This window comes from Trichomycterus rosablanca, chromosome 1, assembly GCF_030014385.1.
Source record: "Trichomycterus rosablanca isolate fTriRos1 chromosome 1, fTriRos1.hap1, whole genome shotgun sequence".
Classification (NCBI taxonomy): Eukaryota; Metazoa; Chordata; class Actinopteri; order Siluriformes; family Trichomycteridae; genus Trichomycterus; species Trichomycterus rosablanca.
In genome coordinates this window covers 44634429-44763124 of record NC_085988.1, presented here as the reverse complement: position 1 = coordinate 44763124, position 128696 = coordinate 44634429, and the positions used below count along the sequence as shown (strand labels likewise).

Here is a 128696-nt window from a genome sequence, read left to right as displayed (position 1 = left end):
AAATCCACAGTTGGTAACACACCCAGAATAGTCCTACCTCTATGCTTCACTTTTTTTTTTGACACACTGTAGTATCATTCTTCTGTTCTTCCCACATAAACCCTTCTGTGACTGCCGTAAATGGCAAACTTTAATTCATCAGTAAGTTCCAGTCATCTGCTGTGACGTTTGTATATCTTATTTTTTTATGCCAAGAATTTGTATATTATTTTCATGCCAAGCATTTTGCCTTATTTAACATTCTAAAAAGTGTTGTAGAGACTTGTCTGTTGAGACCACTACTACAAAGCCTTTTTTGACAGTTGTTTTGATGATTGAGTTTCTTGCTTTTTATTCAGCACATTCTGCATCTAAACAAAACTTGTTGTCTCTAAGTAAACAAAGTCTTATGTATTGTTCTTCTGATGGTTTGGTCACATTTGGTCAGCCTGATCATGGTTTGGAGGAAGGCAATCCAGTTTTGTAAAATTATACCACATGCACTTCCTCCTGAAAACATTCAGCAAAGCGTTGATTATATGCTAAAAAAAAGCCCCACATTCTGACACATTTACACTGCCACATCATTACCACTTTAGTGGGGGCAATCCTGGGTTCAACCCCAGGTGGGGTCTGGGTCCTTTCTATGTAAAGTTTGCATGTTCTCCCCTTGTCTGCGTGGGTTTCCTCCCACAGTCCAAAGACATGCAAGTGAGGTGAATTGGAGATACAAAATTGTCCATGACTGTGTTTGACGTTAAACTTGTTAACTGATTAATCTTAAGTAACTACCGTTTCTGTCATGAATGTAACCAAAGTGTGTAAAACATGACGTTAAAATCCTAATAAATAAATAAATAAATAAACCACATTAGTGTCATTACAGTGGTCAGAATGGACTACCACCCAAATACCATTTGTCAGTGGGGGTACTATGTGGGTCAGTTTTCATTGATTTAAAGGTACTGGGGATTGTAAAAAGAAACAGATTGGCTACAGCCAGTAATTGTACATGCACAAAGTATTCATAAATATGTTTAGCATATAAAATAACCTCCTGAGACCCAGCAATTCATTTTTGTCCTCTGTGGTGGACATGTGTCTAAGATCTCTAACTCAAGCACCATTTATGCAATCCATTTGAATGCTACTGTTCTATATAGAGTACATCCTGGGCTTTTCAGTAATGTCACATTTGTGGGGGTGTGGAAAACAGAGCTCATGAACTTTTATTTCAAAATGACTACAATCTCATATTCCACATTTTATGGCAACAAGCAAGCAGTTTTTTTTTGCTGATATTGTGTTTCTGTTGCTAATAATCAAATTGTTTCATCAATATGAGAGTTCTAACTTCAATTTAACCTTCTAGTATTTAGATCCTTTGCTGTGACACTCCACATTTTTGTCAAGTGTATCCTGTTTGGTTTAATTATATCTGAAATGTGTCTAGAACTTAAAAGTGCGTTATTACTTTAGAAAAGAACGTGTCAGTCTTCTTATGACCTGAATGATGTTTAGATTGTATTTGATGAGCAATTATGCAGAAATCCATCTTATTCCAAATGGTTTACAAACTGTTTACAACAGCAAAAACATACAGGTACAAAAGTCTGGCTAATTGTTTAAAACAGTGTTTTACCCCCTCAGTTTGCTAAACACCCAGATTGAGCTTGTTGTACGTAAGTTCATTTTCTCTTAAATGCTGTTCTTTCTAAATACATACATATCATTCCATTCACTGTTAGTTCAACAATCTGTTTTCCTGCATTGATTTTCTACATTGACATTCACAACTAATTGGTCCATAAAATAATAAGACAAAATTGTAACCAACAATTAAGGAAGTGTTTACTGCTAATGATATTTAACTGATTAGCAAGAGCACACAGACATATGCGTTGGCTCCAGCAGCCTACAGACATGGTAAATAGCCACAATGAGTAATGTAAATAAGTAAACCCATAAAGTCATAGAACTTGGTTAATCATGTCAGGATGTAATGATGCTCCTTTGTATCAATTTTTCCTTTGGTCAATAATTTCTGGGGTACAAAAAGTGCTTTACTTCAGCAAACAATTATCCTTTAGTTGGTTGTGCTTGCAGCAAGTGGATTGTCCTATAGATAGGTTGGAGAGGTTTGTGTTATCATAACTATATGAGATGCAACATTGAATAGTTTATTAGTAAAAAGTGGGATATAATAGAATTTATCCAGCTTAGCTTTCATCTTTTGAAGGTATTGTCATGGCTAGTCTCCTGAGCTTAATGCAGGCTGTCCTGTTCCTAGCACTTCTCTTCCATCACACGGCATCATTCCCAGCTGTAAGCAGGTAGGTGTACATATATATCTGCCATCATTTTATCCATGACTTTATTTTGCCTTTTTAAATTTCACTTTGTTGTATTTTATTAAAAGTCTGGTTGCTTTGTATTTACTTTGCCAGTTTTCTTTTTGTTGTATTTTTTTCCCTGATTTTAACACACATTAGAAAAAAGCCAAAAGGAAGTCAATGTACTGTATAATAATATATGATATTGCATATTTTTTTGTTAATTGTAGGCTTGTGGAAAGTGAGGACAGTTTTTTAGATAATGACAGTCTGTCCTGCAAAAGATGTTTGTTTCCCAGAGACAGTGAAGATGCAGATGATTACGCTGCCGATGATACAGGGTAGGATGCAGATTTTTTTTTTACTGTTGATGCTGTTTAGTTTTAATGACTTTAGATTTTAATGACTAGTAATAGATAATTTACACAAGTTGTAAATCTACATAAGCAGAATTGTAAACTATAATTGACACATGCATTACTTTACATTTGTGTGTGCAATAAATAAATTAATTCACAATGATGTTCATTGACTGATAAGCAATATGATAATAGGTTAATTTGCAGAATTTAATAAAGTAAAATCCAACGTTTAGATTCACTGACCTGAGTTTATTTCATAAATATAATTAATATTACATTTACGGCATTTAGTGGACGCTTTTATCCAAAGCAACTTACAGTTCTGACTGTATACAATCCAAGCAATTGAGGGTTAAGGGCCTTGCTCAAGAGCCCAACAGTGGCAACCTGGCATTATACTGTTATTAATGAGAATTTAATTCTGCCTTTTATATATGACCTGAGCAGTTATTTATTCATTTAATTTTACTAACACACACACACACACACACACACACATACACACACACACACACACAGTTAGACCTTGGGAGAGTCGTCATGTTTTTGGCAAGTGAGACGTAACCAGGGAATCAGGAACACATATGGACATGGGAAGACATGCGCAAAAGAGTCTAAAATTGAACCCAGGTCTAACTCTACCAGCTGTTATAGTGAAACAAACATCAGTATTAGAAATTACTGCATAATGCTAATTCAAAAAATCAGTATTTTTTTCTCAAACTATTTGTATAAAAAAGCTACAATTACAGTTATTTTATGAAATTTTTAGACTACCCTTTCACTGATTTATCATGGACCATCTTGTTTATGCCAATACATTGATTATTAATAGTTGGGTCAGAGATTGTTCTTTCCCTACATAAAACTCATACATAATTTGCACAGTGAGACCACATTTTTGTGGCTTTTCCGAACAAATGATTTAATAATAAAAAAAAAAACCCATACATTTAAAAATAGATGTCATTAACAAGTCTTTTCTGTTCTATTTAACTAAAGGACAAGGCACCTTCTGAAATGGCTGCTTAAGACTGAGAGAAATACAGTATACTTTTAGATGATGGAACGCTGTCCTCTGCTGGATCAGCAGTGCATGCAAGCTTTGCCTATGATGAGAACCTATACCCTTGTAGTTGTTTATTTATCTTCAATAATCATTCCATACTGGTCAGCGTCACAATGATTCCTGCAGCACTAAAAACACTGGGCACTGCGCAAGATGTGCCAGTCTATCACTGGACTCCAATCTATCACAGGACACCAGACTTACACATTCATTCATTTACACTTAGAGGAAATTTAGAGCAGCTAAAATTCATCTTGTGAAAGAAGTGAGAAAAACAATGGTGCTATACAGCACCACCATGCCTTCCTGAAGACTCATCAGTTATTGTGTTTTAAATGTTTTAACTAAATGTATCCAGAGCAATTCTCATCCAGTTTCTCACATTTTGTGGGTAACCACACGCTCAAATTCTGAAACTGATTTTAATAAACAGCCAACAAACATTTTGGCTGAAGGTACCCATTTAAATATGTTTGGACTGAAATAGTTTTGTTTTTGATTCTCCACTAGCTGTAGGAGATCTGAGCTGCAGACGAGACAGCTGGGAGATCTAGAGTTCACCAACCGACATGCTGAGCTGCTCAAGTCGAAAGCCAAGCTCTCCTCTCTCTGCTCCTTTCTTCGCCGCATGCAGAACAGCATAAAGAGGTAAGCCAAAATCTCTGTTTATCTATCCAGCATTTATTTGATTAAATAATTATACAATAATTGCTTTGAAAGTTTTTCTTCAATGAGTACACTTTGATTATCTATGAATATAATATATTACATTTTATATATTAAAAAGACATCTACTTTTTTTCATTATATTAAATACATTTTCTGTTAAATGACACCTATGATGTGTGTTTTCACAGTGGATTTACTGGGGACCCAGAACGAGTAAACACACTGATGAAGCAATATATGTGTGCCAGCGTGTACCAGTGACGCACCCAGCTTGCCCATTTATGACATAACAACATAACAGACTGATGAGAGGTTTATGATTGTACATGCCAAACTGTTGTATACTTTAAAGTAAAATAATCTCTTTTTCAAATGTCTCACCTTGATTTCAATTTTTATGTTTAATCATGCCCATGTTCATGTCCAGTTTGTTGTAATTAGCCAACCTGCTATAGAGAGGAGGAATGTCTACCAAACATAAAAAAGATTCACCACAATATTCCTATTACAAACTTGTCTAACGCAGTAGGTGCTGTGGTACTTTAAGGTATTATGACCACGGGTGTCACATGATCTGCCATGAACTGAAGTCTATTCAAGAGAAATCACACCATATAGTTATGGTAAATACTATTGTTATTGTCATTTTTATTTTGAACCAGTAGTGAATGGTTCAAGATATAGATATAAATCTACTAAGGTACAAAATGAATGAACAAGATAAAATAGCACAGACTTGTTGCAAAAATATTATACACCCATGATTAAATCACTGTTGTACATATTAAGTTGCACATATCCTTTTTATAAATAATACATGATCCTTAAGTGCTTAAAATCTGTATGAGCTTGAGATTATAGCTCAATTTATGCAGCAAGGTAAGAAATGGCTAAAGAAAGTCTAGTAAGAAATCTGTACATGTATATATCTGTAGATTTATTTCTGATACATTACTGTAACTAATTAAGCAAAAAATAATAATAATTAAATTAATAAACTAAATTCACAGAACAATATGTAAACAAACCAACACTCATTAGGCCAACCTACAAAAAATATAAAGTTAAATGTAAGCTAAATTATTTACACTGCAAACGTGGTGAATTTGTCACACAATACATCAAGCTCTGTGGTCCTGGTTATAGGTACACAGATCTAGTAAGGCCAACAGGCTTCCAGCTATTATTCTGTTGTTGGGTATTTGGGTGTACCATGCTTGGTTGGCATTAATTCCCTCTTTCTGTGATGTTTGAAGAAAGCGACGTATGCCAGTTGCCTGCTGTAAAATATTCAATGCTTTAAAGAAAAAACTAAATTGTAATAGAAAATCCAGATTTAGAGTGCATTGTTTCGAAGTATGGTAGTAATGCAGCAGAAAACAGTAACTGATGACTGCTGTGCCTACCAGCTGAGGCCTGAATATTAACACTGTTTCTTAGTAGCAGAAGAAGTATATAATAATAATGATAATAACAATAATAATAATAATAATAATAATAATAAAATAACAAGTAGTAGTAGTATTAATATTATTGTTGTTGCTGCTGTTGTTGTAGTGGTAGTTGTTTTAGAAGTAGTAAAGTAGTAGTCATTTTGACCAGCAAATTATAAGTAAACAAACATACATGGTGGTACAGTGGTGCAGTGGGTAGCCCTGTTGCCTTACAGCAAGAAATGCCTAGGTTCGATTCCAGGGTCGTTTCTGTGTGGAGTTTGCATGTTCTCCTTGTGTCCATGTGAGTTTCATTCACAATGTCTAAAGACTGCATGTCAAGCCAATTGGAGCTACTAAATTACCCTAAGTGTGAGTGTGTGTGTTTCTGCCTTTTGCCCAATGAATCAGACAGACCGTGACCCTAAACAGGATTAAGCAGTGGTAAACAGACAATGACTAAATGAAGGAAGGTTCAATTTTGTAACTTCCTGGCATGCCATGCGCACAACAGCCTGCAGGTAGGGGGAAGGAGGGGTGGCACAGGTCAAAGTGTAGTTTTCTCTAATCAACACTTCAGGCATTCCCTTGTACTCTGGCTTCAGAGTAGTTTCTGTAAACTTTGTCAACAGTGGCAGCTTTCTGGTTTCTGTGGCTGATGGGCAGCTTCTGCTAATGACAAATATTTACATCCACTAAGACAGTGGTTGCCAACCTTTTTTGCACCAAGGACTGGTTTCATATAAGATATAATTTCATGGACCAGCAGGGGCAGGATTATTTAATATAAAATAACTGTAGAATGGAAAATCAGTGTGAATCCTAAGCCTTTCACGCTGCAACGAGTGGTGACTAGAGGTGATAAGAGACAATAACACCGGAAGAGTTTTGGAAATGTAATTGCTCTTGTAGCTCTTGTAGCGATCTCTAATTATTTATTCTTTCTGTGCAGCCCGGTAATGAATGACCCCCGGTGGTTGGGGACTGAAATTTTAAAACCAGATTGCTAGTATAGTATTTCAAGAGAGTTTAGTTTAAAAGTTTACATGCACTTCTAAGGCACATGAACGTCATGGCAGTCTTTATTTATGCAGATTCATGCAACAATTCTTTTTCTGTGATTAAATGATAGATTTACATTTTAAATCCAAAACTAGTAACCTAAAGCTTGACTGGAGTTTGTAACTGATGACATGGAGAAAGTAAAATCTTTGGGAGTTTTGTGGTTAGACTAAAAAACAATCCAAAAAAAGACTCCAGTACAAAAGATGAGACAATCAATACATACTTATGGTACCTATGTTAAATATTTTAGTAACAGTGTGGTCTTTTTGTGCTTTGTAGAAAGTAAACAGAATAATGAAAAACTAAACCTAAAAATGATTAAATATTGGATGGAACTTTTTTGGAACAGATTTATCTGGCTAAGTCTGGAAAAAATTAAGCATTTGAAATGGCTCTAGATAAGACCTGAACTACTGAGAATACAGGAACTGCAAAGAAAAATATCATCCTTGTGAGAAAGTCGCCAAATGCTGTAGCAATTCTGTAAGTCAGAGTGATCATGATACAAATGGAATTATGCCTGCCGATTGACATCTTATATTAGTGGGTTTTTGTCCTTTTTTGAGAAATCGAAAATAAAATGATTTTTAACAATAAAGTATGTGTTTCAATCATTTAGTCACAGAATAACAACCGCTGCAGTATTTGTGTCCAGACAGTTTGTTACAGTAACAAGATATACATTTCCTCTATGATGGTGCAAGTTTATGTGGGGGAAAAGTCCAACACAGACAGCTTTTATGATCCAATAAAATACTGATAAGGTTCCATCTCAAAGGTTGGCTTTGAAACCTGCTTTCTCTCATCATTTAGCACTTTACATGTTGTGGGAATGAGAAGCTCATAGAACAAAGCCGCCCAGAGTAATGGATCCAAAACATCTTATTTTTGTCAAAATAGTTTGTTATCTACTGGCTGCATGCTCCATCAACATCACTCTTAGCCAAGAAAGTAAGTGTTGCTTGTGTATGTGAACATGACATCTTGGTGTTAAACATACTATTTGTCAGAAATCATGCTTGACTAAGTATATTTGTTTAAATATCAATGATGATGTTGTTGTTGGCTTGTTGTTGGTTTACTTCATGTTTACTTCAACTGATACATCAGACTAAGTCTTAAAGGCACACTTACATAAAGTCAAACCTTTATCAATTCCTTTCAAAACTGACATGAAATTACCTTTCTAAGTTTTCTAACTTTAGGTAGTTTGAAGTTTAAATGATTAACTATGCTACTGAACAGTGGTGTTTAAATTTGCATTTATGTCTTATTAGTTATTTAAGTCTATCTAAATAATTTGGCTGGATGGCAATTACATTTTATGTTTATTTCATTTAGTTTTTTAATCAGTATTGTTTCTAAAAGGTTTCGATCTACTGTCATTTTTTGATTGGATTAAAATTTTATTTAGAAATGCAGTTTACATGTTTAGTGTATGTATATCATTCCACTGTTTTACGCTCATAACAAAACCAATAAAAACACATTTACTGTTAATCACAATTGTGTATGTCGGTTAGTCTTTAACCAAATGCTATATGCCACATATGCCAGTCTTTGTTTAACCATTAATTGTATTTTGACAAGTATCACTTAATGAATAATTTACACTCATATTTTGCTGTCTGCTTTTGTTTCATGTCATGGAAATATTTGTATTCATAAAAAAAAAAAAAAAACACCAAGTATTTATATTAAATGCAAAATTACAATTCCATGTAATATACATGTAGCTACTGAATAATTATTTGTAAAACCTTTCATGGTATACTGTGTTTTGGGTGAGATCACCTTTTATATTGTGATTATGATTCTTCTGTAAATGTATATTGTTTATTGTGCCCTGTTGCTGCAGTATGCACAGCCCCAATCACTGTGGATTTTCCGGAAAACAACACTATTGGTGATGAAGTAACTCCAATATACACTGAGCCTGGAGTGAGCCTAGAAATCACAGAAAACCCTGAGGGCGCCTTCGGCATCAATGGCACTTTGCTTGTGGCACTCAAAGTCCTGGACTTTGAGGTAAAACAGTTTTTTGTCTGTTGTACATACATCTGATGAGACCTGAGACCAATTTAGAATGGTATTCAAAAATATTCAAATGAGGTTTTAGAGAGATACTGGGTAGCACAACAAGTTACCAGATGAATTAAGGTACCTGCTATACACCCAACTGTACATTGTATTTATTATTGTATTTATTATTTAAATATAAAAATTTCAGTTGGTCTGAACTGAAAACTTGATTAAGTGATTAAGATTATGCAAAAATAAAAACACTATTTAATTAGTTTGGACCTCTGATTTCTTAATCTTTATTCATATCAGTTACACATTTGTGTAAATCTATTTAAATATGTTTTGCTCAGACTCTGCCTGATGGAGGTGGTCTGCGTGTTAGCATAAAGTGCAGCAAAGAGGGGGTCCCTTCGGTAAGCTCGCTTAGTGTTAATTACTATATAATAAGCTCTATTACTATGCATAAAACTACCATTTCTGCTGCTTTATAAAATGAATTATTTTCAGATCACGAAACACGTGATTGTGATCGTGCAAAACATCAACGACAACCCTCCAGTGTTTTCACAGGACCTGTACAACCTGAAAGTCAATGAGGTAATTCTTATCATATTTAAATACATACTGAACCGAATCCAAAGTTATCCACACATCTTGATGAAAAAGTAGCTAGGAGAGTGGTGGCATTGGACTACAGGAAATGTTATTGTTCAGGCCCACCACCACAGAGCTGCCACTGCTGGGCCCTTGAGGAAGGACTTTAACCCTTGGTTGCTGTCTCAAGTGTAACATGCTTTGCACAAGTTAGTAAATACTTTTAATTTGTGATATTTATTGGTTTAGCTATCTCCAGATGGTACACCAGTTGATAAAATTGAGGCGACAGACCTCGATAAACAACGACTTTACTACGTGCTTGAGTCTCCTATGGTAAATTTTTTTTTTTCATAAACCAAAAAAAATGCACTTTAAATTGTTGAATATCGGCCTATCAGCACTTTCTCTTTTCACTTCTCACTCTCTTTCTCTTAGGGAGAATTTGGGCTGCAGTCAGTATTGAACCCAGAAATTGTGGTAAGGAGGCATCTAGATTATGACACCCTTTCAGAAGTTACTCTACAGCTCTTTGCTCAGGTATGAGGTCACAGTTTACACCCCCCTCCCCCTCCTTTTTTTTAAGGGACATTTATGTTAGCCGCTCAGGTGGTGCAGCGGTAAAGTACGCTAGCTCACCAGAGTTGGGTTTCTAGATGCATCCTATCGAAACTCAGCTCTACCTTTCCGACTGGGTTGGGTGGCAGTATGAAAAACGTTTGGCTGTTGTTCAGGGGCTTAGGGGTAGAGTCGGAGCATAGGTCCTCATGACTGGTACAACTGCGGCCCCTGCTGGTTGACTGACGGCACCTGCACAGGGCTGAGGAATAGCGTTGAGAGGGGTGTGACCCTCCGTGCGCAGTGTCTCTCGGTGTATGAACTCGGCTCGTGCAAGTGAAAAATGCAGGCTGTACTGACTGCGTGCCGGAGGGGGCGCAAGTCAGTTGAGTGGCGTCCTCAGTCAATGGCAAAAGGGTCGAATCAGTATAGAGGACACAATCAGGGTAATTGGACACGATTAGAATGGGGATAAAAGTTGGGGGAAAAAAGTGGGAAAAAATAGATAATTTAAAAAAAATTAAAAAAGGGACATTTATGTCACGGCAGTTTTTGGATTCCAATGATTTTTGCAACTGTTCATTTTCTAAAATGAACATAAATGGTAATGTTCAGCAACCTATTAATTTGGTGTTAAAGAAAGTTCTATAATGAATTTGAACTTTGTGGTATGGCCTCCTGATTCTTCATTAGTGATAATGATTGACTACAGCTGGTAACTTCTCAATGTCCATATTAATAAGGCTAGTTTGGGTGCAACCTTTAGATGAAATTACAGTGGAAAAGTCTATAGAGCACTGTACAGATCTCTGACCGCAAATCATTACAGCAAGTCAATAATTATTTATAGGTAAATATGAGTCTCAAGATTATTTTTATAAACTACCATCTGGGAAAAAACACTGTCTGCTGTTGAAACACCAGTCAGATAAGGGTTACAGCACAGTGGGCTTAAATGCTGCATAAGAAAAACTGGCTAAGGTTTACTGAAGTATGATGGTGATCACATAGGGTTATGCATCACATCCAAGTGGACTATACATTTAGCTTAATTGTGGACAGTGCCACATGTGTTTCAGTAGCTTTTTACATTTTGGTGGTTGTTAAATTCAATTTAACAAATTTTCTCTCAGCATAAGACCTTGGCAATAAGAAAAATGTTCCATGTACTTCGCAATGGGTGTCAAACTAACCCTATATAAATGGGTACAGGAAAGCCACTAGATATAGTCAGTTATAATCAGTAACAAAGAATTAGGAGGTCATGCCTCCATCTGGTTAATTATGTACATTGCTCTATGCATCTTTGTAGATATTGTTTTATTTTCAGTAGACTGTATTATATTTTTGGTCACAGAAAAAGGTGCATACATTAATAAAATACACAGACAACCATATAATGCATGTCCTTTATAAATGTATGTAAACTTTTGATGTCAGCTGTTGGAAACGTTATTTTCATATCTACCAAAATGATACAGTAACTTATTTATCAGAATAAACATCAGCACTGTTGATTTGGTGAACTTTCAGGACACACCATTATTTTCATCAGAGACCCCATCTCATACGGCCACTACCACTGTCATCATTGAAATCGTAGACATTAATAACCGACCGCCATGGTTTCAGCCTTGCACAGAGACCATTGTTGGCTTGGCCAAAGTCTGCATCAGCTCTGGATACACAGGGATTGTTAGCAAGGAAACGGTATGTATATCACACTGATATCTAGCAATACAATAAAAAAACATAAACTGTTAATCTTCTTTATTTACTTAATCTTAATATTTAGATTTAAGTATTTTAGACTTAAAACTTTATGCATTTATAGGATGTGTATATTTTAACTCATACTGGGATTAGGATGTGACTAACATGTACGTTTAAAGGTGGAACACATTACTTTGTTTTAAAATAATTTAGGTTAAATGGGTGATTTTCTTTTATCATAGACGGGTGCTCTGACCTTGGAGCCTGGACCACTTTATTCCATTGATGGAGACAAAGGAATAAATGATCCAATTGGATACAAAATTGTTGGAGGTTAGACAAATTCAGAATTTATTACATGACTGTAGTGTTAACTTGAGAATGTTCTTAAGGCATAGTATTCACAGATTTTGACAGCATTTGTTAAGAGGTTTGATTGATTTTTTTCTTGCACAGGAAATGACAATGATATATTCAGTATTAATGCAAACAGTGGGAATATTACAATGCAAAAGCCAGTGGATGTAGCAGGACCCATCATACTAACAGTCTTGGTAAGTTAGCCTATCTGTATATAAATGGGTAATTTTCCTGTATGCACTTAAGCTATTGTCCTTTGGATTAACATGTTTGGATCCTGGGTGGTGGTTCTATGTGATTGAAAGGGTTTAAGTATGACACTTTTTTTTTTCACAATGTACTTGTTGGATAAACAGTAATAAATCATATTTGTATTTAAAATTTATATTAACACAATATAAATGTGTTTAATGTTGATGCAGAACATGTATTTAGTTGTTTCAAAAAAATAGGTTACCTAAATAAGTTAAATAATTATATAACATATTTTGTTTGGACTGGTGCAATACCATCTAATTTATTAAAACAATTGTTGATAATTTCCTTCCTTAAATGCCATTCGGTACTACATGCAACCAAAAACCTTCAAATAATGCTTTAAAAAAGAATTGCAATATACTGGGAATATGTCTGTTAAAAATCCCAATATACACCTCTATGTCAATGGTACCTTCACACACATGCTAGTCACCCATGCAGCACTTATGCACCCCAATGCTATGAAACTTGTTAGCTTTTGCACTTTTTATTGACAACAGCCTGGATGGACAATGTTGCACAATGTTTGTTTTTCTTGAAAACAAGCTGAAACATGGACTCATCTGACCGCTTGACAACAGCCTGGATGGTTCTTCTTTTCCTTTGCTCAATGTTTGTTTTTCTTGAAAACAAGCTGAAACATGCATCTGACCGCTTGTTTTGACTGTCTTGTAATCCATCTGAGATGAGCTTGAGTCCCAAAATTCAGCAGTGTTTCAGCATAGAATTGATGTGCTTTCTCTTTGCGTAATAGATTTGCAGGTTGCATTTCTTGCCGCAGTGGTAGACTATGTTAAGTGACAATGGTTTTCTGAAGTACTTCTGGGTGCATGACACTATATTTATCACAGTAGCATGACAGTTTTGCATGACATGCCTTTTGATTACTCAAAGGTAATCATAATAGTGTAACCTGAATGCTCTAAAAAGTCTTCACTCATTTTTGAGCGTTTCGCAGACATCAAAATTTGTCTATATTTATAAAATACAGTCAAGTTGGTCAGTACAATCAAGTTGGTCAGTCTCCCAATTTTTATAAACTGTTATAATAGTTTTCGTTTTCGTTGTATAAGAAAAATGATGTATGAATGGTTAGTAGTAGAAATTTTTTTTAGAAATTGTAGACAGTACATCTTTCATCTACAATCCTACTAAACACATGTCCATTTTCCTTATGCAGGCATATGAGACCAATACCCCAGACCAGTTTGCCACGACAACAGTCACATTTCAAGTGGTGAACATGAGTGAAAACCCACCACAGTTTGTCAAACCCAGTTATGAGGGTTTTATCTCAGAAGATGCAGGAGTGGGCAGTCTGGTGCTGGAAAGAAAGTCCAGCAACAAACCTCTGCAGGTTCAGGCCACAGATGCAGACTTCTTTGATGTAAGACTTTACAATCAGACACTGAACTGATTTTTTTCTGTTTTCATGTATAGTCAAGTACAGTTTTACATTTTAAATACTGTTGTAGTTGGACAAGGAGTTTTGCAACACCCCACACTACGATCTGCTTATTTTTAATATGTGCATTTTGTTTATTATTTTCAGAATAATATCTTCAGAGTACAGTGGAAAAAAACTTGTTTTATTTGTCATGTACACGTGTACAGTACAATAAAATTGTACAATAAAATTCCAGCTTGTTTAAAAGCTGGGTTTAGAGCACACAGTCGGCCATTGTACAGCGCCCCTAGAGCCAAGAGTATTACAGGCCTTGCTCAAGGGCCCAACACTGGCTGCTTGGCAGAGAGGGGATTTAAACCCACACCTTTTGATTGATAGGCCAAAGCTCTATCCACTTACACTGACAACATTTTTTTCCATATGACTCTTGTTCTAGGGAATAAATCCTTATCTTAAATTTGACATAACAGAAGGCAATGAATTTAAAATCACTGCAGAAGGCTTCATACTGATGACAAGAATAGTTACTCCTGGCACTGTTAAATTACAAGTAAGAAATTTTTTTTTCAACTCTGCTATTTGCTCTTTTGCTGCATTTTCAATACATCTTGTAATTTTTATTTATTTAATTGTTTTCTTTTTGTCATAGATGCGTGTAGTTGATACAACTAATGGTGAATCAGACACAGCCTCTCTTGCTGTAGAAGTCATTCCAGGTAAAAACAAATCACACCTACAGTATATGCTGGAGAAAATACTGTTATCTCAAAATTATTACCTTCCACTCATTACATTGCTCAATATTATAGCTGTAATAGTACTTGCATAACATTGCAGAAATCATGCTTGCTTGTGCTGCAGGCAGGTCTCTTTCTGTCCAGCCAATTAAAAAACATGAGACCTAAATCAATCATATTGGAAATATATGTAAATTACTCACCAAAGTTAAGTTGTTGTTCATTTCTAGAATTGGCTGGATTGCAAAGGACTTGTTGAATGTTACTGCCCTTCTTTTAGGGATTCCCACCACTATGGACATGTCCACCACAATCTTAAGCACCAGTGTACCAGTGACTACAGACATATCAACAAGTACTGCTATCACTACAGATACGATTACAGATTCTTCTATAACAACTGACATGACAGAAAGCACCTTCAATCCAGAAACCGTTACTACAGTCCCTTACACTACTCCCAGTCCTTACACAGGTACAGTCGTTAAACACGAGCTGCATGTGTATCCTCGCATATCATTAGTGCTGTTCCTACACATCTACACCCAGGTCAAATTTTCTTTTCCACTGCATTGGTCTTTTCACCAGCTCACTTCTGGTGTCAACTGCTTTATTCTTGCTTCTGCATTTGGGTGGTGGCCAATCTAAAATACATGCTGAGCTGTCTAAGATGCTGTTTTGCCTAATCATAGATTACAAGGTATCTATAAGAATCTAACATGTAGTGCTGTAAATCTCTAATCTGGAAATTAGAGATCTGGTTTAGGGTGAGACTTATTGTGAATTAAATTGACTTACACAAATTAAATTGACTTACACAATTATTGTGAAAATAGATTTGCAATTGGATAAAATTGCAAATGTAAATGTGCATAAATTTTTTATGTTCTGTCTCTTTCAGAAGAATTGCTAATACCGTCAGGTAAATTCAAGACAGAGGACATGATTGCTCTGGGTGTAAGTCTAGCTGTAGCACTGCTCCTTTGTTTTGTCATCATTGGTTTGCTGGCCTTTAAGGTCAAACAATACAGATCAAACTGGAGGAAACTATCTGAGGCCAGCATATTTCAGAGTGCGGTGAGTCACCTACTTCTATTCTGGAGTTTAACTTACTACTACTACTACTACCTTTGCATATATGAACACATATTAGCTGCCATGTAACCCTGAGTTTATTTAGTGAATTGATGTTCTGCATTCTCTGAAACTATATCATGTAGCATTCATGGCATGGTATCATAAAATGTTGATAATTTTTCCAACCAGCTGTTATATTATAAGATGTTATAAGCCAATTAGTGATTTTCAAAAAGTTTCCGCTCTTTTATATTTTTGTTGGAAGCGGTGAGGGAGGGAGGAGTAGTAATTGGTCATGTCTGAGAGACTGAGAGAGCTTATAGTCTGGATTTAGCGCTTTCTGATTTCCACTTTTTGGACCACTCAAAGAAGCTTTAAGAGGAAGAAGATTTTCAGGTGATGATGATGTGAAAGCAGCGGTGCATCAGTGGCTACACACTCAACCAAAAACATTTTTGCTGATGGCATTAAAAAGTTGGTTCGACACTGGGAAAAATGCATCAGAAGGTGACTATGTAGAAAAGTGATGTACTTAGTTTTTAAAATTCTTATAAAATAAGAATAAATAGAGTAAATAAATAAATTGAGTTTTTGAAGAACTCTTATACTTTCAAAGGTTAAATTTTTTAAATATTTTAAAGTGAAATCAAAACAGACACTTTTTCGTAGTGTTATACCCGTCTTTACCAGTGGTGCCAATAACTCTGACTGTATGTCTCAGTTTACATGGGTATACATCAGCTATAATTGTCTTATGTTTTTACTTTGCAGCTGAGTGGAAGATCAGGAGGACCTAAAGATGGAGTACACTACACTAATGGAGGCTTCCAGAATGATGAAGACACAGACAGCATCAGTTCAAAGCAGGAAGCAAAGCCAGCAGGTCTTGAGTTAAGCCAAGTTCAGGAGATACAGGACACCCAAAGCAGTGCCCCAGCCTCACAGAACAAGAGCAATGATGATGATGCCTTGAGTGACTCCAGCAGCCAGAATGCCTCAGACAACACAGACAGTGAGAAAGAAGTGAAGCCCATACTTACTAAGGAACGGAGAACAGAGGAAGGCTACAAAGCTGTGTGGTTCAAAGAAGACATTGATCCCAATGACAAGGAGGAAGTGGTTATTCCTGAAAGTGAAGAGCAGGAAATTGGCAATGAGGATGATGCTGATGATGATGATGAGAATGATAAAGAAGATGATGATGAAGATGATTATGAAGAAGAAGAGGAAGAATCTAACATTGCAGCGTTATAGTCTTAACATTACTCTTTTGCTTGTTTCATTTTTTAAAATAATAGCTTTTTATACCTTTAATGACACTTTAAGTAAATTAACATGTTTTTGTTACGTATACATATAAAACTAAAAATGCAATGTCTATACAGTACAAATGCGTGTGCACATGTATGTGTACTTCAAGGATGTGGGGAAAAAAAATCTTATCTATTAGTTCACAAGGCCGAAAGTAGTTGGGATTTTATTTTAAACTATAGCTGCGCTATATGGCCAAAACTATTATGAGGTCACACCTCCTAATTATTTGAGTTTAGGTGCTTTAGCAAGATCAGTTGCTAATGGGTTTAAAAAATCTATTATTTAAAATTAATTATATGCTTTTAGGTTTATAGCAACAGTTTGGGAAAGGCAATTTCCTGTCCCAGCATGACTCTTGCGCACAAAGTGGCGTTCATATACATTTCCTATCCAAGCTTCTCAATATTAAAGCCCATGGTCTTGAAATGGAATGTTGAATAAGTGCAAGATCAGTTATCCATATAGTATTGCCTATCAAGTGTATTAAAGATATTGTCAGTTTAATAAAAGAGGTAACGTTCACAGGCCACAATGCCCGCCACTGAAATCCAGGAACAAAATTCAGTGGTGCTATCGACCAGCCTAATTTTCTATTTAATTATATTTTGGCTAAAGCCTCCTAATGTATTGGTGCCCTCTCCAGGGAAGTCCTGTGTTGTGCCCAGTGAAACCATGCCTGCCATGACCCTGACCAGGATAAAACTTTTATATAATGTTATATATGTTATATATGTCATTTTTTAGCCTTACACTGTAAGGTATTATGTGCTATTATACGGTATTATAAGCGTAATTGGGTATTATAATACAAGAGCTTCCGATTCAATTCTGTATAAAATATATTTTGTATGGTCGTAGGAGGGACATTAACATCATCATAAATGTGAATTTATTATCTAAACCGACACATAGGTAGTGATGGTTGCTCTAGCAACCTTTTTCTGTGATCCTGTATTTATGGCAAGTTGCACTGAATTGTGTGAGCTATATGGTACACAGAATGAGTGCCCTTCGACCTTTAATCATAAAATCAATAACCAATCATCATAAATAACTAAATTTAGGGCAGAGAATCTGTAATCATTTACTTAGGAGGAAATATTTGCTTTATATTGTCAGTTCACTTTCAACCTTTTCTTGCTGTGTCCATATAAATTTATTAGAACTGACATTAACAGTTGACATAATGTTAACTTTATAAAACACTGTCTATATAATATATTACTAATATTGTATAATAAAGAATGACAGTGTTGGCTAAATATGTTCTGGAAATCTTGTATAGAAAAACTCAACTGAGTAAAATTTAATAAAGCTTGCCGTCCCAAACAAGGGGCTGCCATTGGTCAACATGAGCATTTTCTGAAGTACATACTCTCCCAAGTACAGCTATTGACTGCTTCAGGACATGACCAGGCAATGGTAGATATGAGAACACCCCTTGTTAAAAGTCCAGTACCCCACACTCAGTACCAACCGCCATTTACCAGCCCCTGAATGGTACGTCAGTAAGGTAGGGATCTGTGTGAGTGTTTTGTCACAGTGCTTCTTGCCGTTTGAGCTACAGTCCCACCAAGCATTCAAAAGTGGCCCATGTGATCTCCTTACTGACAGGAAAAGTTTTCACATAAGCAACCTTGGTGCTGCTTTGCACCTTCCTGGAACAGTTTGCCACCAACCTGAAATGAACTTTCAATTATAAAGTTGGTGGCAGGGAAGTGAGTTGACACCAGTTATGTATTAGGCAGGAAGGGCACTGTGTCAGATTAGTTTTTTTTCTCTCTGAGATAAAAGTGGGCAGCCAAAAGTTGTTAAGACTTGTGGGTAAAGACCCTGTTCAAACACAGACTGTCTAAATATAACATGTAACATGTGACTTCCTGAATAAACTTCTTGTATAACCTGACCATATGACAAGTTAACCTTCTTTTAGAGTTGAGGAGGGACTATTGCAGTTGGGCGGCCTAGGGATTGACTGAGCTCTCCTGGTCCAAAGTTCTTTTTGTTACCCGCTTGTTCTTCAGAGTGTGCTGACCAGCCCATGCAATTGGGTAACACCTGTCTTTTGGCAGGGAGGTGTTTAAACTGCAGATGTATAATGCATTTCTGCTAAGGATGCCCTTATTGACCAGAACTGTTCCTCTCAAACCGCAGATAATTTTATTGACACCACGCTGTCAAGAGCTATTGGAGTGGCACCCAATCCCTGTTCCTGATAGATGGTAAAAAGATGTGTTCTGTTTCACTGACTGACAATTCTGTTATTAAGTTTGGCATAAAGTGGTGAACCACAACCAATCTTTGCTTGCTATGACTGAGCCTTTGGTTGATCCTTCTTTTATAGCCTCACCTGTTACCACGTCACCTGCTTATTGTAGAACGTTTCAAAATGGTGTACCTTGTAAGCTTATTACTTTTATTTGGCCCCGTTCCAACTTTTTTTCAGTGTGTTGCAGGCATCAGATTTATAATTTAATCAAGTTGGTCAGCCAAAACATTTAAATCATTTATTTGTATGTTTTCTGTTAAATAAAGGTTCAAGAAAAAATAACAAACACTAATTTTTGTTTTTTTGCATTTTACAAACTTCCCAACTTTTTTGTAGCACTGACCTTGTAGAATCCACATGTGCAGCTGTATTTATAACTAAATGTTGATAGTTTTCAAGATTTCAAAAATCTGTTAATCAATATTCTTGGTAAAAACTTCATCCCAGTGAGCATAGCAGTGGGTCCATAATTAGAAGCTAATTAAAAACAAAATAAAGAGAATGTGTAAGTAAGTAAAAGATTTATTTAATCAAAAGATTTTCCCACGAAGGAAAGACACTCCTCGTAATTAGCTGGGTGAATGGTACTTTTACAATGAATTATTTCACACTGCAATTGTAATGTTCTAAAAGAAAGTGTAATGAAAGTAACAGACTTTCATGTCCTACAAAGATCATTCAGTAATTGGTTTTCTCCCTCTTGTTCTTTTAGGGATAAAAGTTTCATTCATTGATGTGGTACTGGGTCAGTCTGACCTGCCTCCTCAACAGGCTTTTCAGATGATGGATTAGACAGCAAAAGGGACAAATACCTTCCAAAAAAGTAACAAGAAAAAAGCCGCAACAAAAGGGGAAAATGTCCACTAATAATGTTTTTCCATTTTACTTTATATTTATGCTACCTATTTCATGCCATCTTTAATACAGCAAACAGGCAAAACCTTTCACAGCAAAGGCCTGTAACTAGGCAACAGTAGATTTAAAGGGCGTACACGACTTTTTTTTTAACCTGAAGAGGGGTGATCTAACAACTGATCAGCTTTAAACTGAGAAGACGTTGCAAATTTTAGCCAGTCTCTTGCAGTCTGCTTTAGAAGAAGAACTTAAAAAAGAATACAAGAATCTGCAGATTTCTGTTTGCAGGTAAAACATTAATGAGTATATTTTATGATCTAAAAGTTATTATAAAGTTGTGTATTGTGATTTCATGTATGCAGTTTATAGAAGGAGTACTGATTTATTAAAATTACCTTTGTACAATAGTGTGATATTTCAGACAACCACATTAGGATCCTTTTAAGAACAGCATATTGTATCTCTTTTCATCATTTTTTAAAGCTGTATTACATAACTTTTTGCTTGTCAAAGCATTATTCATTCATTCAATTTCTGTTTTACAACCACTTTATCCTGTTCAGGATCATGGTGGGTCTGATTTTTTTGGTGAAAAGCAGGAAATAACCTAGGCAGGTCACTAGTCCATCACAGGGCAAACACACTCATTCATACACACACTTACAATTTTGGTAGTTTCATTTGACCTGACTGCATGTCTTTGGACTTGTGGGAGGAAAACGAAGCACCTGGCAAAAAACCCAGGTACACAGACAGTGGAAGAACATACAAACTCCACACAGACAGGACCTAACCCCATGCACTACCACAAACATTTAAGATAGTAAAGCTGTTATTTAATGTTAAAGCTGCAGTTGCTTTTTACTTTCCACTCCAAACAATTGGATGTATACTCCCTCTAAATGTATTGATGTTGGCATTTTTTTTAATTACAGGAATTTTTTTTTTCTTTATACAAAGAAAATATTCATTTTACCAAAATATGATTTAGTGACAGCTCAAATAAACATTTAAACCCTCACTGTATTTAGTACAAATCATTAAATGAAAATAAATGGCTTTCTTTTCCTTTTGTGCATACAAGGCAATATATCCTTAATTGTTTGGTTACTATTCATATTATTAATACCTTAAAAAAAATTAAAAATATATAATAAATGATAACCACAAAGTCTATATGACCTGAAGTTGGGTTACAACATGACGAAACCACTGGGAGCTCAATAATCCTTCATTTGCTTGCATTGTATTAGCTGTGATGTGTTATATCGACACCACCCAAACATCCAAGTGTTGAAACCATGTTGAAAACTAAAGAGCTGTCACAAAAGCTGAGAGAGAAGGTCATTGCATTGCAGTAAAAAAGCAATAGATATAGGAAGATTTCCAAGACCTTAAACATTTCTAGAGACACCACTGGGAGTACTGTACAGAAGTTCCAAACTGATGATGCAGCAGCAAATCCACCTCTATAAAATAAAACCTAACATTTCGTCAAGAGCCCTTCTTAAAAAATGAGGGGAAAAAAACCCATGCTTTCTGCAAATAATTTGTATTATTCCTAAAAATGTACTGACTGTAAGATTTAGTTTGGTGCACCATGGTGTTAATCCACAAGGGGTTGAGAAAGTGAAGAACAGTTTTGGACATATCTTTAAATCTCTTCCATCTTCCAAAAGTTACATACTACAGCTACATCTGCTTGAGCCCTTTTACATCCAGCCCTAGCACAAGTGAAACCCTTTGATGCACAAGCTAAGCAAACCCCTTCTAATGCACAACATGGGTGGAAAATGACCCATATTCATCCATTCAAGAATATTTTCATATGCACATTTGTCAGTTATTCATGTATTTACTGTCTTAAAAGCTATCTATACTAGAATATGTAAACAGCTAGCAAGCAAATAGTATTGGACATATTCAAGATTCAAGAGCCTAATCTTTGGTTGTCTTTCAAAAGATCAGTAAATATCTTTTTGACTACAAACACTTACAAATGTCAGTAGTTTCTGTCAAATTCCATAGTAAATACATACGGGTCATTTTTGACCCATGTTGTGCATTAGAAGGGTAGTGATACAAAAATGATTTTTATTAAAAAAGTAAAAAATATAAAACTGAAATAAGGATTTGTGATGATCAAAAACAAGTTGATTGAGGAATTCATGGAAGCTTGAATGACAAAATTAATTTATTGCAAAGATATAGAAAATAAAAACTCAGTTGGGTCACTTTTGACCCAGGTTGTGCATCAAAGGGTTAAAGCTTTATCTTTTGAAAAACATCTGTTAGTTTATTAAATGCTTTACATCAAACCTTCAAACAAGACACCCAAGGACATAAGGAGGTTGATATTAAATTTTTGGCAGATTTTCTGGTTTGTTTTGACGGCTCAACAAAGAAGCCTTTGATTTGAAGGACTTTGTAAACGGGAAGGCAGACCGCCAAGTCCCTTTAATTCCACTTATTTTAAGAGGACCACCATATCTACTGCCAAGGTATAACATGTTTATTTAAGCCTCAAGGATGATAATGGAAGAGAAATCTAGAATTTTTTTAGTTTAGTTTAGTCTAGTTTTTGTCTAATGCCTTATTTTTTTGCTTGTTTGTTTACAGTGAAGCATTAAAAAGTTAGGTGTGTATGTGGACATTATCAGGATGAAGCTACAGAATGTACTAGATGGATTAGCAGTGGAGTGGACTGGATCAAGAGTCATAGCAACATTACTGCTGTTTCTACTGCTTCTATTACTTCTGATCTACAAGAGTAAAGACAGATCTACTGTTCCAGGCAAGTTACACAACACTGTTGTTTGAAGTACTGCAGAATTAAGTTTAGGTTTAGATTCATTCATTTATTTTAATAACTGCATAATCCAAGTCAGGGTCACAGTGACTCTTTGGTCACATGGAAATAAATAATGAATTTTTTTTTTCATTTAGGGCAATTAGCAGATGCCTTTATCCAATAACCTAACAACTGTGACAGAATACAAAGCAAGCAATTGAGGGTTTAGGACCTTGCTTAGAGGCCTAACAGATAATTGGTGTTGGTGGGGTCTGAACCAGCAGTCTTCTGATCAATAACCCTGTACCTTGAGCTACTACTGCCAGCTACTGTTTTCACACAGATATGCACTCGTTTACACCTAGAGGCAGTTTAGAGAAGCCAATTCACCGTCTATGTTTTTGGGAGTTGGAAGAAAACTGGAGTACCTGGAAGAAGCCACAAATAATAAGAATAATATGCAAACCTCATCATAGGAACAAAACAACCAGAAGGAGTATACTAATCAAAACAGAAAAAATCAAATATATGCAGTGAAAGGCTGATTAAAGCTACTTATCGTCATAATCTCAACTTTAAGCCAGATAATTCTAAAATGTTATAAGATTTATCTAAAAGCTGCTTATGTGGGTGAACATCTAATCATAAAAGGCATTCATGGAGCCTCAGCTGAGAGTATCAGAACACAGTAACCAGAAAGGGTATCTACATACTTGTAGGCATTAAATGCTTGCTGATTTGCATTATTCCCCTTTATTTAGTCATGCTTTAGTAAGATGTTCTCTGGTCATAACTTCAAAAATATGTTAAGTCAAGGAGGTTTGTAATACAACTAACAAAGTAAAACTAACTAGCTTTACTGTTTTTCCAGGTCCCTACTGGTTGTTTGGACTTGGCCCTATTCTAACCTATTCTAGGTTTTTGTGGACTGGAATTGGCACAGCCTGCAATTACTACAACAACAAATATGGCTGCATGGCTCGAGTTTGGATCCAGGGAGAGGAGACACTCATTTTAAGCAAGTGAGTAGTCTAAAACTGTTGATAAGTATTTATTGTGATACATGTTTCCATTGAATTTATTCAAATTTATTCATAAATATAAACAGCTTTCCCCAAAGCTTGATTATTTACCACAGAACATTTAAACTTGGTTTTTCCAGAGCTTCTGCAGTGTACCATGTTTTGAAGAGCAGTAACTACATTGCCAGATTTGCTAGTAAGAGGGGACTTCAGTGTATTGGAATGAAAGAACAAGGTGTTATCTTCAATAGCAATGTTATGCTTTGGAAGAAAATGCGCACATATTTTGCAAAAGGTGAATATTTTTTTCTAATTTGATTACATTAAATTAAAATTTACCATAGGTTAACCTATGAGATGAGTACCCTGAACTTAAAAACAGATTTGTTTACATGTTTTACTTCTGTTGGATAGATGATGGATGGATGATTGTGATGAATGATACGTAGCAAGGTACTTGGGTCAAATTGTTTGCTTTACATTTTCTATTAATTTAATACATGTATTAGACCAGGGATTCTAGTGATTTCTACAACGGTCTAGAAATACAGTATGTCTTACATACAGCAGTCTTACATACAGCAACCCAGAATATAAATGTAACTGTGTGGCAAGGCATCCTAATTCCTCCTAATGATTATGAATGACTACAGCTGAGATCGATTATTTTTCTGTGCCCATATAAATAGGGCTAGTTTGACTGCACCAATAACAATATACTGTACATAAAACACTGTTCTGTTGCCAAGGTTAAAATACTAGACTAGTATCTGGAAGATTGGTTAGGCCCTTGAGCAAGACCCTCAAAAGCTTGCGTTGTTTGGCTATATTGGATAAAAGCGTCTGCCAAATGCTGGAATTGTAAATGTAAATGCTAAACATGGGCGACACTGTTCACATTTAAGCTTTAAATCACAATGGCCTTAAAACGTAAGTGTTTTTGTTGAGGTTCCATGGCTTCATGCCGATCGCACATTCATTTATCTGGCTGTATAGCTATATGCAAATGTTATTTACAAAAAATTACAAACATGCTTAGCAAACTTAAAGATATTACAGAAAATACATTCATCAAGACTTGTTTATGAAGTCTTGTTTCAGTTGGTGACAAATGCCAGCTAGCGTAGTAGCAGGTAGGAGGCCTGATAACTTGACTAATGTAAACAAATGATGTGTATTAATATTTGCTAGTGTAAAATTTGACATAACATATAATATGCAGTTTGTAACACAGCAAAAATGAAAGCACTGGATAACAGATTATTTGAACATCACAATACAAAGCAAGAGCCAGATACTCAAATTAAACTTGTGTTTAACACTGGTAATGTAACCTAATGTGGTTTCATAGTAGCTATAGGTAAAAGTAAAAGGCATTTGTTGTATTTCTTGCCTATTAAAAATAAAATAATCATAAAAACAAGTTATCAGACATAATTTTTAAGGTCTTCAAAATGGTGTACTTTGTGTGGTCCAAATTCATATTTGTGTGGCAACAAACCTTCCTATATTCCTATAAACCAGTCCTATATTTGTGTGTACGTGTAATTATGTGTTGTATAGCTCTTACTGGCCCTGGGCTCCAGAGGACAGTGGGTGTATGTGTCAGTAGCACAAATAAGCACCTGGATGCCCTGGATGATTTTACTGACTCTTCAGGACATGTGGATGTTCTGAACTTGCTGCGCTGTATTGTGATAGATGTCTCCAACAGACTCTTCCTCCGAATTCCTCTCAACGGTCAGTCAGCAGATACTTTCAACTGTAAAACAAACATTCTTACTAAACATGTATAATACTTGGTAAATTTTCTATGGAAATAAAGAACAAAACAAGACCGGTATTACCATATTAACACCTAAATATTTAAATGACAGTATGTTACAAACCTAAGAAAAGTGCATTTTTCTCTAAATATTTTACATAAATAACAGTTATAGTCTGGGATTTGTATTATTGTAAATCAGACATGCATTCAGTTAACTTCCCATTCCTTGTAGTTATTCCTGGTTTGGTCACTTTCAGTTCTATCAGGTTAGGTGAGTGGTGGTGTACTATTCTAGGTCTTAAGACAGTTCATACCATATGTACAGCTTTTTAACAATACAAAGTTCCACTTTAGTCTTTTTTGCATTTTTTGTTTACAAAGATATTGTTGGGCTTGAACATTTATTTAGTTACAGTTATTGACTTCTGACAGTTGGTAACACAGTAGTCATTATATTTAATGTTCTTTTAGTTTAAACAAGTGGCCTGACCTAGGCAGTGTGGTTGTACTTACATATTTTCTCTACTTCTTAACGATAAACCAAAATGAAATTCAAAGTAAGTATATGGTGCCTTAAGATCTTGTATCCTGCAAATTTGTTCTTCTTCTGAATAAATCCCTGACTTGTGGCCTTTCAGTAAAATTTGATTAGTTTTGTGGACAGTTTTTACCATACTGACAGACCTTATAAAAATAACCATTATTATTGATTAAACACAATGCTCAGTGTATGTATCAACAGTTTAGTGGTAAAATGCTTTTTTAAACACAATGTAGGTATATGAGTTTAGATTCTTGGCGCCCATGTGGCACAGCGGGATATTCCTCTATCACACCAGCACCGAGATTCTAACCTCCTTGTTTTGAAACTTGGCGTTGCCACCGGTCGGCTGGGCGCCATCTATCGGGCATAATTGGCAGTGCCTGCAGAAGATTGGCTACTGTTTCTGCTATGGCGGGATAACCGGACTGTGTGGGTGAGGTCTTTAAACGCTATGTAAGGACCCTATTTGTGCATGGGTAAAGCAGCGGAAGACAAATTGACTATGCTAAAATTGGGAGAAAATGGGGAAAAATGCATAAATAAAATAGAGAGAGAGAAAAATAAAGATTCTTGGTACAACAGGACCGAACACACATATGAAACTAATGTCATATGAAACTAATGTCAACCTTTATTTGTTTTTTGTTTTTTTTGGCAGAAAAAGAAATGTTAATAAAGATCCACAAATACTTTGAAACCTGGCAAACAGTCCTCATCCAACCAGACATTTTCTTCAAGCTAGACTGGATTTATAAAAAACATCAACATGCAGCGTTGGTTTACCACATCTTTTATTATAATTTCAGACTGTGTATCTTTACAGCATTTTCTAACCAAATCTGCTCTGTTGCAGAAATGAGCTACAAGAGGAAATGGCAAAACTCGTGGAGCAAAAGCGTGAAGTCATTAATGCCATGGAAAAACTGGATGAGAATGACTTTGCAACAGAGTTGATATTTGCTCAGGTTTTATACCAATTGTGCACCACAATTTAAAAATCAACCCTAGAACATTACATGTACTTATGTTGTATGGGTGTACTTTTATTTCTCTGTCAGAATCATGGAGAGCTGTCAGCACATGATGTGAGGCAGTGTGTGTTGGAGATGGTGATTGCAGCGCCAGACACTCTGTCCGTCAGTTTGTTCTTCATGCTGGTGTTGCTGAAGCAGAACCCAGTAGTTGAGCAGCATATAGTACAGGAGATGCAGTCTGTCCTCGGTAACTCTCATCTCAAAAAAGGAAAAATGTCACTACCTAGTCAGTCATTCTTGAGAATTATAGGATGATAAATTGTGCTTTGTCTAAAAAAATTAAGAGTAAAACCTGCAATAAGGTAAAACCTGAATGAAAAATGTCATGCCTATTTTTAGGTGAACAGGAACTGGAGAGGGCTGACATGCAGAGTTTACAAGTGATGGAAAGTTTTATAAAAGAGTCTTTGCGCTTTCACCCAGTGGTGGATTTTATCATGAGAAGATCTCTGGAAGATGATTTTATTGATGGATACCGGGTGCCCAAAGGAACAAACATTATCCTGAACATTGGCCGGATGCATAAAAGCCCACAGTTCTTTTCCAAACCCACTGAATTTAGTCTGGAGAACTTTAATAATAACGTAAGTAGTTATTTACATATGTTTACATCACTTCAGTGAATTGTAGCAGTAAAATATCAACAAATACAAACAATACAGTGGTTCTTACAATTCCTTTGACTTTTTTTTCCATTGCAGACAGTATAACACCCAAGTTATTTCATGTTTTGTCTGCTCAACTTAATTTTATTGGCCTCCATCTCAATTTTTTGTCCTAACCTAAACATGAAATTAATGTATATTAACAAAAAAAAAAAAAAGGGTTGACCAGACAAAACATCTGTCTTCAATGAAATAAAAGTCCATGTAAGAAACACTTTCTGATTCGGGGATGTACATTTGTGTAGGGGTCAATAACAACTAAAAGTAATTACCCCTTTCTGATAACCAAATTTTTTTATACAAAACAATTTCAGTTCATTAAATAAAACGGTTCGAAACTCAGCTCTGCTATCCGGCAGGCTGGGCAGCTACATGAACAAAGATTCGCTTGATGTTCATACAGGGTGGGAACCGGAGCCGGGACCTCATAACTGATGCAGTTACGACCTCTGCTCTCCGTACACAAAGCTGATCCGCATATGAACTCGCCTTGTGCAGGTGAAAAGATGCAGTCGGCTACTGCACACGTGTCAGAGGGGGCGTGTGTCAGTCTCGTTCTTTTCAATCAGGAGTGGAGATCAGCATCAGTAGAGAGCAAGCGTAATGCAATCGGGTAATTGGTTATGACTAAATTGGATGAAAATTGGGAAAAAATTTTAAAAAAGAAAAGTTATTCAACAACCATATTACTTTTGGGAAAATGATTTGCAATGTTAACTGTACAAATGGTTGTTTGTGTAGGTGTTTTTTGTGAACTACTTAATTATAATAACCAATGAATAACTATTAGGGGCAATTATTTATTTATTACAAAATTATATTGGTTTTAAATGCTGTTCCTTAAATAAATAAAATCTTATTTTTATGTGATGGGTTTCACACATTCTTTTTTTAATAAAAATGCTTTGTTTAATTACCTAAAATCATGGAACAAATATGAAGGAACAAATGGAATCAGAAACATGGCATGTACTTTTTCATACCATTAGTGTAAAAGCTACATTTTATAGAACAAACTTATTTTATATTTATTTGACTAAGAATGTAATTACACTTTTTACTACCTTAGGTTTGTTTCACCAGTATTAAGACTAACAAAACCATATTTTTTTAACCACAGGTGCCAAGTCGTTTCTTCCAACCATTTGGTTGTGGACCACGTGCGTGCGTAGGGAAGCACATCGCCATGGTGATGATGAAGGCCATATTGTTGACACTGCTGTCTAGGTACACAGTGTGCCCACTGCCCGGATGTACCATCAACAACATCAAACAAACCAACAATCTCTCCCAGCAGCCTGTGGAAGAGGACACAAAGAACCTGGCCATGAAATTTATACCACGTAATCTCAGCTAAATCTGAACCAGCATCCAGATGCTGTTTGACACAGAATCTGACTTTTAAAACAAAGGTTAAATAGAACAGAGGTTAACATTCCTCAGTGAACCAAAACATTAGGACTACCTGCCTAATATGCTGTCAAAACAGCTCTGGTCAACCAAAACATGGACTCCACAAGACATTCAAACAAGTTCTGTGGTATTCAGTACCAGGATATAAGTGTTTCAACTAAAGAGGATTCATCAGACCAGTCAATCATTGCTCAAGTGCCTATTATTGGTGCGTTTGACAGTGGACAGAAGTAAACATGGGCACTCTGATTGGCCTGCAACTACACAGCCCCATACACAGATGTGTTTGATGCACTGTGTGTTGTGATATTTACCTCATCACCAGTATTAAATATACAGTATCTGCAATTGAGCCACAGTAGCCATCCTGTGAGTCCATACTAGACTCTTTATGTTTTCTGGTGACAATGAGTGTTGGCCAGTCAACAACCTGTCTGCAAGTCTGTGGATTGTCTCTCCTTGGACCACTATTGGTGGGTACCCACCACAGCTGCCTGTGACATTAAATACATTTTTAGAGACACTTCAAATTAGTCGTCTGGCCATAATAAAAGTCAGTCAGTTCTTTATGCTGATTATTTCTTCTGCATTCAACATGTGTACTACGAGAAACTTTAATTAGCCCAAACTTTTATATCTCCATGACCATCACATGCACATTTGTAATGAAACAAGCATTGCCATGCATATTTCTAAAGAGTGATTCTAATGTTTTGGCTCATTAATGTAGGTCTAGAACTAATACGATTCAACAGCTCAATTCAACAAAGGTTGTTTTGTTAGAAATGTAAACTGAATGAATGAATTATCATCATCTAACATATCAACAGAGAAATTAGAGTTCTGAAAAATGAATAGCCTCTATTTTCTCCTTTTTGTTTCAGTGTAAAAGTCTGCTGTATTCGTTAACATACTTATTTAAGGCTTGCTTTAATATTAATTTACATATGGCTTGTAGTAAAGACTTTTATGGGAGAAAATACTGCTAAAATTAAAGCTTTCCTCACAAATAACAACTTGGTGGGTTTTTTTTATATATAATTTAGGATAAACTGACCATGGCTGTAAAAAGAGAAAAGAAAGTCAAGAGCAGGAAAGAAAACATGACAAAATGAGAAGTTCAAAATATTAAAACCAATAAATATATTTTTGACATAACACCAGTAATGTGACATCACTTAAGCTCAGGAATTGAGGTTATTAAAAAAACAACCCATTTAGATTCTAAAGTAGCACAGTAGAGAACCATCCAAGTTATATTGCTTTACAGTAAGTCATTATTTTAGATTTCTGACAGCTTCTTCATTCATATCGGTAATTCATACTCTATTTGGTAATTCAGTTCCATATTCTTGGCAGAAGAAAGATTGTAAGACATTGCAGCATATGATAATCAAGTGATGCTCCTGTAGCTCAGTGTTCTTGCAGTACTCTCTGACAGTGATACAGGAGGCAGTCAGGGAAGCCAGGCAAAGAAGAACGGAGCCATACAGCCAGAGAGGTATCAAGCACACGACAGTGCATCAGGCAGGGGGAGCCGCCGAGCAGACGACAAGCTACAATGCCCTCTGATCCTGAGGGCATAGAAATTTTCATTATGTACAGAAATATGGCACAGTTATAAAATATACAGGGGTTGGACAAAATAACTGAAACACCTGTCATTTTAGTGTGGGAGGTTTCATGGCTAAATTGGACCAGTCTGGTGGCCAATCTTCATTAATTGCACATTGCACCAGTAAGAGCAGAGTGTGAAGGTTCAATTAGCAGGGTAAGAGCACAGTTTTGCTCAAAATATTGCAATGCACACAACATTATGGGTGACATACCAGAGTTCAAAAGAGGACAAATTGTTGGTGCACGTCTTGCTGGCGCATCTGTGACCAAGACAGCAAGTCTTTGTGATGTATCAAGAGCCACGGTATCCAGGGTAATGTCAGCATACCACCAAGAAGGACAAACCACATCCAACAGGATTAACTGTGGACGCAAGAGGAAGCTGTCTGAAAGGGATGTTCGGGTGCTAACCCGGATTGTATCCAAAAAACATAAAACCACGGCTGCCCAAATCACGGCAGAATTAAATGTGCACCTCAACTCTCCTGTTTCCACCAGAACTGTCCGTCGGGAGCTCCACAGGATCAATATACACGGCCGGGCTGCTATAGCCAAACCTTTGGTCACTCGTGCCAATGCCAAACGTCGGTTTCAATGGTGCAAGGAGCGCAAATCTTGGGCTGTGGACAATGTGAAACATGTATTGTTCTCTGATGAGTCCACCTTTACTGTTTTCCCCACATCCGGGAGAGTTGCGGTGTGGAGAAGCCCCAAAGAAGCGTACCACCCAGACTGTTGCATGCCCAGAGTGAAGCATGGGGGTGGATCAGTGATGGTTTGGGCTGCCATATCATGGCATTCCCTTGGCCCAATACTTGTGCTAGATGGGCGCGTCACTGCCAAGGACTACCGAACCATTCTGGAGGACCATGTGCATCCAATGGCGGTGCCGTGTATCAGGATGACAATGCACCAATACACACAGCAAGACTGGTGAAAGATTGGTTTGATGAACATGAAAGTGAAGTTGAACATCTCCCATGGCCTGCACAGTCACCAGATCTAAATATTATTGAGCCACTTTGGGGTGTTTTGGAGAAGCGAGTCAGGAAACGTTTTCCTCCACCAGCATCACGTAGTGACCTGGCCACTATCCTGCAAGAAGAATGGCTTAAAATCCCTCTGACCACTGTGCAGGACTTGTATATGTCATTTCCAAGACGAATTGACGCTGTATTGGCCGCAAAAGGAGGCCCTACACCATACTAATAAATTATTGTGGTCTAAAACCAGGTGTTTCAGTTATTTTGTCCAACCCCTGTACATAGCAGAGTATATAAAACATGTGTATTAAACATCATAATGAACTACCACTAAGAAACTCAACACCTGAAAGTCACATTTAAAAATCATGTGCATTAGGATGCACATAGTCCCCAGTTGCATCTAATCTAAGACTAATCTAAGGTTTCCTCTGGATTTCGGAACATGGCTGTACAGATTTACTTCCACTTAGCCGCTCCTTTTTTCATTTATTTGTCATACTAGCAGCCTCATTCTGATCAGGATCACAATGGGTCCAGCACTACCTGGAAACATGATGGAAATACACCCTGGACAGGGTGGCAACCCATGAACATAAACATTTACTCACTCACACCCAGGGATCCATCATATGTGTGCTTTTGGAAGATGGGAGGAAACCAAAACAGACACAAAGAGAAGATACCAAACTTCTCACAGATAGTGACCAGAGTTGGACACATTTTGACAGCTTTAACAAATTAGTAAGGTTGGGAAATGCTGGGTGATAGTGTGTTATTTTGGATAGAGGTTACTATGCAGGCCAGTCAAGTTCTTCCACACCATGATGGGGAAACAAATCATTAATGCACCTTCATTTTTTTGCATGAAGCAAATGTCATGCTAAAACATGTAAGGTCATATTTAAAACGGTATACAGGCAAACACATTTCTGATATGCTTTAAATACAGTGGCATTAAAAATTGGCTTTACTGGACCTAAGGTCCTAACCTAAACAATCCAGATAACACTGTACAAGATGTACAAGGTTGGTCAGCCATAAATAATGCTGGATTTTACATCAGATCTGGTTCAAAACTTTTTGGTCCAGTTTAGTGAGCTTGTGTGATGTTCTGATTCAAAGCTAAGAAAAACAGCACAATCGACCAGGTCAGCTCTTGCAGAATTTGTGGCATTATCAAAGTATTATTTTAAATGTTACTTAACTCTTTCATGTGATCCATTCTAATGCCAAAATCTGTCTATTGACACTGCATGGCTATTTGTTTCTGTGTCTCTAGACTGGAGTTCTTATGATGTCTACTATATGATGTCTTACCAATGATGTCTACTATATGTAGTTTAAGGCTGTCCTTCAGGACATTGATAGTAGCTTCAAGAGGGTTTCCAACATCTGTCAGCAGTTTCAGGTTTTTCTTCAAATCATTACTTAAGGTCACCCACAATTTTCCATACTCCTCTGTGTTTAATACTAGTGGCCTGTGAGGAAAAGCACATAGAACGACACTAATATTAGACAATTAGACACAGTTATATTATAATAAACATCATTTTAATTTTTATTTAAAATTAAAACACATCGATAAAACCTTCTTTAGAAAAAAATAAGTACATTTTTGTTCACATATACAATATAATAAACAAAATTACTAAAATGACTAAATGTAATACCTGATAAAGTCAGCAGTGGAGAGCTTGCCACAGAATGGCAGTGTGTGTAAAGATCCAGGCTGTGTTTTATATGACACTGATCCTGAGAAGGTCACCTGAGTGTGAGGGGTCTCCATCAGCAGAGTGTACCAACACACTGATGAATTTTCACCATTCAGACTCTCCACTACATTTCCTTTAAGGCTGGCTGTCTTTAAGAAAGTAGAATTTTATAACACTTATTAGTGCACACTGATTAAGACATGTAAACTGTTATTCACATAAACAACAGCAGAAGGCTCATTTCACATGTGGACATCCCACCCAATACCTGAGTTAAGGTTAACAGTTGTATAAAATCTATAATATAAAGCAAAAAATGGTTCCAAGTTTGTTGGAACATTATGGGAAAGGACTTCCCTGTTCCAGCATGACTGTGCAACTGTGCACAAAGAAAGGATCAAAAGACGGCAAAAAGGTTTGATGAGTCTGGTGTGAAGGAACTACAGTGGCCTAAACAGAGTCCTGATTTCATTCCCATTAAGCAATCTTATGGTTAGGTGTCCACATACTTCTCCAAACACAGTTTGTATTAAGCAATATCAAACTATGCTTTTTTTCAAAACCCTGTTTTGTTGTTGCCTGTTAAAATAATTAAGGACTTTTTCTTAGAATTATCTGTATTTCGTGTTTATGTACTCTAGTTTTTGTATTCTGATTATAAGATGTGTAATTACTTTTGTTTGACCTCTGCATCAATGCATAAACCTCATGTTCACTGGAAAAACATTGTTTGATGAATTTAAAAAATGAAATAAATCAGAATAGATTCCTGCATTCAGCTGATTTCAGCTTAATTTCAAAGCGATTATTCCTAGTTTTTGTTTAGTTTTATTTTTATAGAATGTATTTTAGATTGCTTAAATGGTTAAATTTATAGTAAAAGTTTTATCTGAACCATAAACACCCTAAACAGTTTGTAAAATGTCTACATCACTAATCATAACATCCTCATCATTTTTATCATGGCATACCTGTATCTCCTCACATCCGAGGTCAACAGCCAAATCCTCAAGTGGCGTCTCTACAAGGTTGGAGAGAAAGAGCACAAGCAACAGAGCATCCTCTCTGAAAACACGACAGTAAGAAACAGACAGGCATGTGTCTGAGCTCAAGCTGATGATTTCCGAGTGAGGTCGGTCTCGAAGCTCAGATGGTAACTGTAATACAGCAGAATCTGAACTGCAGGGGTCGGAAGATGGAAGTGGTTTATTTTTGTTCTGATGCAACACCAAGGTTTCTTCTGACAGTGCGTTGGGTCTGACAATCACCATATCGCTTCCTAAGATTTGACACAAAATTCCTGGTTTGTCCTCATTCACATTGTTAAAGGCACCAGCTTCCTTTCTGCCTACGGCTGTCTGGCTGTGTTGCATGGCATCACGACTGCCAATGATCGTGGCATGCTTTTTGGTGTGGTTTAGGCCCTGTATGGGTGTTGCTGGCTCCTCCTCTAGCAAGCCACCATATAAGATGTTGTCTGTCCTGCTGCGGCAGGAGGATTGAGAGGAAGATGAAGATGCCTCACTGGTGCCGGATGAAGAAGCTGAATCATGCTGGCGGTGTTTTCTTCTAAAACGTGACGGTGGGGTCTCACTTTTACCCAGCTAACAAAGAGAAAGCAGAGAATGGGGTTAAACCCTGCTGCTGAAGACATGTGATGCAATTCACTGTGTTTTTTCCATTTATTAGCAAGCCTACTGGACAAGTGGAAGCTCCAGTATGTCTGCCCAGTCATAATTTGTTTTTGATCAAAATGGTATAAAACTAAGCTGGAACGGTAGCATAAAAACCATTCCTTAATTTATTCATTTATTCAGTCATTTCATTCATCCTAATCAGGGACGTCGTGGCCTGGAAACACCGAGTGCAAAGCAGAATAGACCCTTGACAGGGTGCAAATCCACGGCAGTGCATTACACGCTCACACAATCACTTACTCATGTACACCTAAAGGCGTTATTCAAAGCATCTAGTCCACTTCACTTATTTTGGGAGATGGTAGAAAAACAGTACTCACAAAAGGTGAGGATTAAACCTAGGTCATTAAAACTGTGGCATCCATGCTAATTGCTACACTACTGGATGTGTGATATAACTGATATATTCATATTTCTCATTTATTTATCTACTGTATTCTCATTTAGAAGTCTATTTTAATCAGAATACATTTATACATTTGGCTGATTTTCAGCTTATTTTAATTTCAAAGACAATATTCGTAGTTTTTGTATTTTTTTGCCTAAATGTTTACATTTATAGTAAAAGTTTTATTTGAACTATAAACACCCTGAACAGTCTGTAAAATGTCTACAACACCGATTATGACATCCTTCTTATGACATCACTGCTAGATAGATGCTAGATAACTGATATATGAATATTTCTCATTTATTTATCTACTGTATTCTCATTTAGAAGTCTTCTGCTTTGTACAGGGGAGGAGGAATACATTTTGCATGAGATTAAGGGTGCCAAATTTGGAGCAAGGGCTTCTTTCTTGCACTGTTCAAAGCCTCGGGACTGGCGCCCAGCCGTTGGTGTATTCCTGCCTTTCTCCCAGTGTTTCCAGGGAAACCAGTCCCACATATAAATACATATATTATTTCTTGCTTAAAATATGTATATTTAATGTAATATGGTGTCTTAATGACTGCAAAATAATCCCAAAAATAATGTAAATATAATTTACATTTTAGTCACCATGCAGTCCTGACCACTAGTTATGTGAAAGGACATACTTTACTACAAACCCACCAAAAAAGCAGAGTTCTGAGATCCCAGTCCAACAAACAGAGAAGAAGCGAGCTGCTGTTTCTCCTGGTCCAGATGTGAAGACAGTGGCTCAGGCTCTGGATGAATAGGGTGTGTTGCCCCTGCCTCCTGGGAAGACGGAATTGTATTGTTCGACTCCTCTGCAGCAGTCGGTGTTTCTGTAGGTTCTTTTTGTGGTAGGTAACCCTCCTTCCCCCACACTCGCTTCACCCCCTCCAACTTCAAAGTGTTTCCACTGCTTATTGAAACAAGTATTGCATTCTGATTGTCACAGTGTGATACAGACATATATATTATCTATATACTCATATTGGTCATTGCAGGTGTATACTCACTCTGTCCTATGTAATGCTTCAGCACTGTTGCCAGAGAGGCCAGAGCTGACAGATAACGGATTAGGAGACTGTCTGTCTGGCAGGTTGCAGGACGATAGGCTAACCGGCAGAGACAGCCTATAAGGTTCCAAACTAAGCGCTGGTAAAAAAAAAAAAAAATGGTATAGCACTAGTCACCAAAAAACTACAAAACTCAAAGCTGGGCAAGCTAACAAAACATGCATTTTAAAGAAAACCTCTCTACCTCTCTGCTGAAGCTCTTCCTGTCTTTGATGAGCTGGCTTATATGGAGCAGCTCCCGCAGCCAGAGCTTCAGATACAAAACCATCCAAGAAAGAGAGCGATGAGTCCACCTGCGCACACACACACATTAAAGTGACTAAACATGCTCTGTATGTGCTTTCACCTTGATGTGCATGATTTTATTACCGATAATATTATTAATTATTACTACATAAACGCATAACAAAGTATTAAACTACATTGCCTACATTAACTTACCTATACTTATTTAAAAGTCCTCACAAATTAGGTTAAAGCAATATTCAGTGGTTAAATAAAAAGAGTGGATTTATGACAGTTTAAAAGATCGTAATAAGAGCCTGTTTTCATGGTAATTTAGCATCTTTTAATCCAAATGTAAAATAATAAATAATTTAATAACATCAGTATATGTAAAGTGTATTTTTAATTTCTAATTTGTGTTGTTTGGCCTACATATTCAGATTACATCATACCTCTGCAGCACACCAACTTTGTCCTCTGACACGCATTTTGTCATCTGATGTTAAATATAACTGTTGGCATCCCATAATATCAATATGCCCACAGTTATAGTATAATCAGGTTACATTAAATGCGGAGTGCAGGTAAACTGCTTTGCTTGGAATTTGGAACGAGGCCCTCTTATAAAGACTCTAATGGATATGTGCTATTTCCTCCTAAGAAGCACATTAAGGGGGAAAATGTAACTGAGGAAAGTGTTTAATTAAAGTAAAAGCACCAACATAGTTCTCACCTCTATGCTGTCTCTGGTTGCTGAATGAGGCAGAACCTGAGTGTGGAGCTGTGAGTCCTGGCTGAGGCAGAGCAGCTCATGAGCTTGTTGCTGCAGCACTGTGTCTAATGAGGAAGACAAAGACTCTGCCAGCTCCATTACCAGTTCTGCATGCCCAGAGCCCTGGCACAGCTTGGTTAGGGCTAATAGTACCCAGCTTTTTGTCTCCGAGCTTACTCCTCTCTGTTCCAGCAGCTTTTTTAGGAGGCTGATCACCTCGCACTGATCGAGACCTTTTCTCATGTGAGAATACTCTCCCAACACCTGACAACAGAAAAACAGGAATTTTTTACAGACTAATGACTAGAGTAAAATAGATATTAAATAGTCCAAATATAAATAATTTGATAATTCTTTTTTTTTTTTTATTCCTATTACTGAAATCAATAAACCTATAGAGATTCTTTGTTTGACACAGTAGTACCTTGTTACAGTATTATAGCTAATACTAATACGAAAAAAAAACCTACGTTTAATTAAAACTACAATAACAAATAATATTAAACTACAAATAAACAAAAGTTATTGGAGGAAACAAGTAATTAAACACCCTTTAAAATATTTATTTTGCGGTTTCTATTTTATTTCCAGTCCATATATACTCTTTAAATTAGCAAACAATGCCTTCTGACTTTGTCCTTATAAAAATAAAAAAAACTACGTATTTTCATTCTAAAGATATAGAAAAATGAACTGATACTGAAAATTTTATTGGCACCACAAATTATTAACATTAATACAAAGCTTTTAGCAATTACAGCATTAAAATATTTATGATAGGAAGTCGCTTTTTGCAACCTTGTGGTTACATTTTATTTTATTTCTCTTGGCAAAACATCCTTAAGTACTTCAATTACTACCACGATAACCAGAAAATTTACAATTTTTTTACCTGCAGACCAGGATTTTTGGATATTTATCACATATTTTGCCTAATTATTGTATAGTGTATTTACATACATTCATTTATAAAGATCAGAACTAAATCTGTGAAAGAGCAACACTAAAATATTGTAAACCAAACTGTATTTAAAAAAAAAATAAGGTAAAAGGCATGCATTTACTTCATCTGTCATAATACTAATAGAAATACCTGTACATCACAAAAAAGTCTATATTTAATTAAAAGAAATAGCCAAAGAAATTCTCTTTTGTGTTTATAGTTGCATAAACAATATAGTAATACAAGTTTGTGCATGTGTGTTTTTGAACCCACCCAACTGATGACTTGCAGGAAGCGTTGGGGCTGTCGAGAGCAGTCTCCCTTTAACAGTGCCAGATAGGAATCCACCGCATACAGCTTCAGCTGCCTGTCCTCCTCCTCAGCATCTGAGCCTAAAACACACACATACATCAAAGTCAAAATCTTAATAAATATCTTTTGTATTTACAATCTGCAGCTGTCGGCTGTCAAACGTTTCTACAAAGATTTCTTACCGTCGTGAAGCAGCCTAAGAAAGTCGCAGGGAATGTCTGGCTGCATGAGGTCACCACCAAGAGAAAACACTGCATTCATAGTCTGAATAAACCACTCGTTGTCTGGAGCATATGTACAGGACTTTAATAGGAACACAATCATATGTGATGGTGGACATCTGAAACATTCTATTTTCTAACTTTGAAATTTAAAAAAAAAATCTATACACTAATATTTATTTATTTATTAGGATTTAAACGTCATGTTCTATACACTTTGGTGACATTCATGACAGGACAGGAACTACCTGTTACTGTATCAGTTCAAGTCAATTTATCAGTGCAAGTCTTTAATGTCAAACAGTCATGGACAATTTTTTATCTCCAATTCACCTCACTTGCATGTCTTTGAACTGTGGGAGGAAACCGGAGCTCCTGGAGGAAACCCACACAGACACAAGGAGAACATGCAAACTCCACACAGAAAGGACCCAGACCGCCTGGGAATCAAACCAAGGACCTTCTTGTGCTACCCACCCAGCCACTGTGCCGCCTCTACACACTAATAAAAGTTAAGTGTTTCTGAATATAATATAGTGGTATCCGTACTCTTCACTTTAAAAACCAAAATCTAAGTATAGGTTTACTGCTTTTTTATAATGAGACTATTTATTTATGTTGTTATATTAACATTTCTACAGTAAACAGCTTATATATGTTTGTTTGTTAGGTGTTATACAATATAACACTTACATGTTACAAATAAAATTATGTTTTCCAAAAGTTGTAAAGTCACTCAGATGGTCCTGTGATATATTACGCTAGCCCACCCACATCAAGATTCAGACCCAGAGTGGCCAGCTAGGCATCTACACAGAATTGATTGTCTATGTCTGAGAAAGGGGGATGCCAAAAGCCCTGTGATTAATTGGCACCCTGTCCAGAGAATTCATGTCTTGCACCCTGTGCTTTTCCAGCCAGGGGAACCAGACCTGCCATGTCCATGACCAGGATAAAGCAATTTATTTAATAAAAAAAGGAATAAAATAAAACATGTTTAAAATGAATATTTACAAAAGGGTTACAAAGGGTTTAAGGATATTTTTCAGCCAGTTCAACTACTTTTCCAACCAGATCGATGATGGTGTATTCATCATTACAAAGTCGCAGAAATCCCAGCATCTTCTCCACGATCACAGTGACATTTTGAGCATTGGTGATCCGAAAAAGCAGCTCAAGGGTCTGACAGCAACAACCAGAGAGGTAAAAAGCATGTCAGAAAATGTACAAGAGCAAAGTTGTCAGCTTTGAGCAATCTATTTATCTGAACATCTCAAATAAAACCACAACTCTAAATCAGAAAAAGTTGGGACAGTATGGAAAAATGCAAAAAAAATACATTAGAAACGTGCCAAAACTTCTTTTATATGTTGTGAGAAGGAATAGCAACATTACAAAGTGGTAAATGCTTTACCATCCCAACTTTTTTTGGAATGTGTTGCAGGCCTGAAATGCAGAAATGGATGTATAATAAATAAAATTAAGCTGATCTGACAAAACATGAAATATCATGCTGTCTACAATGACATAAAAGTCAAAGGTCATTTAAAAAACATTGCATTTTAAATTTGCATTTTCCATACAGTCCCAACTTTTTCTGATTTGGGCTTATAAATCTCCCAAGTTTCAAACAACTTCATAACTGCATTTGAATTTTAATACAGGGTTTGTAAAGCTAGAAAGGATATAAGGCACATACAACCCCAAATCAGAAAAAGGACAGAATAGAAAATGCAAATAAAATAAAAATGCAGTGTTTACTTTAATTTTTATTTGATTGCAGACAGTTTGAACTTGAGATATTTCATGTTTTGTCTGGTCAACTTCATTTCATGTGTTAAAATACCTCCATTCCTGCATTTCAGGCCTGCAACACATTCCAAAAAAAGTTGGGACAGGGGCAATTTAGGGCTAGTAATGAGGTGAAAAAAACTATATAATGATGTGATTCCAAACAGGTGATGTGAACAGGTGATTGTAATCATGGTTTGGTACAAAAGCAGCTTCCAGGAAAGTCTGAGTCTTCGATGAGCAAAGATGATCAGAGGATCCAGTCTGTCAACAAATGTGTGAGAAAATGATTGAAATGTTTAAAAATAATGAACCTCAAAGAAAGATTGGAAGAGATTTGCAGATTTCTCCCTCTACAGTGCATAATATCATTAAACAATTCAAAAAATCCGGCAGAATTTCAGTGCATAAAGGTCAAGGGTGCAAGCTTAATCTGAACGCCCGTGATCTTCGATCCCTCAGACAGCACTGCATCAAGAACCGCCACTCAACAATAGCTGATATAACCACATGGGTGAGGGATTACTTTGGCAAACCTTTGTCAAGCACTACAATACAGAGTTACATGCACAAATACCACTTAAAACTTTACTGTGCAAAAAAGAAGCCTTATGTTAACTAGGGCTGGGTATCGCCACTAATTTCCTGGATCGATTCGATTCCGATTCACAAGGTCCCGATTCGATTCGATCTTCGATTTTCGATTTGATTTTCGATTCAATTTCGATTTAACACATTTAGGCATATTTGAGTTACATTAACAGGTTTTGTTTAAATATGTACAGATGTTCAGAGAACGAATGTGATAATTGTACAAAGAACACTCATTATTAAAAATATTTGTGTATTTTGTTTACATAAATAATTAATCCAAAACAGAAAACAGTAACATTCATTTTTTATTATTATTTTATATGTCTGACACGCTACAACATTGTAAATGTAATGTAAACATACACCTGGCTGTTCAACAGCTTATGCCAAGTTTACACTACACGACACTCTGATTAACACCTGGTCGCTGTAATGTTCACACTACACGACTGATCGGCGATGGGGGGTTTTACACTACACCATCCATCACCAGGGGGAATCACAGGCGAGCTTCTCTGGTCTCCAAAACTACGTTTTGTCACGAAAACACACGTGAGAAGTGATGAAAGGTTTAATGATACCAAGTCCAAACATGCACATCAACAAGTAGCGAGCGATCAAAGTGTGCGCGCTGATGAAATAAATGAATCTGAGTGGATTTGGCAACACGAGCAGCATGGCTTGTTCTGTAGGGAGTTGGAGGTTAATAAATATTTTGTTTTGTAGAGAACTATAAGGTCAGAAATACTGTAAAACTCGTGTGTGCTGATGTATTCTGATAGAAACTATATTGCGCTCCACCACCTGTTTACAACCTCTCCCCTGTGTTTCCCCTCGCTGTTTCTCACATTGATTGAGAGCCGAGTTTTGATCGCAGAGCGAACACCGAGTTCCTCCCGAATCCAGCACCGACCCGTCGCCGAGCGAAAATCAGTGCAAAAAGTTGTGTAGTGGTCATAACTTGAGCTTCTGCCATGCTAAACTGATGTGCAGGTCAGATCTCGTTGCATGAAAAAACACTGGCTGGTCACGCGAAATTAAAGGGGGTAACAGATTTCCGTGTGCACCGTAAAAAGGGGCGTATTTAAAAGATCGATCTCGCGTTTATATGAATCGATATCGGATCGTTCAAATAAAGATCGATTCGAATCGAAAAATCTATTTTATAAACCCACCCCTAATGTTAACCATGTCCAGAAGCGGCGTCGACTTCTCTGGGCTCAGAGGCATATAGGATGGACCATCACACAGTGGAAATGTGTATTGTGGTCTAGATGAATCCAGGTCTTTTTTGGATAAAATGGACGCTGTGTGCTCCAGTCCAAAGACGAAATTTTATTATTTGCATTTCCCATACTGTCCCAACTTTTTCTGATTTGGGGTTGTATTTGCTGTCTTACCTCTCTCTTGATGCTGAGATCTGAGTGATTCAAACATTCTATAATAGTCATCTGGTGCTGCAGGGCAAGGTTGGCATCATACTGAACCACATAAGCAAGAGCTTTAAGACCTGTATCATTCAAACAGGAAGACAGAGGCTGTTGTTTATTTAAAAAGACAAAACTAAATGCTCATAAGAGTTACAGAGCTTACATTTTTATATTTTGTTTTGTTTATGATAGGATTTATGATAGGGTAGTGTTTAAGCTAACATTGCATTTGGTTGTATACTTATAAATACTTACAAACTTATAAAATAAATATTTTAATTGCTTTCATTTCTATTACCTTAGACAACAAAAGTGTTTTATTTAGCCATTCAAACAGCTCATGAGAACATGGTGAACACCATGATGAAATATGATATAAGAGATAAATACTTTACCCAGATATTTAAGGTTAATCTTTGAAGACAAGACAAAATTTCCAATGCACCTAGCAGCTTTTTCCAGCAGCTCAGCTTTGGGGTATACTGTATAGATAGCTTTTACACACTCGTACAGAATTGCTGAAAAAAAAAAAAAACAATGTCACAATTGTAAGTGCCAGTAATAACGATCAAACTTTACTACAATTATTACCTCTACGCAGTTTCAGGTGGACCTACCATAAGTAATGTTGTGGTTCATTTCTGCTCTTCGCAGCGATTCATCTAAAACATCATACATCAGCTCACTCGTGCTAGGAGTGCAAAAAGCATGAGCATCACTATACATTTTAGAGATGGCAGCATGTCAAAAACACTAACATTTGAATCATGTGTACCTCTGGTCCTCTTTTCCAAGCAGGGACAGGATGCGAAGCAGCTGGATCTGCAGCCATGGGGCTGGGACGCTGTGGTAGTTAAAGTCCAGCGGCAGCTTCCCGGCAACCACCTGCCTCAAGATGGTTACAAAACTGGCTATCAGCTCCTTGTAGTTGTCTGGATTCTCCTAATAACAATACATACATAATTTGTCACATTTATTGGAACAATTAAGACATGACAGGTACAAAGATCTCAAGACCCCTGATTTTAGTTCTCCAGATCTGATGTTATTGGAGCATAATTCACTTCCACTCCCAAACCCCTTTCCTCCAAGGATTGAAAGGTCTTTTTTTGTAAACAGTGTTCCAATTCATCTTAAAGCTGTTCACTACGGTTGAGCTTAGTGCTCCGTTTAGGCCACTGGAGTTTTTTTACTTGACAAACCACACTGTGTGCACAAGGGCAGAGTCATTCTGAAACAGAAAATGTTTTGTTTATATAAGTTATTAAATACAAATGTTAGCAATGGTTTGGTGAAACACCTAAATTTAATAATTAGGAAATGTACCATACCAAATATGAAGAAATTCTCAAATACATGTAGAAGACATTTCACTCAAATTGTGATGCTAGTATGATTTGTAAAATAATAAATATATGCATCTTAAAACTACTTGATAAGCTATAATAACTGCTTGCTCTTAATAAGCTTGTTTGATTATTGCTTGAACATTCATTCATTGTCTGTTTTACCACCACTTTATCCTATTTAGGGTCATGATGGGTATGACATTGGCGAAAGGTAGGAAACACCTGGGAGAGGTCACCAGTCCATTACAGAGCAAACACATTCACATCTAGGTCATTTTTAGTATCTCCAATTAACCTGACTGCATGTCTTTGGACTGTGAGAGGAAACCGGAGCTCTTGGAGGAAACCCACGCAGACACAGGGAGAACATGCAAACTCCACACAGAAAAGACCCAGACAGCTCCACCTGGAAATCAAACCCAGAACCTTCTTGCTGAGAGGCGACAGTGCTACCCACTGAGCCACCAGTGCCGTCCTTGCATGAACATTAAAAATAAAGTTAACCATAAACATCCAAACAAACTGGACGTTCCTGCTTATAATGCAGTACATTTAAGTAAAAGTAGCATATAGTGTAGACATCATATGTGAAACTTGGGCACTAAAATAACAACATTTTCAATCAGAAAACACATGAATCTGGAAATGTTCATAAAAACCTTTATCATCTGTAGGTAGATGTGTAGGGAGGACATCATGACTCCAGGGTCTTTGTCACACAAGGCTTTTCGGAACTTGCTGTGGATATGCTGAACCTGATTTGGAGCGAACAGGTAGAACTTGTACAAAGCAAGCACTGCTTTTCTTCTTATGATTTCCCTAAAGTAAAGTGGACCACACATAAATACCTAAATAAGCACTTCTTAATTATTAGATCTATTATTTATGGCTGTGCATTAAACTTACTTTTGATGGGACAGCTTTTCCTCTACAAGTGGTAGAATAGATGGTATCATGTCTTTGGGGAAAATCTGACTAACAACAGTCAGAGCCATGCAGACCTCAATGAGGTTGGTGCTTTGAAGATCCTGTACAAGACACATTATGCATGATTAAGTTACCTGCTTATCTTGTGCACTGGTGAGTAAGACATCGAATAAATATAAACTCACCTTCAAAACTGTATTGACTAACAGCAACAACAGCTCATGATTCTCATTAAGAAATAATGAAACTGCAAGATAACCTATAAACACATGAAAACAAGCACACTAGGTACAATCTGCTATGCATTATAATGTCAATCGTGTGCTGAAAAATAATATATAAGTATTAAATACGTGTGTACATACCAACTCTCTTCTCCAGTACTGTGCCCTGTTGAGCGAGTTTGATGGCATGGATGTAAGCAAAAGAGGCTTCATATCCGAGCATCTCACAATACATGGCCCTCACCATCAGCTCCCTCATCTGTCTCTGAAATGTACAAATGTACATAAAGACATCATTGTAATGTGGCAGAAACATGCTGGAGATAATATCAAAACAGGGTTACACAAAAGACTCACCAATGTAGTATTAGGTGATGATAGTTGTTCTTTAATAGCAACCAGTTCTTTAGTGATAAGCTTTTCCTCTTCCTGAAATTAGACAAAAATTCAAACAAAATCTACAGTCTAATACACAGCAGAATTTTAGCTGACGATATGTTGTCATACAAATAATACAATATTTATACAATACTATAATGATGACCAAACACGTTTTTCCTGTTGATTTCATGCCACTGCTATTCTTCAGAATTTTATATCAATACTGTTAAACCATGGAATATTATTACAAATAGACTATAGGTGATAATAATGATTAAAATATGATACACAGATACACAGAAATTGAATTATTTTAACAAAAATCAACTGTAGGTGGCACCCAGGTGGGGCAGCGGGATATTCCGCTAACACATCAGCGCGGAGATTCTAAACACCCCAGTTCAAATCACAGCTGTGCTATCGGTTGGTTGAGTGCCTGCTATCGGTTGGTTGAGTGCCATCTACCGGGCACAATTGACCCAGGGAAATGACTGGACTAAGTGAGTGGGGTCTTCAAATGCTGTGCAAGGACGCTGGTTAGCAGATAGAGGCATCTGTGCAGAAGCCCCGGCGTAAAGAAGGGGTCCGCTAGGTACGTGAGCAGCAACATACCCTCCTCAAACGCAATCAGGGATCCACGGCAGCGGAAGACAATTTGACTATGGTAAATCGGGAGAAATAGGGAGAAAAGGCATAAATGAAAAGAAAAATAATCAACTTTAATATTTATAATATACCGGGTGCTAATGCCCGCTTGTGGAGGCTTTATGTTACATCTTGTAAACCACAGAGAGAGTAAGATGCATTGCTTGTGTTACCTGTGTAAAAAATCATCAACAAAATGTGTGAAAAAAGTTTGAAAAACCCTGCGCCAGCCCACCAACCTGGAGTGTTCAAACTCCTGAGTGGAGTCTGGCTGGGTGCTCAACAGATACAATTGGCTGTGTTTAAGTGTTTTCTTCTGAGACAGTGACTCCTGCTGTCTGATAGAGATGATAGCTTAAGTAGTGGGTATAGCATGATCCTCCATACGTGTTTAAGACTCCTCCACTGGTTGGTGGTTGGTGTAATGCTTCAATTAAGACCCTTGATCATTTACTACCTCTGACAAGGCTAATTGGGTGGCACGGTGGCTCACAGCCTTACAGCAAGAAAGTCCTGGGTTCGATTCCCAGGTTTGATTCCCAGGTGGAGCGTTCTAGGTCCTTTCTGTGTGGAGTTTGCATGTTCTCCTCGTATCTGTTTGGGTTTCCTCCCACAGTCCAACAGACTCACAAAGACTCGAACTGATGAATCTTGTGTATTGAGTAACTACTGCTTCTTTCATGATTGTAACCAAAGTGTGTAAAACATGATGTTAAAAATCCTAATAAATAAGTAACAAGGCCAATTGTGTCTGTTCAGCCTAGCCAGAGGTATAAGGTTTAGTCCTGAGGAACTAGTTTTGAGCTAAACATCTGGTCAAATTCTGTACTGAGTTAATACTAAAGAGTCTTCTTTGGGTATGTTGGTTATGTTCCATTGCATCATCACATGCAGAAGGTGTATTGGCTGATCTTATTGTGATTTTATTGTTGTTTTATTGTTTCTGACTTAGACCCAGTTTCCTCTTGAACAAGTAAAGGAATTCAGGGTGGTCAAGCAGATGTTGGGGGTAACCTGTGGTGTGCCAGCAGCCTATGATCCCTGACAAGTTTATCAACATGAATTAGTACAGATCATATCAAGTCATATTTGTCTATATATTCGTCCTAAAAGAAACCTATTCACCAGACTCCCTACAACATGATCGTATAATATTTATAATTGCCTCATAGCACAGACTAAATAGAAGAGATAAACACTCACATGTTTGGAGGTCAGTTCAGTGATGCTTTTGACTAAATGTCCTAATCTGGAGGTGGCTGAAAGTTTACCGACTCCTGGCTGAGAGTCCAGAGACAGCAGACTAGGTAGAGCACTGAGGGTCTTCTCAACAACATCACTCATTTCAGCTCAAAAACACACTGATATTCCAGTGTAGCCCTGTTTCGTCCGGGCACTGTCTAAAATATCAACCACTGACGAGTCTCAAAACACCTCATACAGTATCATTAAAGAGATACTACAACCTGATATTCCACAAACACCAGTGTTTACACCTACTGCTACTTGTGAGGAGAGCCAGAGATCCCGTACCAAACACCTTCTACTGCCCTGTATGAACGCACTTGGTAGGGTGCAAAATAACACTTGTATACACACTTTGTAGTGCACTAGAAATGGATTCGGAATTCAGCCTAGGGTTGACGGTCCAGAAAGGAAGCGTTATCACTGCCTGTTCCTTTCTTCGTTGTAGTGTAGTAAAGCGAAACCAAGCACTTATTTCCACCTGCTGGTTTATTTCAACCGCACAGCGATCTTTAAGATCAGCCACTCAGAATTTGTTGACTGTTCCTAGGGCTCGTTTGAAGCTAAAAGGTGATCGTGCATTTGCAGTTTATGCTCCGAGGCTATGGAACACTCTACCTCCTAATATTCCACAAGCACCTTCGGCCGCTGTTTTTAAATCACTCCTAAAAACATACCTTTATAAGCTGGCATTTGAACAGTGAGGAGCTGTGTTAATTTTAATTGTTTAGTCTATTTTTATCTGTTTTATTTTGTCTCTTACTCTGTATTTTTATTTGGTTCTTACTTTTTTAATATAATGTTGTGTTATGTATGCTTATTCGATGTACAGCACTTTGGTCAACGTAAGTTGTTTTAAGAGTGCTTTATAAATAAAATTTACTTTACTTTACTTTACATAAACGCTGTACGACAGTGAGAACGAATATTTTAATTATTGTTACTTTTATTCATTTTTATTAAACGCTTCACCATGGTCAGGGTCGCGCTTGTGACATTAATACACCCTGGACATAGCACTTATCTATCACTAGGTGCCACAAACACATTAACTCGCTCACATCTATGAACCATTTGGAACAGACAATTAAGATTCCGGCATGTTTTTGGGAAGTGTGGAAACCGGAAGAGAACATGCCAAACTCCTCTCACAGAGATGCAATTATCAAATGCAGTACCCACACTGTTGTGCACACTGACTTTACCATTAGATCCACACGTGGCCCTTAATACATTTATTTGTAATATTTTACATACCTGATACAAAAAATGTTGACCTACTTAATTTGGATTTTGTAAATGTAAAGAAATTTAGAATTTGATGGTTGCAACACACTCAAAAAAGTTGGGATATTTCCTATTAATTACATACACTGATCAGCCATAACATTAAAACCTCCTTGTTTCTACACACATTGTCCATTTTTATCAGCTCCACTTACCATATAGAAGCACGTTGTAGTTCTACAATTACTGACTGTAGTCCATCAGTTTCTCTGCATACTTTTTAAACCTCCTTTTACCCTGTTCTTCAATGGTCAGGACCCTCACAGGACCACCACAGAGCAGGTATTATTTGGGTGGTGGATCATTCTTAGCACTGCAGTGACACTGACATGGTGGTGGTGTGTTAGTGTGTGTTGTGCTGGTATTAGCGGATCAGACACAGCAGCGCTGCTGGAGTTTTTAAATACTGTGTCCATTCACTGTCCACTCTATTAGACACTCCTACGTAGTTGGTCCACCTTGTAGATGTAAAGTCAGAGACGATTGCTCATCTTTTGCTGCTGTTTGAGTTGGTCATCTTTGAGATCTTCATCAGTGGTCACAGGACGCTGCCCATGGGGCACTGTTGTCTGGATATTTTAGGTTAGTGAACTATACTCAGTCCAGCAGCAACAGTGAGGTGTTTAAAAACTCTGTGTCTTATCCACTCATACCAGCACAACACACACTAACACACCACCACCATGTCAGTGTGGCCCATAATCACTGTGTTCTCACTTAAATATTTCACCTAAACTTAACATCAGATACCTCAACTCCTTATTCTAACTAATTTTGGGTTTATTTGTTTATTATTATTATTAGGATTTTAACGTCATGTTTTACACTTTTGGTTACATTCATGACAGGAACAGTAGTTACTCATTACACAAGATTCATCAGTTCACAAGGTTATATCAAACACAGTCATGGACAATTTAGTGTCTCCAATTTACCTCACTTGCATGTCTTTGGACTGTGGGAGGAAACCGGAGCACCCGGAGGAAACCCACGCGGACACAGGGAGAACATGCAAACTCCACACAGAAAGGACCTGGACCACCCCACCTGGGGATTGAACCCAGGACTTTCTTGCTGTGAGGCGACAGTGCTTCCCACTGATTTTTGGGATTTTTGCCCCTAATTTTGGGTAACTGCAGTTTTGGAAACAGGTAGCTGGTACAACCAATGGTATCCAGACATGGGGTTGCCAATCCTCCTGGACTAAACTTTGGAAATTGTCACTGGTCTTAGGGAATTAAAAATATATATGTAACCAAAAGTACAAAGATAAAAAAAAATTGTAAAATAAGTTAAAACATGGATTTATCTAAGAAATACCGCAGTTAAGTGTATATGATCACATTATTTTGTCAGCCCTAGCTAAACCACCTAACTACCATCATTAGAAGGACCACCTACTACTTCCAGTCAGCTTTCTATCTGCTTCTGCCAGCTTTTTTCATAGCAGGGAAACAGTTTCAATAAAAGCCATACATCTTTTGATATGTAAAACCCATTTATTGATTTTAAATAATGACACCATTAATGTGGACGAATATTATATATACACTTCGCTACAGCAATATTTTTAACTATAGTGCAAGTATTACTTAATAAAGAGTCAGACCAATATATGCTGAAGAGCACATTCTAATGTATACGTCTAACTGAATAGGGACAGTTTGCATATTAGAATAATTATTTATAATTTGCACAAACGTCTCTAAATTTCCACTTTGATGCTTTGCTAATTGAGACTTAAATTAATACACAAGCCTCCTACAAAGATCTAGACAGTTTAAGTACAATTTAATTTTCCATCTGTGTTTTTAAGTTAAACACTGAACTATCACAACACGTCGATACATTTTCAGTAGATATGCTTACTAATTTAAGTTGTATATTATTATAATATAGTCAGATTTTACCCAGATGGCCTAGATAAGAACAAAGACTAAATTACAGAAGTTTATAAGGACAGGGACAGTTATATACCTCTTAAGTGTCATGCATTGAGCCTGTAACCCACAGTCTTACACCACAACTTTTAGTGAGGTGCTTTTAAGGTCAGCTTGCTGATTTGGCCCTTTCTGTATAAGGTAAAAGTACTAGGATTAGAAATGAATCGCTTACTATAATTCTTTAATATAATAGCAATGTACCACTTAGGTTTATAGCAGGCATTTCAATCCTGAATCACCCAAATACCCTAATCAGTTAAAATCTTTGTCAGCTATCTACCAAACAGTGGCTTGAAAGTGTAAGCAAAGCTGTAATTAAAGAGGTGCATCCGATATCGGGACAGTAGTTTCCATGTTACATGATGCTTTCATTAAATATCATTACATCAACAAGTAATTCATTACATACATCTTTTTAACATTTAGTTTTAAATGTCATTTAAAAAAAGAAATAACTAAGAAATTGTGTAGGAATCCAACCCCAATGTGTGACCTTTGCAGACTAAAGGTGACATTGCAGAAGTATACAGATAACTGCAGTAGCTTAAATAATATAGGTCCATACTATGCTGTGACTAAACCAATAGAACAGCGGGCATCTACATTACCTTTTACTGCATCTTTAAATTACAAATGTAAAATAAAAGCTTCATTATTATATTTCTAGCTGTACTCTGTATAAACATGTAAATTCATTTCATATAAGCAGTCTGGTTAGTTTGACTCATAGTCAAAGGTACCACAAATGCCATTTGCCATATGCAGTTTGTTTTAGTACTATGGATTTAAAGAAAATTTTTATGCCTGTCCCAAAATACATGCAATCCATAAAATTTTGAAAAGTATTTACTAAGATAAACAGAATATAGTAAGCAATTGTAATCAAATTGTGTGTTTCTGGCCAAGTTTCAGTCCTGGATATATTTAACAAACTGAGATAAAGTTGTGCTCTGTCTGAATATTTCATCCTGTTTTTTATTCTACTGTGCATTTCTTATAAATCCCACATTTTAAACTTCCAGTTCTTCTAGTCAGTCTTGTTTCAATGATGATGCCAGACAGCACCTAACAGGCAATGCATTTCACTCGACCGGAAATGTACTTCTCAAGCCCAGACCTGCAAAGACAAAAGTGTAAGATAAGAGGCAAGTGGGGCGAGTCTCTCTGAGCATCTCTATTAGAACTGGAAGCTAATACAGTCTGAACAGGGAGCTGTTCTATCAGAAAGCATGACAATCATTTATTTGTAAATAAATCACCCTGCAATGTATGTACATTACTGTCTCACCCGTAAAGTATGGTCCCAGGAACCTGAGCAGAACGCTGTCCCATCTGGGGAAACTCGAAGGGTACTGACTCTATTCTCATGTCCAAACAAAATAGATACACGAGTTCCCTTTAGAACATCCCACACATTGATGGTGTAGTCATTGTATCCACCAAATAGTAGTCTTCCTGCAATACACAGTTTATATCAACAATGTGTAGCAATGATAACACAAAATACAGTGCTGTAAAAAGAAATGGTATTCTTTTTGATTAATCTTAGTATGTCTAAATACTTTCTGTACATTGATAGTCTTTTGCATTACTGTAAATTAATTATAGCCCACTGAACTTTGCTGTACTATGTTAAAATCGACAATAGATACAGTCCTGGTAAAAGACATTGTCTTGGTGGCAGCGTGTGTTTCTCCAACATACCAATATAAGCCTCCACATTAAAGATACCTTCACATATAGGCTGATCACCCATGCTGTGGACACTAATGCAAACCCGTACCATCACAGATGCTGGTTTTTGCACTTTTCGTTGGTAAAAGTCTGTGTGGTCTTTTTTCATTTTTGGCACATACAAAGTTTTTTTCCCCCCAAAACAAGGACATATTTCTACTGTCTTTCTGTTTATCTTAGATAACTTCTGGTTCAGAAAACTTGCCAGATTTTCTGTGCAAATACAGTTTCTGGTTGCATTACTGCATGATTTTCCAAAGTACCCCTAAGCCTAAGTCCATCATGGTAGCATGACCACCTGAGGGCTCAATGGTCATACACATTCAAAAAAAAATTTCCAACTCCCTTTATCTTTCCATGATACTATGAACTGTAAATGGTTAAAGAAACATTGTCTTTGAACTGACTGACAATTCTCTCACAAAGTTTGGCACAAAGTGGTGAACCATGACCCATTCCTGCTTGCAAAGACTAAGTCTTTAGTGGATGCTCATTTCATTATCAATCTTGATGACCTCACCTGTTACCAGTTAAACTTAATTGTGGAACCTTCTAGAACAGTGTTATTTGTATAACTGTCTTATTTTGCCTCTGTCACAACTCATTTTAGTGTTTTTATATTTATAAAATACAATTAGGATTCTTAATGAAAACACTTAAAAGGTTTTCTTTGTACTTTTTATTAGTTAAATAAAACTTTTAGTTTATGTCATTGTGGCTGCAACAGTACACACAATTTAAATGGCAATATTAATTGCACTTACCACTGAGGGAGAAGTCTACACTGGAGGCTCCAAATATGATGCTCTCCTTGGAATAGATTGCCACTTCTCGGTCTGCTCTCAGGTCATACAGACGACACTAAAAAACAAAAAGTTTTTAAAGGGGCAGCAGAAGAATATTCATCTCTCACAGGAATAATTTCAATGATTTATTTCATTAATTAATCATTTCGTAACCTCAAATGATATTAGGAAAAGTATGTGATTGTAAATGTATATCTGGCAACCTGCCAACCCGCCAACCATGCTCTTCCACCTTCTTTTCTCTGCACTTTCATTCATTTCTTAACGTTTTCTTTAAATTAGGTTAAAACCAACAGATGTACTGTATCCATTATTTTTATTTCACATTGGATTGAACAGAAGCATTAATTCTGACAAACTAAAATGGCATGGATGAAAATATTGGTACCCCCAACTTAATATTTTCTAGCACAGCCTTTGGAGTCAATGCCCGCAATTGAGCATTTTTGCACTTTGCTGGTAGTTTAAACCACTCTTCTTTAGTAAATTGTTCTAGCTCTTTCCGTTTAATGTTTTTTTTTCATAAATTTAAAATGATTTAAATCAGGACTCATAGCAGGCCATGAAGATCTATGTTATGCTAATAAGGCACAGCTTTCTGCCACTGGGTTGTATGTTTTGTTCCAAAATGCTTTGACAGTCTTCTAACTTTGTATTCTGCACAGATTCAAGGCGCCCAGTGTCTGAGGCAGAACAACAACCCCAAAACACCACTAGGCATATAGTCTCAGTGGCCTTAATCTTCTTAATAATGTTGGCAAATGTGGTCACCTGTACAGTGTATCACAGAAGTGAGTACACCCCTCACATTTCTGCAAATATTTTATTATATCTTTTCATGGGACAACACTATAGACATGAAACTTGGATATAACTTAGAGTAGTCATTGTACAGCTTGTATAGCAGTGTAGATTTACTGTCTTCTGAAAATAACTCAACACACAGCCATTAATGTCTAAATGGCTGGCAACATAAGTGAGTACACCCCACAGTTAACATGTCCAAATTGTGCCCAAAGTGTCAATATTTTGTGTGACCACCATTATTATCCAGCACTGCCTTAACCCTCCTGGGCATGGAATTCACCAGAGCTGCACAGGTTGCTACTGGAATCCTCTTCCACTCCTCCATGATGACATCACGGAGCTGGTGGATGTTAGACACCTTGAACTCCTCCACCTTCCACTTGAGGATGCGCCACAGGTGCTAAATTGGGTTTAGTCCATCACCTTTACCTTCAGCTTCCTCAGCAAGGCAGTTGTCATCTTGGAGGTTGTGTTTGGGGTCGTTATCCTGTTGGAAAACTGCCATGAGGCCCAGTTTTCGAAGGGAGGGGATCATGCTCTGTTTCAGAATGTCACAGTACATGTTGGAATTCATGTTTCCCTCAATGAACTGCAGCTCCCCAGTGCCAGCAACACTCATGCAGCCCAAGACCATGATGCTACCACCACCATGCTTGACTGTAGGCAAGATACAGTTGTCTTGGTACTTCTCACCAGGGCGCCGCCACACATGCTGGACACCATCTGAGCCAAACAAGTTTATCTTGGTCTCGTCAGACCACAGGGCATTCCAGTAATCCATGTTCTTGGACTGCTTGTCTTCAGCAAACTGTTTGCGGGCTTTCTTGTGCGTCAGCTTCCTTCTGGGATGACGACCATGCAGACCGAGTTGATGCAGTGTGCGGTGTATGGTCTGAGCACTGACAGGCTGACCTCCCACGTCTTCAACCTCTGCAGCAATGCTGGCAGCACTCATGTGTCTATTTTTTAAAGCCAACCTCTGGATATGACGCCGAACACGTGGACTCAACTTCTTTGATCGACCCTGGCGAAGCCTGTTCCGAGTGGAACCTGTCCTGGAAAACCGCTGTATGACCTTGGCCACCACGCTGTAGCTCAGTTTCAGGGTGTTAGCAATCTTCTTATAGCCCAGGCCATCTTTGTGGAGAGCAACAATTCTATTTCTCACATCCTCAGAGAGTTATTTGCCATGAGGTGCCATGTTGAATATCCAGTGGCCAGTATGAGAGAATTGTACCCAAAACACCAAATTTACCAGCCCTGCTCCCCATTTACACCTGGGACCTTGACACATGACACCAGGGAGGGACAACGACACATTTGGGCACAATTTGGACATGTTCACTGTGGGGTGTACTCACTTATGTTGCCAGCTATTTAGACATTAATGGCTGTGTGTTGAGTTATTTTCAGAAGACAGTAAATCTACACTGCTATACAAGCTGTACACTGACTACTCTAAGTTATATCCAAGTTTCATGTCTATAGTGTTGTCCCATGAAAAGATATAATGAAATATTTGCAGAAATGTGAGGGGTGTACTCACTTTTGTGATACACTGTATATCAAGCTCATGGTCCTGTGACAATTATGTCAAGAATTAGGATAGTACCTTTTTAACTCAGACAACTCAGCAGAAATCAGCAAATAATTCTGTTTGCCACATTCAATTCTTATTATGCAAGGGATCTTCAAATAGTTTCCGCACTTTTATATTTTCGTTAGAAATGGTGAGGGCGGGAGGAGTAGCAATTCATCATGTTGAAAGACTGAGAGAGAACTTAGTCCGGATTTAGCGCCATGTGATTTCCACCGTTTTGGACCGCTCAAAAAAACTTTAAGGGGAAGAAGATTTTTATGTGATGATGACATGAAAGCAGCTATGCATCAGTGGCTACTCGCTCAACCAAAACATTTTATGCTGATGGCATTTGGTACGACGCTGGGAAAAATGCAACAGCCGGTGACTAAGTAGAAAAGTGATGTCATTTGTTTTTAAAATTCTTAATAAATAGAGTTTTAAAAAGTGAGGAAACTTTTTTATAAAAATGCAATGGCACCAATATTCAGCCAAATTAGGATGCGAAAGAGGAGAAAACTCACAGTAGCATCATCTGAGCCAGAAGCAAATGCATCCCCACTAGGATAGTATCTATAGAAGAAAAGCAATATTCATTAGTCATAAAAACAAAAAAGCCATTTTGGCATGTAACGGCGTAAGTATTATCTGCTACATAACAAAACTAAAAACCCTCTTTGATTCCACTGAAAAGCTTATGGGTCAGACAAAAGGATATGCCAGAGGCTGAACTCACCGCACACTGTTAATGTCTGACTCGTGTGTCTCGAATGACTGGATGCACTGTCCTGTACGCATATCCCATACATTGGCCTTTTTATCACAGCCCTAAGACAAAAAGGAGAAAAATAACAGGTCATCACACAAGAACAATGCCTATAGGACTGGAAATGACAAAGCTTTGCTGTTTTTTTTATGTATTTCAAAAATCGTATTTCATAGATGGTATTGTTGAATAAACAGAAGAGAAAAAAGATATATGCCATAAATGATCTACCAAAATGACAGCTAAAAGAGACAGAAATGCCATTTTTCCTCTTAGAAATTAGACCCAGTCATGGTCATTAGGAACTGAACTCACAACATCTGACTTTGTGCATCAGGTCACTTGCTAGGATGCACCGATCCAACTTTTTCAGTTCCGATACCGATCCGATACATATACTTTGCATATCGGTCGATACCGATACCAATCCGATACCATTGTTGAATTAATAAACCGTATACTTTATCATGTGGGAAAGACTTAAGGCATCAGGATTGACTTAAACATTACTAAGTTTGCAAAACAAAATATAATTAACACAGATATAAATGTACTGAACTGCTATTTATTTGTCAATAAAATAATAAACAATTGTGCAGGACCTTGGCACAGCATTCAAATTCTAAATAAAAAAGGCAAACTTCTTAAGTGTTAATTAAATGTATCAGCTGAAACTGAAGTAGTTACACAAACAGTAATCAATCTTATTTTTTAAATATGTAGTGTAAACAGTAATTCAAAATCTAGCAGCGGAAGAAGAACCTGAGAATAAACGAATACATTGGTACAATACAATCAGTAATCAAACACTGTTCGAAAAGCTAGGGAGCTCTCTACATGAACGCATTTTACGTCATCCTGTGCGCGCTCCCGAGAAGGAGGCTGTTCGAAATCTTCTCTCTTTCTCTCACAGAAAAATAAACATGGCTGACAGTGCGGACAAACGAATGGAGTTATTATCAAACGTAAATAAAATATTACTGATTTTTAACCTGTATAAACTTGTACCGAGTGTTTTTATTTGCAAGTTCGGGCTTGTCAGGAAATGTAACCGTTATCGGTACCTGAAGGGAGGTGTTATATTGACGTTAGCGTGCTGTGCTACCTCAATTCATTGGTTTTAATGGCAAGATGCTAAACGCGAAACCCGATGGAAGTGCTGTCTAAGTAGCGCGTTCGAATAATATTGACTTATTAGAATCCTCTCTACTGAGGCAGCGTATCGGCCCCATGGATCGGCCTAATTATCCGATACCCGATCTATCTCATTTTGGTAATATCAGCACAGATATCCGATCTTAATATCGGATCGGTGCATCCCTACTATTGATGTCACTACTCATATTTTAATAGTTCTTCCTATTATAAAAATACAATCTTGTTTTCTTTCCTTTCCTGGTTGATTTGGTTTAACACTTTAAACTCTTTTTTTATATTTATTTTCTGGCACCCAGCTTAAACTAGCCTCTTGTTACTGTCTGTAAGGAATTTGATATGTTCTCCATGTGTCTGTCTGGGTGCTCCAAGCTTTCTTTCAAAAGCACTTGTCATAACTGAAATGGCTACCTCTTACTAACAATGATTGGAGTCACTGTTCTGCTTAGTACCACATCATGTCACTATGCCGTCCTGAGAATATAAAAGGAAGAAAGAGACACATCTGTGATGTATTTCTGATATTTTCTGGAATTCTAACCCCAGAGACGAAGGTATTGCCAGTCTCAGAGGGGGCGAGGTCCAGGCAGAGCACATCAGCTGCATGACCATGGAAACTCTGTAGCAGCTGCCCACTTTCCACATCCCATAACGCACAAGTTCCATCACCACTCGATGTCAGGATCTAAAATAAGAAGCAAATCAATGAGACATTTCCTTGATCACACAGTTTTTATAAATTCTTTGGAATTTATAGACACATTGTTTTCAGTGTTTAGGTTTTGGACCTGCATGTCTGAGTTGGTAAAGCTGCAGGCAGACAGATAATTGGTGTGCATGGCCACAGACTTCTTCTTGGCTGCCAGGTTCTCATTCTTATCCAGGGATAGTGGGTATACTGAACACTTGTTGTCAAGGCCACTGCAAAACACAAACAGCTCACTTTAGAAGACAAGTTACAAAGAGAAAAGACATGCCAGATGCTGCTCGAGTGGACGAATAACGAATACACATTTGTTCATTTCCTACAAAGAAATATGTGTTTTAATCATTCAGTTACAGAAGAGGTTGACCACCATGACATACATGTCCCCTACAAGTGTATGTACACTTCTGCCTTTTATCTGTAATGGCAAATACATAATTCTGGGCATTTCATAGCATTTCTGTAAAAGGAAATAAGGAAAGGGCAAGGTTCTCACCCGCATGCTACTGCACATCCAGAAGGCGCATAAGCACAGGCCATCACCCATGTACATGGCATAGTCACTGCATGCTCCTACAAAACAAAGAAACCTAATTATATACACATATACTTAAAAAAATTAATGAATTTGAAATAGTCTGGCAATACTGTAAATAATTTACCTTGTTGGTTGTAAAAGCATCCCACACTATCACCTTTCCATCCTACAGAACAAAAAAAAACATCATTAACCCAGTTAACCCAAGGTCTCTTACCTTGAAAAATTGCATAGCAATACTCCATTTATCAAACTTATCTCTGTTTACTCCTACATGGTGTGGGATCTGGAAGGTGATTGGTTATACCTGAGCAGGTTTATAATGATTACTTAAACAAACCAGGTATTTTACTAAATACATTATAATTGTAAAAAATTATCATAATATTTTTTTTTTTTTTTTTTTTTTCCTTTTTCTCCCCCTTTAGCTCATCCAATTGTTCAATTTGCATCGTGCTTCTTCTCGGTCTATGCTGAACCCTGCCCTGACCGAGGAGATCGAAGCTAACCCATATCCCCTCCGAAACATGGGCAGCAGCCGGATGCATTTTTGCCACCCACACATTGATGAGTGTGGCGCCACCTAGCGTTGCATGCGGAGAGACACACCATAAGGGCACTCTTCCTCATCTCTGTGCAGGCGCCTCTAATCAGCCGACAGAGGTCGTAATCGCATTCTGACAGAGAGAGACCCACATCCAGTTCTTAGTCCCACCCCCCAACTGAGCAACCGACCAATCGTTGCTCATACAGCCACTCAGCCTCAAACCGGTAAGGCAGAGCTGGATTCGATACGAGGTACTCAGAATCCAGCTCTGGTTGCAGCGTGTCTTTTTTTTACCGCTGCGCCACCTGAGCGGCATAAATTATCATAATTTATCAGATTTTTTTTTAATTATGATGAGGGTTATAATGTGTGAATAAAGTTAACTAATTTGCTTTTTACTTTCATGATATAATGTGTCAAAAAGCAATGATTTCAACAGGGTATCATCATTTTCTATAGGAACTGTAAATATACATCTACAATGTATCAATTAATTTGCCTAATCTTATAATACATTAAAATGAATAAAACATATTTTCACAGCACTGTAGGAAAAAAAGTCTCTGAGGGTCATGAACAGCGTACGATCTACATTAAAGCCACAGCAATTAACCAGCTGCTGAAGTCATTTCCTGTAGAGAAAGTGGCTCCCTGAGGGATACACAGTGCATTACGCTGGGTGTAGAAGCCATTTATTCATAGCTCAAGACTGCATTTATACAGGAAGAAGGAAGTCAAGCTGGAGAAGCTTAAATGTGGTGATTACCTGGGACGAGCTCACAATTCTTCTTTTGTCTTTACACCAGTCCATGCAGAGCACTTTATTACCATGGCCTTTTAGTGTTCTCCTCGTCTTCATTACAAACTGGCCAAGTGCCTCCACCCTTTCTGCCACCTGATGCACTGGGTAATAAAGGATTTCTTTAGCTTTTTTTGTATGGTAATATCTTTACTCTTTCATGTTTAAGAAAAATTTGGCAATATTTGCATCAATTTATTTATAGATCTCTGTTTTAGACAATTTATATGTTGTTTTACACAATTTGGGCTTTAGACCATTTAAAGACTGCTTTGACTGGGGTGGGGGCAGTAAAACATAATGGGTGGGCATGACTTTAGCCATATAATGAAAGCCAGAGCTATACTCAAAGCTTGATTTGAAGGGGGAGTGTTGTAAGGGGATCCCAGTACCCCAGTATATTAATAAAAACACAACATTTGGATTAATGTATTTTTATTATTATATCTTCATCAACCGCTTTATCCTGATCAGGGTCTGGTTTCACCATTAAAAACTGGGCACAAGGCAGGAATACCCCGGACAGGGTGGCAATCCATTACATGGCTTTAGTCACCCTCCCACAATCATAGCCAATTATGTCTGTAAGTTGTTGCCTAGCCGGCTGATGGTGGCCTAGCGTAATAGGCCCCTGCGCCACATGAGCGCCATGGATTAATGTGATGTCATTAAAGATGTTTGATAAGCTAATGAGATGCCTTTTTGGAACATAATTACTGATTATCCTGTTTAAAGAGAGATTTTCAACATTGCACCTGTCTCGAGTCTTTATACCAAAGCCTACTAAATCTAAGATGATGCTGGGAGCTAGCAGAGGCTGTGGTGGTACAGATTTTTTTAAATAATGCATCAGGAAACAATGAATTATTAATTATCAAGTTTTATTATTTTAGTTTTATTAAATGCAAAATGCTCAAAATATGCAAAAAAATAGATAGACTAAGTTATGGTAACAGGCAGAGCTAACAGATATTAGCTGCCAATAGTAGCTCATAATAAAAACAGGCTTATAAGGTAAACAAAATATTAGAAGTAATTTTACTTAGAAATGTGAAAGGAAAAGTCTATCTAGCAATAAATGACCAAAATTAAGAAAGTGTGTGAATGTGAGTTTTAAATTTGAGTTAAAATAGCTTTTCTAAAATAAGTAAAGAAATGATTTTAAACTGAACCTTAAAAGGCGTTTTGTGATTGGTTTAGTTAGAAAAAATGCACAGGTTAAAAGAAAAATAGCATTTAAAAATCTGGGAGGTGAGTTACTGCCACTAAAAGCATTAAATGTAGTTTTACTTTACACATATTGATTGTTGACACTTAAAATAAGGTTAAAATGACGTGAAAATAACGTCACACGTTTACATGGACACGCGTGGAAACGGGATCAGGTGTGAATTTGTGTGATTCTTCCATAAGCCGCCTCATTTAAGTGAGTGATTGGGTGAGTGTGTGATGCTTTGTATTTATTTGAACCTCACTGCTTGCTGCGACCCTGGTCAGGCTGAGGCCATTAAATATTAATGCAAATGTTCCACTCAAAATGTTAGGCTACTGGCTAGATAACCGATATACGATTAAAAAAAAAAAACACTAAACACTGTGCTTATCATACTGTGCAACCAGTTGTAGCCACAGGATGCGTACTATTTTAACATAGCATACTATTTAGTACAGTAGGATGTAGTATGTAGTAAGCGCATCATATCCATATAGGTAAACACAGGCTAAAAATATCCACTGCGTATCAGTAATGTACAAAAACACGAATTCCTCCTACGCAGAAGCAATTTAGGTCTACTTATTTGAAACATAATAATAAATTGACTGTATAAAAGCAGAAATAGGGCAAAAATATCTCATTTGGTGGTGTACTTACGTTCCACATCGTGCAGTTTGGCCCGCTCCTCTTCCAGCTTCGTCTTGAGCGTCTCCGACTCTGATTTCAGCTTCGACATGGTCTCGCTCGGCTGCACTTCCTGGGCAGCCATATTTTCCTACAGAGATGTAGGATTTTTTTTTTCACCTTTGATGAACTGCGTTAGAACGAATATTTTCCAGCTGAAACGGGCGAGTTTATGAAAGCCAATATGTATCCCAGCCTCCGACTGATGCAGCTGACGTGACGTCATCGACAGGATGCCCTGTGTCCTGTATCCAGCATCCTCCTCAGTGGCACTCCAGTATACCCGCATCAGTTCCTGCCCTCTTTCCTACTCCTGCCCGCCTCAGCCTGCTCTTACTGGCCAATAAATCATTGGAACAGCAAACATGACGCAGAGCCAGTCTGTATCTATACATTATAATACACAATCATGTTTATTTATCAGCTAAATGTGATATGTGTTCTATCCGCTGCAATTGTGTAGTCATTCAAAAGCAAGGCGACTCCTTCAGTTCATCAAGCTATCTCCTCAGAGGATTTACAGAGCTATTTAATATTTATGGGTTGCCATGGTGCCAGGTAGAGATAGAATTTAAGCAGAGGTAACAACTGCTGTAATTCATTTTAGTTGCTGTTATGTTCAGTCAAGTCGATTCCAACTCTTGGCGACCATATGAATAGTGTTTCTCCAGAATATCTTGTTTTCTGTCTTTAGGCTTCTTAATGGCTCATTCATTGTTCCTCTTACTGCATCCAGTCATTCATCCTCCTAGTTGAACAAACAAATACACAGTGGTGGCACAGTGGGTAGTGTGGGGACATTGTCTCAAACCTCGCTTCAATTCACTGTATAAGAACTGTGGCGCGTTCCTGTAGTGTTCACACTGGTTCCTCTGGGTACACCATACTACCTCTAGGTATTCTCAAACGTTGGACTGGCTACCTCAAACTTATTGTACAGTGGGGCCAAAAAGTATTTAGTCAGCCACTGATTGTGCAAGTTCTCCTACTTAGAAAGATGAGAGAGGTCTGTAATTTTCATCATAGGTACACTTCAACTATGAGAGACAAAATGAGAAAAAAATAATTCAGGAAATCACATTGTAGGATTTTTAAAGAATTTATTTGTAAATTATGGTGGAAAATAAGTATTTGGTCAATAACAAAAGTTCAACTCAATACTTTGTAACATAACCTTTGTTGGCAATGACAGAGATCAAACGTTTCCTGTAAGTCTTCACCAGGTTTGCACACACTGTAGCTGGTATTTTGGCCCATTCCTCCATGCAGATCTCCTCTAGAGCAGTGATGTTTTGGGGCTGTCGCTGGGCCACACGGACTTTCAACTCCCTCCACAAATTTTCTATGGGGTTGAGGTCTGGAGACTGGCTAGGCCACTCCAGGACCTTGAAATGTTTTTTACGGAGCCACTCCTTCGTTGCCCGAGCGGTGTGTTTGGGATCATTGTCATGCTGGAAGACCCAGCCACGTTCCATCTTCAATGCTCTCACTGATGGAAGGAGGTTTTGGCTTAAAATCTCACGATACATGGCCCCGTTCATTCTTCCCTTAACACGGATCAGTCGTCCTGTCCCCTTTGCAGAAAAACAGCCCCAAAGCATGATGTTTCCACCCCCATGCTTCACAGTAGGTATGGTGTGCAACTCAGCATTCTTCTTCCTCCAAACACGACGAGTTGAGTTTTTACCAAAAAGTTCCATTTTGGTTTCATCTGACCACATGATATTCTTCCAATCCTCTTCTGGGTCATCCATATGCTCTCTGGCAAACTTCAGACGGGCCTGGACATGTACTGGCTTAAGCAGGGGGACACGCCTGGCACTGCAGGATTTGAGTCCCTCTCGGCGTAGTGTGTTACTGATGGTAGCCTTTGTTTCTTTGGTCCCAGCTCTCTGCAGGTCATTCATCAGGTCCCTCCGTGTAGTTCTGGGATTTTTGCTCACCGTTCTCATGATCATTTTGACCCCACGGGATGACATCTTGCGTGGGGCCCCAGATCGAGGGAGATTATCAATGGTCTTGTATGTCTTCCATTTTCTTACAATTGCTCCCACAGTTGATTTATTCACACCAACCTGCTTGCCTATTGTAGATTTACTCTTCCCAGCCTGGTGCAGGTGTACAATTTTCTTCCTGGTGTCCTTCGACAGCTCTTTGGTCTTGGCCATGGTTGAGTTTGGAGTCTGACTGTTTGAGGCTGTGGACAGGTGTCTTTTATACAGATAACGAGGTCAAACAGGTGCCATTAATACAGGTAACGAGTGGAGGACAGAAGAGCTTCTTAAAGAAGAAGTTACAGGTCTGTGAGAGCCAGAAATCTTGCTTGCTTACTTATTTTCCACCATAATTAACAAATAAATTCTTTAAAAATCCTACAATGTGATTTCCTGGATTTTCTTTTCTCATTTTGTCTCTCATAGTTGAAGTGTACCTATGATGAAAATTACAGACCTCTCTCATCTTTCTAAGTAGGAGAACTTGCACAATCAGTGGCTGACTAAATACTTTTTGGCCCCACTGTACCTCATTCATTGTTCCTCTTACTGCATCCAGCCTTTAATCTTGTTACAGACCATCCTCTTTCTATGCACTTCATATCAAGCAAACACATTTCTTAGTTAAACATACCAATACACAATGGTGGCACAGTGGGTAGTGTGGGGACATTGGCTCAAACCTCGCTTCAATTTACTGTATAAGAAGTGTGGCGCGTTCCTGTAGTGTTCACGCTGGTTCCTCTGGGTACACTATACTACCTCTAGGTATTCTCAAACGTTGGACTGGCTACCTCAAACTTATTGTACCTCATTCATTGTTCCTCTTACTGCATCCAGCCATTCATCTTGTTACAGACCATCCTCTTTCTATGCACTACATATAATGCAAGTCTGACTAGGAGCAAACATGTTTCTTTGTTAAACATACCAATTCACAATGGTGGCACCATGGGTAGTGTAAGGACATTGACTCAAACATTGCTTCAGATCATTGTATGAGAAGTGTGGCGCGTACACGCTGGTTCCTTTGAGTACACCATACTATCTCTATGTATTCTCAAACGTTGGACTGGCTACCTTAAACTCATTGTACCTCATTCATTGTTCCTCTTACTGCATTCAGTCATTCATCTTGTTGCTGACCATCCTCTTACCACGCACTACATATTATGCAAGTCTGACTATGAGCAAACAAGTTTCTTAGTTAAACTAATCAATTTACAATGGTGGCACGGTGGGTAGTGTGCCACCATACTACCTCTAGGTATTCTTAAAACCTTAAACTGGCAACCCCAAACTACACCCAGCATAGTGAGTGAGTGAATGGGTAGGTGTGTGATGTCCTATAATGGCAGATGTTTTTGAAATCTATGAATACTGAATACAGAAAAAGTTACATTTATAACATGTTTACAATGAAATAAGAAAGTGCATGTAAAACCAGTCGTCAAAATATTTTTCAGTGTTACTGGCAGAGGCAGTCCTGAAAAAAGGGGGCCCTGTAAATTAAGATAAAAAAAAAGTATATGGCACTTTTAGATATCCTCAGAACAGGACAGAAGTTCAATGATTGATCAATAGGCCATTGAGTTATTCATGGAGGTTGCAGTGAGTCCAGCACCACCACTAGGTACAAAGCTGGAATACATTTTGGACACCACACACTCACCAATTTATCCACACAAACAGGATCAATTAAGAGTAGAGTAGCCTATTCACCTTCTGCATGTATTTGGTAGGTAAGAAGAACCCGGAATACCTGGAGATACTGGAATACCAACTAACAGACGCAGGAAGAACTCCTTTTATACCTATTGACTTGACCTACTGATGTTGTTGGTGTTTGGAAAACTGAGTTTTCTGTTGACTTTGGATTCACCTTTTATATGCTTATTAGATTCACTATTGTTTGTAGAGCTTAGTGGAAAATAACTTAGTGGAAAATAAATAATAAGTGAAACTATCCTGGTATGACCTTGAGTGTTGAACACAGATGTCTTGTGAAAAACTGCTGAGAGTAGGTGTTTCCTCTTCTTACACGTGCACTGATAGTAGAAGTGTAATGGCCTAAGTTGTTGTAGTGGACCTAACCCAATTTATACTTCTAGAACATTCTGTAACAGGCAGTGGGAGTATAAAAGAGGAGATGCTTAGCTCAGCATTCTTTGCAGTCTTATGAATTGTGATGGAACCCAAATGCATTTAAATAAACTTTAGACTCTTCTGACCATATTGATATTGCTATTGGAATGTGGAATAAAAATAAAGAACCTGAAGGAATTCCATGTTGACGAAGTGGGAACATGCCCAACTCCACGAGACAGTAACCAGACATAGGAATTGAACTGGGGTCTATGAAGCAGCAGAGCACCAACACTACCTTGTGTTTCACTGTACCTCCTACCAGCCTAACCAATATGATAGTTGCTTTATGAATTTTAAAAGTGCTGTTAGCCTTGTCACTTTAAACACAATTGTCTCCTTTATGATACAATACCCTGCTCACATAAAACCGAAACAAAATAAATGAAGTCATTCAAAATATCAAATCACACAAACTATTTAATGATATTGTTTTTTAAAAATAGTATTGTTTTTATTTTAATCAATAATAATCAAATGTTAAAGAAAATGGATAGAATAATACTGTATAAGTAATGTCTTGCTTATATAAATTTAAATTATTGGAAAGTGGCCAGAAAAAATACAATTACATTTTGTTCATGGCTTTGTATATTAATATGTTAACACTTCATACTATAAAAAGGGAGGGAAAAGCCATAGATCATGACTGTCATAGCACTAAATGGTCTAAAATAACTTGATTAATACACAGCATTTCAATCAGTCTATGGAAAACTGAATTTTAACACCCTACTATTCATTATTTTGATGGCTAGAATTCAGTCTGAGATCACAGTTAGATGATTATATGCGGGTGACGAAGCTCAGGTTGAGGCTACCAGGCACCTGCAGCAGCTCCAGAGCTTGCGTGGATGGGCAGAAAGGAAAAGTGACCTGGAAGCGATACTGAGCATCCATCATCAGCTGGCTTGAGCCCTCATGCTCCTGCAACAGCGCCTGTAACAAAATATAAAAGATCCATCTCTAAGAGATCTGAATGTCAAAAGTGAGAAAACAGTGAATCCACAGTAAGAAAAAAGAACATACCTGAACTTTACGCACAAACGATGGTGCAACTCGCTTTTCAAAATCATCAATAGGAGTGTATGAGTTCAGGATCTTCACAATCTGAAAGAGCATACAGGTAAGGTTTAGAGGAGGAGTTTCTGTAAGTACACAGCAGCTACAATAATGCTGGAGTGTGTAGGCATATCTGCAGAACCTGTTCAGATGAGAGTTCATGGCATCTCTGCTGGATCTCAACTGCATCATCATCAGTGGTTTTGTTCACCTGCAGCAGCCAGGCAGTCTGGGACAGCGGCCTCAGAGTTTCCATAACACTGTTTGCCTGGAGGCCCTTTTCCTTCAACCACTCCTCCAAATAACTGATATTACACCTATGGAAAGTGGGGCAGAGAATTAGTTAAGGTTTACAATTTCAATAATTAGGCATTTATATACTATAGTGGCCAATTACATTTACAGCAATTAGCAGATGCTTTCATCCAAAGTGACTTACAATTGCAACAGAATACAATGCAAGCAATTAAGGGTTAAGAATCTTGCTCAGGGACCCAACCGTAACAACCTGGAAGTGGTGGGGTCTGAACTAGCAACCTTCTGATCACTAGTCCAGTATCTTAACCACTGAGCTATCACTGCCCTGACCACTTTTAAAAGGTTCAAAGCATTCATGACCCCACCACACCCACACACTCTACCCCTACTGTCAGATATTGTTGCAGCACAGTAAAATGAGGTTAACTACAGCTCTAACAAAAGGTACAACATTTGAGCTGTGACAAGCATTTGCACTATTAGTTTAGTACTTTTTTTTCCATGAGTGCTTTAAGCCATCGTGTTCTGTCCGAACCCCACTCACCTGATCTGCATTCCTTTCCGGTAGGAGCACAGGTCCTTGCGGAGGAGAATGCTGTTGAGTGATGTGGCTCCTATCAGGTAGAAGAGCTGGCGGAAGGCCTGACCCTGCAGCTGTGGCTCCATGCCTTGCTGTGCCATGCAGCTGTAAAAGGTGCTCAGCAGCTGCAGGATGGAGTTGATGTTGTAGCTTTGGCCCTGACTTTCTTTAGACCCATCCTCCAGCACACTGTTGGTGCGCTTACGAAACCCTGCGGGCTTCATGCTTGAGAGGCCCTGCAGGCTTTCATGCTCCAACATGGCGGGGACTGGAATAAAGAGACCATACAGCATGCACCAGCACAACAAATGCAAATGTAAATGTAACATAGGAATACCAGATAATACACATGATACATGAACTGGGATAGGTTTATTACCAGGGGCCATATGTATAAAAGTAAATCCATACAAATGTGGTATACACAAGGGGATCCAGTATGTTCTGGAGTTCCAGAGCCTTAGCGTTGGCTTTGTAATCGTTTTCTTTTGAGATCTGTATTTAAATCTCTTAAGAATGGGGCATCATGTGCTCCTGTTTGAGAACTTCTAATCTGCTTCACATTGCCAGGCAGGATCTATTTAAGTTGTTTAGATACTTAGATTCAACATGCCTGAACCCCACTGTGAATTTAATTTGGTTAACTGGCTGATTTAGTACCTAAATAGGAAAATACTTTTTTCTTTTTTTTCTTTTTTTACATTGGTCTAGGTAGAGCTGAACAGCATTTTACCTTTAATATCATTCAAAAAACTTCTTATGTTTACCTAGGTTATCATTTTCTAATATTTTAACAAATATTTTATTTACGCATTTTCTCCCCTTTTTCTCCTTTTTAGCGCGTCCAATTGCCTGATTGCGTCATGCTACCTCTTCACCAATGCTGATATTCACTCTGATTGAGGAGAACGAAGGTAACCCACGCCCCGTCCGACCCGTGGGCAGCAGCCGTATGCATTTTGTCGCCTACACTTTGACGAGTGCAGTGCGGATCAGCACTGTGTACGGAGAGACACACACATCTCTGTGCAGGCCATCAATCAGCCAGCAGAGGTCGTAATTGCATTAGTTATGAGAGAGTCCCTATGCGGCTTTAATATCCCACCCCTATCTAAACAACAGGCCAATCGTTGTTCATGTGGCCACTCAGCCCAGACGGCAGGCAGTGCTGTGACTCAATACAATGTATTCGAGATCCCAGCTCTGGTGTCCCAGCGTGTGTTTTTACTGCTGCGTCACCTGTGTGGCCAACTTTTTCTAATATTAAGTTTAATAATCTGAAACAGTGTGATAAATATGCAAAATTAGGAGCCCATACATTTTCTGCTGCCCTGTGGTTAAACTTCACCTAAAACAAAACTAATTCCAGGCTAAAAAAGTTATAGTGACATACCAATCATAGGGAAGAGGCCATCCTCCATGATATTGATGAACTGGTGATAGATGCAGATGGCTAGATCGCTAAAGATCTGCCTGTGCTCGGAGAGGTCGAAGTTTTGCAGGCAGTTCTTATTCTGTCGAGGTGTGTTGTGCTTCATAAATTCCTAATGATGAAGGACAATGATCATTGTCAATGTTTCAGAAAAAAATTAATGATTGATATGACTGTGATTAGGATTTGGGGGCAATTAAACCCACCTCATCTCCACTGTACTGTTTGAGGCAGTTGAGCAGGTGGTAGGTGTTGGACAGCCAAAAAGACAAGATCTCAAAGTTTCCCTGATGGTCCTGGAAACATAAAAGTACACAGTTAACTCTATAATCATCAAGTCCAATGGGACTTCTGCAGTTGTTAAATATTACATAGTATAGGGATACATCTAAGATAAGCCAAAAGATGCTTGGGAGTCAAGATGGCTTACCGCGATGACCTGTTTAATACCACTGATTATGGCATGCATGAGAGACTTCAGTTTGTCTCCATCGTTGAGGTAGTCAGCATGACGAATGCACATAAACAGCAGATGGGCAGCCAATCCAGGTATCATATTCACCACCACTCCCCGTGGCTTCAGCTCTGCAGATCACACATACCTCTGAGTGAATGTCTGACCAGACATATGTTCTTTCAAATAACGTCTTTTCATATTACAGAATTTGGATTTTTTATGTTAGATGAAAATCCTTTATTGATTTACATATGAATACCCTATTAACCTGAAATTGTTTGGGTAATGGACTACTCTTAGCACTGAAATGAAATTAATATGGTAATGACATGGTAATACATGTTTAAATACAGAAGGTGCAGCTGTGCTGTGATATTTAAACACCTTCATATCAATGCTGGGAGATAAATAGTGCTTTAACAAAAACATACAGCCTATACACACATTGTGCATGAAAAAAGCAAATAGCTCTGGTCTCTACAAATTAAAATCACTTTTTTTATTTTCATATTATTACCACCACTTAATCCTGGTCAGGGTCATGGTGGGTCTGTCTTTTCCAGAATAACTGGCCACAATGCAGTAACCCAACCTGGACAAGACATCAATCCCCCAGACATAGCCAGACATGTCTGCACAGTAGGGGATTTGAACCTTGAATCCCAGCGGTAGTGGGTTGGCGTAATTTACCGCCGCACCACCTGAGTGCCATCTTTACATATACAATGACTAATATGTATGTGTTCCTAATGAAAAGGCCAGTAAGTTTGAAAAGTATTCAAATACCAACAACACTGTTGGACCTAATACACTCATATAATCACACTAAAGATATAGTCAGTGGGGTTCCTATAGGGATGCCTTTTTGTTATGAGTGAGTTAGAGAGGATGACCAAGCAACAGATGGGCAATGGTCAGTAATTGTATAGCCACAAGCCTGTATAGCCTTTACATGCTAGGTATAAGACAAAGTGGTTAATGAATGTAAGTACAAGGCAGGTGTACAAGTAAGTATGTATAGCTATAACAAAATAAATAGCCTACTACATACTGTATACAGCATACTAATTTGGGGCCCCATCAGTATGTAGCAGGTATGTATTTCGAACACAGCCATAATATATAGATCAGTTCTAAACAGCAACCAGCAGAAATAGAATTACCCAGTATTAACATCCGCACAAGTTTGTCCTGATTCTCTTTTTTATACGCCAACATGCCAAGGTATTCTTTGGGAACATTTGGAGTAGCTTTCTCACTCGCTGTTGAGATCATACAGAAACGAACATTAAACAGGTTATTCCAAATCTAAACCCAGGTCAGCAGATCACAGAGGCAGCAAAATCGTTTACCTTTTGCAGGTGCATGTAGAGCTTTGATTTGGTCCTGCAGCCTCTTTATTGTGCTGTCTTTCATATCTAATTGCTCCTCAAAGTCCTAAAAACAAGAGAAAACAACTAACCACTGATAGTGTTTCATACATATACAGTGTAAACACAATCTCACCATGTTTTCAGCAGTAAGTCGTGAAATCTCCTTTCTGAGTTTGTTTTTGGCTTCATTATCTGTTTGCTGAGATTTCTTAAGCTGGTCAATTTCTCCTTTTAGTTCCTCCAACCTGCTCTCCATCTCACTCCTTTCTCTCTCACTCTCTCGGTTTGTCTCCTCCAAGAGCCTATGTGTAAAAATCCACACACATATATGAGTTTATTTACCCTATTGTGGTGGTCATGACACAAAAGCAAAAAAGAGGCTCTAGACAAAGACATTGTTGGAGGTACTGCATGTTGGCAGATCTGTTCTTTGTATTTTAAGATTAGAAGACGCAGTGCTAACTAAAAAATGTTTGGGAGTCAGTTTTGTATAACTGGCTGGTTGACTCTCTTGTGTTATTACAGTTTCATTAGTTTGTTTTGTAAAAATTAATATATTATTCCATCTGGAAAAAGGCATCAACTGTCTAACATTCAGCAGCCTTAACCAAGTTGTCTTTTTTTGTATGCTTATGTCAAGGCTTTCTTTTAAATCCATAACAGCAGGTTTGTTTGAACTTCCCAAACCACAGATGAAACGTCTCCGAAGTCATATCTGCTGTTGGAATGTTTAGTTAAAGGTGTGCCAATCAGCATTTTATTTTCCTTATTATTAACCGGACAATGTGATATACAACTGTAAAACAGTTTTACAGTTTCATCTTTCATTCATTCAAATCAAAACACTAGGATATTTATTGTACTAGGACGTGTTCTTACACTTGCTAAAACACACCAAATAAACTTGAGTTGAGGTTCAAATAAACTTGAGTCCAAAGACAAAGAGAAGTCAACAAGAATGGATGGGAACAAGAAAAAAAACAGGAGAAATGCCTTATATTCAACCACATTAGTTACATGCTTGGGTTATTCCACTAAATTGCACTTGTGTCTACATGTGTACAAAAAGTGTCTTTTAGGGAATGGTTCGAGTGACCTGATATTTACCTTCTCTGGGAGATTTCCTCCTTAAGTTTACTCTGAAGATCATTCACTAAACGTGTCATTTTATCTGTTAAATACATTTTAAGGAAACTTTACTTATTTTCATCAGTGGAAAATAAAACCATTAAAACATAATGTGATTATTTCTGTTGCAATGCTCACCAGTCAGCTGGGCGCTTTGCTCAGATAGCTGTGCTTCGAGTTCTTGTTTGTGTCGCTGCAACTCTGCTACCTGTTGCTTCAGTTCTGGGATCACCTACACAGCACAGTTCAAAACACTCACTGATTATACATTATTATACACAAACCACAGTTCCTTTGGAGCAATTTTCCACAGCTTCTATCACTTTTTACAGTTTATGTTAATTTAATACGGATTGTATTTAGTACGTAAGTCAACAACCATCTTTTTGGAACTGGAAGTGGAACTTGGACTTTAGTGATGATTCCCAGAAACACAGAGCATGTCACATTACACCATGGTCATTCATAGCACTTTACAGCAGTTTAGGTTAATTACTAAAATTGCCCTGATTGTGAATGTCTATGTGTGTGTGTGTTTGCCCTGTGATGGCCTGGTAACCTGTCCTAGGTGTTTACCTTTTGCCCAGTGAATTGTACACACTGCAAACCTTTATTAGGCAGTGGTAAAACAGACAAAAAATAAATAGATGATTGGCATTTATTGTTTGTATTTAGTTCTATGGATTTACAAACCAGACAAATTAATTGCTTACAGAAGTAAATGCCACACTATCTTTTTTTTAATATATTTTATTTATGCATTTTCTCGTCCAATTGCCCAATTGCATCATGCTTCCTTTCCACCAATGCCGATTCCTGCTCTGACTGAGGAGAACGAAGCTAACACACCCCCTCCGACACGTGGGCAGCATGTCGTATGCATCTTATCACCTACACTTTGACGAGTGCAGTGCAGCTCAGCACTGTGTACGGAGAGACACACCCTGAGAGCACTGTGCAAGTACCATCAATCAGCCAGCAGAGGTTGTAATTGCATTAGTTATGAGACCCTATCCGGCTTAATCCCACCCATATCTGAACAACAGGCCAATCGTTGTTTATGTGGCCGCTCAGCCTAGCCGTCAGGCAGAGCTGAAATTCGATACGATGTATTCGAGATCTCAGCTCTGTTTTTACCGCTGCGCCACCTGAGCGGCCAACAATGCCACATTATCTTTAACCTGAAGAAATTGTGAATCGGAGCACCTAACAACAAATTTCTGATAACAACAAGTTACAACAAGTAATAAAATAATAATAACAAACATGCAGACTTTGTACATCAGTCAGTAAAAATAATAACATTATAAAATAAAAATGTGCAGATTTTGTCAAGTAGACTTTGGATGGAAACAATGGAAAGAATAATGAGCTTTCAAAACAGTAGAATCTCATAATATCAGTAGTGATTTACCAGTGTTCACCTTATACTTTGTTAGAAATATTTGTAAATAATTTACAAAGCAGAAGAGCAGAGGTGCTGCTGCTGACAAGGGTTCCAAATCTCAACTCCCTATTAAATTATATATTTGTGTATAATTCTTTCATACTGTTGGTATGGCAGGATGTGCTTTTAGACACAGTCAAGTATGTAGTGTTATGTCTTTCTGCCTGCTTTCCTCCCACCCCTAGTCACTAGGGAGGTCATACTACGTGGCTATTGGCAAAACTTGTCCAGTAGCCTTGAGGACAGTCTGAGGACTGAAAACAAAATTACTGAACTGCACACATTATATGATTAATGATAATATGTACTATAGTGTAAGTAAAAAGGAAGTGTTGTGTTCCTCAGGGTTGAAAATGCAGAGCACTGATGTTCAGTTAGAGATACCATGACAGTAACAATCATGATAACATGAGATACCATATTTTCAGATGTTAGGCGGGCCACTTCCTGTCCAATGCTGAGATTGACGTCAGTCTTCTCCTGAAAGAGAGTTTGCAGCTGCTGGTTTTCTCGGGTAAGGTGATCATTTTTAAAAACCATTGCCTGCAGCTTACTCTCGTAGCCTTCCTTTTGCTCCCGGATCTGAGTCTCCACCAGCCTGTAAAACAGAGACAGAAAAAGTAAAGCAGGAGCAATAAAAAGAAATGAAAACAAACTACGTTTAAAGAAACCGAAACAGACATCACAGACCTGGTGGCGTTGTGCAGTCCATCAAAGACATACAGAAGATCTTCCTCATCAGCAGAATTTTCTGTGGCCTTATTTTCTAGCCTGTAATATGGCCAAGCATCACAGTCACTGCCTGCATTAGAGCTTATATTTATAAAGCTTTAACAAGTAAAAGAACAGTTTTCAAATGGACTTGTATCATACAATAACTTTTGTTTTTAAAACTCTGTCCAAAATGACACATTTGTAATTCTCATGTGCATGAGGAAGCCACATCTGCCAAATCTACCAAATCTTATTTTATGATGCTACAGAGTGACCTATATGTGTCCTTTATGCAGCTTATTAAAAAGATTAACAAATCACAAGTTATTGTTTTATTGCTTTTGTTGTCCCAACTGTTTTTGGAAATGAGGTTTGTTAATGTCACAAAGCCTTTAGAACCTTCCCAAAACACACCTTGCACCCTTAATGAAAACATCAAATGTGGACTGGAAAAAAACCCAAACAGATTCGGGAGCTATATGGGAGTTGTGTCCATTCTAACCAAGAAAAAGAATAAAGCAGGCAGTAGGGTAAATAAGAACCTGTGAATGAAGTCCTCCTCTTTCGCCTTCCCGAGAAGCTGTCTCATTACCATACTTAGATTTTCTGAATAAAAACATGTCTTACAGTTAATGATGTAGTAACTAGACAGTAACACATTATTTGATATGGCTTAACACTTACAGATTTCATATTGATTTGATATTAAACAATGTCTATGCATTTAAATTCCAGGTTTAAATGCCTTTAGGAGTGGGTTCATTTATAGACTGTATGGACCAAACTGTGTGGACATCTGACCATGAACATATCAGACATTCCACTTCAAAACTTCCCACCACCTCACTTTACACCTATAACAGCATTTTCTGGACAGGCTTTGAAGTGTGTCTTTAAAACTGTGTGCCCATTTCGTCAAAAGAGCATTTTTTAGGGTCAGGCACTGATACTGGATGAGAATTAACAACTAACGTTCCAATTACTGTTGGCACAAAGTTGAAAGCATATAATTTAGTTAAAAATAATGGATTTGCACCTGTTAGTGGTGAACACCTAAATTCAATAATTAAGAGATATGTCCTATACATTTTTCATGTAGTATATTTCATTACATACAGAAAATGTTTTTACATAGAGCACACCATAAAGGATTTACAGTTCATCAAAACCTATATCTAAAACATGTGCATTTTTGTTATATTTTTATCTACCAGTCAGACTGTTCACACATTTCTATAAAACAGTACCTCTGGTTTGCTGGGTTTGCTCCTTCATCTTTTTATCTGCTTCATCTCTCTCAGTTTGGAGATTGAAAATCTCCTTACGTAACTCTGGTATCACCTGCACAAACATGAACAACTGGTCAAACCTAAACAATACCATTATACACCGATTAGGCATAACATTATGACCACCTTCCTAATATTATGTTGTTCCCCTTTTGCTGCCAAAACAGCCCTGCGATTGTGATGCACTGTGTATTCTGACACCTTTCTATCAGAACCAGCATTAACTTCTACAGCAATTTGAGCTACAGTAGCTTGTCTGTTGGATCCGACGACACGGGCCAGATTTCGCTCCCCACGTCCATCAGTGAGCCTTAGCCGCCCATGACCCTGTTACCGGTTTACCACTGTTCCCTTCTTGGACCACTTTTGATTTGGAGATACTCTGACTACTAGTCGTCTAGTAATTTGGCCCTTGTCAAACTCGCTCAAATCCTTACACTTGTCCATTTTTCCTGCTTTTAACACATCAACTTTGAGGATAAAATGTTCTTGCTGCCTAATATATCTCACCTACTAACAGGTGCCGTAATGAAGACATAATCAGTGTTATTCACTTCACCTGTCAGTGGTCATAATGTTATGCCTAGTCGGTTTATTTTTTCCTTGTAACCTCTTGACACCACTATAACAAATTGAGTATTTAACAGTGATTTATGGGTAGGAGATAAGTGTGAAGAGTCCAACTGCTGATCGAACAATAATTTCAAGATGTCAATGCATAGTTCCAGGTAATTACATGAAGTTTTTTTTGTTTAAAATGTGAAATTCAGTAGACATACACCAGTGAGCCAAAACATTATGACACCCCCAAAATGTGCATGGCAAAGTCTATTTCGTAACAATTGTGCCTGGTAAATAACCATGTGTACTCCTGCATGCATGTATGACACAATTCTGAAAACTACCAGTAAACATAGGTCAGTTTTAACATACAGTAGGTTTGTGTGTGTGAAAGGGACTTATGTTAACAGTTTACCTTGACATGCTTGGTTAGTTGAACAAGCTGTTCTTGGAGATCATTGTTAATCTTCATGTCCTCCTCAGCCTGTGTTTGCATCTGGAACTTTTGTTCCATGGCCCTGCGACTCTCCTCCTTCAGTGCAGCAATCTCTTTATCAAAGTCCTCCTTCTGCAGCTCATTGATATTCTCTGCCACCCTGCCAACCCAGAGCAAAACGTACCAACAAATGCTAGTAAACAAAAGTCAAAAAGTTGGTGTTTATGTGCTTAAAAATGTGTTTTAGTAAATGTGCTTGTTTACTTTCGCAGCCTCTCTTCTTTCTGTAGCTCCTCTATAAGCTTTTTCCTCAATTCTTCAAAATTGTCTAAAGAAACAAACAAAAACATTTTGGAAATTAAATAATGTAGTTTTATTTAATTTTTCTGTTATACTGTAGAATGACAGGCAATGTTCTCTAATCATTGTCATTTGCAAGCATACTACATTCACTGAGCACTTAATTAGGAACATCTATCTGCCACAAACATTTATTCAATATTTCATAAGCTACACCAACTGTACAGATACACTGTGGGTATACAATTACTGACTGTAGCCCATCTGTTTCTTTGTACATTTTGTTAAATGTACCCCGCCCGCATATGTAAACTGTGGGTCAAAAACTGACAAGCCACCAAACAATTGTTGGCCAGCCAAGATGGCTATGGCGTTACTGGACCACTGTGGCTCAAACTGCTCAAAAAATTATGTATTTCTATAAATCATTTGACATTCATGGTACATACATTGCTTATTGTTTATGAACCTATGTAAAATTACCTGTCATTTTCTGTATGGAGTCTTTAAGTTTCTGCTGAAGAGCTTGATTCTCTAGACTGACTTTATTCCTCTGTTCCTGAAGCTGAGTAATCACCTTTGGAGCAAAATATACCATTATGTGAATTATGTATCACTTTAACAATTACCCTGACAATAATGTGTGACTCACAGTCTGCAGATTTAGATAATAAGGTCTTAATCAGGTCTTACTTGATTAGCCTTCTTTGTACTCTTTTTCTCCCTTTCCTCTATAAATGCCCTCTCATTAACTGCTTTGCTGAGCTCCGCCTCCAGGGCCTGCACCTTTTCCAATCCCTGAGCATGAGTGTTGGCCAGACTAGTGAGTCTCTCCATCAGACCACGGCTCTCTTTACTCTAAATGTAAAAGTTGAGTGATTAATAAGCATTTGATTTACATAACAACTACTTGAATCAAACAACAAGGGTTTATAATCTCACCTGTTCTTCTAATTTCTTACGGAGCTGCTGAACTCTGTAGGAAAGCTGCACGTTTAAGACAAGCCTACGCATGGTCTGGAATCGTCGGCGTACCAGCCAGGCCCGAGCATACTTTTGTAGAACCAGAGCTTTATTCTCTGCCACCATCTAAGCAGAAAAGCAGACACACATATTCAAAAGTAGGTATTGTTTGTGTATATACAGTGTATCACAAAAGTGAGTACACCCCTCACATTTCTGCAGATATTTAAGTATATCTTTTCATGGGACAACACTGACAAAATGACACTTTGACACAATGAAAAGTAGTCTGTGTGCAGCTTATATAACAGTGTAAATTTATTCTTCCCTCAAAATAACTCAATATACAGCCATTAATGTCTAAACCACCGGCACCAAAAGTGAGTACACCCCTTAGTGAAAGTTCCTGAAGTGTCAATATTTTGTGTGGCCACCATTATTTCCCAGAACTGCCTTAACTCTCCTGGGCATGGAGTTTACCAGAGCTTCACAGGTTGCCACTGGAATGCTTTTCCACTCCTCCATGACGACATCACGGAGCTGGCGGATATTCGAGACTTTGCGCTCCTCCACCTTCCGCTTGAGGATGCCCCAAAGATGTTCTATTAGGTTTAGGTCTGGAGACATGCTTGGCCAGTCCATCACCTTTACCCTCAGCCTCTTCAATAAAGCAGTGGTCGTCTTAGAGGTGTGTTTGGGGTCATTATCATGCTGGAACACTGCCCTGCGACCCAGTTTCCGGAGGGAGAGGATCATGCTCTGCTTCAGTATTTCACAGTACATATTGGAGTTCATGTGTCCCTCAATGAAATGTAACTCCCCAACACCTGCTGCACTCATGCAGCCCCAGACCATGGCATTCCCACCACCATGCTTGACTGTAGGCATGACACACTTATCTTTGTACTCCTCACCTGATTGCCGCCACACATGCTTGAGACCATCTGAACCAAACAAATTAATCTTGGTCTCATCAGACCATAGGACATGGTTCCAGTAATCCATGTCCTTTGTTGACATGTCTTCAGCAAACTGTTTGCGGGCTTTCTTGTGTAGAGACTTCAGAAGAGGCTTCCTTCTGGGGTGACAGCCATGCAGACCAATTTGATGTAGCGTGCGGCGTATGGTCTGAGCACTGACAGGCTGACCCCCCACCTTTTCAATCTCTGCAGCAATGCTGACAGCACTCCTGCGCCTATCTTTCAAAGACAGCAGTTGGATGTGACGCTGAGCACGTGCACTCAGCTTCTTTGGACGACCAACGCGAGGTCTGTTCTGAGTGGACCCTGCTCTTTTAAAACGCTGGATGATCTTGGCCACTGTGCTGCAGCTCAGTTTCAGGGTGTTGGCAATCTTCTTGTAGCCTTGGCCATCTTCATGTAGCGCAACAATTCGTCTTTTAAGATCCTCAGAGAGTTCTTTGCCATGAGGTGCCATGTTGGAACTTTCAGTGACCAGTATGAGAGAGTGTGAGAGCTGTACTACTAAATTGAACACACCTGCTCCCTATGCACACCTGAGACCTAGTAACACTAATGAGTCACATGACATTTTGGAGGGAAAATGACAAGCAGTGCTCAATTTGGACATTTAGGGGTGTAGTCTCTTAGGGGTGTACTCACTTTTGTTGCCGGTGGTTTAGACATTAATGGTTGTATATTGAGTTATTTTGAGGGAAGAATAAATTTACACTGTTATATAAGCTGCACACAGACTACTTTTCATTGTGTCAAAGTGTCATTTTGTCAGTGTTGTCCCATGAAAAGATATACTTAAATATCTGCAGAAATGTGAGGGGTGTACTCACTTTTGTGATACACTGTAAGTAGGTAGGTAAGGTGTTACAATCCCCGAAGCAGTTTTATCAGAATTAGGTTTGGAAGAGTATTTAATTAACCTTTTTGTAGCGTTTGCGGGCCATCCATCCCCTGGTATATGCCTGAATAGTGATTGTAGCAACCTGGATAAGTTGATAAAGCCGGCGTACAAGATAGCCACGAAAGTATCTCTGGATGACCACTGCTGCCCAGGCCTGCTTTAACGCTGCAGCTGTTATTGTATGTCTAAATAAATAAAAAATAATAATATATAGTTAGTTGGTTAGATTCTGAGTAGAAATATTACATTTATATATTTTAAAATTACTGATGATTGAATTGGACATTAGGACATTGGAAGAAGGGCTGGCTTCAGAAAGTACTGTAGACTGATCCACCACACAAAATGCAGCCCTTGAATAACTGCTGGTCATGTCCTGGTACCAGACATTATATTAACTTTAGATGTAATCAGCTGTTTTGACAGTATATTAGGTGGATAGTCCTACAGCCAAATGCTTTTTAAAGCCCAATGTTCATATAACAGGTATATAATAATAGGTCTAATATATAATTATTATGTCATCTAATATATAAAAATATATAATAGATATAACATGGCAAATGCCTACACGAACTGCCAGAATTTGATGATGATATAATTGCTGAAAAAACATAATCCATTGCTGTAGTTTACCTTGTAAGCACTAGAGTCAAAGTTTTACCCCATGCACCTTTCAACACTCACCTGATTTTTCTTTTGCCACGAATGTATTGCTGGATGGTGATGGCAGCTTGTCTAATGAGCAGGTATCTGCGTCTTTGGATCCAGCCTCTTAAGTGCTTCTGGATGGTCACACATGCAGTACGTAAATAATCCAAACGCAGCTTCTCTAGATACGCCACCTGCCCTGCCCGGAAGAAGATTTTGGTCCGTCCAAACTGATACTGGTTAGCGTCCTGTTGGAATTTTAAACCACTTCATCAGACATGTTCAGACTTGACAGGGAATATATATATTTTACAGCAGCAAAAAAGCAGACATATATACATAATATAACTAAAACAAGTGTAATGCTGATAGCTTAGGTGTGCATGTAATAGCAATATGCTGACTTTGGATAATAAGTTATGTGATGCAAAGAATGGGACTCTTTACTGGGATGAGTCTCTGCAACACTGTTCTACATGTTTGCTTCTTGTCTTCCAGCTTAAGCTCTGCCCGGCTCATCAGAATACTGTAGCGGCTGTAGAACTCAATATACGTCCACCTGTAAAACAGCAGTCCAGAATTCAAAGGCAAACACATTACTTATTATGAATTATTCTGCTGTATTATTAAACTGCAACATTGTCAACATATACATTTAAAATGAGGAATGAGCTGGTGTGGCATTGGCAGTTTTATTGATTTATTAGGCCTATTTTAATATTAAGTAGGAATATGAACATTGCTGCACCTGATACACTTCAACCAGAACACACACTATGTCATTATCATGTTGGTGTCATTGCAGTGCTGAGAAAGGTGCTCTGCCCAAATAACATCTACTCAGTGGGATCCTACAGGGTTCTCAGAGAGCTGTATAAGGTATGGAAAGACACACTGTGCCCTTCTGTGAATTCCCCACCTCTCATGCAGGCACCTTAGCCATGCAGTAGAGATTGCATTTGCAGCAGCAATGAAGAACCCTATCGACATCCCTCCCTGAGGCATAGCCAACTGTGTTTGTTGGATGCCTGGCCAGCTGGCACATCATAAGATTTAGACTTGAGAGTTTAAGATATCAGTGGTGTTGGGATAGTACATGGAACTGCTGTACCATCCAGGCGGCCGACTACTTGTGTCTGAATTCTTTCTCACTCCTTCTGAAGCAGTCATTTGGTGTATGAAAAAATAGTAGAATCTATTTAGATAGTCGTTCATTAAAATAAGTGTGCCTTTCCCATTTTACAATTTGCTTTGAAAATATGACTCCGTTTCCTTTAAAAAAAAAACTTTCTGGTTTTACATAAAAAATGTATATAATCATCCTACTGTACAGTATATCAATGTTAGGAAATTAAAACAGCAACTTGCATGTGCTTACCTTGACGGATAGCTCTGAGAGCTGATGTGAACGGTCTCTAGCACACCACAGGCTCTAAGCTGCTGCACCACACGCTTTGAGTCATATCTAAACACAAACAAATGTCAGAAACATGAACTAAAAATGGCATTATTGTTTATATCTGGGTTAAGATCAATTACTCAAATGGCAGCTTCTCATCGTTAGGCTTAATGCAGCGGACGTAATGAGGCGTAGTAGCATTCAGCGTTTCCATTAACAAATACAGAGAACTCCGAAACTGCAACGACAGAAGAAAGTTTAGTTACAGTAAAAGCTGATCTAAGCTAATTAAAATACACAAAGCTAGATTTGACAACCTAGTTTAATTATCTTACTGATAAGTATGTTTACTTTTAATTTTTTATATTGCTGCAGATAAATATTTGCTTTAACAATACACTGACATAAAAGTCAATCTCATTAGACATAGATGTCAATGTGGTGTGATAATGCACCTTGTCTCCTACGGTGGTTTTAAGCTGCTTGTTGGTTGATTTAACTCCAGGTCGTGCTGCTTTTACTTTGACACCCTTGGTAACATAATTTTGTTTCTCTTCATGAAAGAAATCTGCCAAGAGAGGAAACTAACAAAAAAGGGGTTTCAAACATTTCTAATTACATGCATTTGAGACAATGTATACAAAAACAGATTCTGTCTATTTAAATGTCTATTCGCCCAGTTAAAAATATGTCATAACTTAAAAATAGGGTGGCACAGATTTATTTTTGATTATACTGATTTGAATTTAAATCCAAAAAATTCCAATCTGATTCACTGACAAATGTCAGGCAGTAAATGTATGTCATACTGACTGTCATAACACAGAGCACCCATGTAAACATGGGACAAAGCAATTTTGGAACTTGCCATTATGATGTTTTTTTGATTTTTCAGGTAAAACTGAATTGGCACAGCACTCAGGGCAAATCATTGTCAGATCAGATGTTTGATGATACTCAAAGCTTTGATATTGTTACCATACTACATCCTCCTCAATGCAAAAGAAAAGGAACAACGTCAAGATATGGTAAGAGCTGACTGGAAAAATATAATAAACCATGTATATTCTATAATTAATTGCATCATTTTGGTCAGTAAAGGGGTGGGTACAGTGCAACTTAAAAAAAACACTTGGTGCAGGGCAAGAATAGATCCTGGACAGGGTAGCAATCCTTGCAGCAGGGCACCACACACTTACCAGTTTACACCATTTGCTCATTTATACCTAGAGGCCTTTAAGGTAGCCAATTTACCCCTAGTATTTATTGTCTATATCAAGCTGATTGTATATATACTTTTGGGGGTTCAACACTTCTTGCTTGATGTCATTTTGCTTCTATTTTTAACATAGTTTAGCTCACTAGAGGTTTTTACCTTGCTAACTCGCATTATGTCCACCAGCTCTTCATAAAGTGTGTCTCTGTTCTTCTCTAAGAAACCTTTACACTGATATTCCACCTGCACAAAAAATAAAAGGCTTGAATAATATCATCAGGTCATTTATCTTGGTGAATATTGTCTTTGTGATTCTACAGTTTTAGAAAATGCAGAGTATGGTTGCTCACTTTGTCTGCAAAGTGCTGGATCACGAAAGCTTCATTAGAAAGGCGAGGTTTCTCAAACATAGGATTTGAGCTCAGATAGTTATAGAGCTTTTGCAGCCAGTTCTTATCAGTGCCTTGTGGAAACTGTGGAGAAAACAGAACACTGAAGCTAATATAAAAACTCTTTATACTGATATATGTCATAAGGTTTTAGATTAAAGCTAAAACATATTTCGCAACTCCTCCAAAACACAAATACAAACAAACAAACAAACACAAACACACAAATAACCAGTTCACTCATGAAACATACTTCCACTATTAGACATTCTCAGTTGCAGGTTTACACCTGGTGCCTCTGTAACGAGGTGCTCACACTCCATGACACATTTAGTTCATGTTTTGCAGGAGTGTCAATATGTGTGAATTATTGTGTATATTAACTATCTTATATAATAATTATAGTGGAAAATAATGCAAAAAGATAACATTACTATTACAATTCCTCACCAGACACTCCTCATCCAGCAAGTCCAGGATGCCCATCTTGGCCTCAATAAGATCAATGACTGGTTGGTTGTCATAGAAATCAATTAGTGTCCAGGGGATGTCCTCCTTCATGTACTCCTCCTGCTCCAGTTTGAAAACATGCTAGAAGGAAGCAACCATACACAAGGTCGAGGAGGTGTGTTTAAATTATTTACTCAGTGAGCAAACCAGTGAACAATGTAAACAGTTACAGGAAGAGGTGGGTAACATACCAAGTTGAACTGTTGTTGCAGTTTCTCATTGGCATAGTTAATGCAAAACTGTTCAAAACTGTTCACACCAAATGTCTCAAATCTGTAGGAAATACATACATTGGCATATTGTTTCTGAAATAAGCGTATATGCAATTTAGGAAACTATAGAAAGATCTATAATTTTATTCACACGATTCTGTAAAGTAGAAAGCTACTATCAACAATTTAGCTGTTATGTGCATCAAGGCTAGTACACTGGTGTTTTACATCAACAACAATGTGTGTCATTGGGAAAGCTCAAGGCTGTGTTGCAGAATCAAACTTCCATGAAACTTTTGGCTTGCTATAGAATGCTCTGCTTTAATGACAAATGACACTACAAATTTACATGGTACTTGTCTGGTGACAACAGTAATGGTGTGGTGACATTTACAGGTGAAGCACTACAACAGAATGTCCTTTCTCAATCACATCTTCTTATTTGGCTTGTATGCATGAAGCAGTTCGCAGGACTAACCAGAAACTATGGCAAGTTATGAAATATTTTAGCCCATAACTTGCCAATTGACATTTTATAGTCAATTATTTTATATAATTTTATATAGATTTATTTTCCAAATGCAGAATCAGGATTGCTTTGTGCTTCTAAATAGGTCTGTTATTATAACAAGTGTATGGCACACTTTTTGACTTTTGGCCACTGTTGCCCTCTGTTGTGGCACAGCTTACGCCAAGATAAAACTACTGCTTTATACAATGATTACTTTATCAGCAACCAATTCAGAATGAAAAACAACACAGGATTCTAGTGTAAGTAATTATATTGCTTCATTTACCCATAGATATCCAGTACTCCAATGAAAGAGTGTTGTTTACCAGGCACACGCAGGGCCTGATTAATCCTTTGGATGATACAGTCGAACAGGTAGGCATAAAGGTGCTTGGCCAATGCATCACGGGCATTGATTGCACGCTCCTTGGGCTGTGGTTTGACCACAGTCTCAGAGGCCAGGACAATACGCCGATTACACAGCCAACGACACATATGTTCGGGTCTGACTTCTAGCAGATCACAGAACACACCCAGGTGATAGTCCTTAGACTAGAAAGAAAAAGAACAATATTATTAAACTTTAAATAATGTTTCAAATAGAAGAATTAGGAAATGTAGAAATGAATATGATGTTGATTTATTCTGTATTTTAAATTGTCACTGTTTCTAATGGAGTGCAACAGACTGCAACAGCAGACAAAATACTTTATGGGCACAAATAATCTTATCAGCTTTTTGATGTTTAAAAATATATGCTATTTCTGTATTTAATGCCTATAACATATCTCAAATTACCCAATTACTCTTTAGAGCTTATCAACCATGTCCTAAAGCTTTTTACAGTGCCTAAAATAACACAGCTAAAATATTGCTTACACTGACTGATGACTGGTCCGAGCCAACTGCTTTGATCACCACATTGCCCAAGTGCAAAATTCCTGACAACATCTTGAAAACGTCCCTTTGAAAGTCATCCTTCAGTCCTACAGAGGGAAAAAAAACAGTGCAAAACCATAAAACCTAAAACCTGAACATATGATCATTACATGACAGGGTCTAGGATGAGTCTGTTTATGGTTGACGTGTTCATGAGTATGTTACTAAGGGAGAAATGGACAAAAATCTTTGAGTCCTACCCAGTAGAGTGAAAGTTCTGCAGGTTTCAGTCATGTCGGCAGAGTCATTCACTCCCTGGATCTCTGTCTCCCCTCCCATGCAGGTGTAATTAAACTGGTCTGCGCTTACTATTGTTAGTGAGGAATAAAAGATAACATTAACACTCTTATGTTCTTTGCAATATTACACTATGTAGGAAAAATGAACTTTAACAAAACTCACACAGTCTTAAGTGCTTGAATTTTGGCTGGTCTGCACAAGCACACATCTGATAGAAGATATGATAGTTCCTTTCATTCTCTGACTGCAGACAGTAAAAAACCCTGCTGATTAGAAACTTGAGTATGACCATTCGTTATAAATCTATATAACATTAAACTTATTCTATATCACAAATGCAAACACTTTACCTGAAACACAACCCTGGACTTTTCTAGCAGGTACGTCCTCATGTTGGCTCCGATGATCTGGTATCGCCTATCAAAGCTGATTTCAGTATACTTTCCAAAACGACTGCTGTTGTCATTCCTAGTGGTCTTTGCATTACCTATTGCCTTTAAATATGCATCTGATTATTGACTCATTATAGAAAGCAAAAGCACTGCCAAGGTTACACTATAATGCACAGCTTAGCACAGAGTACCTCCGTGATAGGGTTCGATGCCAAAACCTTGTCCTCCACTTGTGCATTACTGCTGGATTTGCTGACCATCGCAAAGTATCTCATAGCATAACGAGCTGATACAGTCTTCCCTGCTCCAGACTCCCCGCTGACTATGATGGACTGATTCCTGTTGTTCCTGATTCAACATAATGATTATAAAAACAAGATCTTTTCTGTAGGTATTAATTGCATGAACTGTTATCCATTACAGTAGATACAAGAATCACTTCATTTGACTTGGGCGCTGGGGTGGGGGTGGCCAAAACAGTTTAGTCTGCCACAGGGAGGTGCACTTGTCAGTGCACTCTCAGTACTGGTCCCAAGTCCAAATAAAAATAGGAGAGTTGAGTCAGGAAGACATAAAACAGCGCCAAGTATGCAATGTGGACCAGATCTGCTATGGCAAAACCTAAATACGGAACCAGCCGGGAAAATAAATTACAAGCTTACAATAAGCTTAGCTTTAATACAAAACCAAACAGACAAATTTTCATGATTTTGGCTGCCAATTTCTTTAGCATCTATTCAGTGAGAAGAGCATAAAGTAAACATTATAAACATAGAGAAACACTTACTTTTACTACCAGTGCAAAGATTTCCAATGCTACAGCACAAACTGATTCAACAGAATGGGTAATGCCTTGCGTCCCAAACGGCAACCTCTTTGCCTCACAGTGTTTAATGATAAACAACAGTAGTGAATAATCAGACATATAATTTAGTACAGGAAACATGAATTGGCTTGTCATTTTTAAAACTAAGCCTGGTCCATTCTCACTCGAAATGTCTTGTTACAGATAAATAGGGGAGACAGGAATGTATTTACTTTCACTTTATGGGTCAATTCCACTTCTTCTGGACTCTGGGTGTAAATCTAATTTAATTTTATCCACAACGTGCCAGGGTTTTATTTCAACAAAACATAAGTTTACCTACATTCTCTAGTTCAATCAGTTAGTCGGGGTATTTAAAATGGTAGCTGTATCATGTGTAGCTCCTGCTTAGATGGCAGAAAAACCTGCAGTTATGGTTGCCTTTAAGATTAAACACCTCTGCTTAAGTCTAATCAACCTACGTATGTGGGTCTGACCAGAACGATTTCATCACATCATTTTTACCTTGCCATCTGTTTGTAAGCTTCTTCTGACACAGCAAATATATGAGGGTCCAGCTCTCCCATATTCTGACCCGAATAAGCACGGATGACTGCATCTCCATAAATAGGGAGCTGTTTATATGGGTTAATTGCCACTAGGATAATGCCTGTGGATTACAAAGTAGGAAATGTAATAAGATTTATAGCACAGAAAGAGGAATTACAGAACATTTCCTCAAAGCTCAGGGTGGGAAATATAACATGCTACTATAATAAGAAACAACTACACATTTTTGAGAGTAACAGATCAGTTACACGTTTCATAAAAAAGAGAATTAGATCAGTTATGAAGTGGACTCTTCTTGGAAAATGAAAACAGCGCAGTAAGTGGGCGCCTGCATGAGTGGGGGTGGGAGTAACATGGAGCTTAGCATGGCTCTTCATACAGGATATTGCTCTGTGTGGGAACCCAACACTGCCAAGTGATAATCCAGCTCTCCTTGATCAGATCGAGGGTTGTGCAAGCGGCAGTGGATTCACAAGTGATATATGGAAATGACTAAATTGGGAGATGAATGGGGAAAATCCAAAACGTTTGCATACTGTGTTATACTATTAATAAGGAACATTGGTGCACAGTGTCACTGATGCGAAGCACCAGTGGGACTTATGAGTGAGCTGTAAGGTCAGGCAAGTGATTTACATCTAAAAATCATGATTACAACTATTTAAAGTGTGTTGAATTTGATCTATTCTTAAATAACTTGCCTACTTTTAGACTTTTTATCTAATTTTTATTTTTCCATGTAGCCTCTGAGCATTATTATTCTTCTTTTCATATCATAATAGTGTTTGCTGAATGAAATGAAAAAAATGGTGAATGACATTTTCCCATAGGGAACATTACAGAAATAGGATCATTTGGAAATTGACACTTCCAAGTCTAGTTTTTACATATCTTATTAGTTATATATTGCCTTTTAATTTAACACAAGTTTGAACTATGCTTTTATTTACCACAGTATGTGTAGATGATTTTAGAGTCCACAAATCTGACACACAGGTTGTGTAGCACAGCTGGTTCATGGAGATAGCTTAGCGCAGTCAGGTCGTTTTCCCCCACCAGGATGTCTGGGTTACGGAGTGGAGGTAGTTGGCCATCACTCTCCACCGGGTACTGGACTTCCTGGAACAGAAAATCTTTTAGAAGAAGGCTAAACACATGGTCAAATTTAATAAACCACAGAGTTCATTCATTACATATTAGCCTTAACATGCCTATTATAAATGTTTTTCATGAACCACTTTATCCTCGTCAGGTTTGTGACGGGGAAACACTGGGCACAAAGCAACAATACCCTGAACAAAGTGTCAATCTATTGCAGCACTTCAGCCATGCTCAACCACCTAAATAATACACGCTTAATGGTATTTTTGGTGATCCGATGACAGTACAAAGTTTCACTTTAACTATCCTGATTTTAATCTTAAACTATAAACTTGGTCTGATTTTACAAAGAAATGTACAAACTTTTAATGTTTGACAGGGCAAAATATGAGTAAAAAGTTTCTAAAATACTCAAGTTATATAAGTACTCATTTAATTCTGTAATTATTTTGACCTGTAAACATTTGGGGGTATTTAACAACAACATAAAATGTCAATGAGCTTCGATAACTACAGTCTCTCATTTCTTTGCTTTTTTGTCCACACCCAGTAGTGTTGTATTAGTATGACTAAGTGTAAACCAAACAGACAAAGATGCTTAGAATCTATTATATTATACATTTTAATAATTTGCCTGCTTACAGTTCCATCCTCTAGTTGTAGCAGTAAAACTTGATCTCCTGGTGTGTAGTCCTTTAGGATTTCTGCAGATTTCCACACCTGTTCTGCATCAGGCACCCATACTCTGTTATACTGGAACACACACACAGGCAGTTAATACAGACACAGAGAAAAATACAGTATATACTATCCACCTGTATGTTACTGTCTCTGTTTAAATAATTAAAATATAACATTTTATAAATAAGGGCCAAGGTAAAAAAATACGTTGTAATATTATGTAATATTTCAAAATCCACCATATATTAAGAATAATTTCATAAAGCCTGACATAACAGTAAACTGATAACAGTAAAAAAAGTAATTAAAGAGATTTGATTGATTTATTTAATGGGTGGTTTTATACTTTTATAATATAATTTTAGTTAAACATCATTTGAATGATTATAACCACTTATAACACAAAGTGAATAATAAGATACAAATCTTTTTATCAGGAAAATACTACAATATATAGGCTAATGCTTTACATTAACAAGTGTAGCAGCATTAAAATAATCCCCAATTATACTGGTATCACAGTATATTGTTTTCGAGTGCTAAATTTGAATTCATTGAATGACAGTACGTTTTATTTATTTATTACAAACAAAAAAGCAAATATGTCTGTGGGCAACACTCTCATTTCCTCACAACCAGGGGCAAACTGAAGCAGCCAGGCCACTCATTTAATGGTTTTGGTAGGTGAAAGGCAGTACCCGGGGGCGAGATATGAATGTTCTCAGTGCCCTGGTGCTGCCAACTTTGCTATCATTTCATTTGGTATACTAATTACGATTTACTTCATTATTATTTAAACAGAATAGGAAATGGATTTATTTAGATTGTTACAAACTTATACTCATTATAACAGACTTTACATCTTCTTGATACATGTTTAATTCAGTTATCTACATATTAGGACTTTTTTCTGGTAATATTAAGACTTAGTAGTACAGGTTTATGTTATTAACATTAAAAGTAATGAAAACAACTTTAGTGGGTTTAGTTGATTTTGTACATGTTAATTATCACCACACATTCACTCAGTGTACTAGATTTTCTACCATATGTTAAAGGTTTAGAAGTGTTAAACAATGCTGTAGAAACAGCATTAAAAGTATGTTTAGGAAAACATCAAATTCTAATTCTTAAGAGTACTTTGTTATACCGGTTAATAATTTAAATGAGTTTTTTTTCTGTTTATCAGGTAACTTAAAGTTTGCGGTACTTCCGTTTACAATCCTACCTTAGTGTACAGCTCCGTCAGCGCCATGGAAACTGTGTTCGAGTGTTCAGTCACTCAGTGCTACAGTACTCAGCATGTTAAAGCATTACACTTCACACTACAATAAATAAACAGTACATCAGTAAAGAGTCGGCTCAGAATCGGTTTACTCAATGTGTTATTTCACTTTATTTTAGTTTAGTGCACCTGTTGCGGTTGTGCACTTGCGCTGTGTGAGCGCTCTCAGGTCTTGTGAGTAGTGACGCAGCTTGATCTAGGGGTGTGTTCATTTACACACGGATCTGGAAAACAAAGAAACAGGATCCGGATTCGTGTAGCACAGACGAATCTTACCTCTGGCATCATTCTTTGATTTGGGGTAACAAATTTAATGATGCTTTTTAAAGAAGTAAATGTGAGGCGTGTGTATTTGCTATTTTTGGAAATGTGTCTGCTATGTTACTGACTAGGATGGATAAAAAGAAAACAGGGAAACAGTGACACGGGTCCCTCTCACTCATCCCCTAACCTTATTTTTTCCATTTATATTATACACTTGTGTTAATCAAACGGTTTCTCATAAGTATTTCCACTTTATATAGACAGACAGATATATAGATGTATGGACGGACATACATACAGACAGACAGATGGATAGGTCTGGTACCAATAAACCAGATCTTTACTAGCCACCAGTCAAGTATCAAAAGTTCCAGATTTAGTCCAAAGAAGTTACAGTAAGAAGCAAATTACAGATTTGCTTAATTCCCTCACAGTAATCCAGTGTACAGTACACACACAAAAACACATGCAAAATCTCAAAAGGATTAATAGGTGCTGCATATAAAACATATAACAAGGGTTCAGACTTTAGTGCCTTACAATGACATTTGAGTCATAAAATGTGCCTGGAAGACAAAAATGTCAGTGCACACTAATAAAACTTCTTTCACAAATACAGAGAATAACAAATGAAAGTAAACTACTACTCCTCTCCAATAGGTCTAGGTTCATTTTAAGTATCACCTCACACAAAGTTCACGGTCATACACGGATATAAAAAGCTGGATATGTTTTGACCCTTTAAAAGTATTCCATTTTTAACCTGCAGAAATGTTACATTTCCTAAAAACTTTACCAACAGTAAGGCAGCATATACAGAAATCCTTTCACTTTCTAATCATGACAAATCCATCAGTTAAAATGAAAATACTCCCTTTAACACTCCCTATAAATAACTCCCTTGTTACTGCTATTATGGAAATCTTGAAGCTGATAATTACATATTTGTTAATATTTAAGTTATGGCAAAAATAAAACAACTAACCAAAGAAAGAGTTAAGTTAATCCAAACACTTCTGCATCAGAACAGCACTGATGTTAAAATAGAACACAGGTTAAATAAAAAATGACTTTATGAATTATTTTAGTGTGCAGTGGAAAAAAATGACCAAAACCTGAACAAGAAATGGAGTCAGAACCATCTATCAATACATTTTACATTTATTTTTTTTACTTAACATGTTCAGTTTTGGTTTCAGTTATGCATTTGGTAACTTGCATTTTAATATTAAGTTTCTTTATCATACTGTTACATACATAAAATTATACATTCAGTATTTGACAAAAGTTTTTTAAATGTTCATCCATATAAATAAACCACCAAAGAGTTGCCCCTGTCATGACAGTGTACCATCCTCAACACAGCACTGACAATGACCTAGTGACCTTTGTATTGCAGAGGACAGGCTGTTACTATGAATATATGGTCTATAGCTTTACAATTTCAAGAGATACAAACAAATGGGATTGTCTATATGTGTCCAGTAAGTGTAAAGTGTTCAAAGCATCAAAAAACACTGGTCCCATAGTGGGTCATTGTCAAATTGCTGACAATTTGTGCATAGTAACATTATTACCGAATAGTCAAAATGTATACCTTCAAAAGGCTGTATAGAAGGTATACCTGATAAAATGGTTCATTAATCCCTGTACAGAAATAAACAAATATTTTGCAACAGATTGCTACAAATGAACTAAATCCAAATCTTTTGGTAACATAAGATAAATAATATTTGATAGGACCAGTGGCTACATTTACTCAAACTATAAACTACACAAATATTAACAACTTAACAAAATAAATATTCAAGTCAAAAAAGCCTTTGTAATTACTATTCTTCCATTTGGAGCTACACATACAAATACCAGTTCTAGTCTTTTTGCACTTGGAAAAAAACGTAAGCACCAGAAACAAATGGCATTAAAAGTGTGAGTTAACAAACACAAATTAAGTACAATATGACTAACATATATCAAGTGAAAACTATTGCAGACAAACACTTTTGTGCAAAACGATTATTTGTCAGTAAAAGATTGCTGTACTCAATCTTTAATGAGGTGGCAATCACGGAAAACATGTTTAAGTGCCAAATCCAGGTGGCTAAATCTGAAGCTGCTTTCTGTGCAGATAAGTGATGTGCATTAAAAACAGACAAGTGTCTCAGATTATTAGGAGGGCTTTTTGTGGATCTTTTTGAAACAATGTGTTTATCAATACTTTGGTATTTCCAGAGCTGATGCTCTTAAACATATGGACAGATTCTATACGATAATTTATGCAGAGATTAAAAATGTACAACTTCATTTGGGAACCAAAAAGTCTGGTTAACTTTACTGCAATAAAATATTTAATTTGTCCTCAAGTAAAATTAAATAATGATGTCCCAGTTGTGGCTATTTATAGCCTTTTGAGGAAGCTGAGGTTAAGGCTTTGGGGAATCTGGAGGCTCTCCAAGGCCACAGTGGAGGGAGTAAAGTGGAAGCTGATAGGAAAAACAGTTTTACTATCCATAAGCAGCTGAGAAGACTCCTGACGGTCCTTTAATAAAGCCTGTAGAGAGCAGAGAAAAAAAATTTAACTGTATAGGATGGGCACACCTGTACACCCACCCACACAAACACCCCACACAACTCACCTGTACAGATTTAATGAATGGAACTGACACTCGCTCCTCAAATTCATTGACTGGGGTGTAAAGGTTCAGGATTTTCACAATCTGCAACAGCAAAAGAACAAGCATACAGAACTTGATAAACCATTATTTTGTTGTTTTAATTTAACAGTAGTTTATACCCATCACCATGTTCAGGAGTATTTCTAATGTGCATACATTTACTCCTATGAAATGATGTCATTTGTCAATCTGAGCTGTTATGCAGTAGTTGGAGTCATTACCTGTGTAGCAGTGAGCGCAGTGCACATTGTGGCAATGGCCTCTGCATCTTCCTGACTTTTCTTCTTGATCTGCAGTAACTGAGCAGCCTGGATAAGAGGCTCCAGAGTCTCTCTCACCCCACCACTCTTTACTCCCTTATCCATCAACCACTCCTCCAGCTGACACACATTATACCTGTAAACACACACACACCATGATGCATGACTCAAATTAAATAACCTCCTTGTTTGCAGGACACTGATGTTCCTTTAAGTCAGGCTCACACTACAGTATAATCAGGCAGATTTTGAGGCAGATGTGACTCCCCTGACAATTAAAAGGTCATTATTTCAGGCTGGTCTAAAATAGTCAGATTATTCTGTGCTAAAATAGGGTCTGTAAGAACCAATCATAACCCATTGCAATATACCCAGTCTATTCTTGCCACCCAATGCTTGCAAACTGCTGGATGACTATCTGGCCATCAGCAGAACCAAACACTCTGCAAACTTTAAATAAACAAATGTAAAAAAAAAAAAAAAAAAATGAAAAAAAATTAACAAATGAAGCAAATGCTCAAGAAAGAGTATAAGCAATCTCAAAACAAAGCACCCAAGAGAGGTTTTAGCTAATGAGTAACCTAAAAAAATAGAATTATATTAAACATATTGAATATTTTAAAATGTCATACACACCAAAAAGTATGTGGACACCTGACCATGTGCGCTCAGGCACTGATTGTGTAAAAAGGCCTGGCTCACAATCAACATTAAAATATATTACAAAGAGATCTTGCCTTGTGCAAATGCCCACAGAGCAAGAACTTGAGGAATTCCTTAACTGTTGCCAGGACAGTTTATACATTTGTTAGCAATCTTTCATTATTATTATTATTAAATTACAATAACTGATCCCCTTGGTTAGGATTGTTAAAAGATTTTTTATTCTACAGAACCTCAAATAACTAGCTACTCTGTGTCGAACCCTTGTGGTCAGTACCTGATCTGGAGGCCTTTGCTCCAGGAGCACATGTCTTTGCGCAGGAGCAGGTTGTTAAGTGTGATGGCACAGATGATGTAAAACTGCTGTTTAAGCACTTGTCTGATGATCTCAGGGTCATTTCCATGCTGAACAAGAACAGAGTAAAATGATTCAAGCTGTTTTAAAATAGACTCCAGAGTATAGGAGCCCTTCACGTGAAAACTAGAGGTACGCTGCCTCAGCCCTGTGGGTTTCAATCCCAGCACACCCGGGATGGTGTCCTGCTCCAACATAGCTGCCACTGGGGGAAAAACAGGAGCCAATGAGCAAAAAACACAGAATAAAACAGCTACAAGTTTAGAAAGCCAGTGGGAAGTATTGCAGAGTTTGTCCATTACCAATCATAGGCTGAACAATGTCCGTCATGCACTTGATGAGTTGATGGTAGATCTGGATGACTAAATCACTCAGAATCTGCCAGTATTCAGTCAGGTCAAAGTTCTGCAAGCACTGCTTGTTCTGCTGGGAAGTGTTGTGTTTAGAAAAGACCTGTAAAATATTACAGTTAAATAAGATCAGTTAAATTGTCTACATTTAAGGTTTCTTGTAATTATGCTAGAGATGCAGTTTCTTTTGCATTTTCTACAAATGATTTTGAGGGTAAATACTGCTATTTTTGAGAGCCCTGTCCAAATTCAGCATGCTATATGACAGTATTTAGAAAATATCCTATTTAAAAAAGGTATTTCATTTTAAATGTTCACATAAATTACTACATATTCTGCTAATAAAATGATTTAACTATGATTATTCAAGACTGCAATTAAATTGAGTTCAGAATTCTATATTTTTATGCTTTAGAAAACAGCTTTGTTATTAACAACTTTAATAATTTCCTTCGGGATTAATACAGTATCTAGCTATTTATATATCTATCTATCTAATAATAATCCCATTACAGTGCGTAAATACTGTTAATTAATACTTTTGTCAGTTAAATAAAGATTCAAAAAGATTAACAAATCACAGATTTCTCTTTTTACTGCATTTTACTAAATGTCCCAACATTTTTGGAATGGAGTTTGTATATGAGGTGTATATGGAGTGTAAACACACACATCAACAAACCATCACAAAAAAATTAAATGAAAACTGATAAAAATCAAAACCACATAAAAACACTGGTTGAGGTGTAAATAAATTGGCTTTTAAATGGAACACACCTCTTCTCCACTATACTGTTTCAGACAATGCAGTAGGCGGCAGGTGTTGGCCAGCCAAAACGAAACTGTATCGGAGTCACTGCCTCTTTTCTGGGGGAAAAAGGCATGACAGAAATAAACATGTTAATAACCCTTAAATCTACATTAAACAAATAAAAATATCAAAGTGGCATTCGAAGGCAACTCTAGAACTGCTAGCACTCCCCCAGTTTGATCCCCTTGTTAAACGATAACATTCATTTATCTTATGAGATCTCCTACAAACAAAGTACTTTCCACCACATTATTTTGAAATGCAGATGTTTGGAACTCTGTTGTTCTTACCTTTAACACATTCTTAATGCAGCTGACTGATGAGTTGAGCAGAGTGCACATTTTCTGGTCATTGTTGGTGTAGTCAGCATGGCGGAGACACATGAACAGAATATAGGCTGGCAGGCCTGGAATCACACTCACAGCAACTCCTTTGGGCTTCAGCTCTAAATTAAGCAAACAATCCCACAATCAAGTGTTAATACTCCTGGCATCTATTCTGTGAAGAGGCTTATTTCTTAAATAACCTAGAAAGGTTTGCAAATGTAAAACCATTTATGAGTGTTCACCCCCCGGTTTAGCATGACAGCAAATCTTAATTTTGCACAATGTGACAGTAAAAACAAAAGTGCTGCCAGGTTAATAGAGCTGTTTTGAGGTTTATAAAGATTTGGTGAGGTTCAGCAGGTTTCTTACGCAAGCTCTTTGTGTACTGTACATCAGGGTTTTTAAAACTTTTTTCAAGCGAACCACATTTTGTCCACGATTTGTACCGCGACCCAGGCAACACAAACAATGCATCAAAATGAAACACAAAACTAAATATATGTTTATTAATAGAAATCGTGGCAATCTGGTCCCACTGTTGTTTACAAGATGTAACGTAAAGCCTCCACACAGGGGCATTCGTGTACAAATTCATTTTGTGTTTATGTGCCTCTTAAAATTCATTTATTTAAATTATTATTATTTTTGTCTGCAGCCTAGGGTTGGGCGGTATGACGGTATTGCGGTATACCGCGGTATGAAAATGGTGACGTACTTTAAAAATGTGAAGCGCCAAATTTCTGCTTCAGGTCTATCTTGAAAACTGAGACTTTAAGACATTTGTGCATCCACAGTAAGGGAGGGGTGGGAGTGGCAGGCGGTTGGAGCTCACTGATTGGTTGTGGGGGTGCTCACTGTTTGAGGTGATAATATAGAGAGACAAGCGAAAAGCCACAATGGCTACTGTTAGCAGTGAGGTAAGCGAGCTAGTTCCGAAGAAAAATGCCACTGCTGCAGTTTGGCAGCATTTTGGATTCGTTCCAAATGAAAAGGGGGAGCCAACAAACCTTGATGAACGGTCCGTGTACCTTTGGTCATTCGTTTTTCTAAGTTCCTAAAAAAGTTCCTAAAAAAAAAGGGCTATTCTAAGAAAAAATAAAGTTGTTTTCTAATGTCTCACCTGTCGTGTAATGTGAATTACAAATATATTGTCTGGCCCTTTTAGAGAGCAAGTGTGTAGGGAAGATATCAGAAATGATCGTCTCCGGCTGTGCTTATGTTGTTTTGCACTGAGCTTGTGTGACATTAAAAGTAGCATTCTCGTTAAACCCCCACTCAAATGTTTGGACTTTACATTATTTTACATCACCGTCGTCACAACATTAACATTTACATTAATAATTTTTTACTGTATAGAACTCAATTCTGTAATACAGGTATAACTAATCGTACACGTCACTGTGTAACTATTACAACATTTAATGCATTTTAATCAGCGTTCTGCTTCAAGCACTTTTAAGAAATAGCTTTAACTAAAAACTAACCAAATAACTTTTTGAAATATATTTAACTGTTTAGCCTGCTATTATTCTGTTTTGTGTGGGCAGTGAGAGATTATAATGGCTAAATGTTATATGTTAATATGTTTAAAAGTGTACATATGCATTTACACTTATGCGTAAAATATTTATTATAGATCAGATAGGAAAAGCAATGTTTGACGTTCTGATTGTTTTATTTTTTGTAATAAAACATTTAAATACTGTGATTACACTGTAAAGTTTGTACACTGTAAAGTTTGTACCATACACCTCTGTATTTTCTGAAGACGGTGTGACGGTATGAAAATCGTCAATACCGCCCAACCCTACTGCAGCCTACTGTTGTGTTTGAAAAAACCTGCTGTTCACCATTTACTTTTAATTAAACCTGGCAGTCCTTTTTGTTACCACTGCCATATTTTACAGTGGGTGAGACATAACCTGGTTGATATGGTTAGAGTTTAAATTACTTATACCCTAAGAATTGAAGCATTTGAATTTATTTTGATGAGTTATTTAGGTATGCAAAGAAACAAATCTCACATAGGGTTAGACTAAGCATTCTCGAAAAGTAACTAAAAACAGTCAACTCCACTCAACAAACTAAGTATAAGAGCAAAGAAATGTATTTAAAGCAAGATTGTGTATAAGTAAGCTATAAAAGTAGTTAATACACAGTACTACATTATGGCAGATTTGTTTTATAATACTTTTAACAAAAACATTTTCTGAGTACATTAGATCACCTGTAATAAGGGTATTGAGGAGCTTGCTCTCATCTTCCTTCTTGCACTCCAGCATACCCTGGCAATGTCGTTCTTTGCGGAGAATGCTGACTTCTGGAAACACTTCTTTCATCCTGTTTTCAGAAAAAGCCTGATCCAATGAGGCATCTGTGAATGCAAAAACAACCGTCTTAGACCCTTCAGCCTGTTTAAAATATGTCAGCACCAGTGAACCTGTGATCAGAATTACACATCAGTTAGAGTCGTCACACTTACTGTCCGACTCTTCAAACTTTTTCATGTAAATCTTTAGTTGTTTCTTCAGCTTGCGAACGATCTTGTCCTGTTTGTCCATTTCCTCCATTAGATCCTATAGTAAATAAAAAAAAAAACATGATTGAATAACTTAAATGTTCTAAATATCATAATGTATGAAGTGATGTGAATATATACTTTATAATAAACCCAACGTATATATGACATTATTCCTTTTGCTAGGACTTTGTTCTTGCACTGACCAGGTTTTGGTGTGTGAGGCGGCTAATTTCATGTTGTAGCGTTGCATTTACACGATCGTCCTGAGGCAGTTGTAGGCTGCTGGAAAGGAAATCCTGCTGCTGGTCTCTCTCCTCCTTTAAGACCTGCAACTCTGATTTCAAAGCTTCTAGCTCCTCGGAATGTCTTTGCTGCTCAGCTTGCAGCTGTGTTTCCAGCAACCTTGAGGGTGTAAAGATGATAGAAATACAAAAATGAAGAAACTATAGACTTGAATAGAGAAGTTTTCATGAGTTTCCAATTCACCTGTTAGTTTCTTTCAATCCTTCATAGACTATCCATAGCTCTCCATCTTCATTCAGCTCGTGTAGAGCCAGAGTGGAAGATCTGTGTTCAGAGAGAGAACAAGACTGTAATAAGGAGTTCATACTCTGTGTGGAAGGTTAGATGTGTAAACCACAACACATTAAAAAAATTTGGAAGAAAAGGAGTCCATGCTTGGAGATATACCTGTTAGAGTCACCAGAGTCACCTTCTGTTGAAGCTTCCTGCTGGAAAAAAAGAACCACAAAATGTGTTTAATGGTTATTCACTACTAAGTTTTAAACACAGCCTTTACATCAGCACAAGTACTGTTTATGCTATGTGAGTACTATGTGTTTAAAGGCAGAGCAACCAGATATAAGCCTTCACTGAGTTTTAAATGAAGCTCATCAGCACTGGAATTTCTCTTCAATGAATGTTTGATGAATGTGAATCACAACATCTAGTAGAAAGCCTTTTTATTTAAATAAAAGCAAAGGTGAAGGATTTGCTGCATGTTAATGTCCACCAATTAAATACCCACCTACCTTCAGCCGATATAAGTGTAAATAGTTTCACAAAGCACTACATGTACTGCATTAAAATTCTACAGTGCAATTCTGTTATAACCTGCGTAGTACACATAGAAAGGGACCATATACAACTTTGAATACGCATTAAGTGCTGTATATGCAGACTCCAGCACTATAGTGCTGAGTTATATGATTATATATACACACCACCTTAACATAATAATTCTAGCTGAAGAGCTTTGTTTCTAAAGTTTATATTGTGGCAATCACATGGCCTTAACCAGAATGCAGGTTACCATTAAAACAGAATTACATAAACCATGATAGACGATTGCAGCTATATTGTCTATCACTGTCCTGCTACAATATATCTGAGAAAGAGTGAGAAAGAGTGATTTTCAGCCATATGCAGTGTTATTACCTTAAATCTGAAGGCCTCAAGACTGACCAGCTGAGTACGCAGCATGAGGACCTCCTCCTTACGCATTTGCAACTCCTCACTGGTAGAGTTCAACTGTTCCAGAAGTACGTTGTAGGCTGGCCTACCAGGAGATGCTAAGTTTGAGCCCTTTCCTTTAGTGAGAGACAGGCGCAGATCATTCAGGTCCTTTTTCAGTCTTTTATTCTCTGACTCAAGCTCCTGTCGCTGGTTAAATGGAAAAAAAAAGTAAAAAAACAACGTAAATAAGCCAATTATGAAAGTCCAGCATATTGGACTCTTTCATTTTAAGTATCATAATTATTAGATTACTGGCATATTTGTAATCATTTTATAAACAATATATACTTTATTGCCATAAAAAACGACTTCATAAATCCTCACCTTTTGGGCCTCATAGTCTCTCTCAGCTTGTAATGTTCTCTGACACCCATCCAGTTCCTAAATGACCACACATATTTAAGACATACAGTGTATCACAAAAGTGAGTACACCCCTCACATTTCTGCAAATATTTTATTATATCTTTTCATGGGACAACACTATAGAAATAAAACTTGGATATAACTTAGAGTAGTCAGTGTACAGCTTGTATAGCAGTGTAGATTTACTGTCTTCTGAAAATAACTCAACACACAGCCATTAATGTCTAAATAGCTGGCAACATAAGTGAGTACACCCCACAGTGAACATGTCCAAATTGTGCCCAAAGTGTCAATATTTTGTGTGACCACCATTATTATCCAGCACTGCCTTAACCCTCCTGGGCATGGAATTCACCAGAGCTGCACAGGTTGCTACTGGAATCCTCTTCCACTCCTCCATGATGACATCACGGAGCTGGTGGATGTTAGACACCTTGAACTCCTCCACCTTCCACTTGAGGATGCGCCACAGGTGCTCAATTGGGTTTAGTCCATCACCTTTACCTTCAGCTTCCTCAGCAAGGCAGTTGTCATCTTGGAGGTTGTGTTTGGGGTCGTTATCCTGTTGGAAAACTGCCATGAGGCCCAGTTTTCGAAGGGAGGGGATCATGCTCTGTTTCAGAATGTCACAGTACATGTTGGAATTCATGTTTCCCTCAATGAACTGCAGCTCCCCAGTGCCAGCAACACTAATGCAGCCCAAGACCATGATGCTACCACCACCATGCTTGACTGTAGGCAAGATACAGTTGTCTTGGTACTTCTCACCAGGGCGCCGCCACACATGCTGGACACCATCTGAGCCAAACAAGTTTATCTTGGTCTCGTCAGACCACAGGGCATTCCAGTAATCCATGTTCTTGGACTGCTTGTCTTCAGCAAACTGTTTGCGGGCTTTCTTGTGCGTCAGCTTCCTTCTGGGATGACGACCATGCAGACCAAGTTGATGCAGTGTGCGGCGTATGGTCTGAGCACTGACAGGCTGACCTCCCACGTCTTCAACCTCTGCAGCAATGCTGGCAGCACTCATGTGTCTATTTTTTAAAGCCAACCTCTGGATATGACGCCGAACACGTGGACTCAACTTCTTTGGTCGACCCTGGCGAAGCCTGTTCCGAGTGGAACCTGTCCTGGAAAACCGCTGTATGACCTTGGCCACCATGCTGTAGCTCAGTTTCAGGGTGTTAGCAATCTTCTTATAGCCCAGGCCATCTTTGTGGAGAGCAACAATTCTATTTCTCACATCCTCAGAGAGTTCTTTGCCATGAGGTGCCATGTTGAATATCCAGTGGCCAGTATGAGAGAATTGTACCCAAAACACCAAATTTAACAGCCCTGCTCCCCATTTACACCTGGGACCTTGACACATGACACCAGGGAGGGACAACAACACATTTGGGCACAATTTGGACATGTTCACTGTGGGGTGTACTCACTTATGTTGCCAGCTATTTAGACATTAATGGCTGTGTGTTGAGTTATTTTCAGAAGACAGTAAATCTACACTGCTATACAAGCTGTACACTGACTACTCTAAGTTATATCCAAGTTTCATGTCTATAGTGTTGTCCCATGAAAAGATATAATGAAATATTTGCAGAAATGTGAGGGGTGTACTCACTTTTGTGATACACTGTACATAAAGCAGACTGTAAACCCCTTTTTTCCCCTTTTTTATATAGATAAATATGAAAAAAAGAAACTCGACTGCTTTCACATACACTTCATTTAAAAGTATTTGTACATTAAGAATTGATTGACCTACATATACATAGGACCAGCATACTGTAGTTGAGAGGGTCTGATTATGTATTTTCTGAAAGATATTATTTAAAAAATTACTTTTTAGTGTAAAAAAGGTTCATAATTTAATACTGCAAGACATTCTCTGATTTCCAGTGATTATAGTTTTAATATTTTGTTCTCAATATTAGTGTAAGTTACTTTTAAAATGTTAAAATGGTTAATAAAAGGTTTTGTTTAATTGTTGCTTCATTTTAGCTATTTAGTTTTTATTACAAACCAGTTTATTCTTTGAACCTCATCAGGCTTGTGGATGGTCTAGACTCTAGAGCCACCCACATACACTAGGTGAAAGGAGCCAATCGATTGACCCGCTTACACAGTTTAAAGCAGCCAGTCCACTTGCTGCAGATTTAATTAAATAAAAACACATACAAAGAAAACATGCCAAACCAAGGTCCTAAGGACTTTATATTTCTTTTAGCAAACACAAATTACAGACAATTAAAAATAAAATTAAGAATTGAGTAAAATATGATTTAATTGCTAAACTTATCTTCTTTTTATAGCAGTCGGATATGATTCACTTAACCTAGTGCTGTCTTATGCAGTGCATGATTACCTTGGCATGGTCCTGTTGGAGTTGTTCCTCTTTGGAATCCCAGTCTTTATGCTGGTTCAGCTTCTCCTGCTCCAGCTCAGCAACTCGTCTCTGTAGCTTCAACAGCAGAGCTACGTCCACACCTTCATTCAGCTCTACCTGCATCACACAGCACACATTACATGGACAAAAGTATCGAGACACACTTTTTAAGTACTTTATTTAGATGCTTTATTAAGTCCTATTGCCACAGGTATATAAAATCAAGCACCTAGTCATGCAGTCTGCCTTTACAGTCATGAAAGAATGAGTTGTTCTAAAGACCTCACTAAATTCCAGTGTGTTACTATACAACAAGTCAATTCATGAAATGTCTTCCCTCAAAGATATTTAGTGAAAAGTTGGCACATTTAGAAACTCAGCCACAAAGTGTCAGACCATGTAAAGTTACATAGTGGAGTTCCAAACCTCCTCTGGCATTAACATCAGCATAAAAAACTGCTTTAAAAAATAGAGCTTAATGCCATGGGATTTTAGGGCTGTGCAGCTGTATGCAAGTTTAACATCACCAAGCACTAAGCCAAGCATTGAATGGAGTGGTGTAAAGAATGCTGCCACTGGACTCTGGAGAAGTGGAATTGTGCTCTGTGGAGTGACCAATTACATTCCTTTATCTGGCAGTCTGATGAACGAGTCTGATGGACAACTCCTGTAGGTGTAATGTGTACGTCTCCCAATAATTTTGCCCATATAATATATGTATGTATCTCATGTGCCTGGAATACCTAACAAGCAAGCTACTGAAAATCTTTAATAATTAAATATGGCTAATGGCTTGAATGTCCTTACTCATCTTGTACAAACCCCATTTCAAAAAAGTTGGAACATTTTGTAAAATACAATAGAAAAAAAAGAATCTGTGATTTGTGAATTTTCTTGAATCTCTATTTAACTGACAAAAGTAGAAATAAAAGATCTCCAATGTTTTCGCAAATCAACTTCATTGTAATAGATAAATATAAATGCATTTAGATTTTGATGCCTGCAGCACACTCAGAAAAATTGGGAGAGGCAAAATAAGAGTAAAATGTTAATGAAATATTGAGGCAACAGTGTTTTAAAACATTTCACAATAAGCAGGTGAATTTAGTAACAGAATCAGAGACTTGTAGCTAACACACCAATCCGCTCATTCACATTTGCCATCTGGCCTTTTTTTTTTAACAAAGAAACTGCAATATTATTGTACTGTATATATATATATATATATATATACAGGGGTTGGACAAAATAACTGAAACACCTGGTTTTAGACCACAATAATTTATTAGTATGGTGTAGGGCCTCCTTTTGCGGCCAATACAGCGTCAATTCATCTTGGAAATGACATATACAAGTCCTGCACAGTGGTCAGAGGGATTTTAAGCCATTCTTCTTGCAGGATAGTGGCCAGGTCACTACGTGATGCTGGTGGAGGAAAACGTTTCCTGACTCGCTTCTCCAAAACACCCCAAAGTGGCTCAATAATATTTAGATCTGGTGACTGTGCAGGCCATGGGAGATGTTCAACTTCACTTTCATGTTCATCAAACCAATCTTTCACCAGTCTTGCTGTGTGTATTGGTGCATTGTCATCCTGATACACGGCACCGCCATTGGATGCACATGGTCCTCCAGAATGGTTCGGTAGTCCTTGGCAGTGACGCGCCCATCTAGCACAAGTATTGGGCCAAGGGAATGCCATGATATGGCAGCCCAAACCATCACTGATCCACCCCCATGCTTCACTCTGGGCATGCAACAGTCTGGGTGGTACGCTTCTTTGGGGCTTCTCCACACCGTAACTCTCCCGGATGTGGGGAAAACAGTAAAGGTGGACTCATCAGAGAACAATACATGTTTCACATTGTCCACAGCCCAAGATTTGCGCTCCTTGCACCATTGAAACCGACGTTTGGCATTGGCACGAGTGACCAAAGGTTTGGCTATAGCAGCCCGGCCGTGTATATCGACCCTGTGGAGCTCCCGACGGACAGTTCTGGGGGAAACAGGAGAGTTGAGGTGCACATTTAATTCTGCCGTGATTTGGGCAGCCGTGGTTTTATGTTTTTTGGATACAATCCGGGTTAGCACCCGAACATCCCTATATATACAGTGTATCACAAAAGTGAGTACACCCCTCACATTTCTGCAAATATTTCATTATATATTTTCATGGGACAACACTATAGACATGAAACTTGGATATAACTTAGAGTAGTCAGTGTACAGCTTGTATAGCAGTGTAGATTTACTGTCTTCTGAAAATAACTCAACACACAGCCATTAATGTCTAAATAGCTGCCAACATAAGTGAGTACACCCCACAGTGAACATGTCCAAATTGTGCCCAAATGTGTCGTTGTCCATCCCTGGTGTCATGTGTCAAGGTCCCAGGTGTAAATGGGGAGCAGGGCTGTTAAATTTGGTGTTTTGGGTACAATTCTCTCATACTGGCCACTGGATATTCAACATGGCACCTCATGGCAAAGAACTCTCTGAGGATGTGAGAAATAGAATTGTTGCTCTCCACAAAGATGGCCTGGGCTATAAGAAGATTGCTAACACCCTGAAACTGAGCTACAGCATGGTGGCCAAGGTCATACAGCGGTTTTCCAGGACAGGTTCCACTCGGAACAGGCTTCGCCAGGGTCGACCAAAGAAGTTGAGTCCACGTGTTCGGCGTCATATCCAGAGGTTGGCTTTAAAAAATAGACACATGAGTGCTGCCAGCATTGCTGCAGAGGTTGAAGACGTGGGAGGTCAGCCTGTCAGTGCTCAGACCATACGCTGCACACTGCATCAACTCGGTTTGCATGGTCGTCATCCCAGAAGGAAGCTGACGCACAAGAAAGCCCGCAAACAGTTTGCTGAAGACAAGCAGTCCAAGAACATGGATTACTGGAATGCCCTGTGGTCTGACGAGACCAAGATAAACTTGTTTGGCTCAGATGGTGTCCAGCATGTGTGGCGGCGCCCTGGTGAGAAGTACCAAGACAACTGTATCTTGCCTACAGTCAAGCATGGTGGTGGTAGCATCATAGTCTTGGGCTGCATGAGTGTTGCTGGCACTGGGGAGCTGCAGTTCATTGAGGGAAACATGAATTCCAACATGTACTGTGACATTCTGAAACAGAGCATGATCCCCTCCCTTCGAAAACTGGGCCTCATGGCAGTTTTCCAACAGGATAACGACCCCAAACACAACCTCCAAGATGACAACTGCCTTGCTGAGGAAGCTGAAGGTAAAGGTGATGGACTAAACCCAATTGAGCACCTGTGGCGCATCCTCAAGTGGAAGGTGGAGGAGTTCAAGGTGTCTAACATCCACCAGCTCCGTGATGTCATCATGGAGGAGTGGAAGAGGATTCCAGTAGCAACCTGTGCAGCTCTGGTGAATTCCATGCCCAGGAGGGTTAAGGCAGTGCTGGATAATAATGGTGGTCACACAAAATATTGACACTTTGGGCACAATTTGGACATGTTCACTGTGGGGTGTACTCACTTATGTTGCCAGCTATTTAGACATTAATGGCTGTGTGTTGAGTTATTTTCAGAAGACAGTAAATCTACACTGCTATACAAGCTGTACACTGACTACTCTAACTTATATCCAAGTTTCATGTCTATAGTGTTGTCCCATGAAAAGATATAATAAAATATTTGCAGAAATGTGAGGGGTGTACTCACTTTTGTGATACACTGTATATATATATACACACACACACATATATATATATACTGTATATATATATATATATATATATATATACACACACACGTGTGTGTGTGTGTGTGTGTGTGTGTGTGTGTGTGTGTGTGTGTGTGTGTAATTATTAGATTACATTTATTGCTGCTGTATGTGGATTTATTTCTCGGGTGATACTGTTTAATAGTACGCTGCAAAAAAGTAGTCTACACATTTTTTTCTTATTCAGTTGCATTCAGCCAGCTAATATTGATGGGTTTTATAAGTGGTACTTACTGTTGCAGCTTCTTTTTGTGACTTCACATTAGTGTACAGCTCCTCCAGTTTCAGGTGTTCAGTCAGAAGATTCTGGTAGTGACTGCGCTCTTCTATCAGCTCGGTCTGAACATTTTCTATGTTCTCCTGATGGACCTTTTGCAGATCATCTGTGCATGTGTGAATACAACAAATAGAAACAAATTACTCTATTAACTTCAACAGAATCCAGAAATGTATCGATCACATGCCTTTTAGGGTTCAGTATAACTCCTACAAAAGTGTGGGGGGATTGACATTTTTTTTTAAATACCCTAATGGTGAAATACTCACTTTCACTGCCATAGGTTTTTTCAAATTTTTTATCTAATTTGGCTAACACATTTTCAGGGATGACAAATAAAGAATAGCTGTAACTACAAAGTCACTTTACATTTACCTACCAGTAATCTGTTGGCCCTGTTCCTGGATTAGTTTGTTCAGCTCATCCTTCTCACTCTTCAGCAGACTATTTGTCTCATTCACCTCTGCAAGCATCTACAACGAGAACAGACACTCTCAGCTTCTACATCATCATATAAGCCTAAGATTAGCTAATTATTGTTTATATTTATTCTACAGCTTTATTGAATTCTGCATTGAGAAAACAACAAAGTGAAACCCAAAAACTTTCACAAGAGAATTTACAAGCCCCTTTATTAATTACTATGTAGAATCCTCTTTGGCAGCAATTATAGCTGCAAGTGTTCTTGGATACTCCACAAGACAGTTCAGATTCTTTTCAGAGTTGTAATGATATGTTTTACACTAATATATGAATAGTGTAAATCAACAGACACCCAAGCTATATACCCAAGCTATAAACAAACTAAATACTGCATATGTAAAGGTGTCCTTAACCATTAAAGAGGTTCATCTGTTGGTAATGAAGGTACTTTAGAATAATATAGCATAAGTATCCAACCTTTCTGTTTTTCTCCAGTTCATGACAGGCCAGTTCTAGCTCCTCTTCCAAACAAGACACCTGCTCACAAAAACTACGGGCTTCTTCCTTGACTTTGTGCATAGCCTCTAGCTGGATACGTAACTTCTGCACCTCAGCAACACTACTGCTCTCAACTGCACACAAGCGCTCTGAAAGCTTCTTGTTCTCTTTATGCTGAAGATATTTTTCACACACACACACACAAACTCACATTAGCACTTTAAATCAATGACATACCATTAAAAAAAAAAACAAGAAATGCCTTTAAAACAAAAAGTAAACTATTAAACTCCCATACCTGCTCATCCACTTTTCTCTGCAACTGCATTATTTTGTTCTCCATACCAACGTGTAGTTTCTTGTAGTGCTCAACTGAACGGGCCTCAATCCTGAGTTTTCTGAGTTCTCGACGAGCCAGCATTCGGCGCACACAGCACTGAAGATACACCACAGCCTGCAAAGTCCGTTTATAGCGCATTCTTGCTGACCATCCTCGCACCCAGCTCTGCACAACAATGGCCTTTTGCTCGTACCGTAGCTAAATACAACACATAAAAAAACACAAAGAGAATGAGTGATGCTTCTAGAACCGGGTGTTTCAAACCGAGCCAAAAAATGTTGCAGAGAAAAATAATAATAAGTAAATCAAATTTTACCAGGCACAATCACAAAATGAACTTGTACATGAACACTCCCTTGTGGAGGTTTTACATTACAGATTGCCACCATTTTTATTAATTAAATATATTTTGTAGTATTTGTTTTTTTTTTCTTTTTCTTCAATTTTTGCCCCAATATTCTCTCCCCTAATCTAGCCATATCCGATCACCCTGATTGCGTTACGCTTCACCTCTACCGATACAACCCTCCACTGCTGACTGAGGAGCATCGCAACTGACACACGGCCCCTCTGACACGTGATCAGTACCGAATGCCTCTTTTCACCTGCACGAGGAGAGTTCATATGCGGATCAGTATATAAAAGGTGCCTAAATACTTAGGGCCACTTAGGTTTAGGCATAACACTATGGAACCTCTATATAACAGCAATGCAGGAGTTCTAAACATAAAATTATTACTTGTAATGTTTTTGCATAAATTAAATGGTAAGAAGCAATATATGTCTTTTTTTAGTAAACTGTAAAACAATATATGTACTCAAAATTTACAGTTGAATAAATATATTATTCTAGAGCTGATAATGATTGCAGCAAGTGATTTTACCTGTCTATACTGCATCCTGGCTGCATGGCCACGGAGCAGTCGCTGTATGAGAAGTGCTCCCACTTTTTTCCGCTGGTACAGCTGCTTGACAGCATACATGCGCTGATACTTCTGAATGACCACAGCTGCTTTTGTTCTTCTCAAGGACTTACACAGGCTGAATTAATAAACAAAATGAATTATAGGACTATCAGCACAACAGCAGCAACTAACTCAAGATGTCAAGGATTGCAGTATTGTCCTTAATCATCTGTAGTACCATATAGGCTTTTACACTTACGCCCGAGCCTGCTGTCCCCGTGCATATCTTTGAATGGTGACTGCAGCTCTGCGCAGGCGCAGGTATTTCTTGCGGGCCGTCCAGCAGCGGATAGTTTTCTGGATCTTAATGCAAGCCATGCGAAGCTTATCAGCTCGCAATTTCTCCAAATATGCTACCTGTCCAGCCCGAAAGAAGATCTTAGTCTTCCCAAACTTGTATTTATCAGGATCCTGTATACAGAGGGATAAACAAAGAAAAAAATTTCATAGCATGCTTCATTTAAATGCATGTTATTAGAAGATTATGGAAAAAACTACAATGTTAAAATTTGGCCTACAAACTTAAAAGAAATAGGCATGCAGTAAAATCATCTGGTTGATAAAGACTAAGCATTTTAAGGTGTGCGCTCAACAATTTAATACTTAATATATTATATATAACTGCTTCAGCACAGCACTGTGCATCTTTCAATGAATGCTGATTAATTAATAGAAAGTAAATATTTGCAGTAACATATTAACACTACAGAGGTCTCCAAATAGCCTATAGTATACTGCAGTTTAAAAAAAAAAACTAAATATTTTAATAGTCGTTGTGTAGCAAGAACTCAGTTACCTGTATCAGCTTTTCTAGAACATTTTGACAGGTTAACTTTATTTCAGATAGCACATCTTTCTGTTTCATCAGCACTCGGTACCGACTAAAAAAGTCCTGATACGTCCACCTGATAAAAATATATGAATTACATAATAAATACATACATCCAAGACACACAAAATATTCAGCATTTGATAAAAGTCTTGGATAAAAGTAAAATAATCATATTTCAAACAACTGAACCTGGATGGAAAGCCTGCTGCTGAGATGCGGATAGTCTCCAGCACTCCACACGCTCTTAACTGCTGAGATGCTCTATTGGGATTCATCCTAAGATGAACAAAAGAAAAAAGTTAAGTAGTACATATAGTGCTAAATTTGATATACAGTAAGTAATATTTAAGATGATGCCATTGGTTGAGGAGCTTTCAGACAATACGTAGCAATTTTGTTGAATGTAAAAACACTTTATAAATCATAAATCCTCACTTGAATTAAAAAATGCTATAGAGCCATAACAAACTCATCAAATATATTTGTCGGTTTAATAATCTACAAGTAAAAAGTTTATGAAACCATTTGCTGTCCCTAGACAGATGAGAAACAAAATATTTTACTGACACATAAGAAGGGTAAGAGAGAAGCCACTAGTTCTTTTAAAACAAAAGACTAAAACAATGGAACAACACTTACATATAGAATACTGACCAAAAAATCATCATAACAATCATCAAATTCACAGCACAAAGTCAAAAATTGTTGTGTTTATAAATGTAAAGTAAAGTTATGCACTTAATACAAACAAGGCTGAATATTTGCTTCCCCAACCTGTAACTAAGATGAATGGTCAGAATACTAACATGAAAGAAGCTTTCTCATCATTAGGTTTAATGCAGCGCACATAGTGAGGAGTTGTAGCGTTTAGGGTCTCCATGAGCAAGTGCAAAGAGTTCCGGAACTAAAACGAAAAAAGAGACACCAAAGCAATAACATTAATTGCCATTTTAAACCATAAAAACAATAAAGGTAACAATATGATAATCCAGCAGCTACAATTCTTTTTGAATTCGTATTAATGTGTCCTGTAGTATAATATTCCTCGAACCTGCAGTCCAACAGATTTTTTATGCTCTCTGAAAGACTGGACACGGGTCAGTTTTGCACGATTAGAAGCTTCTGTAACACTAGAACCAGCAGTCTTCTCCTCATCCTGGAAGAGCTCCAGCAGAAATGCAAACTAAAAGTGGATATGAAAATGCAGATGCATGTCAACTTGAGTGGTCTGAAAAAAGCTAGCATGTAAACACACATCCTATCTATGAAAATACTTAAATGTATATATCTAGAGCAATCACATTGAATTGAATATATTTTCTCTGTAGGAAAGGTGGTTGGTGTTTAGCAGCTGGTAGAGTGGGTTATGCTGTACAGCAACTTAGATCCTGGGGAGCTCTGTCTGTATAGGTTTTCTCTAGGTACATCTTTTCTTTTTCTTTTTCTCATGTCCCAAAAACATGTAGTAGGTCAATTGGTGACGCAAAGTGTCAAAGAATCTTTCTGCTTTGCACCCAATGCAACACTGACCGGGATGAAGCAGCTGGTGAATTGAATTCATATTAAGTAATGAATTATTCATTACATTTACATCAGCCTAGCTTTGAAGGCACATTTCTCATTTTTCCTGGTAACTAAACAATAAAATAATTGTAATCAGTGAGGAATTAAAACCTACACACCCTACAGACAGTTAAGCAAGGTGGCCTAAAAACATACAATATTTTATTATGTGGCTAATCTTATTTTAGTTAAGCATGCAGGGGGGAAAAACATTTAGCAGATTTATCATCTTTACATAACTAAATTAAAATAGATATTTAGTTAGGTCAGTATAACAATATAATTACTTATTCAGGAGTTATGTCTGGAAACAAACACTATTTGATTTATATTTGACAGTTTATAGCTAATAGTACAAGAGGTACTATTGTCTTTAATATTTTTAAAAGTACATTTATTTATGCAAACAAGGCTTTAACTGATTAAACATGCATACATTTGCATATTCAAAATAATCCACAAATGTAGGTTTAGTCTTTAAGGTCCTAGGGACCTGGGTGAAGTCCTTGCCTCCTGACACTGTGGGTTTTTGTCTGAGTACTCCAGTGCTTTATTCCTTTCAAATACATGCCTAATAGTGGTTAAGATACTCTAAATTGGCTGTAGGTGTGAGTGTGTCGTGCCCTGCTTTAGATTAGCCTCCTGTTCAGGGTGTATTCCAAATTTGCCACTGTTGTTACTGGGTAGGTTCTAGACCTTCTAATCCACTGATTAGGATGTAGGAGTTAATAATGATGAATGAATAAACATTAAGAAAACATGTTTTAAATGCAATTTATACACAAATAATAACTAAAATTGCTCCGTAAATAAAACACGCTACTTCTACTAAAAAATATTTGAAAGCAGAGCTAAAGTGTGACCTTATACAAAAGCTGGGACAAACCTTACTCGACTTTAACACATTTATCTGTTCCTCATTCACTGTGTCTTTGTTTTTCTCCAGAAATCCATCACACCGATATTCCACCTGAGGTAGAATTAGACAGAAATCATTCATTTAGAATGATAAAAAGTCACATATTAGTGCATTTAAAAATGGTTTTTACCTTGTCAGCAAAATGATGGATAATAAAGGCCTTATTCGACATGCGTGGTTTGTCGAAGTGAGCACTCTTCTTTAGATGGGTGTTATAGAGCTTCTGGGCCCATGAATCATCTGATCCTTTTGGCATCTAACAAATCAAATAAATTAAAATAAAACTGTGCACACAATATGAATTAACATTTCACTATACTGTATGAATAAACTAAACAATACCTCCAAGAACAAAAAAAAATGTTAATATAAATAAGTAAGAGCACATGTTTACCATACACTCCTCATCAAGCAGATCAAGCACTCCCATCTTGGCCTCAATAAGGTTAATACATGGCTTGTTGTCATAGAAATCAATCAGAGTCCATGGGATTTTCTCTTTGAGGTATTCTTCTTGCTCAAGTTTAAACACATGCTGGACAAAAACAAAAAGCAACTGGTTTAGCAGCAACACAAATAAAGGTGTTTTGAAAATGATATTGTTCGTTAACAGAACAAGTACACACAAGAACACACCATGTTAAACTGTTGTTGGAGTTTCTCATTGGCGTAGTTGATACAAAACTGCTCAAAGCTGTTTATTTCAAAAGTCTCAAACCTGGACACAAAAGGTACAAGGTTTCACCCATCACAAATCAAAAATAAAGCACAATTCTCTAAAAATCCTTTACTTACCCGTAGATGTCTAGCACCCCAACAAATGAGTGCTGCTTGCTGGACGAATGTAGAGCTTTATTAATCTGGCTGACTATCCAAGTGAAGAGCTTGGCGTAGATGTGTTTAGCCAAAGCATCACGCCCGTCCACCGCCTCCGTTTTGGCCAGAGGTTTGTTGAAGGTTTCTGTGGCTGTCTTCAGTTTTTTATGACACAACCAGTGAGCCATGTCCTCCCGAGACACCATCAGTAGATCGCAGAATACAGATAGGTGTCTACTGTCACCCTTAAAAAAAAGACAACATATTTATTAATTTAATTAATTTATCTACATTTTATCCTGATCAGAGTTTCGATGGCTTTACTCAAAAACATTGGCCACGGGGCCGCTCAGGTGGCGCAGCGGTAAAAACACATGCTAGCACACCAGAGCTGGGATCTCGAATACATCGTATCGAATCTCAGCTCTGCTATTCAGCTGGGCTGAGCAGCCACATGAACAACAATTGGCCTGTTGTTCATATAGGGGTGCGTTGATCAGGTTGTGTCTCTCCGTACGCAAGGCTGATTCCCATATATGCACTCGCCTAGCGTGGGTAAAAAAATGCATACGGCTGCTGGCCACATGTCGGAGGGGTTAGCTTCGTTCTCCTCAAATCAGAGAAGGGGTCAGCACTGGTGGAGAAGAAGTATGACGCAATCGGGCAATTGATTAAAAAGACACGAGAGAAAGGGGAGAAAGTGCATAAACAAAATATACATATATAAAAAAAAAATAAAAAAATTAAAAAATAACACAGGGCAGGAATACAGCCTGGATCACGTGCCAATTAACCTTAGGGCAGCACGCACCCAGCTATACCATAGATAAAACATTGTAGTGGAGGAATAACTAAAGAAAAGTGAACCTCTGCCTCACTTTCATTTAAGAATTTCCTGGAAGGGGTTATGAGTGAACGCACACCAGAATATAACTGAAACATAGGCAGACAAAACAAGTCCAAAAAAGTACTAGATGAGACATGGTAACAGTTATAAAGCTGTTAAAGAGAAAAGCATAAAATTAGCTTAATCTAGGATGAGATTTTTGCCCTGTCAGGTCTGTTAGGACATGCCTATTGTTCTAAGCTGAGCTTGATAATTAGTATGCTGCATGTTTATGAAATTTATAGGCAATAATGTGCCTATGTTTATAGCATAATAGCTTATCTAACATATTTAAATATCACTTTTAGTTTATTATTAGGCACTCTTTTTGCACTGGCTTAGCGCTAGTGCTAAGCTAAAGGCTAAGCAATGGGAGAAAATCTTCTTTAATTTAGTATCTGTGTCTGTCTGTCTATTAAATGTCAAGATACTCACAGATACACTGCAGTTCCCTGAGCCTTTTACAATCTCCACATTGCCAAGGTAAAGAATGGCTGCCAGGATTTGAAACACATGCATTTGTAGCATTTCAGAAATACCTGTCAGAAACAAGGGGGGGGGGGTTGCATAAACAGTTTATGTAATGTCACTTTGCATTGTAAAAAATGGCAATTACACAGACACACATGCTCTAATGTAACAGAATCAAAAATAATATTAATATTACCCAAAAGTGAGAACGCCTTCTGTGTGGCTTGCATTTCCTGCGAGTCATTCACTTCATCTATGACGGGGCTCCTGCCTTGATTAGTGTAGTTAAACTCATTCACGCTGCCTTCAGACATAGACTGGTTACTTAGAGAAAAGTGTGGAAGCTACAATAAAACTTACATTATAAACTTCTATAACAAGCAGCATTCATAATTATGTTTCATCAGTGATGCTAGCAAGAAGTACTTAAATCTGGGAGGCTTTGCAAAAGCTTGGGCACCCCTAGCATAATTACATGTGTTATTAAAAAATTTATACACAACCTCTGAAGTAAATTATAAAGCAATACATTTTTGCTAATGCAGTTTCTTATTACACTAATTTATTATACTCAAATAAAAATACGAAAATTAAAAAAGAAGGAACAGAAATAGTAAATGTGGTGTGTGCCAATGTTTTGATGCCCTTCCAATTGTAAAGTCTAAAACTTTTAGTCCTTTAACTGGTTCGTTAGGACTTTAGGCAGTTCAGGAATTGTTTTAGGAACTTCACTCGGTTAACTGATGACTAACAAACTAAAAAAACTGCTATTTTTTTGCAAGATATCAAGTTCCACAGGAATAGAAGTGAAGAGCAGCTGTGAAAGTTACGGCAAGATCACAAAGACCAAAAAATAAAAACATGTGGCAACATTTTTTTTTTTTTTTTTTAATTTTGTTATCCTACACTAGCACTATAGGCTTCGTCTCTACGGCAACCAGCAGCAGGTAACTATAAAGAGCCATCAGACTACGCCCGTTGTGGTTCTCTCCACTACTTTAGCCAGTGCTTCATCCAGACAGCAGAGGTAGCTATTGCAGCGGCAACGATGAAAAACTTAATGGGAACCTGACGCCCTTAGAAACGACCAATTGTGTCTGGTAAGCACCCAACTGAGACTCTTAAAAGCTTTTATTTATGTGCCAGACATGTATGTGAGTATGGAAACCTTGAACAAAGTTTTGAAGTAAAGGCATTAGTCAGTCAAAGTACTGAAGTCATAAATGCTTTTAGAATAGGACCAGAACATAGTTTTGACTTAAAAAAAAAAAAATATATATATATACAGTGTATCACAAAAGTGAGTACACCCCTCACATTTCTGCAAATATTTTATTATATCTTTTCATGGGACAACACTATAGAACTAAAACTTGGATATAACTTAGAATAGTCAGTGTACAACTTGTATAGCAGTGTAGATTTACTGTCTTCTGAAAATAACTCAACACACAGCCATTAATGTCTAAATAGCTGCAACATAAGTGAGTACACCCCACAGTGAACATGTCCAAATTGTGCCCAAAGTGTCAATATTTTGTGTGACCACCATTATTATCACTGCCTTAACCCTCCTGGGCATGGAATTCACCAGAGCTGCACAGGTTGCTACTGGAATCCTCTTCCACTCCTCCATGATGACATCACGGAGCTGGTGGATGTTAGACACCTTGAACTCCTCCACCTTCCACTTGAGGATGCGCCACAGGTGCTCAATTGGGTTTAGTCCATCACCTTTACCTTCAGCTTCCTCAGCAAGGCAGTTGTAATCTTGGAGGTTGTGTTTGGGGTCGTTATCCTGTTGGAAAACTGCCATGAGGCCCAGTTTTCGAAGGGAGGGGATCATGCTCTGTTTCAGAATGTCACAGTACATGTTGGAATTCATGTTTCCCTCAATGAACTGCAGCTCCCCAGTGCCAGCAACACTCATGCAGCCCAAGACCATGATGCTACCACCACCATGCTTGACTGTAGGCAAGATACAGTTGTCTTGGTACTTCTCACCAGGGCGCCGCCACACATGCTGGACACCATCTGAGCCAAACAAGTTTATCTTGGTCTCGTCAGACCACAGGGCATTCCAGTAATCCATGTTCTTGGACTGCTTGTCTTCAGCAAACTGTTTGCGGGCTTTCTTGTGCGTCAGCTTCCTTCTGGGATGACGACCATGCAGACCGATTGATGCAGTGTGCGGCGTATGGTCTGAGCACTGACAGGCTGACCTCCCACGTCTTCAACCTCTGCAGCAATGCTGGCAGCACTCATGTGTCTATTTTTTAAAGCCAACCTCTGGATATGACGCCAAACACGTGGACTCAACTTCTTTGGTCGACCCTGGCGAAGCCTGTTCCGAGTGGAACCTGTCCTGGAAAACCGCTGTATGACCTTGGCCACCATGCTGTAGCTCAGTTTCAGGGTGTTAGCAATCTTCTTATAGCCCAGGCCATCTTTGTGGAGAGCAACAATTCTATTTCTCACATCCTCAGAGAGTTCTTTGCCATGAGGTGCCATGTTGAATATCCAGTGGCCAGTATGAGAGAATTGTACCCAAAACACCAAATTTAACAGCCCTGCTCCCCATTTACACCTGGGACCTTGACACATGACACCAGGGAGGGACAACGACACATTTGGGCACAATTTGGACATGTTCACTGTGGGGTGTACTCACTTATGTTGCCAGCTATTTAGACATTAATGGCTGTGTGTTGAGTTATTTTCAGAAGACAGTAAATCTACACTGCTATACAAGTTGTACACTGACTACTCTAAGTTATATCCAAGTTTCATGTCTATAGTGTTGTCCCATGAAAAGGTATAATGAAATATTTGCAGAAATGTGAGGGGTGTACTCACTTTTGTGATACACTGTATATATATATCTAATTCTGTCAAAGGGGCTTTAAAGTTTTGCTTACAGTGGTACATTTATTACTGTGACTATTAGCAGAAGCTTTCAGTATTTACTACATAAAAAGTTTTGAAAAAAAAAATGTAATATACTTGAATCTACTTCCAGATAAAAAAAAGAAAAAAGAAACAACATACATAATTGGAGAGCTTTGAATTCAGGTAACTGGGCAGAGGCACAGAGCTGATAGAAGATGTGATAGTTACGTTCCTCAGTTGCCTAAAAAGAAAGAAAAAAGTCTGTATAATGCACATACAATAATATATTTATTATCCCTATGGCCCTATAAGTATTTTTTTTTGGTTTGGTACACCTAAAAGACATGCTTAATGTGGGGAATATAGTCACTTACCTGAAACACAACTCGAGATTTCTCCAGCAAATATGTCCTCATGTTAGCCCCAATGATGTGATAACTTCTATTAAATCCGATCTCTATGTACTTCCCAAAGCGACTGCTGTTGTCATTTCGGGTTGTTTTGGCATTTCCAAAAGCCTAGTTATGAATATAAAGGGTACATTTAGAAAACAAATGTGGTTTAGGTTTGGTTGTTATGGCCACTTCAGCACATATTTTGCTATATCTATAGCATACACTTGTTTACATCTGACCATTTATTACTGAGCTTGTAAGACTGCAGATATTATATTAGATGCTTTAGGTTTAGACATGATAAGAAGCCCAATATTTTAATAGATATGGGTTTTCTAATTGGGCCTTTAAATTTCCTTTTATGTAGTATTTATTTATTTGTGGGGTTGAGAGTGGAACAGTCAGTTAGTATGTGTTTTATAGTTAGAGGTAATTTGCATGATTGACAAGTTGGTGCTTTATCTCCTGTCAGTAATTGTTGTCTGTGTCAAGTTTGAGTGTTTGATATGACATATTGTACAGATGGCCTGGTTCAGTCGATTGTTAAGACAATGGGTTTTCCTTCTTTTTATTTTTTTTTGTGACATTTTATTGTGTAAAATGTGTCTGAGGGTGGAATAGGGCTCTATTCATTCACCTCTAACTAACAGGATGGGTGTGTTAAGGACCTATTCTACCCCAGGCCTCCACAGGGAATAAATGTGTACAGCTAATGGTTAGATATTTTAAATTCCTAATAGCATTACAGCAATAACTATTTTTGGTTCAGTAGTTTACTTTAATAAAAAATACCTCCATTATAGGGCTTGAGGCCAACACTCTGTCCTCCACACTGGCCTCTGTAGAAGTGCCACTAACTGTGGCAAAGTAACGCATGGCATATTTAGCAGACACAGTCTTTCCTGCTCCAGACTCTCCACTCACTATGATAGACTGATTTCTCTCATCTCTTGCGGAAGAACACAGAAAACGAGTCATTTATTTATCTAGGTCTCATGAAACATTTACTATACATTGTGGGTTCCAAACTGTGCCATAGAGTGGTTGCCTCTGTGCTATGACCCAAATAAAAAAATTTTACTTTACAGGTGTATATGTATATACATACACATGTACGACAAATAAAGGCATTCCATCTGCCTTAAGTTATCCTTATGCTTATTATACTACTCTTTGGGCTACGTCTTGTGTATAAAAGAAAAGTATACCCTAAAAAGGGAAAAATCATTGAATGGCCCAAATGTTTTTACAAGCTTTTTTTCTCAACCTGTGGTCAACAATTTGTTCTGTAAACCTATTATACATATCTACTATTGCATGTGGCCAGCCTGCAAAACTGCCTTTTTGGCAAGTGTTTTGAGATCATAAATCCACTACTTCAGAGTGTTTACATACAGCAAATAATCAGAATTATTAAATCTGGTGTCAGCAATGATCTGATTATTGGGGTTACATGCACATTCATGATTTGTCAGTGAAACTGTCCAGCCTGCACAAATATATAAGTAATTAGATTTCTCTGTGACAACTTGTGTTAAAGTTGTTTGCTTTTCTGTAGGGTTGAAGCATTACGTTATTAAACATATTTTCCTATCAGCGTATACAGACCTAAATAGTGTGAACCAGATTGCCAGGACCCTGGGGCTATACACTTGCTGCACCACCATGCAGCTTTACCAGACATTAAGGTACACATAGTAAAATATTTGATACAAATACAATCAGAACAATATATAATAACAACCCACATTTTAAACATGACTTTAAATGTGAGACAAATCACAAACCTGGCCATCTGTCTGTAGGCTTCCTCGGCTACAGCAAAAATGTGAGGGTCCATGTCCCCCATGTTCTGCCCGCTGTATGCATTAATGATGTCTGCTCCATAGATCGGCAGGGCCTCGTAAGGATTAATAGCTACTAGGATGATACCTAAATAAAAACAGAAACATTCAGTGTTTGATAATAATGCAATTGTCACTATTGCTGTTCATTTTGGTTATCAAAGCTACACTATATGGACAAGTATTGGGACACCAATTCTAATTATGAAAGTCTTTGTTTTAGCCACAAAAAATGACTAACAAGTGTAATAAATAAGATTCTATGCTTGCAACTTTGCAGTAACAGTCTAAGGAAAACACTTTCTTGTTCCAGCATGACTGTGTCCCTGTGAGCAAAACAAGATATAAAAACATGAAGAAAAGCTTTGTTAAACAAACTCCAGTGGCCTGCACACAACCCTGACCTCAGCCCCTCTGAACAGCTTTGGAATGAACTGGAACATTAACTGAGGCTTTCTTGACCAACATCAGCATCCAGTCATACAAATGCTCATTTGACTGAATGGCCACTAAATCCCACAGACATATGTCAAGCCTTGTGAGAAGTAAGAAGAGTGGCTGTTGTTATAGCTGAAAAGATTACATCAAGGTCACGCTATTGTAATACCATTTGTTTTTAAAAAAATGATGCTCAACAAGCTCATGGTCAGGTGTCCAAATACTTATGGCCTTATACGGTAAATACATATCATGTAGTAGTAAACTGTAATTTCTAGCTAATTTCTTGCAACCCATCCTGTAGCTCCTCTACACTGCCTGTTATTCAAAGTTGAAAGAGTCCACTTTGTCTTTACTTCAGTACTGTAGAAGTCTTTTGACACACACTGTTATCTAAAAGCATATTAAAATGGAGGCATACAAAGCTCTGTAGTGTGATATCCATAACATAGCATGTAATAAGGTAACTCCAAAGTCTACAGTTCACAAAGCCTAATCCCACGTGTCTAAGGCCCAACTGATGTCAGAAAGCTGATGGCTCACCACAGTAAGTGTAGATTAGCTTAGAGTCGACGAATCTGACACGCAGGTTGTGTAGCACAGCCGGTTCATGCAGGTAGCTCAGAGCTGTGAGGTCATTCTCTCCAACGAGGATGTCTGGATTACGGAGGGGAGGCAGGTTGTTGCTTTTAGGGTCCAGTTTGTATTCCAGTTCCTGAGAAAGACATGTTAACATAGTATGAGTTGTAAATTAATTTGAATAATTTTGAGACATTTACAAGTTTACTTCTTAATAAATGCAAGACATTCCACAACAGTCTAAAACACCTGCTTCATGTGAATATCCATTTCAATACAACAGAAATAAATTAAGAATTTTTGGTATACAAGTCAAAAATATGGTGCATTCATATAAAAATGTATGCAAACTTGTTTGTTCCCCATGGTTGAGGTTCCTTGCAAGTTTGAGGCTGCATTTTAGCAAACTGAGTACGGGATTTGGTCAGAATTAACAGTGTCCTTAATGCTGAGAAATACAGGCCAATACCTAACCATCATGCATTGCCATCAGAGAGGCATCTGATTGGCTTCAAATTTACTTTGCAGAAAGACAGTGACCCCAAACATACAGCCAATGAGTTTTTGATTAAGAAGAAGAAGAACAATGAGTCCTGGAAGTGATGATATGGTCCCCACAGAGCCCTGATCTTAACATCATCATGTCTGTTTGTGATTACATGAGGAGACAGAAGGATTTAAACAAGCCTACATACAGAAGAGCTGTGGTTAGTTCTCCAAGATGTTTGGAACAACCACCCTGTCGAGTTCCTGATACTGTTTTTAAGGCAAAGGACGGTCACATCAACTATTGGTTTGATTCAAATTTCTCTTTTGTTCATTCACTCTGCACTGTGATGATTAACAAAAGTAAATTATTATCACTTCTAATTTTGAAAGATTCAGAATACTTTTTTATAAATAGTTTTTGTCAGTCTAAGATACAGGATTTTCAGGGTAGAGGGCATTGACAGCTTCAAAAGATGTTATGAAATGTGGCTCATACATCTTACAGTGTGCCCATGTGCTTCAGTTGTGTGTCTTATCTGCAAACACAGTTTAGTGGAGTTATAGCTCAAACATGCAAAGTGTTTTACTGATTAGTAGCACATGAGCAGACTACAGAACTTGCAGCACTTTTAAAACTAAAGCAGAATAATCAGTAACTTTATCTTAGCATACAAAGTATGTGACTACCAGACTACCATGCATGGCTATACTACGCTGGCTGAGTGCTAATTGGCGAGTGCATTATCTAGCTTTTTTTAGACAGTCCACACATACAGTGGGGTCAAAAAGTATTTAGTCAGCCACTGATTGTGCAAGTTCTCCTACTTAGAAAGATGAGAGAGGTCTGTAATTTTCATCATAGGTACACTTCAACTATGAGAGACAAAATGAGAAAAAAAAATCCAGGAAATCACATTGTAGGATTTTTAAAGAATTTATTTGTAAATTATGGTGGAAAATAAGTATTTGGTCAATAACAAAAGTTCAACTCAATACTTTGTAACATAACCTTTGTTGGCAATGACAGAGGTCAAACGTTTCCTGTAAGTCTTCACCAGGTTTGCACACACTGTAGCTGGTATTTTGGCCCATTCCTCCATGCAGATCTCCTCTAGAGCAGTGATGTTTTGGGGCTGTCGCTGGGCAACACGGACTCCACAAATTTTCTATGGGGTTGAGGTCTGGAGCCTGTCTAGGCCACTCCAGGACCTTGAAATGCTTTTTACGGAGCCACTCCTTCGTTGCCTGAGCGGTGTGTTTGGGATCATTGTCATGCTGGAAGACCCAGCCACGTTCCATCTTCAATGCTCTCACTGATGGAAGGAGGTTTTGGCTTAAAATCTCACGATACATGGCTCCGTTCATTCTTCCCTTAACACGGATCAGTCGTCCTGTCCCCTTTGCAGAAAAACATCCCCAAAGCATGATGTTTCCACCCCCATGCTTCACAGTAGGTATGGTGTTCTTGGGTTTTTCTTCTTTCTCCAAACACGATGAGTTGAGTTTTTACCAAAAAGTTCCATTTTGGTTTCATCTGACCACATGATATTCTCCCAATCCTCTTCTGGATCATCCATATGCTCTCTGGCAAACTTCAGACGGGCCTGGACATGTACTGGCTTAAGCAGGGGGACACGCCTGGCACTGCAGGATTTGAGTCCCTCTCGGCGTAGTGTGTTACTGATGGTAGCCTTTGTTACTTTGGTCCCAGCTCTCTGCAGGTCATTCATCAGGTCCCTCCGTGTAGTTCTGGGATTTTTGCTCACCGTTCTCATGATCATTTTGACCCCACGGGATGAGATCTTGACCCCAAGGGAGATTATCAGTGGTCTTGTATGTCTTGTATTGCTCCCACAGTTTATTTATTTATTTAAATTTAAAATATAAAAAAGTATTTATTCACACCAACTTGCTTGCCTATTGTAGATTTACTCTTCCCAGCCTGGTGCAGGTCTACAATTTTCTTCCTGGTGTCCTTCGACAGCTCTTTGGTCTTGGCCATGGTTGAGTTTGGAGTCTGACTGTTTGAGGCTGTGGACAGGTGTCTTTTATACAGATAACAAGGTAAACAGGTGCCATTAATACAGGTAACGAGTGGAGGACAGAAGAGCTTCTTAAAGAAGAAGTTACAGGTCTGTGAGAGCCAGAAATCTTGCTTGTTTGTTATTGACCAAATACTTATTTTCCACCATAATTTACAAATAAATTCTTTAAAAATCCTACAATGTGATTTCCTGGATTTTTTTTCTCATTTTGTCTCTCATAGTTGAAGTGTACCTATGATGAAAATTACAGACCTCTCTCATCTTTCTAAGTAGGAGAACTTGCACAATCAGTGGCTGACTAAATACTTTTTGACCCCACTGTATTTCCTGCCATCTGTCAGAATTCAGCTTCTGCTTATACTTGTCAGGGCTCGGCCTCTATCTAACTGACTAATTTTCACTTTGCCATTAAAAATGCTGCTTTTAACTGCCCATTTTTTTACTTAAATGTGAATAGTGTAAAACTCAGTGTAAGCTAATGGTTTGCATGCTGACATCAAGTTTCCCCTGCACTCAAAGACCACACCATACTGAATCATATCAATGACTACTCTTAAACTCTGTTACGATTTCTTTCCAGAAATATTAAAAGGAACTTCTAATGCATCTCAATATATTTGTTATGACATGTGTGAAGGGTGTGAAAGGGTGTAAATCGGATTTTGATGGGTGTAGCAAATTTTTGTAGCTGAATATTGTCAAACTAGATTTCTCATTTTAAACACATATATGAACCATTTAAAAGAGTTTAATAACAGCTAAAGGCAAAGTAATTTGAGGAACCATAATGGTTAAAAGCCTAAAATTGTTCATAGGCCAGTGCTAATTTGTTTATCAAAAAATCCTTACAGTAACCTAACCTAAACCAGTAACCTCAACAGTAAATGTCAGCTCAGAAGATTAGAAAAATGTTATTCTACATGACCTCTTGATAGGTTGATCTGTAAAGCTTTTTTTGTAATTTATTGTATACAACTCCAAATCCAAAAAGGCTGGGACAATATCGAACATCCAACTAAAAAAACGTGCACTGTTTTATTACATTTACTTTCACTTTTATTTAATTGCAGAGAGTATGCCTGATCACCTTAATTTTATTTGTTAATATAATTTATTATTTTTTTTATTACATTATTCCTGCATTCCAGGCCTGCAACACATTCCAAAAAGTTGGGACGAGGCAATTTAGGGCTAGTAATGATATAAACAAACTAAATAAAGATGTGATTTCAAAAGTTGATGTGAACAGGTAAGGGTTATAAGGGTTTTTTGTTTTTCTTATACTTTCAGTGTAAATGCATGGTGTATTTTATCCATCTTTACCTAGGGTGGCAATAATTATAAAGCTAAAATGCAGGCCTATCCAATCTATTTGTACAATTTTAAATAAATTAGTTTTTTACATCAAGATACCAAAATTGTACTCACTTATTTTGGCATTTTACTTTGCTAATCTGTTTTTTTTTTTTATCAAACCTGTTTGTTGTCTTAAAAAAAGAAGTTGTGAAAGTGTGTTAACTTTTAAATCAGTATAGATTTCTTGTTGCCCTTGACCAACTGCAACAATACTTCAGTGCATTTAACCTGCTTAAAAGATTATTTTTTTATTTATTCTAACAATGAATTGAATAATATATGCACTTCCTAACTTCAGGTAATTTCAGTTGTTTATAAATATGCATGAGTTCTAAAAGTGGCCTCCTGTCAGGAAAATACAGTGGGGGAAAGACAGGCCATAATGTCAGAAGAAAATTCCCACAGACACAGTAAAAAAAGATAATAAAGTGATTTTCTTATCTCTAACTCACCGTGCCTTCGTCAAGCTGCAGATGTAAAGCTGTGTCTCCAGGAACATAGTCTTCAATCAGCTCTGCTGATCTCCACACATCCACAGGATCTGGGATCCAAACTCTAGCATACTGCAGTCACAAAGCATCATAAAGTTTTAACAGACATAGGTAATGAGTAAAATGTCACATATACACAAAGGATATCTTCATAACATTGACCACCAATACTGTATACACTAATACTGTATGACAGAAATAGGGGGATGATGGATGCTGCCAAGTACACTCAAACTCCTGAAGAAAAACATGTAGACCACTGCTAGACAGCTGAATATAGGCAGGTAGTTCACCCCTGACACACTCAACGACCCTCAACACAATGCAGAGGCTTTAAAACAAAGCATTCAGTTAAGAAATGAAAGGTGAATACATGGCTAAGTCAGACACTGACCTAATTGAGCAGTTTATTGATGCTTACTACACAATTTGACCCTACCCAAACAAGTCAAAAGCCATTACAGACATATCCAGACTGATGGATGTAAATGAAGTAATCAATGCTTTTGTATTACATCACAAATTATCAAAAAAGTATCACAAAGTATTATATTACTTTAGATCACTTTTGCAACCACTTGTAGGCACTGTATAATATATAAGGACAACATTCTTAATTGCTAAATAGTCTAAAACTAATTATATTAAACGTCCAACTTCAAGGCAGCAGTTTGGAAAAGGCTCTTTTGTCTTTTAGCATAACTGTACCCCTATAGACAAACTGAGGTCCATAAACAGCCCATGGTTCAACGAGTTTAGTCTGGAGAAACCCAAGTGATCTGCAAGGAGACATGACCTCAAAACCAATGAACACCTTGTGGATGAATTGGTTACACTTGTAACAATCCTGGCCTCACAAAAGATGGTTTTGAAAAGTTGAGAAGTCCAATAAGTTCATGGTAAGGTATCCAAATACTTTTGGCCAAATAATATAATGTAAGACCAATGTTGATGAGTTATGCAGTACGATCAGTGTGATCTGCATTCTGTTTTTACAGTTACACTTGGAGGTAAAATGTCTGCAATCAGATTACAGTTTACACCTAGCCTAGTAATGACAGTTTAGTCCTAATCATTACACAGACTGCATTTACACTATACCTTTTTACACTAAGCCTTGCGGATTTGAAAGTGGTAACTTGTAAAGTAAACAGCTTGCACATATGGCCAGTGCTTAGCTGATTGTGCGAGTTATATGCCATCAATAACATGTATTTTGTATTATGTAATACTGTACTAAAAGAACTATGTAATGTCATCATTGAGCAGTTACTTTTTCCAAAGTTACTTTGCCTAAAACCTTTAAAAATTTTTTAGAAAAGTAATAATGAAACTTTTACTAGCTCCTTTATTCCGGTCAGGGTTGTGGTGGGCCCAGTGCAACCTGGAATCCCTCAGCATACACCCAGAGGCAATTTAGACCAGACAGTTTCCCTACAGGTATACCTTTTTTTTTTTTTTTTAAAGGGTGGTGGTGGAGGGCACTGTGGCTCATGGGTAGAACTGTCGCCTCACAACACAAAGGTCCTGCGTTCAATTCCCAAATGGAGTGTTCCAGGTCCTTTCTGTGTGGAGTTTGCATGTTCTCCCCGTGTCTGTGTGGGTTTCCTCAATTTTTTCCATCAGTTCAAAGACATGCAAGTGAGGTAAATTGGAGATACAAAATTCCCAGTGACTGTGTTTGACATTAAACTCAAATTAAAGAATCATGTGTAACCTTTATCTATCTGTCTTCTCATGAATGTAACCAAAGCGTAAAACATGACATTAAAATACTAATAAATAACAAACATCTAATTACTTTTTTGGAGTAGCCTGTGTTTAGGACCTTTGCACAGTATACTATTTCTGAGGTATAGCTCAGAAGCTAAAAACAAAACAGTGGTGTCATAGTATGAAACTGTAAAGCTCACGTTTACAAAGAAAAAAATAAGAATATTTACAAAGAAAGAAGGAAAATAAAATTTTTATATCAAAGGACTGTCACGTTGAATATTAATGCAGCTATAAAGGCGGTGAAAAGGCAAACATACTAAAAAATGAAATGTGTAAATATATCGTGACGTTATATCGTTATATCGCTCAGCCCTGCACAACATGTCCTAACATCAATAAAGGAAATTACAAGTGTTAAGGCGTGTGATGCAATCCTTCCGCGTGTAAACTAGTTCATATTTTTAAAAACATTTAACAGTTTAAAAGTCAGCTAAAGCTGAAATGTTGGAACTGTTGCTGTGGAGTATAACAGCAGTTGAAAGCTAGAAAGTCAGATACTTTAAACAGTTTTAACTCTCATATGTAACGGCGCGGTTAAAAAGACAGCGTAAGGATTTAATTACCTTTGAGTAAAGCGCCGGTGCTGCCATAACGCTCAGTTATTCCAAGCACCGCGGACAAAACAATGGAGGAAAATTCATAAACGCCAGCATGTACCAAAACCAGTCACTTTAAAGCACTCTGCCCATACTTCAGCCTGTTATTAAGAAGACTGAACACTCTCCTTGAGGTAAAGCCAGCCCGGCGGACACACTCTGCCGGTCTGAACACTATCGCCATCTAGCGGCCAACAAGTTACCAACAGCCACCACTCAAATCCCATG

At 37.8% G+C, this 128696-nt stretch overlaps 6 protein-coding genes across 6 annotated transcripts; 2 read left to right on the top strand and 4 right to left on the bottom strand.

Moving 5' to 3' along the window:
* The first annotated feature begins 7776 nt into the window (after nt 1-7776).
* cdhr5b (cadherin-related family member 5b) lies at nt 7777-16894 on the top strand. The gene is made up of 15 exons (XM_063003869.1): nt 7777-7861; nt 8769-8938; nt 9286-9339; nt 9443-9532; nt 9779-9865; nt 9968-10069; nt 11621-11797; nt 12043-12133; nt 12257-12354; nt 13599-13805; nt 14263-14376; nt 14476-14542; nt 14844-15038; nt 15468-15640; nt 16412-16894. The coding sequence occupies exons 1-15, from the start codon at nt 7777-7779 to the stop codon at nt 16892-16894; spliced, it is 2193 nt and encodes a 730-aa protein (XP_062859939.1).
* A 5817-nt stretch (nt 16895-22711) lies between these two features.
* Nucleotides 22712-29811, top strand: LOC134311698 (brain aromatase). Its single transcript, XM_062993351.1, has 9 exons — nt 22712-22872; nt 23741-23891; nt 24032-24186; nt 25455-25631; nt 26862-26976; nt 27057-27168; nt 27262-27424; nt 27577-27821; nt 29023-29811. The coding sequence occupies exons 1-9, from the start codon at nt 22740-22742 to the stop codon at nt 29257-29259; spliced, it is 1488 nt and encodes a 495-aa protein (XP_062849421.1). The 5' UTR covers nt 22712-22739; the 3' UTR covers nt 29260-29811.
* A 660-nt stretch (nt 29812-30471) lies between these two features.
* On the bottom strand, nt 30472-48013 carry ap4e1 (adaptor related protein complex 4 subunit epsilon 1). The gene is made up of 21 exons (XM_062993361.1): nt 47815-48013; nt 45943-46014; nt 45727-45850; nt 45547-45620; nt 45341-45462; nt 45094-45253; nt 43861-44027; nt 43703-43776; nt 43481-43603; nt 43056-43165; nt 40313-40452; nt 39232-39344; nt 39011-39129; nt 37756-38058; nt 36982-37090; nt 36738-36876; nt 36385-36637; nt 34602-35234; nt 33589-33779; nt 33236-33396; nt 30472-30889 (listed from the first exon to the last, which is right to left on the bottom strand). Exons 1-21 carry the CDS (start codon nt 47953-47955, stop codon nt 30729-30731), a joined length of 3489 nt encoding a protein of 1162 aa, XP_062849431.1. The 5' UTR covers nt 47956-48013; the 3' UTR covers nt 30472-30728.
* A 4028-nt stretch (nt 48014-52041) lies between these two features.
* On the bottom strand, nt 52042-62803 carry gnb5a (guanine nucleotide binding protein (G protein), beta 5a). Its single transcript, XM_062993341.1, has 11 exons — nt 62397-62803; nt 60491-60627; nt 59302-59343; nt 59136-59212; nt 58722-58854; nt 58475-58618; nt 56749-56840; nt 56537-56585; nt 53585-53681; nt 52375-52541; nt 52042-52203 (listed from the first exon to the last, which is right to left on the bottom strand). The coding sequence occupies exons 1-11, from the start codon at nt 62506-62508 to the stop codon at nt 52192-52194; spliced, it is 1062 nt and encodes a 353-aa protein (XP_062849411.1). The 5' UTR covers nt 62509-62803; the 3' UTR covers nt 52042-52191.
* Nucleotides 62804-66981: 4178 nt separating this feature from the next.
* myo5c (myosin VC) lies at nt 66982-91411 on the bottom strand. Its single transcript, XM_062993316.1, has 41 exons — nt 91285-91411; nt 90018-90128; nt 89225-89393; nt 88230-88374; nt 87091-87247; nt 86858-87001; nt 86670-86751; nt 86468-86575; nt 86208-86314; nt 85615-85880; nt 84797-84878; nt 84546-84686; nt 84057-84179; nt 83866-83949; nt 82946-83074; nt 82631-82728; nt 82470-82556; nt 81539-81650; nt 81128-81339; nt 80460-80625; nt 78542-78688; nt 78293-78457; nt 78083-78176; nt 77564-77627; nt 77279-77459; nt 76261-76354; nt 75556-75619; nt 74990-75070; nt 74717-74897; nt 72991-73084; nt 72832-72895; nt 71858-72026; nt 71704-71788; nt 71515-71613; nt 70325-70479; nt 70101-70190; nt 69856-70006; nt 68427-68730; nt 67767-67941; nt 67592-67672; nt 66982-67501 (listed from the first exon to the last, which is right to left on the bottom strand). The coding sequence occupies exons 1-41, from the start codon at nt 91309-91311 to the stop codon at nt 67349-67351; spliced, it is 5241 nt and encodes a 1746-aa protein (XP_062849386.1). The 5' UTR covers nt 91312-91411; the 3' UTR covers nt 66982-67348.
* Nucleotides 91412-93992: 2581 nt separating this feature from the next.
* myo5ab (myosin VAb) lies at nt 93993-128462 on the bottom strand. Its single transcript, XM_062993329.1, has 39 exons — nt 128436-128462; nt 126058-126168; nt 121680-121851; nt 120642-120786; nt 119647-119803; nt 118834-118977; nt 118619-118700; nt 115767-115874; nt 115535-115638; nt 114193-114458; nt 114034-114115; nt 113792-113932; nt 113528-113653; nt 113365-113448; nt 111967-112098; nt 111722-111819; nt 111105-111191; nt 110880-110988; nt 110283-110494; nt 110003-110159; nt 109077-109316; nt 108758-108952; nt 108237-108330; nt 107815-107963; nt 103812-103949; nt 101406-101462; nt 101004-101228; nt 100257-100297; nt 100053-100133; nt 99770-99968; nt 99528-99621; nt 99273-99419; nt 97010-97164; nt 96686-96775; nt 95861-96011; nt 95481-95763; nt 94502-94676; nt 94242-94322; nt 93993-94156 (listed from the first exon to the last, which is right to left on the bottom strand). Exons 1-39 carry the CDS (start codon nt 128460-128462, stop codon nt 94004-94006), a joined length of 5292 nt encoding a protein of 1763 aa, XP_062849399.1. The 3' UTR covers nt 93993-94003.
* Between the last annotated feature and the right edge of the window lie 234 nt (nt 128463-128696).

Bases quoted from the DNA above. Each gene is read 5' to 3' on its own strand.
- ap4e1 (XM_062993361.1), bottom strand. From the start codon at position 47,955: ATGAGTGATGTTGTTGAGAAGACCCTCAGTGCTCTACCTAGTCTGCTG. The intron at 45,463-45,546 runs GTGAGTTTATAT...TGTCTTGTACAG, and splicing joins TAGTCAATACAGTTTTGAAG to GATCTTCAAAGCACCAACCT. The intron at 43,777-43,860 runs GTACACATGATT...TTGCACTCCTAG, and splicing joins CTTGGAAAAGAGGACCAGAG to CACGAGTGAGCTGATGTATG.
- cdhr5b (XM_063003869.1), top strand. From the start codon at position 7,777: ATGGATCCAAAACATCTTATTTTTGTCAAAATAGTTTGTTATCTACTG. The intron at 12,355-13,598 runs GTAAGTTAGCCT...TTCCTTATGCAG, and splicing joins CCATCATACTAACAGTCTTG to GCATATGAGACCAATACCCC. The intron at 14,377-14,475 runs GTAAGAAATTTT...TTTTTGTCATAG, and splicing joins CTGGCACTGTTAAATTACAA to ATGCGTGTAGTTGATACAAC.
- LOC134311698 (XM_062993351.1), top strand. From the start codon at position 22,740: ATGAAGCTACAGAATGTACTAGATGGATTAGCAGTGGAGTGGACTGGA. The intron at 22,873-23,740 runs GCAAGTTACACA...CTGTTTTTCCAG, and splicing joins AGACAGATCTACTGTTCCAG to GTCCCTACTGGTTGTTTGGA. The intron at 23,892-24,031 runs GTGAGTAGTCTA...TGGTTTTTCCAG, and splicing joins GAGACACTCATTTTAAGCAA to AGCTTCTGCAGTGTACCATG.
- gnb5a (XM_062993341.1), bottom strand. From the start codon at position 62,508: ATGGCTGCCCAGGAAGTGCAGCCGAGCGAGACCATGTCGAAGCTGAAA. The intron at 59,344-60,490 runs GTAATCACCACA...TTTGTTCTGTAG, and splicing joins GAATTGTGAGCTCGTCCCAG to GATGGAAAGGTGATAGTGTG. The intron at 52,542-53,584 runs GTAAGTGCAATT...TGTGTATTGCAG, and splicing joins TGTAGACTTCTCCCTCAGTG to GAAGACTACTATTTGGTGGA.
- myo5c (XM_062993316.1), bottom strand. From the start codon at position 91,311: ATGGCGCTGACGGAGCTGTACACTAAG. The intron at 86,576-86,669 runs GTGAGTTTTGTT...CACTAACAATAG, and splicing joins ATTCAAGCACTTAAGACTGT to TAAGCGCAGACCAGTTTAAT. The intron at 82,557-82,630 runs GTAATTGATCTT...GTTTGTGTTTAG, and splicing joins GATGAGAAGCTGCCATTTGA to ATATGACTCAAAGCGTGTGG.
- myo5ab (XM_062993329.1), bottom strand. From the start codon at position 128,462: ATGGCAGCACCGGCGCTTTACTCAAAG. The intron at 115,639-115,766 runs GTAATATTAATA...TGTTTCTGACAG, and splicing joins GAAGGCGTTCTCACTTTTGG to GTATTTCTGAAATGCTACAA. The intron at 112,099-113,364 runs GTTTGTCCCAGC...ATCCACTTTTAG, and splicing joins ATGTGTTAAAGTCGAGTAAG to TTTGCATTTCTGCTGGAGCT.